At 34.4% G+C, this 120,083-nt stretch overlaps 10 protein-coding genes across 24 annotated transcripts; 2 read left to right on the top strand and 8 right to left on the bottom strand.

Annotated features, from left to right (window-relative positions):
- Positions 1 to 2,835: 2,835 nt before the first annotated feature.
- Positions 2,836 to 4,146, bottom strand: LOC124845486 (putative serine/threonine-protein kinase PBL21). Its single transcript, XM_088097243.1, has 2 exons — positions 3,361 to 4,146; positions 2,836 to 3,279 (listed from the first exon to the last, which is right to left on the bottom strand). The coding sequence occupies exons 1-2, from the start codon at positions 4,144 to 4,146 to the stop codon at positions 3,001 to 3,003; spliced, it is 1,065 nt and encodes a 354-aa protein (XP_087953369.1). The 3' UTR covers positions 2,836 to 3,000.
- A 4,143-nt stretch (positions 4,147 to 8,289) lies between these two features.
- LOC124845490 (putative 12-oxophytodienoate reductase 11) lies at positions 8,290 to 10,862 on the bottom strand. Its single transcript, XM_047322593.2, has 5 exons — positions 9,921 to 10,862; positions 9,707 to 9,847; positions 9,446 to 9,576; positions 9,127 to 9,303; positions 8,290 to 8,950 (listed from the first exon to the last, which is right to left on the bottom strand). Exons 1-5 carry the CDS (start codon positions 10,013 to 10,015, stop codon positions 8,361 to 8,363), a joined length of 1,134 nt encoding a protein of 377 aa, XP_047178549.1. The 5' UTR covers positions 10,016 to 10,862; the 3' UTR covers positions 8,290 to 8,360.
- Positions 10,863 to 20,102: 9,240 nt separating this feature from the next.
- Positions 20,103 to 22,096, top strand: LOC124845488 (NAD(P)-binding Rossmann-fold superfamily protein). The gene is made up of 5 exons (XM_047322591.2): positions 20,103 to 20,368; positions 20,447 to 20,789; positions 20,858 to 21,126; positions 21,192 to 21,388; positions 21,473 to 22,096. Exons 1-5 carry the CDS (start codon positions 20,179 to 20,181, stop codon positions 21,905 to 21,907), a joined length of 1,434 nt encoding a protein of 477 aa, XP_047178547.1. The 5' UTR covers positions 20,103 to 20,178; the 3' UTR covers positions 21,908 to 22,096.
- Positions 22,097 to 24,289: 2,193 nt separating this feature from the next.
- On the bottom strand, positions 24,290 to 37,953 carry LOC124845485 (RAD3-like DNA-binding helicase protein). Of its 4 annotated transcripts, none has more exons than XR_007029451.2 (29): positions 37,386 to 37,950; positions 37,223 to 37,307; positions 36,921 to 36,996; positions 36,395 to 36,459; positions 36,261 to 36,305; positions 36,071 to 36,171; positions 35,832 to 35,973; positions 35,526 to 35,587; positions 35,346 to 35,419; positions 35,184 to 35,254; positions 34,446 to 34,533; positions 34,227 to 34,299; positions 34,031 to 34,126; positions 33,407 to 33,515; positions 32,286 to 32,379; positions 32,120 to 32,203; positions 31,881 to 32,037; positions 30,162 to 30,358; positions 29,301 to 29,345; positions 29,007 to 29,035; positions 28,795 to 28,916; positions 28,671 to 28,718; positions 28,016 to 28,140; positions 27,643 to 27,923; positions 25,811 to 26,672; positions 25,587 to 25,658; positions 25,180 to 25,299; positions 24,912 to 25,096; positions 24,290 to 24,621 (listed from the first exon to the last, which is right to left on the bottom strand). XR_007029451.2 is itself a non-coding variant. In XM_047322588.2 (29 exons), exons 1-28 carry the CDS (start codon positions 37,720 to 37,722, stop codon positions 25,055 to 25,057), a joined length of 3,702 nt encoding a protein of 1,233 aa, XP_047178544.2. In that variant the 5' UTR covers positions 37,723 to 37,953; the 3' UTR covers positions 24,290 to 24,621; positions 25,050 to 25,054. The 4 variants fall into 4 exon arrangements, 2 of the variants coding, with proteins under 2 accessions (XP_047178544.2, XP_047178545.2); XR_007029452.2 differs by having other exon boundaries at positions 24,929 to 25,096; XM_047322588.2 differs by having other exon boundaries at positions 25,050 to 25,096; positions 37,386 to 37,953.
- A 587-nt stretch (positions 37,954 to 38,540) lies between these two features.
- LOC124845487 (magnesium transporter MRS2-3-like) lies at positions 38,541 to 42,002 on the bottom strand. Of its 5 annotated transcripts, none has more exons than XM_088097225.1 (6): positions 41,732 to 42,002; positions 41,101 to 41,616; positions 40,884 to 41,012; positions 40,673 to 40,818; positions 40,384 to 40,594; positions 38,541 to 39,041 (listed from the first exon to the last, which is right to left on the bottom strand). In XM_088097225.1, the coding sequence occupies exons 2-6, from the start codon at positions 41,590 to 41,592 to the stop codon at positions 38,928 to 38,930; spliced, it is 1,092 nt and encodes a 363-aa protein (XP_087953351.1). In that variant the 5' UTR covers positions 41,593 to 41,616; positions 41,732 to 42,002; the 3' UTR covers positions 38,541 to 38,927. The 5 variants fall into 5 exon arrangements, with proteins under 5 accessions (XP_087953351.1, XP_087953355.1, XP_087953358.1 ...); XM_088097229.1 differs by having other exon boundaries at positions 38,909 to 39,049; positions 41,732 to 42,000; XM_088097232.1 differs by lacking the exon at positions 38,541 to 39,041 and adding an exon at positions 39,147 to 39,767 and having other exon boundaries at positions 41,732 to 42,000.
- Positions 42,003 to 45,133: 3,131 nt separating this feature from the next.
- LOC124845492 (cell division control protein 2 homolog D) lies at positions 45,134 to 46,949 on the bottom strand. Its single transcript, XM_047322595.2, has 8 exons — positions 46,680 to 46,949; positions 46,439 to 46,580; positions 46,285 to 46,346; positions 46,053 to 46,164; positions 45,867 to 45,960; positions 45,712 to 45,781; positions 45,484 to 45,622; positions 45,134 to 45,403 (listed from the first exon to the last, which is right to left on the bottom strand). The coding sequence occupies exons 1-8, from the start codon at positions 46,901 to 46,903 to the stop codon at positions 45,311 to 45,313; spliced, it is 936 nt and encodes a 311-aa protein (XP_047178551.1). The 5' UTR covers positions 46,904 to 46,949; the 3' UTR covers positions 45,134 to 45,310.
- Positions 46,950 to 55,825: 8,876 nt separating this feature from the next.
- LOC124845076 (Chlorophyll A-B binding family protein) lies at positions 55,826 to 66,371 on the top strand. Of its 2 annotated transcripts, none has more exons than XM_088097209.1 (6): positions 55,826 to 56,089; positions 56,184 to 56,350; positions 61,176 to 61,322; positions 61,632 to 61,764; positions 62,752 to 62,844; positions 63,753 to 64,177. In XM_088097209.1, the coding sequence occupies exons 1-6, from the start codon at positions 55,916 to 55,918 to the stop codon at positions 63,963 to 63,965; spliced, it is 927 nt and encodes a 308-aa protein (XP_087953335.1). In that variant the 5' UTR covers positions 55,826 to 55,915; the 3' UTR covers positions 63,966 to 64,177. The 2 variants fall into 2 exon arrangements, with proteins under 2 accessions (XP_087953335.1, XP_047178070.2); XM_047322114.2 differs by lacking the exon at positions 63,753 to 64,177 and adding an exon at positions 65,768 to 66,371 and having other exon boundaries at positions 55,832 to 56,089.
- Positions 66,372 to 68,917: 2,546 nt separating this feature from the next.
- On the bottom strand, positions 68,918 to 75,955 carry LOC124845075 (hydroxyproline-rich glycoprotein family protein). The gene is made up of 3 exons (XM_047322112.2): positions 75,644 to 75,955; positions 69,750 to 70,926; positions 68,918 to 69,372 (listed from the first exon to the last, which is right to left on the bottom strand). Exons 1-3 carry the CDS (start codon positions 75,680 to 75,682, stop codon positions 69,170 to 69,172), a joined length of 1,419 nt encoding a protein of 472 aa, XP_047178068.1. The 5' UTR covers positions 75,683 to 75,955; the 3' UTR covers positions 68,918 to 69,169.
- A 3,952-nt stretch (positions 75,956 to 79,907) lies between these two features.
- Positions 79,908 to 88,792, bottom strand: NUFIP (GATA zinc finger protein). Of its 3 annotated transcripts, none has more exons than XM_088097196.1 (8): positions 88,457 to 88,792; positions 84,615 to 85,690; positions 84,379 to 84,485; positions 84,224 to 84,294; positions 84,085 to 84,154; positions 81,133 to 81,220; positions 80,991 to 81,050; positions 79,908 to 80,791 (listed from the first exon to the last, which is right to left on the bottom strand). In XM_088097196.1, the coding sequence occupies exons 2-8, from the start codon at positions 85,488 to 85,490 to the stop codon at positions 80,174 to 80,176; spliced, it is 1,890 nt and encodes a 629-aa protein (XP_087953322.1). In that variant the 5' UTR covers positions 85,491 to 85,690; positions 88,457 to 88,792; the 3' UTR covers positions 79,908 to 80,173. The 3 variants fall into 3 exon arrangements, with proteins under 3 accessions (XP_087953322.1, XP_087953321.1, XP_087953324.1); XM_088097195.1 differs by having other exon boundaries at positions 84,615 to 85,658; XM_088097198.1 differs by having other exon boundaries at positions 84,085 to 84,151; positions 84,615 to 85,658.
- Positions 88,793 to 96,234: 7,442 nt separating this feature from the next.
- LOC124849238 (mitochondrial inner membrane protease ATP23-like) lies at positions 96,235 to 113,681 on the bottom strand. Of its 5 annotated transcripts, XM_088097181.1 has the most exons (8): positions 113,403 to 113,674; positions 110,199 to 110,249; positions 106,840 to 106,968; positions 106,646 to 106,767; positions 106,430 to 106,486; positions 102,668 to 102,805; positions 102,497 to 102,580; positions 96,235 to 96,790 (listed from the first exon to the last, which is right to left on the bottom strand). In XM_088097181.1, the coding sequence occupies exons 3-8, from the start codon at positions 106,892 to 106,894 to the stop codon at positions 96,656 to 96,658; spliced, it is 591 nt and encodes a 196-aa protein (XP_087953307.1). In that variant the 5' UTR covers positions 106,895 to 106,968; positions 110,199 to 110,249; positions 113,403 to 113,674; the 3' UTR covers positions 96,235 to 96,655. The 5 variants fall into 5 exon arrangements, with proteins under 5 accessions (XP_087953307.1, XP_087953304.1, XP_087953311.1 ...); XM_088097178.1 differs by lacking the exon at positions 110,199 to 110,249; XM_088097185.1 differs by lacking the exons at positions 110,199 to 110,249; positions 113,403 to 113,674 and adding an exon at positions 107,966 to 107,985.
- Between the last annotated feature and the right edge of the window lie 6,402 nt (positions 113,682 to 120,083).

The raw sequence follows: 120,083 nt of genomic DNA, 5'->3' as shown, positions 1-120,083 counted from the left end.
TTTTTAAAATATATATTTTTTTATAAAAACATTTGTTCTAATTTTATTTGGAAAAGATATAAGCAACTGATTATTAGATTGGCTTAAAATATATTTTGACTTAACTAATAATTTAATTATTTATTTAAATATTAATAAAATTATTTGATTTTTTAGTTTTATTCTAAAAATAAAAAAGTAAAATTAATTTCTTTTAGTATCTTATTGTAATCATGCACAATTTTCAAAGTTTAAAATTAAAACAAAAAAATAAATAAAATGTTTAATATCGATAATTATCTTTACATAATATTTTTTATATTTCAATTAAATTTATAATTATTATATATAATACTTATTAATCAAATACATAAGTTTTACATATAATTAGCATAGAATAACAATACAATTTATTTATGAGTGTTATTTAAATCTCTAATATTAATTTATCATTTAATTACTTGCATAGAGGGATATGTACCGATGAATAGAGAGGGAAGAAATGATGAGGGTATCAAATTGAAAAAGGAAAAAAAGTTTAACAAACAAAATGATTTTTTGTTTTCTAATTTTTCACTTCTTCCTATATATAGAAATTTGAGAAGAAACTTGTAAATAATCTATTAAAAATAAAAATGTAACTTATTATTCTTATTATATTATAAGTGTGTGTGTGTGTGTATATATATATATATATATATATATATATATATATATATATATATATATATATATATATATATAATAAAGGTATATAATTGATTAAATAAATAAATATTTTATTATATTATAATGAAATGAAAATGTTAAAAATATTTGGTTATATTAAAATTAAAATATTAAATTTCATTTTAATATTATTTTTTGTTTTAAATTATTAAAAAATATTTTACAATTTACTTTTTGAATATATTAATATATGAAAAATTTAACAATACATTAATCAAATAATCTAGGATCTTTTCACTTGTTTCCACTCTCTCTCCCTTGATTTAAACAATTTCATTTTTTATTCTCTTTTCCTTTATTTTATTTTATTTTTCACTCCCTCGCATTCACTCCTTTAGCCAAAAATAAGAGATGTAATTCTTTTGTCAAATGTTTCAGAAAAGGGATTTAGAGGTGTAGGAATAATGAAACTTCTTCTAGTTTAAATAAAATTTTAATGAAAAATAACACGTTACTATTATTAAACTATTTAATATAGTAATAAACTTAAAACAACAACAATGCTCACTAATGGAAGCTGACCAAGCTAAGAATAATGGTTCCTTAGAAATAGTGTAAGTTTGAGGTTAATGTGATTAGAAGAAACAATATTTGAATCAATGTGATTAGAAGATCCCAAAGGAAAGCCAAATTCTCCATCTTCATGTCGGGGACGGAACTTTTCACTCTTGTTTAAGGATTAAATGCCTTCTCTGTTACATGCAATCAAAATCATCATTAATCTACATTAGTTATTTTCATACTTTACAATAATAATTATATACATTTTCAACTATCAATTATGTAATGAATATATTATTTTCTTTTTTTCATTTTCTGAAATCCTTAATTGATCTTCTTGTTAATATGAAAAAGTTTTCAACTCTTAACTTTTCTTCTTTTATAAAGTTATAACTAATTCCTTATTATCTCGACCTATCTATTTCACTTCTTTCACAAAGTTATAACTAGTTCCTTATTATTTTTTGCTAGTAAAATCATTCTAAAATATATTGTTAAGAGTTCATGGGGTGAAGTTGAATGGTAAATTAATGTCATTATCAAAAGAAAAAGATCAAATTAAATTAAAATACAAGCTATTGAAATAAAATTTAAGTATCTTTATATATCTATCTCTCTCTATGTGAAATAAAAATATCACCATCAATTAAAAATGAAGAAAAAATTATAATAAGAAACAAGTTAAAAACAAAACACTCTAGATATAGTAAAAACATATATTATATATATCAACCCAAAAAACATGACAATTTTAATAAAAAATCAGTAAACTTATACATAATAAGTTTTTATTGAATAATAATAAACTTTTTACAATTCAGTTAGGGCGCAGATTATATCCCCTACATATCAAGAATGAAGAATTTATTCCATTATATAAAAAATGGTTGAAGAAATAAGCAATTGATTAGATATGTTATGGTAAACTTGACATTTATAAATTGTAAATTTATTGGTATAAAACGTTTTGATATCAACAACTACATAAATTAGAATTGAAGAAATATAAAATAAGAGTATTGAGAGAAAAGAAATTGACCATGTTATTGGTCTTTTGTGCTTTGAAATTAATTAGTTTAAAATCACATGGACAAAAAGTAGTTCACAGGTTTAAATGTTTTAATTTTTGGAATCGTAAAGTTTTAAATGATTTTGGTAAAATTCATTTTTTATTTTAGTCCATAGAGTTGATAATGAATTTGGTTACGTATAGATATCTCTTAAAAACATATACATGTGAACTTTAAAAAATCTCCGTATATCTATGAGTATCAGTGAATATTTTAAAAAAAATTAAAAATATAAAAAATATAATATAAATTTAATTTAATAAAATATAAATTAAATTTTAATTTTAATCTAATATAAATTAATAAAATATAAATTAAATGTTAATTTTAATGTTTTAGATAACGGATAAATGTGATGGATAATATGATATTATACTCAATATATTTATAAATGGGTATTAAAATGTCTCTTATTCATAGCTAACAGACACTGATATATACTAACAATCTAACGCACATTTTATTTATAAAGACGAAAATCTTTTACATTTGTTATCTTTTTTATTTTTACTTTTAATTCCTATAATAATTACTTAATTTTGTTTGGATCTGTGAAATTAGAAAGTGAAAGGAAATGATTGAGAAGATAGAAGTAGAAGCAAGAAAAAACGATTGACAAGGGAGTAAAATAAAATAAGAAAGTTAATAAAAATATTTAGAAAATAAAATAAAAGAAGAAGAAGATGATGAATATATTACAGGGAGGAAAAGATGCTGAATTCTAGTGTGGGTCTGTTTGGGTATCGGATGGTGAGAGTGATTGGCGTGGTGGGCTAGCGCTGCGTTGGCGGTGCCTGGAGACTTCAGAGACACTTTCAGAGGCAAGGTACTCCAACGCAACGACAATGTCACTTATGGGGGGACGAAGATTGGGTTGCTCCTGGAGGCACATTGCAGTGATAGCAATCGCATTCTGCAAACAGCGTAAAGGGTAGTTTCCTTCCAGAAGAGGGTCAACAATCTGCGTAACCTTTCTCCGGTCGCTCAAATATGGCCGAGCCTGGAATCACAGAACACACCGCATGCGTATAAGAACAATAATATAACTTATAATATAGACGAAGAAACTCATATCATTTACCCATGCAACCAGGCTTTGCTCCCGATGTTTCCTAGTGACATCCATGGCCTTCCGTCCGGTGATCAGCTCGAGCAAGACGACGCCAAAGCAGTAGATATCAGATTTAAGAGTTAATTTGCCACTCATGGCATACTCCGGGGCGCAGTACCCATATGTTCCCATGACTCTGGTGGAAACATGGGTATTGTCTCCAACGGGTCCTAGCTTCGCAAGCCCAAAGTCGGAAAGTTTTGGGTGCAGATTGCTGTCTAGCAAGATGTTGGCAGATTTCAAGTCCCGGTAGATAACAGGAGGATTCGCTATACAGTGTAGATACTGGAGTCCCCTCGCAGCCCCCACCCCAATCATCAGTCGAGTTCTCCAACTCAGTGGTTTCTTCTCTGAGAGATGTTGTTCCAGGCTTCCCATGGGCATGTATTCGTATACCAAAAGCCTTTGATCCCCATGGGTGCAGTAGCCATACAATTTAACAAGATTTGAATGGTGTAGGAGGCTCAACATAAGAACCTCCGTCACAAATTCCCGATTACCCTGATGAGTTTCACCATCTAGACGTAATTGTTTTATGGCCACAAGCTGTCCTGTAGAGAGACGACCCTTGTACACCTTTCCGAAACCTCCTTCCCCGATCAAGTTCTCTTCGTTAAAACCCTTCGCCGCCGCTGCAAGCTCGCGAAAACTGTAACTCGTTGCAGCCGCTCTCTTTACCTTTGTCTTTGAGTTTGACCCTAAACTGCTCTCGATGCCCACATCCTTCCGACGAGTACCAGAACAAAAGCAGTTCATCCCTCTCTCCCTTAAATCACATCAATCTCTCTCCGTGTGTGTCTCTATCTCTATATAAATGTAACATAACACAAACCATTCTCCTCCATTCTTAAATCATCGTATACAATATTGTCTATGTCTGCCCCTTCACGCCAATTTTGGAACACTAATTTTGGCGCATGCCAACTGCACCACACTAACTATATCCATATTAACGCATTGATAACCATTTTCTCCTTTCTTTAGCCCAATGACAACGCCTCTCTCTTTATGTATACATATAGTAATAATAATAATAATAATAAAGGACTGCGATATGTTGAGAACGTAAAATTGATAATGTTTTGTAAACTACAGGTGTCAGTGTTCAATTCGTTTAATTTCAATAAATTTATTTAAAAGAAAACCGATTAGAAAAAGGATTGAGGGGTTAAAATGTGTTTATTCCGAAAGTATCCTTATACGTGAAGTACTGTCTTCATTTGAGGGTTTTTATTTTTACTTTTTCTCTCTTCATTTTGTGCATATCTTCCTTGGTCAATCTCCCTCGCTGGTGTGTTGTAAGTGTGCCCTTATCTCTCCATTTTAGGTTTTTGATCGATCTTCGTCGACGATTCAAGATCTGAGCGTTGTGTGCAATGGATTTCACCGTTGACATTGGTTCTTCAAAGAAGGTAAGAACTTGAATGCGTTCCCGAATTCTTATTTTGGCGTTGGTTATTGGTTTTGGAATGTGATGGTCAATTTATTTGTTTGTTTATTTCGTAAGAAGAAGTATACTTTTTGTGCAGTTGTTTGTTCGTCATTCAATGAAAAGCAAGTTTGTTGGTACATTGAATGAACTAGTGAGTGAGGAGCACAAGTCAATCATTTCGAAGACGCCATTTAGATTGTTTTTAGAACTTAAGAAAAATGTTAAAATTAGTAGGAATATTTTGAGCGAATTATTGATTAGATGGGTTGATGAGACTGGTTGTTTTTGTTTCGGAGAAAGACTTGTGGAATTCAAGTCCATTGATGTATGTTTGAGTTTATGGTTGAGTTTAGTTGGTGAGAATATTAAATTAAAGGAAAAGCAACTTAGAGAAAGTGATTGTCGCAAGTACTTTGGTGATGGAAAGCAAGAATTGCAGTTCATATATGATTTCCTTAAGAAAAAACATAAGAAGTTGCCTTCAGTACATTTTTGTAGCTTGTACATTTTGGTTGGAATTTGTGAAGTGTTGTTTCCTAATTGTAGCAAAACTGTCTTCCCAATTATGTTTGAAATTGTTGATAGAATAAGTGATTTGGGTAATTATTGTTGGGGTCGTATAGTGTATCATTATCTATTTAGGAGTTTATGCAAAGCTTCTATAGCGTGAAAGAAAGGAGAAGGTGCGAGCAATGTGTATGTGGATGGTTGTGTTTACGTGTTGTAGGTAAATGTTGTACATTGATTGTTTGTTGGTATTGAATTCCAAGTACTACTTATATCCCGTGTGATGTATTTGCAGGTTTGGTTTTGTGATCGTTTTATTCCTTCTCATGTTCGTGTAGAGAAGTACCCTAGACTTTTACATTGGATTAATATAAATGTGGGAGACAAGTTCATCAAACGTGCTATGGAGAGGGGTGTGGTATGTACTTCGTTGTCCATATAAAATTAGTTTGAATGAATGACTTTGTACAATGCTATTTTGGGTTAAATTTCATATGCTTGATGATTACGGTGCATCAAGCAAAGAAATTAGTGAGTCGATTGCGAAAGCATCCGTGAATACAATGGAGAGGATTTGAAGGATGAAAATAAGGCAAGACGCAAAAGCAAACACAGAAAAGCAATTATGGCTGCTTTAGATGATTAAGATACTTTAATTGAAGAACTTAAAGAAGAGTTAATTGAATTGGAGGCTGAGTTGGTGGAAGAGAAGAATAAAGATGATGGTGGTTACAGACATGATGGTGGTTACTTCACACCTTGTGCAGTAGAGGACTTTGACAATGACTATGCAAGGGAGGGAGGAGTCCCAAACTTTGACAACCATGAAAGTGTTATAAAGGACAGAGGATGACGTAAGCGTTACAAAAGTAGAGTTTGTAGAACTCCGTACACAGGATATAGTCTAAAACTTGATTGATTTGTGTAATTAGTTAACAGTGTAGTATTGTTATATGTTATAATGTATGGATACTTTTAAATGTATGAGAAGAATTTTAATGAATTTTAATGAAGACATTGGTTAATGCAATTGTGTATATTATGTTCGTTTGATTTGTCATTGTGTAGTATTATTTAGGATTTATCTTTAGTGTGGTTGGAGAACCTAATGTGGTAGGAAGACCCCCTAAGGGTGTTATTAGGATGATAGTGGGGGGTCCTGGTGCTTTGGACAGAGGTCTAAGTCCATGGTAATCGATTACCTATTTCTGGTAATCGATTACCAGGGGAAATAGTCATATTTGTACTGGAAGTCAAGCCCTGCTCCCCAACTGTGGTAACTGTGCTCCCCAACCATTGGATGCAGGGTGTGTGTCATGGTTGAGTGTGTCCGCACCAAGATATCCAAACTTTGGACAGCCCTTTGTGTGGGAAGACCCCCTAAGGGTGCCTTTGGTCATTAGTGGAGGGGGGGGGGGGGGGGGGTCCTTGGGCTTGGACACAACTGAGGGCCTTGGGTAATCGATTACCTATTTCTGGTATCGATTATTAGGGGAAATAGTCATATTTGTACTAGAAGTCAAGCCCTGCTCCCCAGTTGTGGTAACTGTGCTGCCCAACCATTGGATGCAGGGTGTGTGTCATGGTTGAGTGTGTCCGCACCAAGATATCCGAACTTTGGACAACCCTTTGTGTGGGGAAGACCCCCTAAGAGTGCCTTTGGCCATCAGTGGAGGGGGGGTGGGGTTCCTTGGGCTTGGACACAGTTGAGGGCCTTGGGTAATCGATTACCTATTCCTGGTAATCGATTACCAGGGGAAATAGTCATATTTGTACTGGAAGTCAAGCCCTGCTCCCCAGCTGTGGTCACTGTGCTCCCCAAAGTTATTTTAGGTAAGTCGTCATTGTGTTTTCTGGAGTAATAAAATATGTAGTTCGACGGTTATTTAGTACTGAAAATATCATTGATTAATTAAAACATTATTCATTTAGTTACCAACTTTACAATACAAATAAGTTTAACGACAAAATGACAAGTTCTTGAAAATGAAAAATTACATTAATTTGTAGAAAGATATCCTATCTATGAAGTTGGATTTCCATCAAAGCGATTGCTGATGTTGTTGAGGTTGCATTCCACGTTTCGAACACGATTTTCAATTGTGTCAAATCTATCGGCCACAAACATGCGGAGGTGTTTGATTTCGTTCATAACTTCAGTCAATGTTATAGACGATGTGCACCTCCCCGATGTGTGCAGAAATCCAACGTCCACGTCGCTGGTGTGTGCAGAAAACCAATCTCCACCTCGCCGATGTGTGCAAAACAACAAAACCTTGCCAGAAATACCGCTTAATAAACCACCGAGGAACCTCGCCACACACACTCTACGAAACAACACCCTAATCCAAAATAGGGACACCCACAATACGGGTGTTTCTCAAGAGTGTTGTAGCTGCAGAGAGACTTCAGAAAAGTCCAAAACTAAGAAAGAAGAATACTCAAACCGTCAAAAGGATTTTTGAAATATTTTTTCTCCCAAAAATGCCCCCCTAGACAAGCAGTTCCATTTAAAAAAACAACTAATGAATACGCGACATCTAACGTTGTCAAATAGTTGGTAAATATATATTGTCAAAAAAACATAATAATAAATATAGAGTTTTCCTCAAGCCGATTAAATTTTCCAGGTAATGGTTACTTGATATTTTATCAATAATTTTGTTTCAACTTTCAAAATATAATGAAATATCCTCTGAGTTATACCTTGATTATTGTATCTAAAGGTTGACATATATAATTATTAATATCAGGTATGTAACTTAACTGTTAAATTAATATATTACTAAAGAAAGTAGCTAGTTTTAAGGACTTATTACACAATGTTTGTTTCTCGTTATTAAAAAGTGTTTTCTGTTTTTAAAAACAAGATAACTAAAGGACATGTATGTTAACATATAGTTTCATTGTTGAACTCATTCAAGCCCTTATATAAAGACGTAAACTTAGAAAAGAGAAAATGACAAAGAAAAACAGTAGAACAATAAACTTAGAACCTTATATGATACAAACATACGTAGCCCTTAAGTAATTATATATGGTGAAGAAAAGGATAATCCGTGTATCCAATAACAGGGTGATGCGTGTAAAAGGTGGTGGGATCGGGTTCGTTTAACTCAGCATCCAATTCAAATCTTGCGGGGAGATCTGGATTGGCCAAAAAGAGGCGTCCATAAGCGATCAAATCGGCGGCGCCGCTAGATATAGCCTCGTTTCCCTCACTCCTATCGTAACCACCAGCCACAATAAAAGTCCCCTTGAAGGCCTTCCTTATTGGTGTTAGTGACCATTTGGTGTGAAACTTATCGAATTGTGTTACCATCCTGGGCTCGATCAAGTGAATATACAGAATCCCCACTTCACTCAATGACTGAGCCATGTATTGGCCCAATGCCTGAGGGTTAGAGTCTCCGCAATCGTTATAATCAGCAAATGGCGAGAGCCTAATCCCAACCTTATCAACTCCGATCTCATCGGCCACTGCCTTCACCACTTGCAGTGGGAAGCGGCAACGGTTTTCTAAGCTACCTCCGTATTCGTCATCTCTGTCGTTCACCTCGTCCTTCAGAAACTGCTCCAGTAAGTACCCGTTCCCTCCGTGTATCTCCACTCCATCAAAACCTGCACGTATGTCAACAACATCAAACAACAAATACTAACATCACCCCGAAAATATATAGATAAAGTAGAAATCATCTAAAGAAACTCTATTAGACCGATGGAGTAGATGGTGTTATGTATTTTTTATAAAATGATGATGATTGAGAGTCGAATATCACAATCAAACGTATACTTGCCCGCTTCGATGGCATTTTTAGCTGCAATGACGAAGTCATTGACAAGCTCGGGGACTTCATCGGTTCTCACCCGGCGAGGAGTTGTGTATCTATCAGCTGTTGCTTTATTATTGCCAATATCCTTACGAAGTCGCTTCTCTGTGCTTGATATCGGGGCTTCGCCATCCGGTTGATATTCTACAGTTGTATACAAATAAATTCATAATTAATCAGCGTAATCTGTGTTCTTTATCAAAACATAAACTTACCTTTTTAGTAAAAAAATTTAGGATGTTATAATAAGAGAAATTTTATCAATTTTGAAGAGTGGAAAGTATACGAGAGTTAGAGACTCTTCCGGCGTGCCAAAGTTGACAAAAGAAAATAGCTCCCTTCTCATGAACAGCGCTCACAATGGGTTTCCAAGCTTCCAGCTGTTCTCTTGTCCAAATTCCAGGTGTGTTAGGGTACCTTTGGTTTGGACAAATAGAATCCAGCCACGCATAAGGATTAGAACGACCACCGTAGAATAGAAGATAGAGTATGTGTGATCCAGATATACGAGGATATGAAACATGGTAAATTAGTGAAGAATATGTACCCCTGTGCTGTAGGAGAGACACCGGAGGCCTCCCCAATCAAGAAGCCACCCTTAGTAGCTCTCTGAGAATAATATAGAACAGCATGCGACTGAGCGACGAAGTTGTAAGACCTCGATCGTGTTAAGGGTGCCAACACTATCCTGCACAGGATAAAAAATCATGATTAGCAAGCATATGCGCACTCATCGATTGAGAAAAGAAAGTGAAGGGTACCTGTGGGATAGATCGAAATTCCCCATCTTGTATGGGTTGAGCAAGGGTATAACCTCTCTTTCATCCACTTCTTTTCTTTCTTCTTTCTTGCTCATGTCCACGCTCCTCCCACTTGCAACCACATTGATTTCAAAATTTGTATGATTTTAATACCATATTCTTCCTTATTATAAAATCCGTTCTTTTCCTATCCTATCACAATTTCAGCGGTCATCCTCACTAATGTATCTGGTCACATAGAGTCCCTGTAAGCTGACTCGTGTATCTGTCCAAAATATTCATTTGACACGCTGCTTTATTATTTTAATTAAAATGCTATGAAAAACGGTCGGTTATAAAAAACTTAGTATCCTTTGAAATTGAAGGGTTTGGCTGAAAATTTTTCATTCCCACTGTGTTGTCGTGAGATTAAAAAAGATAACTGATTTTCTTCCAGCATTTAAGGCTTTGATTCTTCTCGGGAAAGATGGATTTTTGAGCAAGTAGAAAATTATCACACTTTGGTAAAGTAGGATGTGGAGTAAAAAATGTGCAAGGATGCTTTCCTTTGAGAAGCCATCAAAATTCATATTATGAACCTTGTCAAGTGGTTCAGCCGGAATCTCGAGTTGAGTGGCCGGGCTGCCAAGAGAGAGCTTCTTCCAAAGAACAGTCGGGCTCCCAAAGTATATTGATCGGGCTGTTGCGGTCTTTGAGCAGGGTTGCCAAGATGCTGAAGTCTTTGAGCAGAGTTCGTACAAGATTGGACTCAGCTCCTTAGGGTGGTCGAGCTTTTCCCAGCCAGGATTGTCGAGTTGACACAGTAAAAGAGTTGGACATAAATTGGTTTTAGTAAAAGAGGAAAGCATTAGTTTAACTATGTATATTTGTCTTCGTGTGTCACTTCAATTCAATGATTGCTCTTTAGATGCATTGTTTTTATCCTCATAAATTATTATTTCATTCCAACTTCTCACATTTAATGCTTTCATGAGCAAGATTTACTTATCATAGAATTATGTTTTTATGCAATATTGAAATAAATTATCTTAACTTAATACCAATTTTTGTTCCTAATTTTGTTAGTTTTGTTCAAAGTGGTTCTTCTATTTTTGAGTTATTTAGAGTGGTCTCATGTTTTATAAAAATGGTTCATATTTGTCCTTTTTGCTGACGATGTTAAAAAGGCTAACGGTGTAATGTCCACCTAAGTCAATAGTGAATGAGTTGTCCGATTATTCATTACGTGGCAAGCTCAGGTCAATTGACATGTAAATGTCATGTTTATTGATGTGGAAATGTTAAAAGTTAAAGTTATTGGGTAAAAGGAAAGAATAAGGGTTTGTAATTGAAGAGGGTTAGGGTTCGTGGAAGTTCTTCCTTGAATTGAGTAAAGTCGTTGTGGCGAGATAGGTATAACTTCTTCCCAAGGTTGTTCTTCTTGTTCCAATACATAAGATAAAGGAATTTCTCATTCCTCACATGGTGGTAGTTGGAGGGGAGGTGTGATAATCCCTATTTGTAACTGTGGTGATATTGTTGTAACCAAAATGGCCAGAACTACAAAGAATGGCTAGTGGACAATTTTGGGGATGTCGTCATTACAAGGTTTTATGAATACCATTTTCACTTTATGTGTATTGGATTTATGTGTTGATACATTTCCTGACTTTGAAGTTATTTTAGTGAGTAACATGGTGATCTTCAAATAGGATGTCTTGTAACTTTTTCAAGTGGTGTTCTGAAGAAAACCTTGATGAAATAGATCTACAATTGTCAGGCAAAGGAGGAGGATACATGATTTGGAAAATTTAGTGAAATTATTGAATAAAAGGATAAAATTCTTAGTTGGAGTTGTGTGTGTTGGTATTGTGCTGAACATTTTGATATTGTGGTTCTGTTTAGGTTGATGTTGTTAGGTGGGCAATGTGGTCGTATCTTATAAAATTCTTAGCTGGAGTTGTGTGTGTTGGTATTGCGTTGAACATTTTGATATTGTGGTTCTGTTTAGGTTGATGTTGTTAGGTGGGCAATGTGGTTGTATCTTTTGTTCATGTAATGTTGAGGTGAATGTTTAGATTCATGTGTTTAGGTGATTTTTGTAGGTTCATGTAATGGATGATGCATGACTCTATGTTATAATGAGTTCAAATGAAGAATCTGATTTCGTTATGGATTGTTCAATTTATTCTCCCTTTTAATTAAAAAATGTGCAATGTGGTCCCAAATGTATACGAACATGATACATATGAAGGATACTTGACATAATATAGTAATAGTAGTGGTAGAAATGGTAATATAAATCATTTAATATCATAAGATTATGACGTAATAAAATAATAATATTATAAGAAAAGCACCATCAAAGTGCTTAATATCAATACATAATTAAAATGCATAATATTAGTACATATACACCATCAAAGTACTTAATTACAGTTGATCAAATTACATCACCATCAAAGTACATAATTAAAGTGGTTAATATCAGTATAAATTACATCCAAATTTTTCCCAATGAAAGTAAATCAAATTACATCTAAGGAGTTTTTCTTCTGATATCTAACTTGTTCCTTCTCATTAGTGGACTTAACTTTGGAATGGATTCTTGAGTTGGCTGTAGTGGTTGAGGGGATTAGAGACCCGATGGCTGTGATGTAGAGGGAATTGAGGACTTCGTGGTTGTGATGGTACAGGAGATTGGGTACTTGGTGGTTGTGATGGTTATGTGATGTCAGGACATAAGGGACAGTGATTTTTGTTGTACCCAACTTTACAGTAGATATTACACTTCTTTCTATGGCCACCGACACTCATTTAGGTCTCATCCCTAGTTAGCTCTCATGCCTCCAACTTTTGTTTTTTCTTTAGCCTTCCACGCAACTTCCTCTTAAACGGTGCCAATACATCTAGGAAGCTTGTTGTTTCCCACAACAGGTGGCCATTTACATGATAAATGATTGAGGCATATGTCTCTTCATATGTGGATCTTTTGAACCAACTTGGAATAAAATTTTGTGGGTCTATATTTGAGTAGTTCATTGTTGCAATTGCATGACAACAAGGGATCCCACTAATCATACACTTCCTATAGTTACATTGTTCATTGTCAAGGTCCACTGTGAACTTGTTCCCAATGACTGAAACGTGCTTAACCTCAAAGATCTTTTATGCAGACCAGCTGAAAGAAATAAAGGACATGAACATAAATAAAAAATGGACATGAACATAAATGAGAATTGGATATGAACATAAATGAGAATATTTCCTTGGGATCCAATATCTTGATAAATTTGATTCATTGTCTAGTCTCTTTTTAATCTTTGGGCAGATGGAGAAATCCATAGATGCCACATTGGTTATGTTCGTGGCCTATTGCTTCATGAGATAAAGTTTGATCTCCTCCAGGATGGTGATAATGAGTTTTCCTTTAGCATGAACAATAAGACTGTTGAAAACTTCACTCATGTTGTTATCAAGGGTAACACACTGCTTGAGTTATGAACCGAGATCTTGACTGATACCTATTACAAAAAAGTAAGGAAAATGGGTTACCATACACGAGTTTCGTTAATGTGCATGTAAGGAAAAAAGTGTACCTCGGAGGAATAAATATGACGTATTTATATAATTTTACATTTACTTCTCCAATATTGAGCATTTCTCTCTTTCAAGCCTGGGGGTACATGCTTGTAGCAACCCTCCACATCAGATTCTTCAATATCTGACCAGAAAATATTTTCCTAAAGTTTGCATACACGTTCCTCATGCAGAATCTTTGTTCTGCCCAGGCAAAAGTTTATGGATAGTTGGCACCAACCCTTGTCCACATCAATTTACTAATCAGACAGACATACATCTATTACAATGCATGAAGTAAAAACTAATCAAAGCATTGTACGTACCTTTTGTTGGTCAAACATCCACGTGCATGACCCACACACTTCATTACTCCCAAGGTCTTCAACCAATAACTGTAAAAACCACATCCAAGTGTCTTTATTCTCGACTTCAACTACTGCATTTGCTGGTGGTAACATCTGCTCATTTGAATCCCTAGCAACAGTAGCAAGCAGCTCTCCCTTATACTTACCTTTCAAAACACACACATCTAAACAGGTCTATAACTCACAAAACTATCCTTACAAGCTTCCAGACAAACATAAAATCTTTGGAAGATTGAGTCACCATTATCACTATCTACTTTAACCTTACCTGTTGACCTTGGGTTACACCTCAACAACTCATGTGCACAGTCATAAATCCTTCTAAATTGTTCTTTAAAGTCACCTTCAAATTGACTTGAGGCCATTAACTTTGTCCTTCATGCTTTAGAAATTGAAACATTGGTATTTCATTTCCTTAATGCTTAAGAACGTATCACATTCACCCTTAAATTAGGATTGTCTTGTAAATACCTATCTAATTTTTCACTCAACCACTTACTATTCATCATTTTAATGTTAAATTATCTACCGCAAGTACGAGTATCAGCTATTTTCCTTAATTGCCAAATTTTGTGTGATGACAAAAACCCATAGTAAGCTACCCGTGGACACTTACATTGGCCACCCATGTCTCTCACCCTTATTCTACATTTATCATTTTTCACAAACTTTAGAGCCCTCCAAGAATGAACAACATAGCTTCTAATGGCCTCCTTGAATTCATCCTTATCTGTAAATGTAGTCTCAACTTGTCATCTGTAATCTGCCATTGACTTTTGTTTTCAATATATAGGAAATAGACCACGACTTGGTCTATCCTCATTGTCATACTCCTCACTTACATTATTTTCTAGAGTTAACAGGAATTTAGAATCTCATTCATCATTTGACAAGCCCCTACCATGTCCTTTTGGTTCAATACCACTCTCTTCAGCCCTATATTCTTCATCACTCTCATGTACCTCCAAACCAATACAAACATCTTTTGCCTACTCCACGCACTCATCACCACTAAGATGATCCATATGTGTTTCATCCTCACTGCCCAGTTCAACTTATTCCTTATTGTCCACTCCACCCTTTGTCTTTAGCAACTCACCCTCAGTCACCAACTCAGCATCATTTTGCACGTCCACCTCAGCCTCTGTGTGCACCCCCACTTCAACACATTCAACTGCTCCTTCCTCAACCTTCTTTTTGTGCTTCAAGTTCATCATCACATTTCCTTCATCACCAGCCTCAACATGTGCCAAATCTCCAACCCTGCTACCCTCACCACTCTCTAAGGTCCTTGACAAAGATAAAGAATTTGATTGACAAAATTTTCTACAACTTTAAGGGTTTTGGGAATCAGGTTTTTGGGGTTTCGGGCTTTTAGGATTTGAGGGTTTTGGGGTTTCGAGGATTTAAGGTTTCTAGGTTACGGGGTTTAAGGGTTTCTGGGTTTCAAGGTTTCAGGGTTTTGAGGTTTCAAGGTTACGGGGTTTCAAGGTTTTAGGTTTTTAGGATTCATGGTTTCAGCGTTTCAGTGTTTCGGGGTTTCAAGATTTAAGAGTTTCAAGGTTTTAGTTTTTTGAGGTTTCGGGGTTTCAGGGTTTCGAAGTTTTATGATTTCACGATTTTAGGGTTTCAGGGTTTCAGTGATTTAGGGGTCCAGGGTTCAGTCTTTTAAGGTTTCAGAGTTTTAGGGTTTCAGAATTTCAGGGTTTCGGGGTTTTAGTGTTTCGGGGTTTTAGGGTTTCGGGCTTCAGGGTTTCGGAGTTTCAAAGTTTCAAAGTTTCAAGCTTTTGGAGTTTTAGGGTTTCGGGACTTTAGGGTTCGGGGTTCAGGGTTTCGAGGTTTCAATGATTTGAGGTTTCATGGTACCGAGGTTTTAAAGCTTAAGGGTTTTAGTGTTCGAGGTTTTAAGGTTTTAGGGTTTCAATTTTTTCATGGTTTCACGGTTTCAAGGTTTTAGGGTTTCAAGGTTTCAAATTTTTCGAGTTTCAGGGATTCATCCCGAAACCTTGAAACCTCGAAACCTTTATACCCTATACCACGAAACCCTAAAACTTTGAATGCTAAAATCCTAACAGTTCGTAAACCCTGAAAATCTGAAATCGTGCAACCCCGAAACCCCAAAACCCTGAAATCCCGAAACCAAAAAATCCTAAAACCACGAAACCCTAAAACCACAAAATCCTAAAATCTTGAAGCCCTAAAACCCCAAAACCATGAAACTCTGAAAACCTGAAACCTCAAAACCTTGAAACCCTGAAACCTTGAAACCCCGAAACTTTAAAACCTTGAAACCTTAAAACCTTGAAACCCGAAAATTCTTAAATCTTAAAACCTCGAAATTCTAAAACCCGAAAGCTCGAAACCCTGAAACACTTAAACCTTAAAGTCCACAAAATCTAAAATCCTGAAATCCCGAAACCCCGAAATCTTGAAACTCATAAACCCTAAAATCTTGAAACTCTGAAACTCGGTAACCCCATATGCCTCAAACCCTGAAACTTTGAAATCCCAAAACCCTGAAACTCCAAAATTCTTAAATCCTGAAATCACGCAATCCCGAAATCCCGTAACCCAAAACTCCAAAACCTTAAAACTCTAAAACACCGAAACCCCGACACTCACAAACCCTACAACCCTAAAACACTGAAAGCCTAAAATCCTGAGACCCTGAGACTGTGAAACCATGAAACTCCAAAATCCTAAAACCCTGAAACACTGTAACCCGAAACCCTAAAACTCCAAAACCCCAAAATCCAAAATTACTTAACGTTTGAAACCCCAAAACTACGAAATCCTGAAATCTGAAAACTCCATAAACCCTTAAACTCTAAAATCCTAAAACATCGAAACCCTAAAAGGTTGAAACTTCGTAATCCTGAAAATCCAAAACAGAAATCCCAATCCCCTTAAATCCTAAAACCCTTAAACCTTAAATTCCTGAAACTTTAAACCCGAAATAGTTATTACAAATTATTGTTATGTTTAAAATATAAGTTTAAAAGACATTAAATTGTTGTTGTTAATATATATTCAATTATTATTGTTAATATATATTCAATTGTTATTAATGTATATTAAGTTGTTGGTGTTAATATAAATTAAATTGTTATGGTTAATTTGTGCTAAATTGTTGTGGTCAATAGATATTAAATTGTTGTAGTTAATACATATGTTGTGAATGGAATTTTATGATCTATATTTTAAGTATGAAAATTTAATGATTAAAGATAATTCATAATTTAAAGGTGACAAGAATACGAGCGGCTTTAATTTGAGATTAATTTGAGAGGTACTGTGGCGAATATCTCTCAAATTAATGGAACTATGCGGAAGATTCTTAGTCAGATAATGATGTAGTATTAATGAACTTTAATATAAAATCTTAATTAAAATCTTGGTTTTCTAAAAATTGATGAATGAATTAATTAATTCATTAAATAGTTATATTGATTGAAAGCATTGTGTAAGATGATTTTTTTTTATATAAGTAGTTACATTTATTGTTTTTGATTTTAGATTTATCATTATTTTTATTGTTAGTGATGACTATGGTCTCCTAAATAAATTATGTGGGTATATATGATATTGAGGAATAAAATTTACAATTTTGGAGAGAATACTTTCTAAGTTTTTGAAGAATTTTTACTTTCTAACGCATGTGTCAATTTATGCAACGGAGATCAACTTATAACAGTTTCATTTTTAATCTATTTGAACTTAAATAAGTTTAAAAAACATGTTTTGAATTGTATTCTATAGTTAATAATATTTTATTGAATTAAATATATTTTTATTCTTTGATGTAAAATTAGAAAGATTTATATTTCAAATTTTGATATATTTTTATCTTTAAACATTAAAAATGAAAGAATATAATTCTCACAAAACATTAAAAATGAATGAATATAGTTCTCACAAATTAATTGCGTTAAAAACTTATGGGCACATTTAAGCTTAAATGTTAATATAAAATATTGTTTAACAAACTAAAAGTAAATAATATCGTTAGGTTAAAATGATTATATTCATTTTTTTTTTAAAGTTTAAAGATCAAAATGTATCAAAATTTGGGACAAAGACAAATTCTAACTTTGTGTCCAAGTTGAGGACTCTATTCATTCTTTTTTAAAGTTTGAGGGTCAAAATATATCAAAGTTTGGGACAAAGACAAATTTTAAGTTTGCATCCTAGTTGTTGTATTAAAAACATATTTAACCCTATTTTATTTTATGCATTTATTCTAAGGCACTAATTTGGTGTCAGATAAAGAAAACAATAATAATTAATCAAAATAAATAGTGATATGTCACTACTAACCTCCTCTGCTCTAACCTCATCCTCTTTTATGTCAATTTTGTTAACTAGATTAACCTCCACCACCACGATTGTTTCATCTACCTCTTCCTCTATCTCGAGTGTTCTAAGTATAAAACATTTGTTCCTCTTTAATTGACACATTTGTTTGTAATGCTTGTTCAATTTGCTACTCTTTCTTCTTCTTCTTCTTTTGTTGCTTGTGTGCCTCCAAAACCAACATGCTCCCCAACCAAGAGCATTAACAAGTCTTTTGACTCTTTAATTGCACATACAACATTCTTGAAGTCGTCAATCAATGACCTTAAGATCTTTTCCACTACTTAGCCATAAATCAATGTCTTTCTGTTTCTACTAAGTTTGTTCACCATGGTTTCAACTTGAGTGATATACTTGGAAATCCTTTTGTTTCCTTCATCATCGTGCTCTCCAACTCGCTCATGAGTGTTTACAGTCGAACTTGCTTTTCTCAGTCATCTCTCTTGTACGCCTTCTTCGGAATATCTCACGCTTCTTTTGAAGTTTTAACACTTTCTATCTTCTCAGAGTTGGACTCAACAATAGCTCGATATAACATGTACATTTTTCATCCTTCATATGTGTTGCTTTCAATGCATTATTATAGGCTATTGTTATACCTACAATATTTTTAGCCACCTTTCAATTATACTGGGAACAAGAATATCTTGTATTTAGAGACTTATCATCGTCTTTGTCAACTGAAGTAGAGGCACATTGTTTGTAATGTTGGTCATCTCACTCAATCTTCTTCAAACATTCAAACACTTAGGTTCTCAAGCTTTTATTCCAATTTGTTAACAATATTGTGTGGATATACTAATTCACTTTTCACCCATATTAAATCAAATAATACAACTTGAACCTACAGATTGAAATTTGGCTTCTCATTTCTACGTCTTAAATCTACCAATTATTACAATTAAGAACAAGAAAATGACCACTAACATCTTACCTTTTCTCTCATAAAAAAAATAAAAGAATTGTTAAACATTAATTATCTATTTAAGTTTTTTTAACATAACAATGGTGTTGTTAAGTAAAGATGAAAAAAAAAATGAAAGGGATTTGTCGATGTCATTTAGAGACTCAAGCAATGTGTGACACTGGCATTCTCTCTATGCATGATTGAGGGTAGAGATTACTTTACCAACAAACACAAACGGAGACCCATATGTTGTTAAGAAAATTCTAGTTGCAGACCTTCGATGTGTTATACATTTTTAGGTTTAGGGTTAGAGTTTATTGTATAGACCATTTTTTTTTCATTCACTTAGGGGTGGGCAAAAGATCCAAATTGTAAAATCCAATAAATAATAGCCCAAGGTGGCTAAGGATAAGATGGAGGCAAGTCAGCCTAAGTCCAAGGTCCAGCAGAGTTGCTCCGAGTCAAACGTTGAGTCAAGTCGGCTCAAGTGAAGATGCATCTATGCGAGCTAAAAGTTGAGTCAAGTAAGCTTGGATTAAATAATTGAAACAAATTAACACAAGCCAAAGGTCCAATAGAGTTAGCATGGACCGAAGGTTGAGTCAAGTTGTTCGGAACAAAAGTTGAGTCAAGTTGCCTGGACGAAAGTTATACTAAGTTGCTTATGATGAACGTCAAGCCAAATTATCCAAAACAAAGGTCGAGTCAAGTCGACTCGATCCAAAGAATTAAATTGAGTTGACTCGACATGAAAATTGAGTTGAATCAACTTGAACTAAAAGATTAAGGCAAGTTGGCTTGACTTAGACTCGACCTAGACCTCAATCGAGCCAAGTGAACCAAACATGTGACAACACAAAGCAGCTATGCTCAATGAGTAAAATAATTAAAAAATAAAAAAAATGATATGCCACGTAGGATGAGTTTAGTGAGTAAAATAGAGTTTATTATTTTGTTTAAAAAAGAAAAGTGAGTTTACGATGTGTACATAATAGATGTGATAAATTGGGGGAAGGGGAATATGGAGAGGTGAGAGGGCGGAAGGCAAGATCTGAAAAAGAGAATAGAAAGAATGCAGTTGAGCGAGACGGAAGGGATAGAGGGGAAGACCTTTGTGGTGACGGGTGGACTCGGATTCGTAGGCTCTGCTCTCTGCTTGGAGCTCATCCGAAGAGATGCCAGAGAGGTCCGAGCATTTGACCTCCGCCCCTCTTCTCCTTTTTCCCCTCCTCTCCACGATAAGGGAGTACTCTGCATTCAAGGTTACCCTTTTCAATTTCCATTTTTTCTTACTTTTTTAACTCCACAACCTAAACCTAACTCTCTATTTCTCTGCACAGGTGACGTTCGCCGCAAAGAAGACGTGGAAAGGGCCCTCCGCGGTGCCGATTGTGTTTTCCACCTTGCGGCCTTTGGAATGTCAGGTAAAGAGATGCTCCAGTTTGGTCGTGTTGATGAAGTCAACATAAATGGGACCTGCCATGTTCTCGACGCTTGTCTCGACCTCGGCATCACGAGGCTTGTCTACTGTAGCACATACAATGTTGTCTTCGGTGGTCAACAGATCATCAACGGGAATGAGACATTGCCTTATTTCCCAATTGATCACCATTCCGATCCATATGGCCGTAGTAAATCAATCGCTGAGCAGTTGGTTCTAAAGAACAATGCCCGCCCTCTCAAGTATGTATGTATGTATTTAATTCTTTTGACCTCTTTCTTACACTAGTAACTAATTTTTCCTCCTACAGGAACAAATCCGGAAATCTTTACACTTGTGCTATTCGTCCGGCTGCAATCTATGGTCCGGCCGAAGACAGGCATCTTCCAAGGATCGTAACCATGGCAAAGTTGGGTCTCCTTTTGTTCAGAATTGGCGACCAAACTGTAAAATCAGATTGGCTTTTTGTGGATAACCTTGTCCATGCTCTTATATTGGCCAGCATGGGACTTCTTGATGACAATCCTAGCCAGGCAAAACGCCCTGTAGCTGCTGGCCAGGCCTACTTTATATCTGATGGTAATCCATCATCCTTTTCTTTCTTTCTTTCTTGCTGTTTCTCCTAACATATCTTCTTTTCTCAGGTTCACCGGTCAATTCTTTTGAATTCCTACAGCCTCTACTTAGGAGTTTAGATTATGAACTACCACAGACTACCCTAACTGTGGATCGGGCTCTTGTTCTTGGGAGGATTTGCTCCGCTGTTTATACAATCCTATATCCATTGCTCAATCGGTGGTGGCTTCCACAGCCGTTCATTCTTCCCAGTGAAGTACACAAGGTTCTTCAGTTAGTCTATCCTTTTCTCTAATTAATAGGTAGAACCTCCTCAGGTTTTCATGATTTCCGTGTTCGTTTTCGACAGGTGGGGGTCACCCATTATTTCTCCTATCTTAAAGCCAAACAGGAGATTGGCTATGTTCCCATGGTTTCCTCACGTGAGGGGATGGCTTTGACCATATCTTACTGGCAACAGAGGAAAAGAGCGACTCTGGATGGACCCACGATATTCGCCTGGTTGTTTTGCGTCATTGGAATGATCTCACTCTTTTGCGGTGCTTTCTTACCTGACATAGGGATCGTTTTCTTTCTCAGAGCTACATGTCTATTTGTCTTTCGATCAATGTTGGTGACAAGGCTGGTGTTTCTTCTGGCTACAATTGCACACATTGCTGAGGCCATTTATGCTTGGCACCTGGCTCAAAGGGTAGATCCTTCCAATGCAATAGGATGGTTTTGGCAAACTTTTGCTCTTGGCATGTTTTCGTTGCGCCTCCTTTTGAAAAGAGCAAGGACATAAGTATTGAGTCTCATGTTTTTTGCAGATTACTAGTATAGTCAGAAAATCAGTTCTCTTTTTCTGTCGACTACAATTACCAATAAATTAACTATCTAAGTGCTATGAATTTGTTTTAGACGCTAGAGAATCACTCTGGATTTTCTTTGTTCGTTTTGGAATGTACTTGCCATCTGGCTTTAATTTCGTTGACTTCTCGGGTCATTTCGTTCAACTTATGAAAGAAACCACTACTGTTCTTCCACTTCTTTATTAAGATTTTTGGGATAGGCAAAGATTAAGGCTGAGGCCTAAAACTAATTTAAGTATGTTCTTTACAGTGAAATAAACTTATTTAAATAACACTGTAGGGACCGAACCCAAAATAGAAATTGTTCTGGGAGAAAAAGGATAGTTATTTTATTAGTGACAAACAAAGACCAAAAATATATGTAAGAGAAAAGTTGGAAAAGAAATTGTGAATTTAAGACTTGAGCCCAAATGAACCAACACGTAAAAAATTAAATAGAAGTATAGAAGAAAGATTACAGAAGTTGTGGATCTTAAATTGGTCTAAATGATGGAAATGAAGGGCAAAATAGCAATAGAAATAATGTACGTAAATAAAAATACTTAAATATATTTTTATCCGTTGAATTATATCTATTTTTTTTTGTTTCTTATAAATTTTGTAAGCATTTTTAGTTATTTTTGTTTTCAACATGGTAAGTCTTTTTTTTCTTTGTTACCTTTTGTATTATAATTTTTCATCAACTGACTAATTATTAAGTTCATTAAATTTTAAAAAAATAAAAAATAAGCGGTAGCATGAAGAAAATAAGGTGGAATGCTAAGGTTTGTTTTGATATAGGGACGAAAGAAGGAAGATAGTGTGGTTTTATAAAAGAGAAATAGGGTAGAATATTTTTAGTGCAACAACTATTAATTTTGTTTAACAAGGAAAAACAAGTAGTGTCTTGTGTGTGTTATGACATAAATACGAATAGGAAAAAAAAATAGTTATATGAACTTATATTCCTTACTATTAAAATATTGAAGAGATTTGATAAGTGTTAGAAAAACAAAAATGGAGGTGAAGGGAAGAGAATAATATGATACATAATTCAAAACAAGCATATTCAAAAAGACTTTAATTTGTTTCCCATCATTAAAAATTTATACTGATTTTAATTTATTAAACTTATCACTTTATTCACTAACTTTTATAAATTGTCATTTCAATTTTTTTCATTTCTCATCATTTTTTTCTTAGTCCCAACAATTTTATTTTCACCTTTATTCCCTCAAATATAAATAATTGAAAAATTCTTAAAAATGTTATATAATATATGCTCTTTTCGTCACTTTTATGTCTGGAAAAAAGAAGTATTTTAACGGAAATCGTTGTGCTCACATAATTTTAAAGTTCAAAAAATTCAATAAAATCATTTTGTTCTTCAAAATATTAAAAAGGAGTTAAACATTGACTTTGATAATGTATTCTCAAAATAAAAAGATTTTGGTAATGTTCGGGTGAAAGTTAATCAATAGTCTAACTCCTTTTTAATATTACCTAATAAGCAGTGTAACCCTTTTTCGCTAATTTAGTCATATATGAAATCCTAAACATTTTTTAGGTGAAACCAACATTAGTTAAATAGTGTCCATATCTACAATTACAATGAAGATCACAAGTCCAATTCGATAATTTTCCTACTCATTTTTTCCTATGAAGTTAACGTTTGTTGTACGAAATCAGCACAAACATATCCAAATGCAACATGATCGTCCTCGTGCAAATAATATCCTAAATTTGTTTTACTGAATACTTTATATTTACTCTTATATTTATATTTTGAATAACTGAATGAGAACCTCAAAATTATAAGACATTCAAAATAGTGTCTATTGTTCAATTGTGATGTTTTATCACTTTTGAAGCCAGACTCCGGAAAAGAATAGTTTTAAAATTAGAATAATGCTTATAATATAGCCTCTTTACTTCCTAGCATCCTTGTAGTATCATTTACGTACTTTAGCATTTCAGAGCAGTCATAATGACGTACTTCGGAGCTTGGAGTCCACTTGAAACTAGTTAAAAGCTCCTCATGTAATTGATGTTGATTTAGTTATCCATTATCGTTAAAATTCACCATTTTTTTCGGACCTGTAACTGCTTGTTCAAAATGTTATCTCTTGAATGTAGGTATGGCCGGATGTAAGTATAGTGGACCATTACTCTGAATTTTATGGTTTTATTAAGAATTTGAATTATGTTCGAACTAAATTTGTAGAACCAAGAGGAGGAAGCCATGGTGATTTTGAACTGCATTGGGGTATTATGATTCAATTCGTGGAAAGAGGATTCAGAATTTATCTAAATCATGTTAATGTAGATTCTCTACATAACTCTAGGAAAAGAGGAGCTTCTTTACTTGGAATTGTGGATTAAATATTCGAACATAGTTCCATGTACAGACAGGATGGTATTGTTGGAAATGCTTTACAGAAAAACTCAGTTGAGCCAACATATGTAACTAGAAATCATCTTCCAAAATGTACAAAGAGAAAGCCATCTTTTATAACTTGCTGTACAGAAGCACCACTACAATTCGGGTCATTGTTATCACTATTAGATATTCCGATAAAACCGAGACATGGTTCCTACTTAGTATCTGGGTCATTTGCGGGTGGTGAGCAATGGAGGCAGACCTTGAAGACCGGAAAAGAAATTAATCCTGAAATTCCAAAGTAATGAAACCATCAACACTAGTACTTCGTGCAAAAAATAATACTCCATAGATAGAAAATTAGCTCATCAATAACTATCAATAACAAAAAACTACTTATAAATTATAGATACTTCCCCGACAAGATGAAGAAAAAAATTGAAAAAGCTACTGATTGGGATCAATTAAGTATTTGACTCTAAAATGTTAGTCGGTGAGAAATGGAAGGCCCAGAATGACTGGTTTCCCAACTTTTGGTATCTACTCGATTAAATTCAAAAGAATAAAAATATACTCACGTAGAAAATTTAATTACATTAAATGTGTTTGATGTCAAACAACACATTCTTTGATTCAATTCTTGAAAAATCACCATACTCAGGTCAATTTGTGTTCTTAACACGGTTACCAAAACTGCGTCACAAATCCAATCTTACTGGCTTCAGCTTTGGTTTGCTGCACAGCGCAAGCCTCTTAGTCTTTGCTGCATCATTTATAAACAAGACTGCTCTAAGACAAGTATTTTTCAACAAAAAAAAATGCATGAAGCATTACTTGAATTCTTACCTTTGATTTCCCAGTCTTAAAAACTTCTGCATTCCCTGGTCGGGGAAGATAAGAATATTTTTCAATAGAATTTAAGACAGTAGTTTTATCCTCACCAGAGTCATTAACCGGCAACAGATCCTGTACCAATTCAGGAGATGTTTTCATAAAGTGTCAGAGGAATATATGGCTCGTTTATAAATTATAATTCAGCATGCATGAAGAACAATTTCAAAAGTATACATAAGAGATTGTGTTTGGGGAGGTTTTAGATTCCAGTTTCAAATATTGTTCCCGTCATAAAACATTTGCTTTTGGTATTATGCTAGAAACAAAGTGGCCACTATCACAAAAAAAGCAAAAAAAAAAACTGTTTAATAGTGTTATCTTCATGGAAAAGACTAACAAGACATATGGCTTAATCTTACCCCGTTTCCTGAATCAGTGCTCCCTGATTCCTCACTGCTCTTAACTTCCAATGAATCAAAGTAAAACAATATCTGCAAAAGAAATGTTAGAGAGAAATACAAAGAACACACTAGCAGAGAAAATTGACACAGCTGGAACTGGAACAGCAAAGTACAATGCAAATAAGGATATTAATATTCATGCATAAATGAAACAAGGTTGCCTGATCCTGGTGGAAAGTTACCTTGTCAAGTAACTGAACATTTGATGAGTCGGTAGCCATGATCTGAACTCCTAGCAAATTGCTGACATTACTGCAAAAGGGGCAGAAAATGGTGCTGAAAACACACCCATCTTCTGGACACCAAATACTGTGTTCTGGTGCGCTTTTGGGTATTCTATTGCAAATTCGTTGATCAACAAATAAAGAATCAGTAATGAGAACTGGAATACTCTTTGAAGTATCAGTAGTGCAAGTTCTCAGCCTCTGTTTCAAAAGGGATCTTAGATGAACTTTTGATGATGAAATCATCGAGCACCTAAGATATAGATGGTTCTCAGGTCGGCCTAATGGACTTTTGCAGAGTGAACAAAATATCAATAATCTTTGGTCTAGTGGAGGGGCAGTTGGTGAACATGAACCGGGTATATTGCTTATCAGTAATGGAGGAGAATTTGACTTCAAAACCCTCACAAAATCATATTCACTTGCCTGAATTATCTCTCTAACAACTACACTGGACCGTGTAAGAGGAGGACTGGCACAAGGTGCAATAAAGTTTTCTTCTTCAAGGTTTATATAAGGAGTGACTGTGGGCCTCATCCTTTTATGATGGTAAGAATTAACACTTTCCATTTCTGGAATATCATTTGTAATTACACTCCTTTTAGGAGTAACTGTAATTGAAGACTGAGCCCTTGAAGAATTTTTGCTTCCAGTATTCAAAGACATTGACTCGTGACCTGGAATTTGAGCGGGGGCCTCAATTATGAAGGAACCAGAGTTGTCATCTTTGGAGTAATGAGGGCTACTGGGACCATAGTCAACGTCTATACAAGGGGTTTCCTTGACAACGTAAGTTTCCTCGTGCATGATTGCAGTGAACCTGCAAGAATTACATTTGCCAACAAGTAACTACACTGATGTTGCTTCATAATGTAAAAATAATTGAAAAATATATTTATGTTTAGAGATTGCTATTTGATGGCATAGAAATGAATGCCTAGATGTATCTTTCGTAGAAGATAAAGGTGATCCTGTTAGGATATGTAATGTGTATGTTAGGAGGAAACATATAGAGAAGTAGTTGTTAGTTGGGTTGTTAGGTTGGGTGAGACTTTCTATATATAGTTGGGGGTCTTTGTATGCAGGGACGTTTTTGATAGTTTGGAAAAGGGTTGATAGGATCTTTGGCATCCTGTGAGAAGGGAACATTGTCCCTTGGCTGCTCTCATACTGTGTTTGTGCCCAGAATCAATAATAATAGTTCTACGCAGTGATTATAGGTGGTTGCAGTGGGTTTTTCCAGGTTTCCTCTATCTAGGAACCTAACAGATCCTGTATTACATAATTGAAAACCTGAATGAACCCACCCAAAACAAAATAGAAAGATACACAAACATAAGGGAACAGCACATTTAGATTATCTACTTTTTCTCATTTAAATTTAAAAAGGAAAATAGTTCATCCAGGTCAATTGGTGCCTTCTTCATTTATTCAACGAAAAGAGAAAAATTACACTAGTACCATGAGTTTTAATATAAGACCCCTGACAGTTTGGCTAACTCAATCATACCGCCACATATGCTCGAAGATTAGTTGACAACACGAAAGGAAAATGTTATTTGTTAAATAAACAATCAAAGAATTAGCTGGATGTTCAGTATTTCAGTTTGTACTAAATAGAAGATTAATATCCCTCCCTTGAATGTCTGAGATTTGATATTGGAGGTCAAAGAAGGATTTAACTGCCCCAATTCTTCAAAACAGATGTGTCTATCATTAAGTTTAGACGTTTAGTTACTAAAAATAAGAATCATACAAATTACAACAAAATGACGGAAACAGAGAGATACCTTGGATCTGTCTTTGTAAAGTACTGTGGGAGATATTTACAACTATAAGTGCTACTATTCTTTTGAGCTGATGGCTCACACTCAACAAGATCTTGAGAGGTTAGGGTGGGTGAAGAAATGCTATTCTCGATCATTGTTGTTTCCCTCCCATCTCCATTATCAGACTTGTTCAGCTTCTGATTATTTTTTCTTGTGGAACATGCATTCTGATCCTTCTTTTGGACATCCCCATTTATATCTAAACTCTGTGTGGCATGCACTGTATTTATGCCATAGTGTTCCTGAAGCAAGTTGACCATGCATGGGTAATTCTTTTACCACTAAACCTTGAAGAAGATCGAGGTAGACTATAATAAACTAACATGCAATGTACCTTAGCATTCTCAAAGAAAGACTTTAATCCCTCCAATGACAAATCAAAGCTGTCATATACTTTCAACGGTCTTCTTATCCACTTTGAAATAAATGCCCTATTTCTTTCTTCTTGAAAACGTTCATCTAACTCCATAAGAATAATTACACCAATTATGATAGAAAATTGGGTTGGAAGTGTAGAGTTGATAGTTATACAAAGAACAGTGTTAACATAAACCCTAGCCCAAGAAAAAACTGTAAGGCAATGGTCTACCAGAGCACAATGGGAAACGCCAGATTATTATAGTCTAAACAAAAATAAATAGTTCATAAGACAGAACTGTCGTTTTACGGTTGCCCCATAGGAATAACTGTCACGACTCTAGATAAGTTTTACATTCCATAGGAAAATATTTTCCAATGGTAGCATCTACCAACATTCAAAGCATGTTTAAAGGAATTAGTTCCAAACCAACTGATGAAAAAGAAAATAGTTTCAAAGCTGTAAACTCTGGCAAAGCAACCACCAGTGTAATATTTTGCATACTCTAGAAAACCGAAAAAAATTCCAACCTCCCTTTCAAATATGAAACTCAGTTTTTAAAATTCTAAATTCAAAAGGAGAGAAACAACGTATAAAGAGGAAGAGAACCAAAGTAGAACGCAGTTCATACCCAATAGGATAATTGCTCCATAATCAAATTTATGACGTATACAGCGCCCTACAGAAAATAAAAGGAAATCAGTATAAAAATTTGAAAAACAATCAGCTTTGGTTTAAATGGATTTAAGCCTTACCTGCAGCTTGATTTAAAGCTCGGAATGCTTGGTGGCAGTACCACTCATTTCCACTCAATAGACTTTTGAATGATTTGTAGGTGTCATTATATTTCTTCTTCAATCCAACTTGAATATCATTTCTGATAGTTTAATAAATCAGACAATCAGAAAAATTTATTCTCGTAACATGATTCCTTCAAAACTAATAGGAGAAAAGAAAGGAGTCTTACATATTTGGAAATGGAATACCAACAATAATCTGAGATTGTTAAGGACGTCCAATTTATAGTTAACATTTACACTGGTTATTAGACATTGGAATGTCTGTGTGATCAAAGTCATTATAACTATAGGCTACCTTGAACTGGTTCAATTTCACAACCATATTTATCAATCTTCATCTTAATAATCTCAGAGCATACCTACTTTCAATCCTCACAAAAATATACTATAGTGTCATGGTAGATAAGATCTCTTCCCCAAAGAATGGTGAAACAATCAATTATAAGTAGATATAAGGATACAACTACTCTAGCATTAGCATCGGAGAAATCAATTCCTTCAGAAACCTGAAACACAGGCATTATTCTATGTTTGATCAAATAAACACAAGCTTGTAATTATGAGGTCATATAAACAAATAACTATGCTAAAGGAAAATTGAATTCATAAATCTTAAGGCAGTTATCGTCTACACAAATTAAAACATTTTAAATAACAGTAATGCTATAAAAGATAAGAAATATCTAAAGATATTATCTAAATATTTTAGAATGTCTTAGACAATCTCTTAAGATTTATTCTACTTTTATATTTTTTATTTGCTTCCTTATTTCACTACGATCTTCACAAGTACATGAATGTCTTATTAGAATGACATTTATTAGAATGACATTTACTAGAATGTGATTTATAAGCATATCATTTCATGTATTTATTGTCATCAACTTATATAAAATGGACTTTGTTGTGTAGCTCAAATACACAATTTTCAGCATCCTTTCCATTATTTTTATTTCTTTCATGGTATGGTAGAGCCTCTACCAAACATCAAAATATTTAAGATGAATGTATGGACACACGGAATGATTGTATATGAGGAGATATTGGAGTGGTACATATTCAAGAAGACGATAAAAATTCAGCAAAGGCGGTTTCAATACGAGGCTCTAGTGAAAAGAGAAAATTGTATGTTTTTTAACTTGTAAAAAGGGATTGAGAGAGACAAAGGACACGTGGAGAAACAAGTCCTATCAAAGGAAAAACTATAAGAAATATAACTGTAGCTACTAAAGAATAGAAAAAATCAAATTACCCATTCCACAATTGTTACCAGAAAAAAGCAGCATCTAAAATAATTAGATAATAGTAAAATTCTGACGCACCTTTCCTCGACAAACACCAAGTAAAGCTGCTCCTCCTTTTCTAGAATTCTGTAGGGAATCAACTGCATGCACATGATTTAGATCTATTTTCTTAATCCTTCTTTTCCTTCCCCGCGCTGGTCCTTCTTCGTGATGAATTGAATCATAATACCCCTTTAATACCAGTTCAAAATCATCTTGGCTTCCGCCTCTTGGTTCTACAAATCAACCACAAGCATAATTCAAATTCTTAATACAACCAAAAATATTGCCAGGACAACAAAGTCATCTTAAGATGTTGCTAAACATCTCATTTGTTATTTGATTATAAATAAGGAGAGATATGATCAAATACTTCCCATTATTATTAGAAATTGATTCTTTTACTTCTATATAAATAAGAGATCACACAATTACAAGTAATAAGATTTCTATTTTTTTCCTTCCAATACAGTGTCTCCTCCATTGTCCAGTCCGCCACACCCTCCAATGACCAGTTCTATCCCCAGCCTGCCGCCTAACAGTCCCATACATTCACGACCTCATATTTTGGAAATCCAGCAACCCTTCCGACTTGTTCCTTCACCTCCGGTGACTTTGTTTCATCACTCTATTTGGCTATTTGTGACTCCATTTCCTGGATTGAACGTTTTGGTGTGTTTAATGGCTACTCCCAAATACTGACTCTGTTGTGTCCTTCACCAATGTTACCCTCATTCCATTTGAAAAGCCCACCAGTACAGCCAACCACGTCACTTGTGCTGTCAATGGTGGTTTCAAGGACAAGGTCGTGCTGCCAACTTGACAACCAAAATCACGAATGTTCCAGCCAACAATCAAGGAATATTTTTATTTTGTTCCCTTTATAGATTATATTTCTTATTATACATGAGCGTTTCTAATGAAAAATCTGATGTTTTGTCAATTTTTCCAAAATCTAATCTAAAATCAGTTTGGCTAGTCCATTAAAATTTTACAACTTCAAAAGAATATTTGTCCTTCCAAGTTTACTATCTTCTAAAGTCATACAGATTTCTTCATCACCACAAAACAGAGTTGTTTAACACAAAAACTGTCACTTGGTGGACACCTCGTACCCTTTATTGTAATGTCCCACAATGTTTTTGGGAAGATGTCACTCTTACCACCACCAATATGATTAACCACATGCCTTATCGTTCTAAACAATCGGATTCCTTGTTCTGTCTTGAATATTAAACAAGACTTTCATCCTATTCCTTATGTGTCTTTTAAGTTACATGTTTCGTCCATGATCTCACTCCAAGTAAAGATAAGTTATTTGAAAAATCCCTCAAATGTACCTTTCTTGGTTACTCCCACATCTAGAAAGGCTTCAAATGTTCCACTCCATAACTTAAACGGTTTCTCTGCTGATGTTACTTTCATTGAAAATACTGCTTTCTTGTCTTCTACCATTCAACATGTTCCTCTAGTGGTTCCACATGTACTTATCTTACCAAATATTTATAATTGATAGGTATTGATTTTGTTCCTTATTATTGTATCTTTTCTTCATCATAAATAAGAGTACCCATGCATATTGATCACACAGTTACAAGCGATGCTTTCCATAGATATAAATACCAGAGTAATTTTCTCTCTACTAAAACATTTGCATTGCAGGAAAAATAGATAGCAAAAGGTAAAAGCAAACATATCAACAGAAACTTCTCTTGATCCTAGTGCACAACAAGCATTTCATAAATAAGGATAACTCACCGACAAAAAGAGGCTTTTCTGCATTTAGTCGAGACCATTGACCTGTTTCAGACCAACGGTTGCGTAATTTGTCCATCAATTTATAACTTGGAAAGAACACAAGGCATCCGCCTGGAACAATCTTGAAAATTTCCTCTAAAGATTTTCCAACTGCATCCTAAATCATAACTAATGATAATCAGACGTATTCTAAATGCAAGAATAACATATTCTGAAAAATATGTTGAGAGCAAACATACCTGGAATGCATATCCATCTGCAGTTTTATAACTTGCATTCAAAGGATAATTGCCAGGACCAGTGGAGATTACAGCAGGCCACACCTATATTCAAGAGGTTTTAAGTTATAACTTGTTGAACTAGCACTTATAGGGCTAAAAGGACAAGTGGACAAGTAGCCAAGACCTGTGAGTCAACATCAATTACATGAGGAGCTTCTAGACTAGTTTCAAAATGAACTCCAAGCTCAGAAGTAAAGGATGCCAATGGTGACAGTGTTCTGAAATACCAAAATAAGTATGTAAAAGATACTACAATGATGTAAGGCAGTAAAGATGCAATGAGAACTAAGCTTCCTCAACAATTCTTGGTCCTAACATGCAGAGTGTCATGGAAATTAAAAACAACAAATTACAGTCGCCTCATCTTAGATATAAAAAGTTGTACGCCATAGACACACATACATATATCAATTATGAATTATTTGGTGAAAGTTTATGATAAGCACCCATGCACTTAAGGAACCCACTCTCGAGCTAACTATTATGAAGATAGAACCAAATAATTAAATATTCAATCCAACATGCATATTACTCAATGTGGAATTTAGGCACACTATTAAATTCAAGTCCTTATCAGTTTACCTTTAACATGAAGGCTTGTGATAGCAATGCCTCAATTGTACTATACTTCAACAAATGCATTTTACAGACTATAAAGTGAAAAGGCTATTTCTATAAACCAGACATATAGTAGGGTATATCTACAGACATTACAATGAAATGTGAAGATCTGAATAGGAGGGAAATTGACAAAAGACAGTTTTACCAAAAAGACGTCAAGTTAATTTGGGAAATGTTAACATAATATATGAGACATGAATACATTACTGGAATACAGAACATGTATTCCAGCAGAGATGCTTCTAAGAAAATTAGTCCAGATATTCCGGTTAATTCCGCCGAAAACTGAAAAAAATATGCTGCTTGACTCCCCACCCACCCAGATCCAAAAGAATACAGGCCCAGTCATAATTATATGCTTATATGAAATCAGGCTTAAAAGACCTGATTTTCCCTGCCTTATATTATCAGTCTAGGTCAGGCTATAAAATCCCAACCAGCCCACTGGCTCCGTAGGAATTTTCCCCAGACTCCGAAAATGGTACTGATTAATAGGGACACATTGCTAAGGAATAAATTTTGAGATGCATTCTTGAATCATGAGAAAAAAATACAAAAAGAAATCTGTTCTGAACCAATTATAAACTTGGTCTTGGTTGGTCATTAGGTACCCATTGTACTTACCCTGAAGTCAAGATAATTGATAAAGAAAGATCAGCAACATCTCTAAACACAACTGCTGGATTCAAACACCATAAACTAAAAGCGCATGTCCAGTTTCCAGTAGCTCTTCCTGGCAGAACCAATGAAGGTTAATTGTAGTAATGCAGTAATAACTCCAGCATGAATATAAAATATATAGTTATATACTAGTTATTGGAACCCTTTACAATGCCCTTGATTAATCAACCTGTGATTGGTCGACCAATTTTACAAGGAAAAGGATCCTCATATGTCTTCAGTTCGCAAAATAAATGTACACTATCATGTATGTCATTTCATGTCTCCTTTTCAATGTCTGAAAACAGTAATTATCTATAGCAATCTAGCACCAACTGTTTCAGGATCCAAAAATAAAAACAATTTAATCTTTCATGTTTAAAGTAAATCTTTAAATTGTTTTCTCCGCATAAATGATTTCGATTTGTTAATTTAGATTCTATAATATTTTAAATTAGAGACTCCTAAAAATGTCAATGACTAACCAAAAGGTTTCCAACCCATTTCCCATTCGCTTGTGTATGGACAGCAACCATATTCGCAAGTTCTGCCGCATATTATTATTAGTCTAAAATTGCAACCACTTACCAGTATCTTTTCTAACACGTCGCTGAAGAGCAAGCTGGTAATCCAACATGTGAGATCCATTTCTTGAGAAGAAATAAGTTAGCGACGAGAATAAGCCTGAAATGAGATCAATAAATATCATTGGTAGTAATGAATATTTTGAGCTAAGTCGGTAGCTGAATGTAGTTCCACATATATTAAAAACATAAACCCAAACCTTCCAATGTTATCACTGCCGTGCCACTTATATGCGGTTCATCTGTCTCCAAGTCTGTAGCAACTTTGATTGCCTTGAACAAATTATCAAGTAGATGAATGGCACGCAATCAAAAGAATAAATACAAATGCCAACAAATGGGATACCTTGAACAAATTATCAAGTAGATGAATGGCACGCAATCATAAAAATAAATACAAATGCCAACAAATGGGATACCTTGGTAGCACATTCCAACAAGATAGGGAAGCACTGCTTCGAAATATTTGCTTCTTCAAGCTCTCGTAAAGCATTATCACCAGTCCAACTATACATACATATAGGAAGCTTGTGTTATTAAATCTCAGATTAGCTCACAGGTCATGGGTTTTATTTTAGCAAACAAAGGACACAACCGTTAAATAATTTTTTTAAGAATATCAATTCAACTATAACAGAGGAAAAATAATCTAAACACAAAAAAGTTCATAGAGCTTAAAGCAACACTTCAGCTCTCCACTAGTAGATGTCATACGTGAATGGAGACAATAAAACAGAAATTTATAAGTTGACAAGATAAAAAAAGATCAATTCTTATCAACACGTGAAATAGGTTCAAAAGAATGACAAAAGAATAATATATAATCTCCTAATCAAATTAAACAAATGGAGATTCACTTGGGAGAAAAAGCGCATGTACCTTATTAAGAGTAGAAATAATGTAACATGCAACAAGATTACAGTTAACAGTATTATCCCCAACCCAAGTGGAGTCTCCCTTTACCAATACCCATTGATTCAGCATGATTATTGAAATCCCAATCAACTACTAGTCGCATATCACTCTATAAAGCATGATCATATCAAATATAAAGCAAAACAATTTTACAGCCTCAAGAACCAAATTATAAAGCAAAAACTGTATTTACAAAATAATAATGAATAGAGGCATACAAAATGGAAAAATCTCTAACTTACTGCGATACATAGTGGTGAAAATCACGTTTTTCGAGCTGGTTTTTCTTCCTTTCCATCCAACTAGTAAGGCCCTATACAAATACAGCACACATTGAATATATACAGCCACTGAGGATAAATTTATTAGTCAAACATTTCAAACCCAATATCTAATCCTATTACCTGTGCCATTTCATATAGTGGTTGGTAAATTGCAGTATTAATTGAACAAAGTCGCTGGAGTTCCATTTGTAGTTCTTTCAAAGGTATAGTCATGTAGTTAAGCATCATTAGTAGTGACCATGAAAGTAAGTCTCAATTATTAGTGACAAGGAAAATAAAAGAGTAAGGTTCGTAGCATACTATCTAAAACATCCTCTTCAATATCCACACTTCCAGCATCACGAGCAATGTCCTCTATATTGCTGCAAAGGGCAAGTATGTGAGGGCCATTTCATAGACAAAAACAGGAATAAATTACAACCAAACCATACAAAGTTGTCTTTCAGTTCTGCATTGGCTTGAATACAATACAACAGGTGGTGTATGATAGACAACTAGAACCTATGTACTATCTTAAAAAATAAAATAAAGCCAGTTCAATTTAACTGGACTCCTATAACTGTTTGATTGATTTGGAAACTAAATAGAAAGAGAACAACAACTCACTGAGCTTCATCAAGAATCACTATGGCGCCTTTGATATCCACATCCATTGCTGCCCGGATGACTGGATTAATGATATAGTTATAAGGACAAAATACCAACTGTGCATCATCTGACATAGAACGAGCAGCATAATAAGAGCACCCTGAAAGTGGAGACAGCAGAAAACTTGTACATTACAAAGCTTCGCATAGACTTCAAGAGAATTAACAAAACTCCAAAATAACAGTAAAAGGTCAAACCTTTGACCAATTGTCCAACTTTTACTAGATCTTCTATGTCATGCACCTCATTGCATCCTCCTTTCTGAAGGGATGGATGACCTTTGACTTTATGAGCATTTCTGCATAGATTGTAAGTTTCTCATTTTGGTTACTTCAAGAGCAACATAAAAGATAGAGAGGAAGCATGCGTGGAAGAGCATACACTCACTTGAATTCTGGACACCCTGTTGCCTCATCTTTCAATAATAGTTTACTGACAAAATTTTATGAAAAATATCAGTACCAAGATTGAAGAGGGAAAAGAGATTCCCATAAAGTAAAAAATGTCAAGGTAAAAAGCACCATTCTTCATTGATATTCTCTTTGCCAATTATATTTTTATTTGTGCAGTAATGTTTCCGCGACGCCTGCCAAATAAATGAGGGAAAAATATTTAAATTCATATTACTTCACTGAATGTAACATATCTTTTTGCATACCCAATAATAAGTATCAACGGCAAAAATGCATACTGACTTTTGATAAAACCTTTGCTAAATTAAAATCCATAACATACAAGTTGGATGTTGATTAGTATCTCATCAGCAATGCTTTAAAACTAACATATAATATATAATATGCTTCACAAAAAAAAAATATAGCTTATCATTAAATATTAAAAATTTATTAGAAAAATAATGAAATTAAAAATGCTTCAGTCTGGAGAAATGCTGAATAATCACATTCACCGGAATGATATCAAAAGATATGATATTTTGCAGTAGCTCCATTAATTTTGGTTAAAAAAGAAAATCAAAAGGTGAATTACTTCAGAGGGAAAACACCAAAGAAATCAAACGAGGTTAGATAATAAATGGATTCAACCTACCAACACAGCCATTGGCACCCTGTATGCAGTTTTGCGCAATTCGTTAACCACTTGAGAAATCTGTGAGTGCGTTCTCCTTGTACAATAGAGTAAAAAATTAGCCAGATAAGTGATGATACCCGTATGACAGGGAAACCCTGGAATGGAACCATTCAATGTAATATAAACATGTCTAAAATACATAGCAGTGCTGGTTAAGTGAAACTACGATAATAATTAAATAAAAAATAAAAAAATTTATACAATGAATTACTAATGTAACAAGCAAAAGGGATTCAAACGGTAAAGGTAAAAAAACATACGAAGCGTAATAAATAGTCGGTGCTTTCTTTTTCTTCTGCTTCTTGTTGTTTGCCTCAGTTTGCGTACGGTCCGAGTTTTCTGATGCTAAAAGCAGGAGAATTTTGTGAGGAGAACGAAAAGTAGATAAAAAATATGGCCCATTAGACTAGGTAATTAGCATACCAGAAGATAGTGAAAGCTCCTCGACAACAAATCCGCCGCCATAAGCCAGAGGATCGGTGGTTGCCTCCGGGAGGGGATTGAGGGGGTCTTGTTTAGATTTATAGTGTTGCTGCCAAGCGAGAGATGAACAGAGAAGCGAAAGGGACTTGCCGGTGCCAGTTGGAGACTCGAGCAACGCGTGACAGTGGCCTTCTCTCCGAGCCTGGTTGAGGGTAGAGATCACTCTACCCATAAAGGCAAACTGAGACCCATATGGTTGGTAAGGAAATTCTACTTCCAGACCACCGATGTGGTAAACATTCTTAGTTTTAGGGTTAGGGTTTGATGCAGAGACCATTTTTTTCTGTCATTCACTTCAGATTTCACAATATGAGATGAGATGTGCATACTCTGCCTCTCTACTTCTCGACTGTTTAAGTTTAGGCGGGAAACAGATTGTCAGAAGGATTTGGCGGCTAAGTTGATGATTTACGTACGAAACATTAGTTCTTTTTGTTTAGTTTTTGTTTTTAATATTTTTCAATTTTTAGATTAAATGATTTAGTTTGTACGAAATTATATGAAAAAACTTGAATAGATCTTATAATTGAAAAAAAAAATCAAGTAAACTTTTTACGATGTAAATTTTTGTGATAAGTGCGTGAATTTGGTATAAATGTTATTTTAATACAATTTTAAATCTTCCGAAACTAACTTTGAAAACCTATTTTTTAATTTATAATCCTAATTGAAATTTTTACTGACAAAATGTATATAATTTGGCAAAAAACTATTTGAAAAAACTTAAGCAGTTGATTTTTAAAGTGAAAAATAAAAAAATTACTAAAATAACTCATTTTTACTAAACATCTATTAACAACTTTCATTAACTTTTCTTAAAAACAAAAATTATAACTAAAACAAATTTTAATTTTCTCATTATTATTAACTCCATTTTTCAATAAATAAACATTATTTTTTAAAATACACATTCATCTTATAATAAACCATAAAAAATAAAAACTTATTAATTTTTAACAGTAAGTCAAGTATTGAAAAATATCAAAATTTCTAAAATAACTCATTACTTTATTTATTTTTCTTATCTACACATCTATTAATAACTTTTACTAATTTTTCTTACAAACAAAACTACAACCAAAACAATTTTTATTTTTTTCATTACTTTTAACTTAATTTATTTCAATAAAAATAATTTTTAAAATATAAATTCAACATATAAATTAATTTTTTTTAACTCATAAAGTCAAGTATTTTACCTAAATATATATTTTTCTAGTGTTTTCTTATTTATTCGGGAAGTTTTAGTGTTTTCCTATGGGCAGAAAATTAAGGGGGAATGCTTGATCTGTTTTCAAAAGGAGAAAACATGATAAAGCTTTGTTATGAGGTATGGGTAATGAGGAGAGTGTAGAGAGCTGAGGGGGAAACGGTGATCTTTATATTGGAATATTTCATATGCATGTGTTTAAATCTTTTCCAAGCACAGGAGATCCTCCTGCCTGAGATCTTCCTGACCCAGAGGAACATGCCGCATTTGGTTTAGTATGTCAAATTTTTCTCGCTTGGAAGGATCCCCCATTTTAGAATATCATATATTATGTTCTTATATGTAACTTTGCTCCCTTCAACAACAATGCTGCCAGCTACTAGAACCTGCATGTCTGATCCCAAGGTATCATTGAAAGAGAAATGTTGTTTTCACAAATAGAAGAAATAAAATAGATTAGGGATAGATATTAAAATGGAAGGGAAAGAATGTAAAAAATAATAAATGTAAGAAAAAGAATCTGGATACTTCGGAAGTTTTGGTGCTAATAACAAAACTGTTACTGTAAAGAGAGTTTGTTACTGGATACCACGTGATTTGACAAACTCCCTTACATACAATTCATCCGCCTTAGAAACATATTGGCCAAGTCCCCAACATTTCAAAAAATAAGAGAGTTTGTTACAAAGGTTTGAAATAACATGCATCTTTAATCCCATATGTAACAGCATTTTAGCCCCTAAAATATAAGGGGTCTTGATGATTGCCGAAAGCTGGAACTTGGCAAATACAGCATTGAAAGACTAGTTTGTCTCCCCCAGTTCCAAAATTGCTCAATGTCAAGGTTGGATCGGAAGCAAATGTTGATCATGGGTGATGACTTTGTTGCCAGTTTCGAGTATAAGTAGATAATGACGGATAGAGCGTCACCACTGATGGTTATCAGGATATGACCAAGATGTAAATATGTTGCCTGCTCCACAACCAACAAAAGTCTCTTCTCCCTTCACTAATAGGGCCAAGCTTCAATCAACCAAACCTTTTATCTCAACCATGGTGTCTTTCCTCTCTGCTCTGGTTTCATTTTAGTCTCTAGTCTGTATTAGGGATTACTAATACGACATACACAAAAAAATGTTGTCGTGAAAGATCCGTAGATGACAATTAACATGTATGTGAGATTTCTGTAAAAGTTAACTCAAGCCTCTCAATTGATCCATGGACTAAACTTTCCAAATTTAACATTTTTCATCTTTTAGGGAGACCAACTTAACCGACTTCCCGTTTTTGAAGGGCAAAAATGATGATTGGCACCCCATTACATGTTTTCCTATGAAACAACGTTGGAAGAACTCCTGACAATCTATGCCCTCAAATACAAACCAGAAAGGAAAAAAGTTACTCTTTTCATGGCTTCTCCTCCAACCTTATATACAGAACCTCTTCCATCTTCAAATAAGATTTCACTAGGCTACTTAATCGGAAAGAACTAATTGGTGTTTGTACGCACTTAGAGGGGAAGGAAATGTTGGGAGGTTTCATATAAACACGTATCTCCACACTAAGCCCTCACTAACTCCAAAAGACCTCTTACAAGTATCTATGTGTATATAAACCCATGTCTCTTCTTTTATCCCCTGTGTAAGACTTTGTTTGTAGAAAAAGTAATAAAATACGGATGATCAACCGATAGAGCAGAAGGAATATAAGATGAAGGGGCGTGCATACCGTCGAGAGCTTGTTCAAGGTGCCATCGATCTGCACAAAGTAAGCCTCCAAAAGCATTTCAAGCTCCTCGACATCAAGCTGCTTGGTGACGGCACTGTAGGTGCTACCACGGGTTCCATGGTTGTCCCTACCAAGAACATTGTAGACACTGTGATGATCCTCCAAGCCCACAGGGGGTCCTCCAGGCTCAAAGGATATTTCTGGAACGGTCCTAAAAATGGATAGAAAATTTACATTTAGAGGGAGGAAAGAGAGTTAAAAAGAGGTAAAAGCGTAAAAAGGTGGATGCCTGTCGTCTAAATCCTCCTCGTCGTGGTCATTTATGGAGGATGTGGAAGAGCTCTCTTTCATCTGCTGTTCGGCTAACTTTTCTGTCAGATACATCTCGGCCATATCTTCGTCGTCGTCCAGCAAGTGCTCCAATTCATCCCTCACCTGGACACATGATCAAATAATGAAAGCCCCGGAAGCTCATGCCATGCATCAATCACACAACCAACCTTCTGAACACGCCCAATGATGGCGACTAATCGGCTCTTAATTTGACGAACGCGTTCCAAATTGAGAGTACTGATATTGGATGTGAGCTTGTCCAAGGCGGGATGAGCCTCCTGCTCCAACGTCTTTGCCTGTCAGTTGGCAGAGGAAAGGTTTAGAGTGAAGACAGAGGGAAATTATCGGCAAGAAATAAAAAGAAGAGAAGATGGAAGCACGGACTTCGTTCTCCAATACGCTACAGGCGGATTCAAGGCAGGCCTCCAGAGCTACGAACTCGAAAGGGATAATCTTGATGGCATCGGGGTCGTGGTCGCGGTCGGGCTCGTAGTTGGTGTAGTGGTCGTGGTTTGTGCAAGGGGAGGAGGCCTGGTGATGGCGGAGAATCCTGGCCTGGAGCTCGTGGACGAAGGGGGTGACAGAGGGGTCACGTGAGTTGAGGAGGAGAACCTCTTGGGCGGTGATGATGGCCTTGATGTGCTCCAAGTTGATGACGATGGCCCTCTCACGGCCAAGAAGGGTGGAAGGGTAGGAGAGGAGAGGGTCCAATATGCGGAGGTCACGGGCAGGGAGGCCGGTGCGCTTCATGATGGCGTGTTTCCCAGCCTCCACCACCTCCGTCTCTCCTTTCCCGTCGAGCAGCAGCCATTGCCTGATTCCGCTTCCCTTCTTCCGAATCCCCGTTGCCGTCTGTCTCTCCTCTCCGCTCCTCATCTCATCTCCTTCTCAAGGGGCTAACTGGAAAGCAGAGGAGAAGATGTGTTCAAGAAGAATGCATATGTTTTATTCACTGTTAGTGGGCTAAGTATAACATAAAACTATAAATTACAAAGACACGAAGACCCTTTAATACCCTCAGAAATCACCATTAAGGATAAAACATTTGGGTTCATGATTCTGCGACCCACGCCGTTATGCCCTGCCATGTCCACTCTAGCCGCATCTGAAAAACACCATGCGATTTTGCGACCCACGCCATTATGCCGTGCAATGTCCACCCCAGCCGTATCTGAAAAATACCATGCGATTTGGCAACTTCCACTCTATAATTGGCCTTGCATTTGATATTGATTTAGAAATATTGATAAAATGAAAAAGCTCTTTTGAGCTTTCTATTAACAACTTAAGATCGGAATGAAGCGACCCTTGTTTTTAAGCTACGTAATCCTTACCCAATGGTTTCGTTTATGGTGAAATCTCTCACTAACTTTTATCATTTTTAATAATGTTGACTTGTACGCCTATAAACATATATATCATTTCAGTGATTTTTAATCCCAACCCAATCTCGTAAAATTAGTTTTCATAATGTCTTTAATACACTCTTTCGTGTTAAGGTTAAATATTTGGAGCATAAGACTATAAGATCAAATATTTGTAGATAATGTGATAAGGGATAATATGTTAAGCTCAACAAACCTTTGTAGGATAAATTGGGTTTGTATCATTCGATTTTTAAAAACTGTTTAGTTTTAAAGAAACAAAGAGAAAGGGCATGTTGGAAAGCCACCTTAGTTCTGGCCTCTTTGGAGCTTCCTTAATTGCAGCTTTAAGAGAGGTGCGTTAGTTCCACATGAAATAGTGATATGGTTTATGTAGAGCTCTTAAAGCTTGGATAGTTGTTAGTTTACAAGCCAGGTTGGTGAGGCGACTTAGAGTGTAAGTCATTATTTGAGGACACGCCTAGATCATGCTTCACCGCATGCAGCACCACTCTAGATGACCTACACCTTTGAGCCAAGACCACAAAAACAGAAGAACGGGATGAGAAAAATCTCGAAGAGTTTCCGTGTTTTGGTTTCTAAATCACTTGAATTTTTTCATGAAAAAATTATTATTGAGTTTCATGGAATTATTTTAAAAAAATCTTTTAAAACGAAAACGTGAGAAAAAAAACCATAAAGGTCCTCCATGTGTAGTCCTAATGATTACTGTTTCATTGCCCTGTATCTCACCCTGTCAATAGTGGTCTTGATTGATATGATCATGTATATCCACAGATTTAATGCAATGATGCAGAAAGAGGTAAGAAAAACTATTTTGAAATAGTACATACTAATTTTCAGTTCATCGGAAGTGGCAGAGAAGATTGGGACAAAATATTTTTAATAGAGTTAAGCTATAGTACTTTGATTCTGAGCTTTTTGTTAGCTTTTGATTAGAACTATAAAATTCACATGCTTGGCACTACAATGGTTGTGTGCAATTCAACTCATACACCTTAACAGATCATTTCTTTGCAATGGTTTTAATTAATATTCTTTACCATGGATGATGTTCTATTATGTGCTAAGACTAGTTAATCTTGGCCATCCCAAGTAAACACAATAAATGCAGTTGATTTATATCACATGCAAAATCAGTGCTCAAAACTAAAAAGTACTAAAAAAATTAATAATTTTATTATCTGTAGTCCCAGATCACAAAGTCATTGCTTGAACAATAAGTCAGTAATAAACAGAAACCGTAAATAGATGAAAGATACTGAGAAACATGTAGTACTGAGCCCAAGCACAGAACAAGTTGCTATGAAAAAAGGCATGGGCGTTTGGCAGCTGCAAGGTTGCTGAAACTGATGTAATCTTGGAACTTGCTGCATCATCCCTATGACTTTGATGGTCTTTTGACTCTGACGGTCTTTTTCTGAAAGAACAACTAGCCCTTACAATTGGTCTGTGCCATGCCATGAATTTTAAGTGAGAATTAAGCTTTGAAATGGATATTTCATTAATTCAGTTTTTGAAGATTTGCTACAGGAAAAAACCATTATAGTGATTTAAATCTGAAACGAGATGTTATAGGAATTTTGGAGCGTGAAGGGCTGCTATACTAAGGTCCACTGTGATACTGTGGCTATTTTTTGTGATTGGCAACTTTCGACTTTAATATTGAATATTCAGTTTAAGTCTCGTAATCTCAGCTTAAGTTTATCCTTGTAATTAACATTTTGCGTAGCTAACAGCTTAAGTTTATCCTAACAAGAGTTTAGGATTGGTTTTTCTAACTCTAACTTTATTGTGTTTGGTGGCAGGTTTGGCAGGAACTTTTAGCTGTTACAGCACTTGTGCTGCCTCCTGTGGAAGATGTTGAAACCTGGCTCAAATTCGCTTCTTCTTTGCAGAAAAAGTGAACGGATTACCCATGCAAATTCTACTAATTAAACATCAACAGGTTTGTGCTGCATGCCTGATTCTAAGTAGTTTGCTATATGTTACTCCTTATTCTTGTGTACCCAACTCAAGTTATTGTTCATTCTATCAGTATGATCCTGAAAATGTACGATACCATGGTCATCCTCAAGTAATGCTGGCAAACTTGAAGTACCAGTGGTCTCTTGAAGAGGATTCAAAGCGCAGAGATGCATGTATTAGGCTTCAGGTATTATATGTCTTTCTATTGTATAGAGGGAGCCTATCTGAAGTTAAATATTTCCCACCGATCATCTGTTTGCATTATGTGACCTAGAATTTAGCTATGGAACTTTCAAGTCAACCAGTTACACCATCAAGCTTCACAAGTGGTTTGAAATCCCAGTGTTCCTCTCCTTGCTCGTGTATATCTAAATCTTGGCTCCTGGCAGTGGTCACTTTCTCCTTTTAATGGGGCAAAGCTTGGCATAAATGGGCATTATTCAACCCAGCAGTGATGTCTCATTACACACCTTAAGTGGTTTCCCTGATATTGCAGCGCAATTTGGTTGTTACAGCTGTAACTGGATACTTCCATTCTATAGCATGTGCAGCAAATTCCAAAGGTGTCGATGATAGTTTACAGGTAAGTTACAATTTAGAAGTAAAGACAATACTGAGTGATTGTATGCACTGACTCATGCAGTGTCATACTGGCAATACTGGCAGTGATTGTATGCACTGACTCATGCAGTGTGATACACTATTAATCAGTGTATTCAAAAGATTGCAAAAACTCTTATGCTCTCATGTTTGGTTCTTATATATTAACTTTCAGCATTGCTTTCTTGACTTAGCTGTTATCTCTGTTCTTAAAATTTATTTATTGCCCATAAAATTGCGAAGACCTTGAGTTATTTTATCTTTCGATAGAAAATTCTATGTACAAACTTTTATTTTTAGGTGCAAACTATCATTTTAAGATGGTTGTGTAAAAGTGACAGATTTTACTTTAAGCTTTAAATGACCCGTCTTTAGTAGGAGGGTTCGTTCTCCGTAGGAGAGAATTAGCATAAAAAGGACGCGGAATTTCGTTGTATTACGAAATTTTCAGATTTTCATCAGAATGGCTAGAAAACAAAAGCAATTCACTCCATAGTTCAACCAATATAGAAAAGAAAACAACTAAAAGTGATTGTGCTTAAACGCACTATAGGATGCACACGCTCGAGAGAAGCATACATGGGGAGCAAATTGTTAGTCCTAAATTTCTACCGTCCAAATCTTCAAACAAGTTGTTCTCCTTAAAGGTGCCTCTTGTCCAGGTCATCAAAGTAGGGGTGTTCCATTGCTTTCTTCGCAGAAATCCTCTTGGAAGGTTCATATTTCAACATTTGCTGAAAAGGAAAGACAAAAAATACAATGAATGGATATTCAACAGGAAGTACTAGAAAGAGTTAGATTAGGAATAACTAACAGATAGTAGATCGATTCCAAGCTCATCCAAACTCGGAACAGCTGTTGACAGACTTTGAGGATTCCATTGGGGGTATTCGTGCCAGTTCATTAGTTTACTCACGCCTGGCCACACCTCTTCATTAGGAGTACCCAATAGCCTGCACAAACAGGGTAGAATTATATTCAAAATCAGGCAAACAGTTGACAAAGAAACACAAAGACCGGAATATTAGTCCTAATGCTTCACCTGAATATATGAAGGAGTTGTTGGAGCTCGGAATCACCAGGAAAGAGTGCTTGTTTGGTGACAAGTTCGGCTGCAATCGAGGAGACACAAATAACATTTGTAAACCGTCTACATGACATAGAAACAACAAGTTAAAAAATATATTTTATCCTTACCAAATATGCAGGCAACGGACCATATGTCCACAGCCATTGAGTAATGGGTGGCTCCCAAAAGAACTTCAGGGGCTCTATACCACAGGGTAAGTATCTGAAGATTGAGATATTGACTTACAAATGATTAACGAAGCAAGAGAAAATAATTATTTTTCAGAGAAGATGCTATCTCTCATGTCTTTTTACCTCGTGCGTATATTTCTTAATCGGCACAGTAAATGCTCGAGCGAGCCCAAGATCAGCTATTTTAAGCATCATTGTTTTCCGGTCCATCAAGAGATTGTGAGGCTTCAAGTCCCTTAATAAACATAAACATTAAATTTACATTCAATCGTTAATATACGCATATATGTATTTGCATACACACATTTGAAAATGCGAGAAAAATCATAGGAAACAAGGAAAAGGGGTTAACAACCTGTGCAAGATTCCATGGCCGTGGCAGAAAGCAACGCCCTTGCAAAGTTGGTACATCAAGCTCTGTGACCAAATTCACAAGTCAGAAAATTGATTTAAAAAAAGAAAAGGGAAGAGTAGTGAGAGAGATCTGAAAAATTAAAAATATGTATTACTTTGATGGTTTGAGGGGGAATGAAATCTCCGGTTTGACGGAAAGAGCGAATGAATTTCTTGAGATCGGTATCCATGTACTCAAATACCAAGTAGAGGACTGTCTTGCCTTCCTTGTTCTGACCTTGTTTGACATCCATTAACCTGTGGGTGGTGCGGAACTAGGAATTACTAAACAAAGAATGAAAGAAAGAACAGAACAGTGGGTAGAGGAGAAAGAAGAAGAGGAAGAGGAAACAGTACCTGACGACATGGGGATCGCGAGAGAGCATCCGAAGAATTGAAACCTCGCGGAGGGTGGTGGGAGGGACACCTTCTTCGTCCTCATGGAGGCGAGTCTTCTTGAGGGCAACGATCTTCCCAGTGGCCTTTTCTCTTGCCCTGTACACCTTTCCGTACGTCCCTTCTCCAACCTTTTCAAGCTTCTCGAATGCCTCCTTCGCCGATAGTACTCCTGCCTTCTCCATTTCTCTTCCTCTCCTTAATTCAAATCAGATTTCCTACCCTTCTCTTCAAACATTTTCGAATATATATAATAATTAACAATAAATTTCAAATCAGAAACTTAGTCGTTGTGCAACGGACACTTGTTTTTTGAATTTCAAATCCCGCTCCCCTTCCCTTCTCAACATCAAATTAGGAATATCAATATTTTTATTTTTATTTTTTCCTTTTCTTTCCACAAATTATATTCATTCCTATTCTAGATAACTGCAAATGTCATGTAATCATGCTATGTTCAATATTTTATATATTAATTGAGTATTTTAAATTTTATTAAAATAATACAAATTTTAGGATAAAATTAAAATTATTTGGGTTAAATATGTTTTTAGTCCCTGAACTATCAGACGATTTTGTTTTTAGTCCCTGCTCAGAACTTTGATGGTTTTTAGTCCTTATAGTTTTGAAACTCTGAGTAATAGTCCTTAAAAATGGACGGCGTTAAGTTTTTGTGGATGTGTCAAACGGCGATGCCACGTGAGCTGTGATCTCTGCCTTCACTCTCTGCCACGTGGAATGTTTAACTGTTGAACTTAGATTAAGCAGTTAATTACGTTGTTAATTGAAATTAGATATAGGGTTCAGAATTTGTGAAAAGTAAATATTTCAATTGGGGGGAAAACGTAGTTTTACTGCAAGCATTGTAGTGGAAAGCTTTGAGAGGAAGCATTGTATCTTGATTGTCCTTGCGGTGGTGGTTGCGGTGGTCGTTCCGGTGGTCGTCAAAGACAAGCGTAAAGACAAGCTTAAAGGTAAGTTAAGCTATTGTTTTTGTTTTTCGGTTATGGTTGTTCCAATTTGTGCGTAAAGCGTTGATGTGTGAATGTAGGTCTAGAAATGGTTTTCGACATTTGTTTGCATCACATGGGGAAGTTTGTTAGTAATAAGGGGTTACAGTATGTTGGAGGAGAGATACACGTGATCAAAGGAGTTGATCCGGATCGTTGGTCATATTTTGAAGCGGTTGGAATAGTTAGAGAATTTAAGTATGATGCAGAGTTCAAACTTTGGTGGAAGGGGTCCAAACAAAGGCTGATGAATAATGTCAGATTATTGAGTGATGACAGAGAAGCACTGTACTTGGCTAATTATGCAGAGGAGAATAACGAAGAGGTACAAATTTATGTTGAACATGTTCTTCCTAGTGAGGCAGTGGAAGTTCACTTTCTTAGTTGTGGTGAAGTGGCTGAGGAAGTGGAAGAGGGTGATGTTGAAAAAGGAAACATAGACACGGAGGAAGTGGTTTCCAAAGTGGATGAGATTGTACAAGAGGGTGGAATGGGTCTAGAAGAGGGTGAGGAAGACTGTGATGGTGGTAATGAACCGCAGGAGGTTGATAAGGGTGAGGAAGACTGTGATGGTGGTCATGAACAGCAAGAGGTTGAAAAGGGTGAGGAGGAAGAGTGTGATGGTGGTGAGGAACAACAAGAGGTTCAAATGGGTGAGGAACAGCAAGAGGTTCAAATGGGTGAGGAAGAAGAGTTTGGTGGTGGTGAAGAGGTTCAAATGAGTGAGGAAGAAGAGTATGGATAAATTTGTAGTTGACCTTAGTAACCATTCATGTAGTTGTTACCTTTGGGATTTGGTAGGAATTCCTTGTAGGCACGCTGTGGCTGCCATCAATTACAAACAAGAAAACCCTGAAGACTATGTACATCCTTATTACAAGAGAGAGGCTTATGACACTTGTTATGGCCCTGAGATTGTTCCAATCAATGGACAACAACTGTGGTCTACTTCTGAATTTCCTTCCCTACTGCCTCCAATTTATAAAACACCCCCTGGGAGGCCTAAAAAACTAAGAAGAAGGGAGGCTGATGAATATGTCACTCATACAAAATTATCAAAGACGAATCTTCTTATGAAGTGTAGCAGCTGCAATGAATTTGGTCATAATGTAAGAACATGTAAAAGGGCAAACAAAAAGGTACAAAATCAATCTTTTACTGGTTCACTTATTTACACATTCAAACTTATTTACAATCTTACAATTGCAATGTTGCTTACTTCCATTTACAGAACACAAGGGCCACTTCCAGTACAGGAGGATTTGGCAGCAGAAGGGCCACTTCCAGTGCAGGAGGTTCTGAAGGAGCTGCATCAAGGTCAGAAGGAGCTGCATCAAGGGGAAGAACAACTGGCAGTGAAGCAGGAGCTGCATCAAGTCACCAAGGAGGAGGAACATCCTCAAGGGGAAGAAGAAGTGCCAGTGGAGCAGGACCTGCATTAGGGCACGAAGCTGGAAGAAGAACATCCTCAAGACTGGCTGCACAACATCTAGGGTCCCAAGCTAGTACCAATTGAAGATGCCTTTGTTCCAACCCTTTATTGTATTGAATTTTGTAATTGAAAGTGACCCACTAAGGGAACAATTATAGTACTGGCTACAGTGGTTGGTGTGGTTGCTTTTAATATTTTTTGTAGTGGAAAGGGACCACTAAACTTATGTTATTTAATAGTATGTGACCACTTCATTTTCAAAGGGACCACTAAACTTTGAGTTGTATTCCATCTTTGCACAATGGCAAGTTAACTTTATTTATTCCAAGTCCACATTTACAGTGCTTTCTTATTCTGTGAACTGTTTTCTTTATCAACATAAATGAATACACCAGTAACAGTATCAGTCCAATGTTAAAGGGAAAACAAACAACAACATAAACAATTTCCAGACAATCCTCATTTTATTCAACACCATAATTCTTAGTTACAATTCATCTTTAACAAAAACATAATACAAAAGAAAACCCATGACAAGATAAACAACAACAACATCATTTTTCCAACTTTCTTCTCTTCTTCTAACTTCCTTTTCAACTTGTCGTTCTTCTTCCTTAGCTCCAATACGAGTTTTTCATTTTCCAAACACATTTGAAGTTCTTCACGTTTTCTTTCAAAGCTTCCTTCAGTTTCACAAACTCCATCATCATGCCATTCAAAGTAATTACAACTTGAATTACTCTGCAATCAAAACAACACAGGATGAATTCAAAATTCAGCAAATGAAATGAAATATTTAATCACTTACTGCCCAATTTCTACATCTATAAAACAATCTTCCTTTGTTCTTCACAGTAGTTGCCTTCAAAACCAACAATGCTTCACCACAACCACACAATTTAGAAGGTACCCGTGAAGATGATCCACAGCTTTGCGACTTAGACGAACCAATTGACCTTCGCGTCCAACCATTTCCTCCACTGTCACCTTTCATTTCACTACAACAAAACAATCCCTTCATCAGCTTTGGTGCCCACAGAAACCCTATATCCCAAATCCTCATATTTACACGAAGAACAGAAGAAGACCAAAACCAAAACATACGAACTTACCTCAACAATGTACCCAACTTCTTTCACCTTCAGATCTACCCAAGTTCTTTCTCCTCAGCTGCAGCGAGGAAGAAGAACCAAACTTCTTCAAATCTCATTTATAAAACATCACGAAGTGCTTAATCTAAGTTCAACAGTTAAACATTAAACGTGGCAGAGAGTGAAGGCAGAGATCACAGCTCACGTGGCATCCCCGTTTGACACATCCACAAAAACTTAACGCCGTCCATTTTTAAGGACTATTACTCAGAGTTTCAAAACTATAAGGACTAAAAACCATCAAAGTTCTGAGCAGGGACTAAAAACAAAATCGTCTGATAGTTCAGGGACTAAAAACATATTTAACCCAAATTATTTACTACATTTTTTAATTTAAAATACATGTATTAAATAACATAAACCTAAATTAATTAATATTTTAAAAAATTAAAAACACTCCTCAAGAAATATGACTTAGTTTTTTCAACCCAACTTTGTAAATTAAAAACGTTTTTTTTCATCATGGTATTTGTATAATATATTTAAAAAAAAAATTAAAACTCCTCAAAGAATATGTATATGACTTAGTTTTTTCAGTCCAAAGAAAATTAAAAACGTTTTTTTTATCATGGTTTTTGTATAATATTATATTCTTTAAATCTAAAATAGTATAATTACAATCTGAACTTAGTTAAGATATACAAATAGCTCAAATTTATATTAACCAATATTAATAAATTAAAATGCAAACACGAAGAGTAATATAATACAATTATAATTTTATATCAACCAATATGAAATTATCTTTTATTCAACATTTAAAGTGGTTATTGCCTACACTACAATGTGATTTATGATTAAACTATAGTCTCAATATAATTTAAATAAACTATTTTCTCTAAAATTATTTATGAAGAACACGATTTTAATCTTGTGTCCGTTATTCTTCGTTCCGGTTTGTATGTGAACTTCTTAACAAATAATGCAAAAATTTTACTTCAGAGAATAATGTTAAAACTTTATTAAGTGACGAGATCCTTTAATAATAAAGTTATATAGAAAAAATAATTATCATGAAAAATATTTGTATGTTGGTTATTTGAAATATTTTATGTGCATACAAATTCTCCTAATAACAAAAACAACATTCAACTAATAATTCATCTCGTCAAAGTTATTATCGGAGTCTGTTTTACAAATATAAGGAGTTTCTCTAACCGTTAAAACTAAACCTCTCAGTTAAAAGTTATTTTAAAATCAAAATATATAAATATTTCTTTTAAAAATTAAGTTAATAAATTGAAGAGTCAACTCATAACTACCATTGGTAATCGATTATATCAAGTGATAATCAATTATCACATAAACTTTTTATTTGTTTTTCTCGATGTGATAATCCATCACCGTTAATCGATTACCACAAAGTTTTTTTGTGAAAATTTGGATTTCATTTTGATAATTGATTATCACAACAAAGGTCCTAATTTGATCAATCTCTCAATTCATCATACAAGAGTAACGATGAAAAGGACTCTAGCAAGTGCAATTAAAGATAAAATTTATAGAAAACTCCTAAAGAGGAATCTATATGACTCAAATCAAATTCTAAACATAGAATAAAGACTCAATATAGACCAACTAAGACAAAAAATAATAGTTGGAAAAGCAAACAAAAGAGAATTTAGAAGCCTACTTGTTGAAGACTTCCAAGAGGTGTTTGTTGCATATGCTGAAAGGTTCTATTTGTAGCATTTGTACAAAAACTTTTGGACGACTTTTAGGCACTTAATTGGAGCGTGTCTTGATGGTGTATAACATCGAGAAGAAAAAATCCAGCCACCAAACACACAAAACAACAAGCAATTAAAACAAACATAACTAGAAATAACAAAAACAATAAGCAAATTGTGGAGTATTAAATGAATTAAAACTAAATGAACACATTAAAGGATGGAATTAAGGTGGAATAAGGACTGAATATTGTTCCTAACACCTAAATGAAACCATAGAAACAAATTTCACTCAGTTTTTTGATGTTAAGTTCACTGGTGGTTATATTATCTGCATTGATGACATGTTTTGTGTGGTAATGTGAAACAATTAATGTTGTGAGACATGTGACTATGTAAGGTTTAGGTGGGTTGTTAAATTATTATTGATGTGTATTCTGATTATGATGTTTTAGTGTTTGTATTTTAGTTCATTCATTTTTTATGGTTGTAGTTTCCACCTACAATGATCATATTTATGGAAGCAAATGATATGAAGCTGCACAACCTAAGGGTGAGGGGTCACTAGTGCAAAAAAAGGCTTTGACGCTAGTGTTTTTGGCCTTTAACGTCTAAAACTACACCAAAGTCATATCGGGAGATGTTAATTTGACGTCGGACTATATCACTAACATCAAAAGGACGTTGGAAAAATATATAAGCCGACGTCTTATGGTGCCCAACACAATCCTCTTCATGCTTGGCGGAGATCCAGGGGATTTGACGTCATAATGTGCACTTTCCAATGTTAAATTGATGTCGAAAATGACAAACTCTGACGTAAATTAACTTCAAGAAATGTAACTTCTGATGTCTTTTTGGTGTATTTTATTTTTATAAAAGCTTCAATTTTTCAATTTTACCACACTTGAAAATCAGAAAATTAGTTATATATCCAAAATTCATCTATTAACGATTATAGGTTTCACGGTTTTAGGGGTTTCGGTGTTTCAGGGTTTGAGGGTTTCAAGGTTTCGGCGTTTCAGGGTTTCGGGGATTCAGTGTTTTGGGGTTTCAACATTTTAGGGTTTTTGGGTTTCGTGGCTTCCGAGTTTCCGGGTTTTAGAGTTTCGTGATTTTAAGGTTTTAAGGTTTCGGTGTTTCAGGGTTTTTGAGTTTCGGGGTTTGAGTGTTTCAGGGTTTCAAGGTTTTAGGGTTTTAGTGTTTCTGGGTTTTGATGTTTCAGGGTCTCGCGAAACCTCGAAACCCCAAAATGATGAAATTTCGAAACCCCAAAACCCTAATATCCTAAAACCTCTAACCCCTAAATCTCAACACCTTGAAACCCCGAAACCTTGAAACTCCGAAATCTTGAAACCCTAAAATAAATAAATAAAATTAAAACTTTGAAACCCTAAAAGCCTAAAACACTGAAACCATGAAACACTGAAACCACAAAACCATGAAAGCCGAAAACTTGAAACCCTTATACCATGAAACCACGTAACTTTGAAAATCCAAAACCCTAAAACCCTAGAACCTCGAAACCCCAAAATCTCAAAACCAAGAAACCTCGAAAACCCGAAACCCAAAAACCCTGAAACCCTAAAATCCAGAAACCTTGAAAGTTTAAACCCCAAAACCATGAAACCCTGAAACCCTGAAAATCAGTCAATCCAAAATCCTGAAACCCTTAAACTAAGAAACCCTGAAACCCCAAAATCCCAAAACCCTGAAACCTTAAAACCTTAAAACCCTAGAACACTGAAACCCTAAAAACTAGAAACCTCGAAACCCAGAAACCCTCGAAACCTTGAAACCTTGAACAATGAAACCCTGAAAGCTTGAAACCCTAAAACTTCAAAACCCTAAAAGGATGAAACATTGAAGACTCAAAACCACAAAACCCTGAAACACCAAAACTTAGAAACCCACTGGAACCACAAAACCTTGAAACTCCGAAACCCCAAAACCAAGAAACCTTGAAAACTCAGAAACGTAAAACTTTGAAACCCTGAAACCCAGAAAACCCGAAACCTGAAACTCATAAACCTAAACACCTTGAAACCACGAAACTTTGAAAGCCAAAATCCTTGAAACCTATAGAAACATTTGAAACCCTTAATCGTCGAAACCCTCAAACGGTTAAACCCCAAAACCACGAAACAATGAAAACCCGAAACAATGAAAACCCAAAACCTTGAAACCTCAAAACCCTAAATCCTTGAAAATTCTAAAACTCCAAAACCCTAAAACTTAGAATCCTAAAAACTCTGGAACTGCAAAACTTCAAAATCCCAAAACTCTAAAACCCTAAAACTTTGAAATCCCAAAACCTTAAAACTCCAAAACAACAAAAAAACATAAACCGTGATGCCTCCAAACCCCAAAACCGTTGAACCGTGAAACTCTAAATAGTTGAAACCCTTAAATCTCAAAACTTTGAAATTCGAAAACCACATAACCCTAGAACTCAAACAACCCCCCCCCCCCCCCCCCCCCCCCCCCCCCCCAAAAAAAAAAAAAAAAAAAACATATCAATGTTAATCACAAGCCTATATTTTAAGAAAATCAAAACCAAGACAAGTGATTTATAGTGGTTTCCTCTTCCGAGCTACATCCACTTTCCTTTGCAACCTAAGTAAAACATTCCACAGTATTAAACACTTACATTATTCTCACTTTACAATTCAATATCAAATCAAACACTAAGTGAACTCTACAAGAAGACTTCTAAAACATGCAACACCTTATTGCATACTGAAACCCTTTCCAAATAAACCAAGAATAAAAGAAAAGAAAAGTAAAGAACAACTAATGGTGATAAGATAATCGAGTCTATCACATGACACTTTCTCCATTTCAATGATCACCCATGTTTGACTCCAAGATCTTTTCATGATCTCATTAATCTCTTCGTTTTCAAAAAATAACGTAACTTCAACTTCTAGAACTAGTTTTTCAAAAATATATAGTTTGCCTACTAAACTCATAGCTAAATGTCGTTTTATATCCTATAATATATCATTGAAAAGCTAAGACATTTTAGCTGATTAAACTTATCATATAATAAATCCTTGAAAAGCTAATACATTTTAACATGTTAAAGGATTATTTTAACATACCAAAACATCATCAAATAATCAAACTTGATAATCAAGATATTTAAATGAATACAAAGTAGACTAAATCGATTAAAATATTCATAAAAAACATTTTAATAGATTTAATTTTACTTTTAGTCCATTAAATCACGCTTAACTATCAACTACGATTAAGATAAAAAAAATCCTTTAAGGATCTATTCATCATACAAACTAATTTGAAAAGACTATCACTAAGGACGCGTTCAAAGTCAGAAGAATAATAGTCTTCACATCTTACATCTTCATTTAGAGATTTCAATGCTTCAATTCTTTAAATCCGTCATGTTGGATTCATCAAATCTTCATCACTACTACTTGCTAGAATTAACACACTTATCCAGCAATCATTAGCCAACAAAGTTTGTTTCATAAATTATGCACTGTCCACGTTATTCTATGCACTATAGGAGTCTAATAAATTGAATAACTTTTTTATTTTATGAATATACCAAGGACCTTACATACAACTACATTATCATTAACAGTTATAAATTTGTACCACATTTTTTGGTCCAACCTCCATAATTGCATTTTCATATAATTGTTTAATTTGTTTTATTACATTTTAATTGCTTGTTTTCACGTTGCACTTTCTTACGCTTATACTCCAAATAAAGTAAGAAATATAGGCGCAGTTTAAAAAAATCTTAATATTAACGTAATTACTCCAAAATCTATATTGCTACAATATAATATTATTTACGATGCAAATTTTCTGTGTAAAACATCATTGAGAGGATATTAGTATCAAGGTCTGCGAATGAGAGAAGGGAAAGGGCATTTGAAGTGAGAGTTAGCGGTGAGGGGTCATGGTTTCGCTTCATCCACTTGTGTGTCCTTTGTCAGTTTCCTCTTCCTCCTCTGAATTTTTTAGATGCTCCCTTTGGTCTAGCTGCTACCGGTCCGCAAGTTTTGCCCCAAAACGAAGAAACAGCTCCAAAACAGAGCAGCGTTCTTTCATCCGCAATGCTTCGTGGCAAGAGGTCCGAGCTATTCCATTCCGTACTTTCTATTTTCCAGTGTTACTGCTTTCATTCATTCTTCCTATGATTCATTCGAACATATGTTGCTTTTAAGCTCGCCGGAGTTTTACTATTCTCAGCGATTCCTTTCACTGCCGTGAAAGCCATAGCTAATAGTCCTCTAGGAGAGTCGCTTCAGAGGAAAATGGAGGAGGAGAAGAAATCTGCTGAAAAAAATTCGTCTAAATTCAAGGCATTAGCCGACAAGGCCCGAAAGGAGAGGTAATCCCCGGTAAGCAACTGTATCCATCGTGAGCGTTTCAACTGTAACCACAGCTCACTTGAAAATTTTGTATTTTTGTAAAGAAAAATCCCGGGAACACTTTTATGCTTTTCTGAGTTGTGATGACTAATTAGTGTCACCAATTCAAAATATGAAAGATAAATCATAACGATGCTAGGAATTCAACGCGATTTGGATTAAAATGAATATATAAGTATAAAGACCCATACATTCATTCTCTAAATATTTTGGATTCAAAGTCGTGTCTTATTATTTATAAGGGCTTGTTTATTATTGATACTGAATCTCCATTGTGTCTCCTTTTATAAAACTTAACAATCTCCCTGGTGTCTCCCCTTAAAAAAGTTAACATGATATTAGAGCTGTTGATTCATCTTGGTGACAATTTGAAAGAGTATAATATAAAGTAGGTGAAGAATCATAAAATTTAATGGATCTTTGTATCAAAAGTCTCCCATTTCAGAAGAACTTATCCTATTTTTGAATGAAGGTACAAATTCACCACTAAGACACTCATGCTTGAGAGGGAGGTGTTCTAACGTGGAGAGACTCACATTTGAGGGAGAGATTGTTAGGAATTTAAGATGAGTTGGAAGTTTCACATTAAGGAAAAATGAGGAAGATGAACAATACATCTGCAGAAAGACTCATAAACCCATTGTTTTAAGATTATGGGTTGAAAGTGGTATTCTGATCTTTTCTATGGGTTTTTTCACAATTCATTAGTACCAAATTGTATTTAAATTGGCCTTGATTCCGAAGTGATATGGAGTTATTTGGTGTGTTGGAACAAACCATTAGTTGAGGGCAAAGGGAACAAGAGTTTGTCTTTGGAACTACATTTTTGATTCCCATAGACGACACCAATCTTCTGACCTCAAGTTTGTTGAGATAATTTGTTAGGGTCAATTACCTTGCTTTGGAGCTTGAAACTGCATCATGATTTTCTTCTTTAAAAGGCATCTTGAAGGGTTAAGGGACAAAGCTGTATTTAAATTACCCTTTATCTCGACTTTAAAGTGATGTGAGACTATGAGGTGTACCGAAACAAAAAAGTTTATAATGTTGATTCGAGAGAGGTTGAAGTCTTTTGAAAATTGCGAAGAACAAAACACATTTGGTGTTTGTTTTTGTTTCTCAGGACTAGAAGTCAAAACTATTGGTTAAGTTAAGACACTTCCCACCATGTCATCCAAACCCTTGGCAATGTTTTTTAGTTTTAAAACCCTTTTCAGAAACTAATTTCAAAACTTGGAATGAGAAACTAATTGTTGAATAACATAGAATTATCTTTTGGCCTCAAGTCCGTTTAGATAGTATTGTTAGAGTCACTTAAGATTGAAAAGAAATAATTCTTGAGGGCTTAATTGATCCCTCTCACAATCTTCTATTTATATGAATAAATTGATACACAAATACATGATAAATAGGGTAATCCTAGACACAATATAATCATGATAAATAGGGTAATCCTAGACACAATATAATCATGATAAATAGGGTAACCCTTGACACACTATAATGATGATAAAATAGGATAAATATCCTAACACTCCCCCTCAAGCTGGAGCATACAAATTGTATGTACCAAGCTTGGAACAAATAAACTCAATCCGAGGACCCCTTAATGACTTAGTCAATACATCTGCGAGTTGATCGTTTGACCCAATAAACTCAGTACATATTTCTTTGGTCAACAACTTTTCACGAACAAAATGACAATCAATTTCTATATGTTTAGTCCTCTCGTGAAACACTGGATTTGATGCAATGTGGAGAGCAGCTTGATTGTCGCAATACATCTTCATAGTATGGATGTCACAAAATTTAAGCTCTTGAAGGAATTGTTTCACCCATATAAGTTCACATGTTAATGATGCCATTGCCCTATACTCGGCTTCCGCGGTTGATCGAGCTACTACATTCTGTTTCTTACTTTTCCATGAAATAATGTTTCCTCCCAGAAAAACACAATATCCTGTTGTAGACCGTCTATCAATAGGTGAACCTGCCCAATCTGCATCACAATACCCAGAGACATGAATGCTTCCTTTATCTTCATATAACAATCCTTGCCCGGGAGCCTTCTTTACATACCTTAGAATGCGAATGAGAGCATTCCAATGGTCAACACATGGAGCCTGCATGAACTGACTAACCACTCCAACTGCAAAGGATAGATCTGGCCTTGTAATAGTGAGATAAATCAGTTTGCCAACCAGCCTCCTATACCTCTCTGGATCGGAGAATAATTCACCTTCTTCTGTCCTTAATTTATGGTTTGGGTCCATGGGACTGTCTACCGGTCTACAATCAATCATGCCTGTTTCTTGTAATATATCAAGAGCATACTTCCTTTGGGAGATTACAACTCCATCTTTTGATTGTGCTACTTCAATGCCTAAAAAGTATTTGAGACTTCCAAGATCCTTGGTTTGAAAATGTCTACACAAGTACTCTTTTAGTTGAGATATTCCAACAGCATCATTTCCTGTAATGACAATATCATCAACATATACTATTAAGTAAACACATTTCCCGAGAGAAGAATGACAATAAAAAACTGAATGGTCTGCTTCACTGCGTTTTAGCCCAAATTTTTGAACAATGGAGCTAAACTTTCCAAACCAAGCACGTGGGGAGTCAATTCTCACATCCATAATTATCACATCCAGGTATTGTCTGTTTTGAAACTTAGAGCCTCGTTATGTTTTTGTGCTTTAAATGTGTCTTTGAGAGTTAAGGGAGAAATGTGTATTTAAATTGCTATTGACCTTGCTTTCTAAGCAATGTGGAACTACTGGACAACCGGAGCAAGCCTCCCAGTCGAGGTCTTAGGGAGTCGTCGAGACCACTTTTTGATTTCTCTTACTCTTAATTGAGGGTTAAGGGAATGGGGGTTCATTTTCAGAATCACTTTTCCATTCCTTTAGGGATCGAAGATTTGTCTTTGGAACCTCTTTTCTTTTGTCACAGACGACGCCAATGTTCCGGTACCATATTTGCTGAGATAACACCATTAAAGCCAATCATTGTATTTGAGGTATTGTTTGCTTTGGAGCTTAGATCTCCATCATGTGTTGTCCTTAAAAAGTGTCTCAGAGGGTTAAAGGAGTAAAGTGTATATAAATTGTCCTTGACCTCGATTTCTAAGCAATCCCACATAAGGTACCTATGTTCCAACCTTAAGTTCGTTAAAATAACATCGTTAGAATTAAATCAACTCCTAGGTGATGTGAGACCATTGGACTTACCATAACTAACCCCCCAACTAAAAAATATTTTTTTTTTAAAAAGGTGAGAAGTAAATTAACCATATCGAAAGGGAGCTAAATTTTGATTTAGTTCTATCAATGAGTATTGAGCTATCTTGATCTAGAGGAAGCAATACATATTTTAGCAAGCAATGAGGCGAGACTAGATTTCATGGATAGAGGATTATAACCCTAGAAGGGAGAAGACATGAAAATATTAGAAAGGGAATGGTGGTTCTAACAATCTTTCAATGTGATGCAAGAAGCAAGAATAACCATGACTGGAGACATTCTTCAAAATTGATCTGACCTTTGACAAAGGTACAATTGGAAGGAGTTCATTAGACAGGTCAGAAAATGGAGGATAGGGAGATAGGGGTAGAGATATATAGGAGACCTCACTCAAGAGAAGAAGATCTGAGGAAATTAAAATTCCTTTGCTCATTGGAATTGATGCCAATGATTATGTTAACTGGGTTGAGATATATTGTTTTATGTGGTGGGATACTTGAGTTCCAAATCCATCTTGGATGATGTTTAGGAACATTGTAATTAGACATTTTCAGTCATCCATAACCATAATCCTTATTATATGTTGGATCTTAAGAAAGAAGGTTTAGTGCAAGAATATTGGGAACTTGAAAAGGCTCAAGGAGGAGGTGAGAGTGAAATTGAACATGTGAGAAGTTGGAGTACTAAGTGAAAAACTCTTTCTTTCCTAACAATTATGTTGGGTGAAGAACCCGGAGAGATTTGGCACTAAATGAGCGATGAATACACCTATTAGAGATTATGACATCACTTTCACTTCAAAACCTTAAGTTAATGGGTTTGTGTGTTTTTTTCTCCTTATGTGTGGTGCTTCTTGTCTATTCATCCTTGACTCTAACAAATTAAAGGTCAGAATTGGCAAAAGGTAATGAAGGACTTGGATGATCATCTCTTGCCATTTGCAATAGTTAAGTTCTCAATGGAGCCTTAGGTTCTTGTTAGACATTGATGCTTTGTAATGGGGTTAATAACATAGTAAAAATCGAGTACGAGAAGAGATTGGAAGCATTTGCTTGTGTTTGATCCAGGATGGGTAGAGCTATTTTGGGCTGCAAGGTGGGGATTGACTTGATCGTCACATCAGGCTTGAATCAATTGGGACCTCAAGGACAAGGAGAAAGTTTAGGGGAAGGAAGGAGTATTTAGGTTACAATAGGTTAGTCATTAACCTGTTTTTAGTTATATCTTATATTAGTGGGTGGGTTTTGCAGATAGTTTGAAGAAGGCATGTTGTCTATAAAAAAGAAAAAAGGGGATCTTATCTTTTGTGAAAGGTTTGTACTCAGAGACTAGGCAATGGGGGAGAGGTCAAGATCTCTTGAATACATTTATTTAATTAATCTCTTGCTCTTATCAGAGGGGTTGTAAAAGAGAATACATAAGAGAAAAGAGAGTTCCAAATTATCATTTCATTGCTTGATTATTATTCTGACGCTTGTGTGTCCAATTTTAAGCTAATTTCATTAAACATTCACTGCTATAATTAAATAATTTTCAGCTGTTGGTATGGAGAAGATCGGCCTCGTTGGCTTGGTCCTATATCATATGAATACCCATCATATCTTACTGGGGACTTGCCTGGGGATTACGGCTTTGACATTGCGGGGCTAGGCAAGGATCCTGTGGCGCTGCGTAAATACTTCAAGTATGTTATATTTAATATTTTAATGGAAGCCATTATGCATGTGTTGCTGCTGCTTGTCATGTATGGTAATTTTTCATATGATAAAATGTTTGAATTTTTTATTTACTTATATATAAAATAAAAAATATTAATTATTATGGTATTCTTTGGACAATAGTTTCTTATTTCTTTTAAATAGTTTATCAATAATCTGAAGTGCATGTTTTCAAAATTAACAGAAAAACATTATATAAAACAGAATTGTTTATTAATGATGTTATATTGTGTGAAGCTTTATATATGATCATTTTAACCTCTTTTATCAATAAGTTTTGAGATATTGCATGCTCGGTGGGCTATGCTTGCATCTATTGGAGCTCTGATTCCAGAAATATTAGACCTATTGGGAGCCTTTCACTTTGTGGAACCTGTGTGGTGGCGTGTTGGTTATTCAAAGCTCAAGGTTGGGATGTCCTGTTTCTTGGACCATATTTGTTCAATCTTGCTTGTTAATTTGTTGGGTTTTATCATTTAGGAGTTTGTCCTATTGATTGATTGGAAATGTCTATACAATTTGTTCTTTCTTAAATATTGGGTAGATGTTATAACCCCTTTGTTAGATGTTTCACATAGGTATCTAGAGTAGGACTGTAAATCAGGATGTCGTCAAAGAAGACGAGTATAGACTTCCTTAAAAATGGCTGAAAAATCTGATACATCAAAGCCTTAAGAGTTCCTTTATGAACAACTTGGTTTCATTTGAATAATCGATTATCATTGGTGTCAATCAATTATCATAGAGCTTTTATGAAAAAAAAACCTTTCTTGAGGGATCTTTGTGCATGCTACTGTGTGATTCTTTAAGCTAAATCCTACACATAATTTATTCACTAATATATGACTTATTACAAAAGTTTTTATAACATGCATAAACAAAATACAAGTCTTCCAATATCTTTTGTCATCACTTTGAGTTTCTGGACTTGCTTTTATCATCATCAAAATTTACTTCTTCTTTTGCCAACAATCCCCCTTTTTTTATAATGACCAAAATATATTTTAAAGCCTTTTGTAAAAACCTGCAAATACACAACTATACAAGAGAAAGACATTAGAGAATTATGCTTTACTTTAAACTTTTCTCTCCCTTTTCTTTCGTAACTAAAAATGAACTCTTGAGTTAACTTCCCCTAAATCAGATAACTTAATAAAATTTAATACAATACTGAAAACAAAGGAAACTTTGTTTCATTAATTTGGAATTCAGCACTCATATCATCATTATCATCAACAAAATAATTATCAAATTTCTGATAAAAAATCTCTTCTAGTATCTTCTAATAAAATAAAACAATAGGCTCTCATACGCTAAACAATTTAAACCTGTAAATATAATGGTAATAAATGTAATTAACGATTCCTTGCTTATGAATACTTTAATTTTCAACAGGGAGATACTTTGGATTACCTTGGCATCCAAGGTCTTCACTTTGCTGGAAGTCAGGGAGTGGTCGTGATTGCTATTTGCCAAGCACTCCTTATGGTAATGCTTGTATCCCTATCTGCGTTTGTGAGTTTTGTTAACAATTATTTCTTGTGCTTATAAATTTTTTGTTGTGATATGTGTCATCTGGTGGTTTTTGAACAAGAGAGTACTTAGTGGTGATGTGGTGATAGAGATGTTCTTAAAAGGTCGATTTATTAGAAGAAATAGCTACATGCCTTGCCAAGAAAGAAAGAACATAAAACCGGAAATGTAGATTGAATATAGCTACATGCCTTCAATGGCACTTTGTGCCTAAAACATTTTCCTAAGGCAATGATTAAATTAGTTTTCCCTACACTCAAGGTAGTTAAAATCAAGATTATGATCAAGATCATGCAGGGTTCACAAAATCGGAAATCGTAACTAAAATATCCACAATATAATGCCTACACACACTGATACACCAAGAAGAGAAGGGTAAGAATAGGGGGGCAGAGTATATGAGAGGAAAAAGACTAGAAAGGGTGGCGTTGCACACTAGGGAGGAATAGGTTGGTTAGAAGAGAGAGAAAGGGGTATTGGTTGTTTAAAAGAATCAAGGAGGTAGGTTTTAGGGAGGCGGTTATTTTGATGCTTAGTTGGAGAGGGAGCCATTTTTGGTTTCTCTTAGGAGGTTTGCTTTGGGCAGTGGGATAGTTATATCCTTTTGATTTCTTGTTTAGCAATATTAACAAACCAAATATAATGCCTACGCCTAGGCTACCTTCTAGTAAAACAGGCTTTGAAAGTTGATTAGCTTGCAAAACACCTACGTTGTGTTTGGATGAGATAATTTAAAAGGGTAATTAATTTATTTGATGAATTTGAAATTCTTTACACTAAAATGACTTGTTTGTATAAAGTAATTAGAAAAAAATTGAAATTTAAGAAATTTTGAAATAGAAGAATGACAATCGTGGTTGAAGGTCAAAGACGATTGGACTCAAGTCAAAGGTCAAGCAAGTTGGCACAAGTCAAAGGTTGATATGAGTTGGTCTGAGCTTAGGGTCAAAAGGAGTTTATCAGGGCCAAAGGTTATGACCAGTTGGCTCGGACCAAAGGTCGAGACAAGTCGGCTTGGACCAAAGGTTAGGCTGAGTCAGCCTAGGCCAAGTTGGCAGAAAGTTGAGCTGATTTGACCTGGGCCAAAGGTTGAGTTGATTTGGCCAGACCAAGGTTCGAGAAGAGTCAAACCAAAGGTCGAGAGGAGTTCATTTCCTCGTAGTGTCTCACAACATGCTTTGTTTCCTTTTGTCTTTAGTTCACTCTAACATTTGGGGATCCAATCATCTTAAGTTTAATTTAGGATTTCAATATTTTTTAATTTTTATTGATGATTGTTCGAGGGTTACTTGGTTGTTTTTATTTATGCTATACTTGAAGGTTTACCTCCTAAATATGCTCTAGTAATATCTGTCATGAAAGCAAATTTGATAATCCTCGAGCTGCTAGTTGTTGAAGTAGAGGTGCTTCTTTGTCATGATTCTCGAGCTGTCCAATTTAATGACAAAATCTTCTCTCCTAGTCTTCACTATATATAGACCTCTCCTAATCCTGGACTTGGTTCTACTCATGGGCTTTGTACATATTGGTGTCCGATTTAATAACAAAATCTTCTCTCCTACTCTTTACTATATATAGACCTCTCCTAATCCTGGACTTGGTTCTACTCATGGGCTTTGTACATATTGGTGTCCGATTTAATAACAAAATCTTCTCTCCTACTCTTTACTATATATAGACCTCTCCTAATCCTGGACTTGGTTCTACTCATGGGCTTTGTACATAATAGTAACAAGCGGGGTGGAAGAGGTCGTGGCAGCATCATTTCTGGTCATCATGGTACTGGTCGAAGTTGTAGTGGACGCTTTGCAAGTTTTCAGTGCCAAATTTGTTTGATGCCATCCTTCCACACTGCAACCTGTCTAGTTCTCTTCAAATTCAAACATCAGTACTCCCAACACTTGGGTGATCCTCATTTAAATCAAGATACTTCTAGTGCTATGCTTGCTAATATGCCTTCTCAAGGTGGAGTGCATATTCCTGATTCTGGTGCTTCCTTTCTTTTTACTGGGGAGCCACAATATATACATCAACTTGGAATTTTTGAAAGACTGGACAAGGTTTGCAGATTCATGGATCTTGGTTCTTCCTCCTTCAACTCAGATATTTGTTTTAGATTATTAATGTTCCCTCTATTACCAAAAATTTATTGAGTTGGTCCTGATGGTCTTTACTCCTTCCCAAATCTTCATCTTCAAAGGTCTTCTGTTTGTCTGTCTTTTACAACAAATTCTCCTTCAATGGTCTTTTCTAACAGTGCTTCGAATTCTAGTTGTCATAGTCCTTGGCATGCTAGACATGGTCATCCTAGCTCTCGTGTTCTTAAACTTGTACTTAAATCAATGTCATATCCCTTCAATGAATAAAATATTGGAAAATCCTGTAGACTTCCTTCTTCTGCATAAACTGTTTATGCAACTCCTTTGGAAGTTATTTTTAGTGATCTTTGGGGGACGCTCATATACCTCACATTCTGGATACACTTATTTTGTCTCCTTTGTTGATGATGCATATTGCAAGTTCACATGGATTTAGTTTTTAAAATCTAAATCTGAAACCCCTAAAAGGGAGCTTTAGAAAAAGCTGTTTTGTTATCTTTCATAAACCTGCTTTTTGTTGTCTAGTGAATGTCTGTACATATCTGTTGTTGTCTTAAGTTGTATTGCTGCAAACCATATCTAAATTATTGTTTTATATGTATACTTAGTTTGGCTGAGTGAAAATTCGTTCAAGCTTATCATCCTATTCCTAGTCTTTAACTGCCACCTTTAAATTTGAAAGTGAAATTCAAATTCCTCTCCCGTTCATTTTGTATAGGGACTAAAAATCAAAAGTTTCAAATAATTGGAGATTATAATAATTAGAGATTCTTAAACAGGTTGGACCAGAATACGCTAGGTATTGTGGGACTGAGGCATTGGAGCCTCTAGGAATATATCTGCCCGGTGATATAAATTATCCTGGAGGAGCTTTGTTTGATCCCTTGAATCTGTCCAACGATCCCGAAGCTTTTGAAGAGCTGAAGGTAAAAGAAATTAAAAATGGACGCTTGGCAATGGTTGCCTGGTTAGGCTTTTACGTGCAAGCAGCACTGACGGGTAAAGGTCCAGTTCAGAACCTTATTGATTTCATTTCGGATCCTTTCCACAACAACTTTCTGAACTCCCTCAACATTATGAAATTCGTCATATGATGTCGATAAGGAATTTACTTTCATTTGGATGCTCGTTTCTACGTTTTTGCTGACGGAAATCTTGTCAGAATGGTATAACCATCAGCCATGTACCCTTCGCAATCAATAGTCAAATCTCTGTACAAAAGAAACTATTCTAATATTTTGCTTGTTACTCTTTAGTTTTGGACAAATATAATCACGGAGATTTTTTAAATGTATTGTTAGATTTTATATTTTTATTTTATAAAATAAAGCCAATGTAAAATAATTTTATTAATGGTATGATGACAAGGTACAATTACCACCAGCTAGCTTGGTTGGACCAATTAGTACAATAGATTATATAAAATTTAAAAGCACAGCCAAAATAATTGCATTCATATATTGAAACACGAGTATTGCTTGGACATGAATGGAATGTATTCCCGTATTCCACGAGTATCGCTTGTAGATGAGTTGAATGGGAGAAATTGCACTTGCATAGCTACAATGCAACTACATAAAAATGATATTCCTTGCATTAACATTTGAAGACTTTTTTAGATACCGATTGTGTTACACAGTGTAAATTGATTATCAGCATGCTTGTAGAAAACTGTGGTGGCGCCAGCACATAATGATAAATTGTGATAATTTCTCCATCAACCTATGACACCTTTCCTAGTCCAAAACATTCCTCCATTGAGATTTGGCTCATCGCCACCATCATATCTTCCTTAATAATCTGTGCATTAGCCTGTAGACCTAAATGCCACTAAACAATATGCACAATATATCCAAGGCATCCACTTGTCAAAATACAACTAATTAACAATCTTCTTATATTAATATAATAATAATAAATATAAATAAACAATAAGATAACATGTAGTTGTAAAGGAATTGTTAACCATTTTTATTAAAATATTAATAATAAATATAAATAAACATTGAGATAAGATATATTTAGTAAAGAAATTGTTTAATAGTTGCATTTTGGAAATATACCACTATTCTCGGACAATAAAATAAAGATGATTTTTTTATCGAAAAATATTAGTTGTTAGTATTTTGTTAGTGTGAAGAGTTGAATCTACAGTCTTTTCTGTCATTTTTTTTCAATTTTTATTACTAAGCCAACCACTAATACAAAAATGGTTAATTTGTAGTAAAACTTCTTTACCTTTTAGTTTGAACATCAAAAGAAATTTATAAGATATTCAAATTCAATATAATTGATTTTATCTTAAATTATTTCATTTATTAAGTTTTTATTAGATAAAGTAATTTAAATTTATTGAATTTTAATTTCTCATCTAAATAAAGTATTTTAATTAACACTAAATATAAATAATTATTTAAATATAAAATAATTGTTCATAATTTGAAAAAAAAATTAATATTGATCATTCTTTAATCAGTATTGGTTCATATTATTTTCAGTCAAAATTCACTAAGATTGTTTTAACTTATAATCAAGAACATTTTAATTTATATTGATGAAGTTTTTTTTATTATTCTTGATTAAAATTGTTTTCAATCGATATTAATTACAATTGTTTATATTGACATCAACTAAATTATTTTCATGATATTAGTTAAAATTTATCTTTATGGACTTTTCGATTGACATCAATTGAAAAATTACCCCATTTGATACTGGCCAAAAATAATCTTATCCTAATATAATCTTGTTAAAGAGTTTTTCAATCGTACATGGAAAAAATATGTAACAAACTATTTATAAAAAGTAACATTAGAATTTACAATGAAAAAAGATAATCACGATAGATACTAAAAGAATAATTCTAACAGTCAATTGAAAAATTTAGCTCATGTTTATAAAAAAATTAAGATGAATGTTTAAGAAGGAATTATTTAGTCATAATTAATGTTGTGTTAGATAGTTCAACCATGTTTTCATTTAACTTTTGTATTTTGCTTGTGCTGTCAAATTGTGCTCACTTTATTAATGCTTTTAAAGGAAATTATGAATACGAAATTACATTAAAAGTGTTTCTACTCGTGTGGCATTAAAAATTGTAATAACTAAGACGTTTCAAAATAGTAAAATCAAATTACAAAATAATAAATAAAAAGATCAAAATAATTATCAAACCTATATTTTTAGTTTGTTGTTTAACAAATTCTCAAATTTATATGTTTTGCATATTGTTGTTACAGGGAAAGAGATATCCGTACAACACCAAAATGTTCTTGTAGGCTTTGCGTCCGAAGAATGATTTTATAATTTCCTTGCCGAGATGTATAGCAAGAAGTCGGGATGTATGCAAAAACATTCTGAAGTTAAAAGTTAATAAATAGTACATACACACAATAACTGCTATATGAAATAAAAAAATCAGTACATATAGATCGTAACTAGTATCCCATTTATAGTATTTTGATAGATCATTGACAAGATGAACCTAGACTAGATAGGTCATATCTAAGTTGAACAAGTTTAAAATGACCCTATCTCTCGTTCATATGCTACACATAATATCAAATTAAACACACTATTAATATATATAAATCAAATTAAGAAGACAAAGAGACGCCGATGAAAGGAATAAAATCGGTAACATTTACACGAAAAGACCAACCTAACATGAAAAGATCAAATTAAGAATTCATTACACCTGTAGAGTAGCTAAAATATGTTTAACCAAAATTTCATTACGAATATACACCTAGACCATAAGACGACTGACTAATTACATTCTCAAACTTATTCCCGCTTTTAGTAATGAAGGAAAATCCAAATCCAGTCAACAGATTTTTTAATTACCATGCTTACACCAATGAGCTAAAACGTTTGTGCGGAGTTTGTGGGCCCTATAGTCGAACAAATGCAGGTTCATACACTGCTCGTTGTTTAAAACCAAACTTCATTCACTTCAAACATTAATCTGAACTCGCTTGAAGAAAGAGACTACATTCGTTGATCAGTAAGATCGGGTCAAACACGATGGACAGAATCGGTTAGATCTAAGTTAGGTCATCCCATCTATTAGACAACCCCAAGTAAAGAATTTCTTTTTCTTTTTTTGAAACAAAGCTACAAATTAATACACAGATTACAGATAATCTGTTCTCAACTGATTAATTCTTAGTCATGCCAAATCACATTCGCTTTCCTTCTCGTAAGCTTCTTCCTCTCCTGTAGTCAATCTCAGCATCGGAGCACGATAACCCCATCTTATATTTCCTGCTAATTCTGGAAGATTCCATTTTTGAGAATATATCCTCATCATCTACAAGAGTAGGGTTCTCTGGTGTGCTGAACCCAGAGCTGTTGCTACCACCATGCCTTTGTGATTTATGACCTGACATGCAAGAAAAGGCATATTTGCTTACAGGTAGATAAAGAAAAGGGTACGAAAAAGTAGAACACAGAAAATCCCCATTTTTAAAATGTATAATCACCCTAACAAAATTACCCTCCATCTTTTCCTAATACGAAGATGACCAATGTCTTACATTGTTATCGGACAAAAAAATTATAACTTTATCCATCAAAAGTCAGTAGAGCACAGCACATGGCAGGGCACCAAGGCTCTAGTTATAGAAAAGTTATTATATATAATGTTGAAGCCAAATTGCAAGTAATTTAGAAGTGCTACTCTATTCTATTTTTCATTTCCATGGTTTCTCAAGATGCAATGAAACAAATTAATATTTAAACCTAGAATTTACAACATACCTTCATATCCTTGATATATGGTGGCCTGATTGTCTGCTTCCTTGCCTACTGGACCTGGATCTGAGCCAAGACTACTCCGCAATGCCACCTGAGTCTCCTGAGCTTTGAACCCTTTCATTAGTGAAGGCTCTATGTTTTCTTCCATTGTAGACTTGCCAGAGGCAAAGGGCATCATAGTAAATGAATCCTCCATTACATCAGAAATTTCCACATATTGAGAGGTAGTTATAATCTCATCTGCACTGAAACCAAACGATGCCCGGTAAGCTTCTATTTCTTCCACATCCTGCTTAGGACTTCTAGCATGCCTACTCTGATGTCCATTTCCACCAGTAGATTGAACATCTGAATCTTTTGAAACACTTAATCTCCCACCATTATGAGGAAATGGAGGATTTTGGTCCAAGTAGAATTGTGCATAGGTAGCAGGGCAAAAGAAATTTGTATCTTGGGATGCACTAGTGACACCATTTGTGTCATGCCCAGATACCCTCCCCGACCCTGTTCTCTGATATTTTCCATTCTCAGGAGACAATGATGAATCCCACTGTGGACGGAACTCCCGTTCAGGAAAAGAAGATGATAAACAGTCACCTGAGTTTCTTGATATTGGAGATATAAGGCTGCTGGCAGGACTTCCAGGGTAGAGTGAATATGTAGCTTGAAGATCATTTGCACTGATGTAGTTACCCTTATCACTGTTTTTGAGATCCACAGAAGATGAGAGAAAATGAGCAAAAGGTACATCTGGGGAAGAGGGAGTTGTTAAATGAGCCAACTCAGGTGGAGGAGTGAGAGGGGCAGTTGATGGTTCAGTAGTGAAGTTTGAGAAGACTGGAGGAGACACTAGCTGTGTTTCATGAGCGTATGGTCCTGTGGCATACATTGTAGATGAAGGACCACCAGGTGAGTTAGCAGATAAGGATAAGAAACAACTAGGTGATTGTGCAGTGGAAGGAAGGGCAGAATGAGTGAAGGATGCTGGTGAAGAAGGTGGGGCTAAGAGAGAAGGAGCTAGTCCTGTGGCTTGATTTGTCAACCCAACCACTTGAGGTCCATTTGGCTGAGAGGCTGGCCCGCTACTCTCCGGAATGCGAGATGCAGGCACAATGCGCTTTCCACCTTTCTGTGAACCAAAACAAGAAAATGCACCCCAGCATCCTCCCCATCTCTTTCGCTGTCAATGCAAGGGAAGCAATATAGACTTACACAAAGTTTAAAAGAGATTAATAACAAGTAAATCTGAAATGAAACAATAACTATTGAAAGTTCTTTCTGAAATTTTAAATATATAACAAGAATTCAACCTCTTAAACATCTTTATATCTTTTCACTGTTCCACATAAACATCAACAAATACTTCATATTATCACTTAACCTTTATGCATGCCATATAAAAAGCTTACAGTTAGCAATCACAACATATGCTTTAGGGTCTAAATTTATATCTCTGAACTAAATTTTATGAAAACTGTAAAGGGACTTCTACATTAACATCCTATACATCACAAAGTTAAGTGACCAGCGTGCTTTTGGCACTTTGATTCTAGTAATCTCACTGTTAATTAATAGACAACAGTTTGACCTTTATATTTTTTAGGTGTTTTTAATGTATTTCTCCTTCAATATTTAGCATACAGTCCTATTATCCTGTAGTTTTGCCTTGACAGACCCGATCATAAAACTACAGCGTCACGAGGTTAACTACTTCACTCAGAAATTATAGTGCTTTCTAATGACAAGCTCCACTTCCAAGATTTTGACTTCACACAATGCTTTTTCATAACGAGCAAGCATCAAGTGCCACAATTGTGAGGCAGCAACCCATGAGTAATTTCTCATAATACACTGTAAAAGGTTTTGGCAGGAAAAAGAAGGCTATGGTCAATTATGCAGCAATGCAAGTTTATACAGTTCTTCAGTGCATTTCCTCAGAAATGAATGCCATATTCTCAAAGGTCACTCTACCTTTAATTTTGATATGGTATAGGATTTATCCTTTTACTTCTCTTACAATATAAACAGAGGGATTTGAAAACTTTTTGGTTTTTATAGCCATTTTTATTTTGGCTTGATACTTATCTGTTTCCTTTTCTCATTTCAGGATAATGCTTTTGTGCCTATAGATGCATATTGTCTTTGTTTCAATTAATACTCCATTCTTTTATCAAAAAGCAGAAGAGAGCATGAGATAAACAGAATCTATCCGGAATTCGTCTTGAAACTTGAAGGTCACTGGCCTAGCAATTAAAAATGCTTATCAATGAAGAAATGAGATCATAAAACATTTGGAATGGAAAAAAAAAGGACAATTAAAAGTTGCAGACCTGTAGAAAGAAATTTAAGAAAAGCTAGAATAAAGAAAAAAACATTGTCCTGAGTTTTCTCCCTTTGTTTCATTCTGGGAAGCAAATAGTATATGCTTAATCATATTTTATTCCTGGATCAACACAATCCTGTCCTATTTATTCCTCCAAATCTTATTGCAAAGGATTAACCTATTTCATTTCCACAAAATGTTCAATCCAAGTATCATAGGGTATGCAGAAATAAATGTCCATACTAAATATGAAGGAAATCCTAGATAGCAGTGCGAAGCAACTGACCTCAAAACCACTAATTCGGGATAAAGATAATGGGAGGGACGACAGCTATTCTAGATATTTGTATGACTATCATTTAGTCTATTATATTATATGTTATCCTTTATTGGGTTTTTCTATGACTATTGTCACTTGATTTACTATATTATTTTGATTACTGCTACTCTTTCTTTTATTGTATTACATATTATGCTTTATTTAGTTTATTATTGCTATTATTTTTCATTTATTATATTATATGTTACTATTCTAAATAACAAAAATATGAAAGTTAAACTAGACTCAAACTGGAGCCCAAAAAAGAAAAAACAAAGGGAGAAAAGAAACACGGAAAAACGTGTAGCCCACACGGCCCAATTTCACTAGTCAGCTCTCTGCTAGCTAAGTGTCACCCCCTGTGTCTGAACCTGAAACCCAATGGCACCGATCAAAGATGGAAGACTGGAAGGTTTAGGTAAATAGCTACAAAAGCAAGGTACCAGAGCTATCCAGCAAAGGGGCATGCAGCAAACACTGTCCAACAACAGGCCAAGTTGAGGAACCTGTCTGGCTTTCGATTTTCGGCACTGCTTCACAAATTGCAGACATAAAGATGCAAGATTTCCAAGTTTCCTTCACAAATAACAACTGTTTTTCCTAAATGCAAGAACCTATTGTGTCGCCCAGGCTAAGATTTTGCAAAAGTGTGCCCCCCATTCACTGTGATAGTGACACTATTGATTACATAGCATACTAAGTTTAGAGCACTGAAAGAAAACTCCGAACTTTTCAAGGTATGCTTATCCCAAAGGCTGATAGACACGAAAAGAAAAAGAGGCATAATGGAGTAAAAGATACATGTGATAATTGGATTACTTCATTTAAGGACAAATGACTGACAAAGATGAGGCAAGCTCAGGATAGGGAACTAAAAGAAAAACACATTACAAGGATACTTTGTTTTTTTTCATTTTTTGAAATCCGGTATTATTAATGAGAAGGAAGAAAGAATTCAGAACAGTGGAGAATAAGCCCTACTCCTAAACAGAGGTGCAAGGAAAAACCAAGAAGAATCAGGCTCTACAAAATATTCATGTAGCTATTAAAGAAGGCTCCTTTATAGAGACCATAGGTCAATCAATAAAGGGTAAAAATAAACAATGTTATCAATTCTCAAATCTGATCAAGATCCTGAAAATAATTCTTGAAATATAAAAGCAGTTTATTCAAGCTAACTAAATAAAAAAGCACTATATTAAGCATAACCCCATAAATGCTTATCAAAAGAAACTGTATGAAACCGAGAGCCAGAACCCAGTATATTACCCAAAAAATAGCAAATAACTTATTTGAAATGACAGTGGCTTTTGGAAGATGTAAGGAAAACTGGGCAATCCTTCAGGAAGTTACGACTTATTCCTTAATCTTATAACTCCCCTAGTTCCACTCTTATCAAATTATGAAATTACAGTCAACATGTAGAATGATGTTGGACATGCAAATCAAATGTCACAAAAACAGCACAAGTTTTTAATATGATTTAGTTTACCAATTTGCAGAACTATTTGACATTATAAAGCTTTTATAGGACAAATATTCTCAGAAAATTTGAGATAGAGTGTGCATTTAAAAATAATTTTATGTTGCTGATAGCAAAATTAGTATCATAAAACTACTACGGGACTCTTCATCTTCTCACCCGTTCGTTCTAAAGTAATTATCTCAATAGCCATAATTTACAGTGGCCGACAAATTTACAGTCATTTAAGACTCATTCTACAAAAACATCAATTTAACTCTAATACTATTTTTCCTTTCTGTGAATGAGAATATGAAACTTATATTAAAATTGTATACAAGTAGTAAATAAATAATTATTTTAAAAGTATAGATTCTTCTAGCTTCAAGCTACATGATATAGTTGCTAATTAGGAACAAATATATATAAGAACCATATAACAGAACCCTTAAAGGTTATTTAATATTACAAATTTTACAATGACATATGCATAACAAAATACTCTTTAACACAACAATAATTCAACTCCAACTTCATAATAAAGCAAAGTATCAAACCACAATAATAAGGTCTGATAGTACATTAGAACTAAAAGATCAAACTACATCAATCACAAAATCATTTGTTCAAAAGTTGAAACAAAAGTTATTAAAGTGAAAATATTTAAAAAAAAGGAGTTAATTTCTTCAAATCATTTGGGCCTTGATAGACACTGTTACTTTGGGATAAAAAATTGTATTTACTTTCAAGCTAGCTTCTTCACTCAAAATTTGACGGGAGTTTATCTAGAAAGTTAGTTTGTTTACCCCTCGTAAAATTGTAACAGTTTGAGTTACTGTGAGAGTTTGACAACCTTATCCACGTGGGCAGTCCAGGCTATTAGGATATGACACAAACCTATACACATAAAGCGAAAAAGAAAAAGAAACAAAGAATCTACTGGTTGTTAAAAGGAAGAAGATAAAGCACAAATTCTATTTATTATATAAGACACAGGTATTCTTTCAATACCTACCAAAAGATAAAAACAAAACAATCTCAAATAGTTATTGATCGTAGGGGTTTATTTTCTTACTATATGCATATAAAAACATGAGAATCCTTCTGCTAACCGAATTCTCAGTAGTTTTTCAAAATCAAGGTTTACGTAACACAACATACATAAAGCAAGCGTGGATGTGATACTATGGATCTAGATTCTGAATGCAAAATTGAAATAAAATATAAAAAAAAAAAGGCCAATTACACCAAAAGAAGTAAAGTAAGCCGCCCTTCAAACTAGTTTATGGGGAAATATTTCTCTACAAAGCTTCTACTAAATGCTAAAAAGGGGCAGCTTTGAAAACTAATAATTCGGCCATCAGATCGGTCCAAGTTTAGCTCGGGCGGGTTTGAAATGATCGACTAGGTTTCTGGCCGTGGGGATTGTTTGTCGTCCATAATGTTCTCGAAGGCTAACATATGCAAGTACAACTAGAAGACGATACAGAAAAACAATGGCACCCAATAATGTAAACTAAGTTACTAACGCAATTATCGTAGTCTGAAGTGAGATCTGAGGAGGATGTGTCCTTTATAGAAAGAAAACAGCAATGAAAAAACATAAGAAGCGATCCCCAACAGAAAATGTACAAGTTTGGGGTTAGGTTATGTACTTGGGACCTCAGATCTAACCCCAAAAGCCCTTATCACACTGGCAAATAATCTACAAAGCATAAGTGTTGTGGTTTAGAAATGAAATTCATGAAGAGTAAATAGAAGGACACGTGAGATTGAGGGAGTGAGGAAGATACTCTTTCGTGCTGAGGAAATCGATTTTGCTCCGACCCCATTAGATAGTAGTAGCTGGGCTGTTTCTGTTGAACTCTACTAGGACTGTCGGGTGAGGCTGTTGGTTGTTTGTGTTGCTTGCGTTGAGGGCACTAGCTTAAACCAAGATCTTTCTCACATTTCTTCTCCAAAAGCTGAAACCCCATGGATTTCTAGCTTCTCTGTGTGAGGAGAGGGATGGGGAATATTAATTAATTTATGGCAACAATCAGAGGACAAGGAAAGACAAAAGTGAAAAAGATTGAAGTGTGTGTGATGAAGATAGAGAAAAAGCATGGAGGCCGGGCCAAGGGCTATACTTTATATTATTAACATTATTACTGGAAAATCACGCATACATTACTGTCCAGATGAAATTAAGAGTTTACTTATGCAAAGAATTTCATTTTATACCCATAAATAACTACAAAATCAACTTCAATTATATTAATTAATTGAACATCTTTTAAGATAAGATTGAAATGACAATGGAGAATGAAAATGATAAAAGTTGAAAAAGTTATAAATAAAAGGCTAAATAATATGAGAATTTATCAATTTTTTGTGTGTATTCAAATTCTATTTAAATATGTATGTCTCGCATATACAATTTAACAAAAAATTGCCATTCTCTTAAGAAATTTCTCACAATTTGAATATAAAATTAAACATGAGTATTTGTATAATTACTTTAAATAAATTCTATGAAACATCTTTGGAGCATCCGTCAAACCATTTTCTATATTAGAGAACAATCGTTTCATATAAATAATTTCCTGAACTCAACCAACTAAATTATCTTTATTTTTAATTTCAAATGTATGTGTCACTGGATATATTTTAAACGTTCAAGTTTGATGGTCCATTTTATTTATTTTGCAGTGTTAGAAAATAAATTTAAATTCAATTCAATTTTACAGAGAGAACTTCCGAGATTTATATTTATTTACATATTTTACTTTAATTATATTTTCAAAGATATAAAATCTCCAACGGTTATTTGAAAATATTAAGTGTTTATAAGGTTTCTAATCAACTAACATATTTAGCAGGTGGTGAATTAACCTCATACTTTAGGTCTTTAAAATTAGAGGAAGAGACTTTCAAAATAATGATGTTGTAACAAAAATAACGGGGCATAAACCCTTGGTATTATCAAAAGTTGTTCACTAAATCACATAAAGATGTTGGTTCATACTTTATTGGTATGCACTAAGAAAACTTTTCCCTTTTAGCACATCTTAATTAAAAAAATCTAATGGTCCATATGTGGTGGATTAAAGTGATAAGATGAATTATGAAAAAAATGTAAAGAAGAAAGAATGAAAAATAAAAGAGAAAAGGAATAAATGGCTATGGAAGAGTGTTTCAATATATTCTTAAACTCTTTTCTACTAGACTAAGCTCTCTAGTGTAAAAGTGATCAAATAACACAAATTTTATAATGATGCATTCCAATTTTTTAGATTATGTCTAGTTATTCTTAAGTAGTATGTTTAAAGATTTTACTAACCAAATTAATTATTATAAGCTAGTACATAAATCACTCTTACAAATACACAAATCACTTTTAATTTTCATTAGTACATAAATCACTCTTAGTTAATAGTAAGTTGTCGTTGACATTATCAAACAAAATTCTAGTCCAATTCTTACATGTTTTTTATAAAGGGGAGTGACCACGAAAACGTTTTCCATTAATGAGAGTGACCACGAACAACATTGGAATGCATAATGGAAACCAAACTAGCAAAGGAAAACAGAGAAACCAAGAAAATGGGACAAAACAAAGAGAGAATGAAAACAAAACGAGAATAAATGAGAAGGAAATCTAAGGAGGGAAGTTGCGAGGGAGGTTGTGGGAAAGTTAGGGTTGAAGAAGGGTGCAACGGTAGTGTGCTATGGTTTATCCTTTAACATGCAACAAAGAAAGATAAAAAAATAGGTGAAAAGTAAAAACATTTTTACTTTGGTATAAATTATTTTAATTAAAGGTTAGATTTTTCATTTTTAAAAGAATTTTAAAAAGTTGGAGGTGGAGGGAGAAATCAGTAAAGTGCAGGGAGAACGACTTTTTTTCCATAAAGAAAGACGTATTTTAAAATATCTTACTATTTCTAAGACATTAGGTTTAATAAACTATCATAAAACAACACATAATTGGAACATCAATTTCTATTACTAATCATTTATCTTTAGTTGAAACAACATTAAAGATCAGTATGTGGTGTGTTTTTTTATTAATATCACGTACAAGACAAACAAATATTGTCTCCCCTTACTTGAGATAATTGGCATCATATCTATAGAGTTGACCTTCTGAGCCGATTTTACATTATTATCAAGTGAATGCCAAAATAATTTCACTTAAGCATTGGAAAGTTTTAGAGGTTTATTTATGACATATGAGGACAAACCACACATGATTGTTACTGACAGAGACATTGCTTTAATGAATGTCATTGACAATGTATTTCTTAAAACTTATCATATGCTATGTCGATTTCACAATATGAAAAATGTGAAAGCCAAAATGCAAAATGTTAGTGGATTCTGTTGAAGCATGAGATGTGTTGATGGAAGCATTGGAAAATGTGATGGACTGTGAGGAGGAGCCATGTTTAATGCTTATGTTGATCGTCTTCAGTATATTTCTACTGCATGTCCTTTGTTTTTTGAATATGTTAATCACACTTGGATAATTTCGTGTAGGGCATACTTCGTTAAGGTGTGAGCGAATAGAGTTTTGCATCTAGGCAACACAACAACAATCAGGTAATTATTATTGTTATTTTCTTTACCTATTTATGTTTTGTGTTATGATATTATTAATGTCGTTTACATCAGGGTTAAGTCTATGCATGAAAACCTGAAGAGAGTATTAAGGACCAATATGGGAGACCTATGTACGTGTACTAACAACAACAACAACAAAATATATATAAAAGATAAAATCAAACTACTCATTACCAACTAAACTTTAAGTTATGTACTAGTTCAACCTTGTCATAAAGTAAATGTAACATGTTGTGTATAATGAGTCAACAGTGATGTGTCCTGTGGACTTCTTGGGAATCCTCCTACTTCATCTTCTTGTTTAGTAACATTCTCCTACTCAATAACATTCTTGTTGCTCTTCAATAACATGATGGTCCTCAGCAACATCAACATTACCTTTTTGAGTTCGTCCTCTATGAGCTGATGTCTTAGGTATTCTCCTTTCATCCTATGATAAACTTCCATCAGGTTGATGCACCTCTTGTTCTAGCTATACCCGTGAACCAAAATATTTAAAATTACAAAATAAAAATAAAAAAACCTACAAAATATAAAAAAAAATTCGTAAAACGGCCCAGAAAATTCAAATAAACAAAAAAAACAAAAGTTAAAAAAATGAAAACATATTTTGAATACTAGCAAAGGATTAAATGGCTCTCGAACCTACATTTGAAATTTGTTTAGTCCTTTGTCGACATTCAAAATTCACCGAAGCCTTAACTAGCATTCCAAATCCAATTAAGGCTTCGCCGACTTTCGAAAGCCAATTAAAGTCTCACTGAATAATCCATCGAGACCTTAATTTGCTTTTGAAAATCGACAAAGCATTAACCAAATTTTGAGTGTTTGTTAAAGTCTCTCGGTGTTTGCGTTCACATCAACCAAAATGAAAATGAAATTCAAACAAACCAAATCAAGTATCAAACAAATTTCAAGCAAATCTTACATGTTTTTCATGGAAAGGAGTGATCAGTGATCTTCATCAACAGGAGTGACCACACAACAATGGAGTACACAATGAAGACCAAACCAACAAAAGAGAACAAAACAATCAAGGAAAATGGACAAAACAAAGAGAGAATGAAGACAAAATAAGAGAAAATGAGAAGGAGATCCAATAAGGAAAGCTGCAAGGGAGAGTTAAGGTGAAAGGAGTTGAAGAGGATGCACTGACTACGTACTAGGGTTTATCATTTAAAATGGAACAGAGAAAGATAAAAAATATAGGTGAAAAGTAAAATAATTTTTACTTTGGAAATTATTTTAGTTAAAGGTTAGATATGTTATTTTTAAAAGAATTTAAAAAAGTTGGAGGTGAAGGGAAAAGTCAGTAAAATGCAGAGAGAACGGCTCTTTTTCCACAAATAAAAGCGTGGCTTAAAATATCTTATTATTTCTAAGACATTATATTCAATAAACTACCATAAAACAACACATATAATGGGAAAAGGTTGTCATTCGGATAGTAAATAAGAAATCAAAAGTAAAAGTATATTAAAAATATCTAATTATACTTTCCCTAATCTTTGAATCCTTTGCTAAAAACGACAGATAGGCATGTGCGCAAATATATTGTGTAATACTAGTATTCAGAAACCTTTGCTGCAAAAATACATTGACTGTAACATTATGCATGATGGTGAAACCACAAGGGAAACAAATGACTAAACAAAAATTGTTACCACTACAGTATTCAAAACTTTGCTGCAAAAAAGTGGAGCACCAACCTAGGAATTTCATTCTAAAATTTCTCCCTCCTCTTCATCAGATTTCTCAAATTGCTCTTCTTTAACCAAGGAAAAAAGTTCTTCGTGTGGATGATTATGCACAATAGAGTCATTCTCATCAACATCACTGTCTTCGTCTTCACTATTATGATCGTCATCATTATTTAGGCTAACAATTTTTTTAACAGCTCCCTCGTTCCCACGTTTAGAAACATCTTTTTCAGTGTCAACTTCAGACCCGTTCTCTTTAACCATGACTGATGGATATCTAAGGGGCTTGTCAGGACAATGTTTGAAGAAAGAATTTATTACCATGAACCTGAAAACCTGAAACAGGTGGCTCTTATCTTTACTTATATCTGCACTCAAGAGTTTCTGCAATAAAGTTGGCTTCCTCTTCTTTGACAAAGGGCTTTCTGAAATGTTGTCAGCAAACTTTTGCCTCTTGCCGAACCGACCTTTTCTGTCTAATTTCTCATTGAACTTGTTTTGGAACTTTCTTTTGTCACTAAATTTGTTTTTCCCTTCATTTTGAAGACCTCGATTTTCAGAATTCTTAAGGTAGTGTGATGGTATTTCAGCAACTTCGATTCCCAATTCAGCTTGCTTTGCTAAAACCTCCTTAAGCTGCAAAGACAAAATATATACACTGCTAACGAAATGGAATACCATTTGCTGAGTCCAAGAAATATCTATGTCAGCACTTATATCTCCTGCTAAAAAAGACTATTTTCTTAATTTTACATATTGAACATTATTAAATTTTACGACATGATAACATTATATTGGGAAGTGTTACATGCTAATAACATCCCTCTAAGTATACCTCTCTTTGTAAGACCTCCCTGTTAATAACCTTGGACTCCATCGGGCATTCACTGTGCCTCTGCAATTAGTATTCAGGAATTGATATTTAGAAAATAACATCTGATAAACACGAGCAGTAGATAGATCAGTTTGTTTACAACCTTCTGCAAGTGGTTACAAGGATGATTATTTTTCCGTGCTTCACGCCATTGTTGGATTTCTTGCTCAGTGTAAGTCACAGAGAAAGATCTAAACATTTAATTAAGAAATGAAATAAAAGCAATCATAAACAAAATCAGGGTTAGAGTTAAGGTATTTTCAGTATAAAAGAATAAGTTGTGAAATTCGAAGTTTAAGAAAAGTAATTCAATAATGAAAAGACAATAAAAATCTAACGAGAAAGCAGACATAACTTTATAAAAATAACACCAAAAGAAAATCTAATTTCATTTAGAAGGTTATCTGGATTTTGGAAGACATTTATTTGGACAAAAATCACAAGTCTGGTACCGAAATTGTGAAAGGTCAGAACCTTGTTGATCAAGTATGTTGAAGGAAGGCAGGACGTTGTATTTATATAGAACCACATGTATTGTTTGACTACTTACATTTAAAAACTCAGATGGATCAAATAATACACACAACACATACTTATGTTCATGTTGAATGTAAAAGTTCAAAATACTACACTAGATGTATGTTTATCACGCCTCCTTTACAAGAACCAATTTGCAAAAAAGATTCTATTAATCAATTGTTTGGTGCAACATCATATAAGATTTCTTTGATTGAGTTGCACCAAAGAATAAATTTTAAGGGATTAATCCTTTTACAAATAATTTAAATTTCATAGGTCTAAAGAAAAAAATATAAATATATAAAATCAAATTCTAACCCATTCTTTATTGAATAATACTTCTCTCACTAATAACTAAATATTTTGCCACTTGCTTTTTAAAATCTTCAAATAAAATTCACTAATAATGATTGGCGAATATATGTGGGTTGAATATCATGATATCCAAACCTGTTTCATCAACAAGAATAATTAAAATACTCGTACCCATTACCTGTGGATATCCATTACTAGTATTCATTTAGTATCTGTTACATATTTTATCCACAAATTTCCCCAAGTGTAGATTTATTTGTCATCCCTAATTTTATTGTCTATTTTAGTGGGATGTATTTCTTATCCTAAGAGCTAGGTTAGAAGGCAACATGATAAAATGGTCTACCTTTCTATTCTCACATCACTCCAACTCCATTATTATCACTGTCACCATCCCTCCCATTATTGCCTCTGTTACCATTTTCACTACCCTTATTGTTGTTGCCACCACCCCACATACATCCCCTATACTACTATCATCATTATCTCCATCATAACAACCACAACCACATTGACATTACCACCATTAGTATACCACCACTTACACCATTGTTACAAAAGTTTTGCCATCACTTCCCCTATTGTCACCCACCATGTTACCATTATCATCATTATCCCCATTCCATTTTCACTATAGCACCTACCACTACATCTTCACTACCATTATTAACATACCAATTATCATAACCATTGTCATCATCTCATAATTACCATTGGCATTGCGACCAACACCACTATGATCATCACAATTGCTACCATCTCATTATTATTGTTGTCATCACTATTATCATCATCGTCAACACTGTCACGACCATCACTATCACCGTCACCACAAATTATTATTATCCAGTTTGTAGTGATGCACAAAAAACATTGGAAAATATTAATGTTTTCGTATATAGGTTTGCTTTAACTCATTGGTGTTAAATCTCTAGAGTCTATACCCGTAGAAAAATCCCAACATGGCTTCCCCAACAACATTCATTAAAGTGGTAAATGAAAATGGAGTCCTTCAATTATCATATTAACATTGATGATAATAGGTTCTAGACCAACACTTTTTTTCTAGTCTTTTAAGGACGTGTGAGAAAGAGCGAAGTGATACTTATGCGGTTCTCTTCCTCTTCCATTCTTCATCTACAAACTACAACAATTGAGGAAGACTCTTACTAAGAGCTTTAACTACTATGCCAACCCACATGAAATGGGAGTTGGGGAAATTAATCTGCTCAGAGCTCTCAACCCTAGCTTAGTCTTTGAGTCATGTGTGTAAAGACCATGTCAGATTCCTTGGTTATTATGGCTATTAAGAGAAAACATAAGGTCAACTTCTAAAACTAAATTTAACTACCCAGGGAACTCCTCTTAACACCTTATCACCAATATCAAATACCCACCAATCTATATAAGAACCATTAAAAGGCAAGAAAAGTTACTATTGTTGCACCCTTAATGCCACATACACCGCAAGAGTGTGTGCACTAAGGTCATCCCAAATAAACTTTTGTTTTCAGAGATGTTCAAAAAATGACCTACAAAGTACAACTGTGGACACAATTGCGGATCTATAACATGGCTTGATGGTTACCATTATGTCCATCCAGTATTTTCAGTCTCAGATGTTTTTTAACTACATGCCTCATCTCACAGTTCAAAACTAAAATAGACCGAAATATTTCCCTGTACTACAAACGGGCTTATATGTCAACAATTTTTACATTGCTAACCTTTGGCTAAAATGAATAGTTGATTTCTGCATTTATTGAAGCTAGCTACAGATAAGGGTTATATATAGAGTTGGCTTTCCCTATCTCCCATAGGTAGTGACTAATGATAGGTACTGACTAATGACAGTCAAGAAAACTGGACATTTGGACACAGAATCAAGGATAATGTCCAAAACTTCGAACAGAGTGGCAAAAATTTTCTATTAACATTGTTCTACTTTTCGGGTGTACATCATTCTTTTTCAAGTAAATTCTCACATTTTCAAGAAAATATTACATTCAGTTGATATCTACTAGCAACATTTTTAGGACTCCAGAAACAGCAATGTAAAATAACCTTCAATTTCAGGAAGTAGCAAATAAACTAAAACTATTTAATTAGCATGTCATTGTTACACATTATCATTAACAACCAAGACAATTAAAAAACGACTGCAAATAAGTAATAGACTGGGACCAGATAAAAAAGGATCAGAAAGTGAAGCAGAAGCTACCTTTCTGGTTGCTGCTTAAGTTCCTTTGATCTTAATCTATCCTGTCCTGCCCTCCCACTGTAAGGGCCTGCTGTCATCACAACATTAGCCTAAGCATAAAAAATGTTTCATCTGGGATACAAGGTAGAAAAGTTCAAACCTCTTCCATTATGATCTTTAGGAAACCCAGTTCTCCCATTGTTGGCATCATGAAATTTAGACTTCTGGAATCTAAAGAAACAGGACAGCAATTGTAACGCACAGACAAAACGTGCAAGTGATCAAGAGTAACAAAGAGAAAAGAAAATAACATACCCTCCTTTAAACCCTCCTCGTTTTGGTCTATTTTTGAAGTTTTTGCTGGGTGATCCATTCCAGTTGGTATTTGGAACATTAGTTTTAATATTGCCGTAAGGATTCTCCTACAGCAATTATTGGGATTTTCAGTAAATATATTACCACAGCATCATTTACAATAGTATTTACAAGTAGTAGAACAATAAATTCCGCTAAAACATTGAAAAGACAGAAAACACTCAAGTTTTAAATACCTGTGAGTGTGACTTCAAAAACGCAGGAGGTTGAGAGTTACTTGTATGAGCCAAATTAGAATTAAGTGACCCAGAAGTATTCCCTTGTAACTGCTGAGATGAAAAAGGCAACCGTGATACCAAAGCATTTGCATTCACGTTTGGTGGTGCAAGGTTTTTCTCGTTCGGATCAATGTTTGGATCAATCTGCAGCCGGACCTGCCCTCCAGGCTCAAAGCCTAACTGTGGACTTGCTGAAAATAAAGAATTCTGAGGGACCATAGCCTGAGGCCGTTGGTTTGGAAACCCAAACATGGGGCAGGAACCAGGATGCATGCCATGAGGAATCCCTTGAGAAGGGCTTGGCATTTGTGTAGGTAACTGTTGATTCATATTCTGAACAGGATAAGGGGCACAAAATTGGCCGTTTGGCATACTAATGTTCATATGAGACGGCTGAAGCATATTCAAAATACTCTGTGCCAACATTTGTCTCTGTAATTGAGACAAATTGAGTTGAGCTGCATTCTGCATGACTTGTCCCTGAACAGGATACATTGAATTGCTGTAATTGGGATTGCCACCACTATTTTGGGGACCTAAACCCCCCACAAGGGGTTGACCCTGTTGATGACCAGGCATACCCATTTGAGGCAGATGCATCTGATTATTTTGCAGGGGAAAATGATTGTGATTTGCAGCATTCATAAAAGGTGCTGCATTCATGAGTATTGGCTGCATAAAAGGGGGCAACAAGCTTTGGCTTTGGTGGTTGCCAGAACAAAACTGGGGCTGGGGTGTCATGCCCACACCATTGTTTTGTAAGAAATTTTGATGGTTAGGACTAGGAGCATAAGGGGGTTGGGTTTTGGAGGAGGAGTTGCAATTGTTAGCCATGATGTTAACATAAACACAAGAAATTTATACAATTCAAAGTTTCAATTAAACACAGTTTTGGAATCTGAAGTGTAGGAAAGGAACCCAATAACTCTGAACGTGATCAAAGCAACAAGGACAACAACCTCCATTAAACACAGTTGCGATCATTAAATATATGGAATCTGCCTGCATGCCAAATTTAACAAGATTGGAAATACCTGTTAAGAAATGAGCCAAGCAACAGAGGAAGAACAACAACCGATTGAGAGAGAATGACAAGACAAATAAAAAAGAGGTGACAAAGGAACATCAGAATATATCAGAGGCAAATAACTTTTAAGAAAGAAGGCTTACCATGTGTTGATATCAATAAGGCAATTACATGCACAGCCTTATATTTACCAACAAATTGACCCGCCAAAAACGGAGTCAAACCAAAATGTCAAAATTTACAGCTAGTTCATGTGAGAACTTTGCAAGTTACACATTTAAACATAAGTATAATAAGCCAGTAACTATACATTCACAAAATATAACAACTCGGTTTCCCCTACCTTCCTCTTCTAGGAACTAAACAGGCCGACATCAAGTTTAAGAACTTCTCAAAAATAGCAGACTGGTAATCAATGATTTATTTTGCAGCAACATTCAAGTAAAAAAAATATAAGGTGATGCTTCAATCACCTTATCAACTCAATAAGATAACTTTGCATATATCCTGGTTCGCGCAGGTGAAAATGAAATATTTCATATCTCTGTTTATGTTTGGTTATGGTGACTGATTCAGATAAATTTTCCTCTTTATTTATTGATTGATTTCAAACACAGTGCTTGATTCTGTTGCTGCTGGTATTGGTGTTTGTTGGTAATAGGAAAGATATGAAGTCATCTCTAGGCACTTCCAAAGATATTCTAGAAATTGCCAAGTTTGGTGTGTACGTGACAGCCAATCATTCTCATGTACACTTTTGCCAACAATTCCAGCAACCTCCGCAAGTTCATGGGAAATGTATTATCCTTAATCATCTTCTCATATCTCATATATAATCATTTTGGGGTTTATGTACTTCAACCTATGGTCACCAATTTCTTTTTATTTATATTAAATATTGCTATAATTGAAAAATGGAGTATTATGAATAGAGTTCATTTGTCATAAATGGTGAATAAGCTTAGCCTATAAAGGTATATCTATCAGTTTTGCACATCCAAACATCCTGAAATCAGATTATGTAATTTCAGATACAACTATCCAATCAGTTTAAAAGTACAATAAGCAATTTCAATCACAAAATTTGTGCACGAATTGCGTGAAGTAAACAATGGGTGGAAAAAACAATTACACAGGCTTGTCAATAACCAAAACCAAAAAGACAAGAGAAAGAGGTAAACCTGGTCTAGAGGGAACAAGTGGCAAATTTGACACCAACAAAAACAGGCTTCAGGTAGCACAACTAATTGCAAGTGACCAGGAGATAGAGGATTTTCTTTTACTGCTTGGAGATCAAATTGTGAACTGGAGCTCTAGGTTGAGGATAGATATCTAGAAATGGATGTTAGGTTTTGTGAATGTGAAAGTATAGGGTTCTTAGGAGTGATATTTGATTCTAAAGTATAGGGTTCTTAGGAGTGATATGAAAGTATAGGTTCCTTCGCCTTCTGGGGGGACAACTGGTAATTGTCAAAATGGGTCACCCCAAAATCACGTCTCATTTTATTGATGATCAGGTCCATGATATACCCATTTTTTCCTCTTTCCAATTGCCACAAAATTATTATCATCTTAAAACTAACTTATCCAGAGTACTTAAGTTTATATTTTTCTAATAACATATGTCATATGTCCTTGTTCACTTTTTTTTTCTTGTGACAAAAAATAAAAAAGTATTACTACAATAATTATTAAAATAAAAAAGTATAACAAAATTAAAAAATTACAGTTTTGCATTTGAGGTTTATGATTTGGGGTCTCGGGTTAGAGTCTAGAATGTAGGATTTAAGGTCTAGAATTTAAGGTTATGATTTCTACAAACGTCATCTAACAAGCTCAACTACAGATTTTTTAGAAGTCCAACATATGATTTCTTTTATAATCCATAACTAAGACAAGGTTTGAAGCCCGAAACAAGGATGAAATTGAGACTAGAGGAGCCCATGAGACCACTGGAAGAAATGTAGCGGTTTTGTGGTCATCCTAGTATGGTGTGTGGACCTCACACACATGACTGAGCTGTGTAGAAGAGTAGCATGTGGTGGCTGTGTGGAATTTGTTGCCTCAATGTCCACTATGTTTGTTGCTGGACGAGGTGCACCAAATCTAGAGGTCAGCGGTGGCAGGGGGCAACCAGAAGCGATAATGGAGAATGGATAGCCGTTACCTCACTGACCACCACAGTTGCTTCTTGTTGGATGAGGTGCACCAGCTATGGAGGTCGGCAGCTGCAGAGGGCAGCCAGAAGTGATAGTGGACAGTGTATGGATTAAGAATAAACCTTGAGAGAGATCTCTCAGCCGATAGAAATACAAAAGCTTGTCTTCATTATTTACTAGTAATGTCAGCCATACTACAATTACTAATTACACAAATCACAGAGTAATCACCAAACAAATCACATATACAAGCAATGGACCCCATTTCACTCCATATCTCTAGTTCTCTTTCACTCTTCATCTTCATCCAAAACCCTTCTCCAAAATATTTCAATGTATTCTATAATTCTTCATTGTTTTATTTCTAAACAAATCCATCACATCTGTATCCATAACCCTATTTTTATACCCTACAAACTCACATAATCACATATATACAGGAAGGACCTAAACCAATAAACACAGAAAGAGGTGCAATTACAACTACCACTGGAAAACCAAATCATATCACTGAAAATCTCAGAATCCAAACCAATACCAATTCCAAACACAAAAATGCATCAAAATAAACAAATGTCTTACAATTTTATAATGTACCATTTTAAAAATCTCACCTTTAGGACAATCACAACACTGTATTTGACCTTCACAGGAGAAGCATTAGCGCCACCACGTGCTCGACCTCCTCGGCAGCGGGTTTGAGCTTCTCAAATTTCCAGTTGAAGAACTTGATTTCGAAGGACTGAATTTGAGACCTATTAAGGCTCTCGCCAATGCAACACGGGTTTGGGAGTTTTCCTAAGGTTTTAGACAGTAATCACTAATTCCACTCAGTTTATTCCAGAAATGGGGGAAAAAGAAGGAGAAGGATGGGAACAAATATTAGGGCTTCCGATTGTATAAGAAAGGGCGAGAGTGTACCGTGGCAAAATTGATTTTAGGGTTTCATATTATATGAGAAAACTAGTTTTAAGGAGATTTCTTTAAGTAGACTTTCACCCCTATCACTACACGAATTTTATTTCTTCAATCTCACTTTTTTTTTTATGAAGTTTGATTATTTTTTTTTTGTTTGAAAAAATATAATTTTTTATTTGAAAAAATATAAAATTTTTGTTTAGGAAGAGAACCATCCTCTCACTTATCATAATCAAGATTATGGAAAAAAATGAAATTAGTGTTTTGTTTTCTTTAATTGATTTTTATTTCTATTTTTATTTAAATTTTATTATTATGAATCAGTTCGAAAAATATGAAGAAAATAAATTTATGTACAGGTTATTAATGTATAATATATTTAGAATGTATGTGTACCGAAGAAATTCGTGAAAACCAATAGTATATAAAAAATGAAAAATTTATAAGTTTGATTTTTAGGATTTTTTATTTTTTACTTTTTATTCTTGATTTTTTTTTGGATTTTTCAACTTTTTTTTTCTTTTTATTGGTATAATTGAGAGAGTTGATTAACACGTTAACATAGTGAAATTTTTTGCTTTAAAAGAAATGTTGGATTATGTTGAAGGACACTTTGTCATCTTTATCATGTGTGAGATCTGAGTGTTTCCAAAAGCATTTTATGAGTTTTTGGACTTGTGAGTGAGTCGTACCGAAATAGTAATTTGTCTTTATCTTTTAGTTTATGAGCCTTTTTTTTTTTGTTCTTGTTTTCCTCTTCACACTTTTCTGTTTATTATTCTTTTCGCTCTATGTTCTTTCTTAGCATTTTGTTCATTTCTATTTGTTATTCACTTTTTCTTTTTCTCATTTTTCAATTTATGTTTTTTAATGTTTATACCCTAATTATAATGGGTATATCGCTGGAAGCTTTGGACTTAGATATAGTAGGATCCCTTTGCAATGATTGTGGAACTGATCTATCCTTTTCATCCTTAAGTCTAGAACTAGACATTAGCACCATTGAAGACTAAACTAACTTAAAAAATTAATTGCAAATACATGTGACATGGACATAATCACTTTTTCACGTATGCTCTTTTATTTGGAATTTTTTTAATAATAGAAAAAAAGATGAACAAAAATTTGAAGACTTTGAATGTTGAAGATAAGAAAGAAAAAAAAATCATGGAGCTCGGCGAAGGAGAAACTATCTCTACTAGAGGTTGGCTACCATTATTGGTTTAAACGTCCTAATCAAGAGCAAGTGCATGAAATCACAATAAAACTTCGGTGCCATGGTGAAATTGGAGCCTACAACGTCTCGAGTTGGTTTCAAAACTAAAGCAGCAACGTTTAAAGCAAAGTGTCACCTTCGCATCTGACTCCCTTCGGCCTCTTTTGGGTGTCATTTATGAATGGTCAACTCTTTTGAGTTTTAATCATTTTTCTTCTTTTTTATTATACTTTATTCTTTATGTTTTTGTTTTTTCAATTTTCTAATTCTTATTTCTCTTTGTTTATGTAATTAGAAATCATTTTAGGTAGCTCCGCCCATTCTAATAATCGTGACCTTGAACCTCTTTTTTATTCCTTCTATACACGTTGAAGAAGATGTCACTCTTCTTGTGTCACTCCTATCGAAGAGCTCTCTCTCGAGTTATAGTTGACGTCACCATATTTCCGATCAATAGTCTCATGAAGAGACTATTAATATTTATTTTTGTGTTATTTTCTTGTCTTTTGTCATCACTTTGTGGTTGTATTTGTGTAATTTTTGTATAATATATAGAATTAGATATGTTTCATTTTTTTATGCTTTGTTTTTTTATAATGTATAAATTATTGGAACATTATATTTTTATTTTTACGTTTATTAAGTTTTTAATATAGATCGACATAATAATCCTTAAGATCGGTCAATGATGTTTTTTATCGTCAAATTTGAATATGTACAATTAGATATTATTTTTATTATGCTTTTTTTTATGTTGCAATGTAAAATTATTGAAACATTATATTTTTCTTTTTGCGTTTATTAAAGATTTAATGTCTCAATAGGTCCCTATTTTTGTTCAGAATTTGAAATAGGTCCCTTTATTTTTTGGCGTCTCAATTGGGTCCTTATTTTTGTTAATTTGATGCAAATAAATCTTTTCCGTTAATTTCATCAAACGGCGTTAATGAATGTGTGACGTGGCCTGAGGACAGTATTGACACGTGTAACGCCACGTCACACATTCATTAACGTCGTTTGATGAAATTGACGGAAAAGATTTATTTGCATCAAATTAACAGAAATAAGGACCCAATTGAGACGCCAAAAAATAAAGGGACCTATTTCAAATTCTGAACAAAAATAGGGACCTATTGAGACATTAAATCTTTATTAAATTTGTAATCTAGATCGACACAGTAATCTTCGAGATTTGTGAATTATTTTTGTCCTGAATGATTGATGATATAATGAAGAAATGAAGATGAACTTGTCCTAATTTGAAAATGAAGTGTGGACCTTAATACGTAACACTAGTCTTGGTATTACTTAAAAATAAAAACTTGAAAACGTGACATTAACGTGAAAGTGTGAATAAACCTAAAAATGAAAAAAAAAATGTGTGTAACTTGGATATGCGAATGGAGTAAAAAAATGGTGGAGATTACTGAAGTTACACCTAATTATGACGGTAGAGTTCAAAATAAATGATTGAGTGGTAATGGAATTAACAATTCAAATTTTGGTTGGTAATTGTGATATGAAATACAGTAAAAAGTTAGACAAGGTTTGAGCTCAAAGTGAATGGTTGAATGCAGAGAGTAATGTTTAAACCATGTTTAGGCTTAAAGTTGCATAAGATTTGGATTCAAAATGATTGGTTGGACAAGGTTTGGACAAGGTTTTATGAACTTCATACGAGAGTAATAATGGTATCAAGAATAGGATAGGTGACAAAGAAAATTTATAAAAAATGACAGAAATATTTCTAACATGATGAATAAAGGTTTAATGTCTAGGTCCCTATTTTTACCAAGAATTTCAAATAGGTCTCTTTCTTTTTTGTCATCTCAATTGAGTCCTTATTTTTATAAAATTGAATTAAATAGGATTTTTCCGTCAAATTGAAATGACGCCGTCATTATTTTCACCCAGAAATAAAGCATATTCTTCTTAACGGCGTCATTTCAATTTGACGGAAAGGTCCTATTTGATTCAATTTTATAAAAATAAGAACTCAATTGAGATGTCGAAAAAGAAAGGGACCTATTTGAAATTCTGGATGAAAATAAGGACTTGAGACATTAAACCATGAATAAACGATTATTTTTGAGTGACACTTGAAACATATAATCACTAAAATCGTCTTCTTATCTGCAAGCAAATCTCCAAACACAATTTTTTTCAATTACATATTTTTAATTTTTTTAACCGGACAAAAACATAGATAGTAAAGTCATCTTTGATCTATGTGGATTTTATTAAAAATGGATAGTAAAGACATAAAAATGATGGATGAATATTTGAAACAAAAGTCTATAAATAATGTTACATATGATATTGTTCTCTTAGTTGACATGTTTTACTTCTTTTTCTATTTTCATTCTTTCTCTCAAAAACATTTTCTTTCTTAGCCATTTTTTTATTAGTATACAATCACGTGTAAACATTATGTCAACCTTTCAGAATAAAGGTGATTCTTATTTAAAATGATTTGAAATGTTTTTTTTTTTGAAGATTTAAAATGGATAACCAAAGATGATAATTTTTGTTTTTATTTTTTTTACTACCAAATAGACATGTCACGCATCATCCCAAATCATAATTGTTTTATTTTCCATGTTTTAATTCACAATAAAAATTCAACTCCCACAAGTTACCCCTTGTTTGCCTTTTTTTTATTATTTATTTATTTATTACGTTATTCAGTTTTTATATTTTATTTTTATCTTGCTCATAGGCTTGCCTGCTAACATTTTAAGGCCATGCCCATTGTACATTGATTCTCTATGAAAAAAGGATTGTGATGTAAAGTGATGGAGCAGGAAAGTATTTGAGCAATTTCAGGACATTGTAAATCAAATAAACACTTCAAAATCGATGATAAACATATTTGTTTTATCTTTTTTTTATTCAATTAACTTATTTGCCAAATAATGTTTATTTTGCCTATTTTTTTATTTTTTAATTCTTTTTTATAAGAATGATTAACAAGAAAAATGAAAAACGATTAAATATGAATTCATTAAAGCATTACATTTTTTTTCTTTTTATATTTTTTTTTTATTTTCAAAACCTCATTATATACTTATTTTTATGTACAAAGAAAATGTGAAAAACAAATGATAAAAAATTATCTCTCTTGCCTTAGCAAAGGTTGGGTGCTTAAAGTTCTAAGGCCAATATATACAATCTCACTATAATGGTTCCTTAAACCTAAAGATTAAGGTCACTAGAGCTATGATCCTCTTTACCTTAGTTGATAAATACAAATAAAGAGAACAAATTCTAGATGTAGTTCTCACGATAACCAAATAAGAAGTATGTGTCAAATGGTATCACTATACAACCCTTCTAATTCTAATTTACACTTAGACTCGGACATAAGGGCCCTACTCATGATATGCATAAATGTCTAAGAATGAAGAATACCATGCATATCTAAAATCACAATCGCAAAATAATCAGAAAAGTCTTAGGACAAATATATAGCATGTCTCCTACCCTAGGATTCAATATCTAGTCATATAATTATTTCAAATATAACGAATAGGCTAAAATATTCACATGCAATTATTGCAAATATCCAATAAAGATATGAACATATATATATATATATATATATATATATATATATATATATATATATATATATATATATATATATATATATATATATATATATATATATAACAAAGGATATAGAAAAAGCATAAAGAAAACCACATCAAATATGCACATTTAATTAATAGGCCTCACTCTCTACCGTCCCTAGTGGAGTTGCCATCTATCGCAACCAAAATCACGACGGGGCGACAAACCATGAAAAAATAAACAGTTTTGAAAATAAAGTTTGGAGTCGCAATCATAGTTTATTAGTCTCCTACTGCACCTACACGAAGAGAGTACCTTTACTTAAATGTACGACGTTGATGTGATTTTCAAAATGTTTAATTTTCTAAAAAAATGTCACTTTTAAAGAAACATAATTTGTTTTTGGACCCAACAAAGAATGATATTGGTCTTACGTATCTTCATTGAAAATGTTGATATTTTTTATTTTTGAAGGTTTTATATTTTTTTATATTTTGAAATTATTTTAGAAAGGATGTCATACAATTTAAACAACCTGATAAACGTACAAACAAAGTGATGGAGATAAAACTTTTTTTATTTTATTTTGAAGATGTTGTATTTTTTGGCATTTTTGACATGGTTGAGAAAAATTAAGACATTAAACATGAAAACGATGCAAATGAGTACTAGGATATTCATACATTTAAAACATTATTCAATTATTTAAAAAAAGATATTAAATATTAGGACGATACAGACGATCACACGAGTAATAATATCTTTAAAACATTATTTAATTATTTTAAAAAGAATGATATTAAGTACTAGGACGATGCGAACGATTATACGGGTACTCATATCCTTAAAATCGCAGAAAAATAGATTTTGTTTTTTTTTTGTAATTTTCATTATTTTTATATTTGTTTTTTTTAGAAGAAGACTAATATAAATTTGAAAAAATAGGTTGCAATAAATAAAATAAGTGTAAAAGAAAGTAATAAAAATAAAAGAGAAGCTCAAAAATTTAACAAATAAGGATATATGAATAAAACATGTGGTTTAATGGGACAATAATTATTTGATGTTTGTTATGGTAAAACTAGAGAAAAAAGGAAAGTGACTTGAAAAAAGAATTAAAAAAAATATGAAAAGAATGGTGATGGAGGAAAATCTTACTTATACATCATTGAAGTTCTATCAGCATTTTCTCATTAAGTCAACCATATGCTCATCTACAAAGAAGACTACTTGCTCAACGCATCAGTATGACTCGCTTAACAAGTGGTATCCGTTAAGAGAGGATTAGTTCAATTTTCGCTTAGCGCATGCATATTTATGTGCTGAGTAAGTTATATATTTTTGGATTGGTTATCAGTGCAAGAAAGACTAAAAAGAGGAAGTTTTGTTCTGAGAAAAATATGAAAATATTCCAGAAACTCCAAGGAGGCTGTTTCAGGATGTCATGACACTATTCTTCACTGATTTACATCAAACATGTATGTTTTATATGACTAGGAGTTGTTAGATTTCTCTTTCAATGAAATTGAATGTAATGAATTCGCTATGATGTAACTTTCATGTTTAACATATCTCTGTGTTCATATGTTCTTCTTGTTTTTATTGTCACTATATAGAAGTATAATGAAAGTTTGTGATTACTGAAAAGTGAACTTGAATGCGGACATAAGATAGAACAACCAAAAGGAATGATAACAATAATTTCAATTCTTCTGGTCGTTTTGTAACATTAGATTTTAATGCAAATTATATATTAAATTAATTAAGGAATTAATGGTTTAACATATATATTTAGTACTTGCTTTAAGAAAATTAAACCAAGTATATATTAATGAGAATGTTTGAAAACATGATATATTGTTTAGAATTTTACTTTAACATAATTCATGAAACCAGTTCCAAGGAAACTTCTTTTAACTTTAAATTGTAATCTTTAAATTCTTGTTATTTCAATTCAATATCATCAATGTGACTTCAATTATTATCATTTCTAAATTGATTTTGGTAAATGCTTCCAATGAAGCAACAAAACATAAGTTACTTGGAAAAACAATACTTTGAACTTACACTTATTACTTGAAGTAATTTGATTCACTTGCCAAAAGTTATCGTCAACCTTGGCCAATAAGAGCATTGTCCCAAACGCGTTAGACTAAAAAAAAGCCTATTTATATTTAGGTCACTATTTTCGATGTTTGGCTTGACTTTTGCTAATTCTTATTTCTTTAATCTACTATTCCAATTTATTTTATTTATTCCGCCTGGTCGTAATAAGCTCCTGTAAATGACAACTGCAAGTTCCCCATATCATTGTGGCTTGGTAATGTAATACGCAATATGCGCCTCCAATACTCTTTCTCCAATATTTTCTCATCTCGAACTTCAGTTTCCATCTTCTGTCTAGCATTTCAATATAATCCTGATAACTGGTGATATGCCACGATAATCTTTGTCTTATTATGCACTTTTTGTAGTGTTTAGCAATTAAATTTCTACACTATACAAAGGTTATCAATTAAATTTATAATCTTTGTCCCGCCTACTCAAGCTATTTTCATTGGAATTTGGTTAGGATACCATCAATCCTTGTAAATAAAAGGGAAAACAGATTCCACTTGTTCACTATTGACAAAATTCTCTCCGTTTATTCAATTACTATGCTTTGAAAAATAAATGATGTTCTCATCAATGTAAATAGCGTCCCCCATCTTATTTATATCTGTATGGTCTAAAGAACAAAACTCGGGATACAGCCAACTTCGAAAAACCTTCTATCTAAAATCATAAAACATGAAAGAATTACTCACCATATACAGATGATAAATCGTGCAACATTGCCACTTCATTGACATGTCTGCAAAATTAAATGTGGCTAAAACAATTTAAATGAAGAATGTAACATGCAAAATAAATGTGGAAATCAAGCCGGTCTGATCTTCCAGGTGGAGTTGCCACAGACTAAGTTTGTGAGAAATTCCAACAAAAGTTAAGCATTCAATTTGAATAACATTTTGTAGTGCTCAACAAGGGGCCACCAAAAATATTCCGCAAGGATAGTTTAGCACCAATGGTGACTATACTATATGTTGGTACCAACCACGTAGTTTTAAGGAGCTCTGTCAAAGGGTAGGGTATCATTGTAACAAACATCCCATACAGCTTCCAAGGAATCCTCGGCGGCAAAACCAGAGCAATTAGGGTTTGCAGACAAAGATTTCAAAACTTTTCTTCTCACACATTCCTTCAAGTACCATTACATTGATTCAGTATTGAACAAATAAAAGGCAACAAAATAGTCTAAAATATCAAATTAAATATACTAAAGAAAAGAGAGAAATGCATGACAGCAGCAACAAAATACCAACAGATGTAATTTGAAGGAGAATAGAAAGTTGTACTTGACACAAGTTAAATGGATTTATAAACATATAAACTCTTTTTCGTCCCTTTAGACGCCAATCATGTTAAAGTCTTTTAATATGCTTGTGAAGAGGACAGCCTGTCCCCAACCAAAGAATGAGATGCGGGTACTGATAAGTAAAAGGGAGAAGCAGTAGAATTCAGGCGACTGTTGGCACTAATCCATTTCTAATTAGCCAATAACTAAGAAACCCTCTTCAACTATATGTCATTGTGTGAATTACCCTTGTTCTGGATCAGGCTCGTCGTCCAATTCATATAACAAGGCATCTTGGCCCAAATGAAGGATTATCCCACTTGTTGGGTGCGGCCGAAGTTAATGTCATTATTTGGGAGCGACATTACTATAATACACTTAAGCGCATTATATAGTATGTCGACCTAGAATAAAGTAACAGTACCTCATGTTAATTTTAAAATTATTTACAGCTCAAAAATCACAATGGTTTTGAACCCAATGTTGAGATATAGCAAGCTTGTTATAGGGTCCTTTTGAACAAACTACTCCTTAATGACTTCTATAACAGAAAAATAAGAAAAAAATGAAAGGAGCTCGTAGGTAAGTTAAAACTAGCTTATGGCCAAGTTAAAAATTAAAAATTTAGAAAAACCATATGAATGCTTCCACAAATCAGCTTATGCTTATGCATAAACTTATTATGACTTATGGAGAAGTTCATTTTAATTTTTCCACTTATTTGTTTCTTCTAGAAGTACTTACGAAAAAAATTGTCCAAATAGACCCATAGAATAAAGCAGCATATAAACAAAGTGATTATTTGATGTAATATTCACATAATCATAGTAGATGAAAACATTAAAAAAGAACAAAAAAAAGAGAGTAGACCAATCCACAATTCAACTTTAATCCTGAATTTGACTTACTACACAATAATATGGACAACAGAAAATTATGCATCAGTTTGTACTGAGGAATGTAATACAAAACGTCTGACGTTTGATTTTCTACATATGAATGAAAACTCAGGAGGATGGGAATTAGAGATTTAGTAACATGCTGCAATCCAACAAAATTGGAAATACCACCACATCATTATGTGGCATGGAAAAGAGAAAAAGCCATAAGTTTTTCTTCACCAATGCTTAATGTACGCCATTAGACAATATAAGAACAATTAAACTATAATAAAGCACAGTAACAACATAAACCACCATCTCATAATTTTACAACTCTGAATCTTCAAACTTATCTTTGATCCAAATTGAAGTAAAATCCATCTTTCAAGTACCTAAGGCTACTACTAGAAACTATATGTTCTTTCTCAAGTTTAATGTTAAACCAGGCCCCCCAGTGATTAACTCCCTCTACCTTAAATTTTATATTTTCTGTGATCTAATTCAACATTGATGTTGTGAACAAAACATATGAATCCTGTTAGCAACCATGGCTCCCTTTAACAAACTGCAAAGTATTTGGTAATGTGGATTTGGGATGACAAGCATACAAGACAATGTGTAGTACATACTAAACAAGTTACCAATCCATATTAAATAATATCTTACATACATATCAGTCAAGTATCATATATCCAATCTAAACAAGTTCTTTATAACTCTACACAAAACCCTACTACAACATTGGTACTTCAGCGGATATATATGATTAAGGGGATTCAACTAAAAGGAGGGGTAGTCATGAACGGATTACCTGAGTAATTTAAACAACAGACAAACATGAAGATTTGCTTTTCCTTATCTTAAATTTTTAATAAAGCACTAATTGCTCCCAAGGGGTGACATTAAAGGCAGTAACAATAGATGTAACCTTCAATTAAAATTTATTTAAAAAAAAATGGTTATAACTAAATTCTTCATTTTAATAAATTTCCAAAGTTCCTTTTCTTTGATGATTAGTTTCAAAATATGCAAGCGCAATAACTAGTTTTTCATATTGTATGCTTCCTACTAATCCTTCCTAATCCTCCATGTGTACATGCATGAACACGACAAAAGACTGAGATGCTTGATATTACCAATCTATGTATCTCAGCAATTTTTAAATTTCAGATGAGAATAATGCTTCTATGGAACGGCAAATTTAGTTAAACTTCATACTTTCTCTTTCTCCAATTGATAACTAGATATTGTAAATTTGAAAAGTAACCATGAAATGTTTTAAATAACATATTATTAGGATAAAAAGTATTAATGGTGAAAAAATATCTTTAGAATTTTTCTATATCATTTAACATATTTTTTTCTATATCATTTAACATATTTTTATGTCCTTTGTTTTAAAGATTTTGATTATTACAAATAGGCATGATGAAAATGTAACCGGTATGACTCTATGATGCACGGATTACGATGTGTTGGATACCATGTGCATATGATTCAATGATACACTTATCTTAAAAATAATAGAATATAATACGTGATGCGCGCGCGGGGGCGCACACACACACACACACACACATATATATATATATATAATATATATATTGTTGAATATAGTGAAAAACTATATTTGGATTAATCTTCCTTGTGTAAAATACACACATAGGGTTCTCTATTTATAATAGAAGAAATATGGGCTAAACCCAAAATACAAATGAGAAATAGTAACAAACTAACTAAAAGATAAAAGATATAATATATCTAACACTCCCCCTCAAGCTGGAGCATACAGATTGTATGAACTAAGCTTGGAATAGATGAACTCAGTGTTGAACTAGATGATTTGTCTTCAAGAGTGTGAGGCAAACATAGATGGACTAACAGCAGCTTGTGAAACTTGTGAAACTTCAACTTCAAAAGTGGATGAAGGAGAGCAGTGGTGGACAATGACAAACTGCAAGGACTGATTCCCAATCAATGATGGATGAGTGACGGGATCAACAATCGTAGCTGAAAGCTAAGAGCTACAAATCTGCAGGGACTATACTAAATCTTCATCAATGATGGATGGGTGACGGGATCAACAATAGTAGCTGAAATCTACAAAACTGCAGGGACTACACCCATATTTATGTGACTTTCAGTGTCTTGGAAACGTACTCCCTCTTAGTGTGAAGGGTGGAAATGTGAAATATCACAGTTGCTGAACCACTAAAACAAAACAAAATATTAAGCTACAATGCTGAAACAAAGGCATCAAAGATCCAAAGACATGTTGGAGGTCCAAAATTCTTTGCTGGACAACTCCGAAGTGGTGATACTTAGCAGTGTATCACAAGAAGATCGGGCTAAACTCTAGCCCAAGAAGAACTGACGCAGTTGTGTCTGTCTAAGGCGGTAGCGACTGCAGCGGCGGTTGACTGCTATAAAACTGTAGGGACTAAATTGCCATCACTGACTGATGGGGCCTGTAGTGGCTGGAAGCGACAAAACTACAGGGACTACCATCACTAACTGACGAGGTGATGGGGCCTACAGTGGTTGGAAGCATACGGCGCCTGAACAGCGGCAAACGGCGCCTGAGCAGCGGCAAACGGCGCCTGTGCAGCGGCAAACGGCGCCTGAACAGCGGCAAACGGCGCCTGAACTGCGGCAAACGGCGCCTGAACTGCGGCAAACGGCGCCTGAACTGCGGCAAACGGCGCCTGAACAGCGGCAAACGGCGACTGAGCAGCGGCAAACGGCGCCTGGACAGCGGCGAACGGCGGGCGCCTGGACAGCGGCGAACGGCGGGTGCCTGGACAGCGGCAAACGGCGGGTGCCTGGACAGCGGCAAACGGCGGGTGCTTGGACATCAAATTTTGAGTCGATCTTGCTCAAGATCACATTCTCAAACCTAGACTTTTCATCTCTAGCCAAATCTTTCTCCGTAGCACCCACTGCTAGAATCAACATCCTTAGCAGTGAAACAAATTTCCAGTAGAAGAAGCCATTTTAAACTTAGAGAAGAAAAGGGACTTAGGGTTCCAAAAACGTGAGGGAGAAAACCCTAGGTATGAGCCCAAGCCAACAAAACGGAGAAACAGGAACCAAAACACACTCAAGAAGCTCCAGCGAGACGATCTGCAGGGACGCGGTGAAACTCCGACACCGGGAAGGCGGCGCGTGCAGAACACGCGGCCGAGAAGAAGCGAGGCGTGACAGCTGGTGCGGAGGCTTCGGAGGACGAGACCACTAGGGTTGGGTTGCGCTTCTCAAGGCGCACCTAACCCTTGACTTCGCCGGAGCAAACGACGTTCGGCGGCGATGGCGGACTGGCCGGAAAGAAGCGTTGCGTGGCGGCGCGTGACTGAGAAGTGGCTCTCAAATCCGGCGTGGTTGGCCTCACTCGAAGAGACGGTCCTGATCCACAGGTCACCCTTCAAACATGTGACGGTGGCCGGCTGCGGACACAGGTTGGCAATGGTCGACGGCAGAGGCGACTGGCTGCACTGGTGCTGACTATGGCACAGATTTAAGAAGAAGAGAATGGACTGCCCACTGAAATTTTAGGGGCTGCCGGCTGAAATTTTAGGGGCTGCCGGCGGCCATGGTGGCCGGCCGCCGGCAGACAGCAGAGACCCCGGAAGAAGACCAGAGAACCTGCTCTGATACTACGTTGAATATAGTGAAAAACTATATTTGGATTAATCTTCCTTGTGTAAAATACACACATAGGATTCTCTATTTATAATAGAAGAAATATGGGCTAAGCCCAAAATACAAATGAGAAATAATAACAAACTAACTAAAAGATAAAAGATATAATATATCTAACATATATATATATATATATATATATATATATATATATATATATATATATGATTGAAATTGTGTGAACCCAAACTAAAATTACATATATTAAACATTGCAAAAATAAAAAATTACAAATTATTGTCGTCATAAAAGAATTGATTTTATAGATTAGATACTTCATTCATAAGTATCAGATACTACGCATAAACGAATATGGGAATGTAACTTTAGAATCAACTATTCTATTAAAAGATATTTTATGTCCCACAATTGACCAATAGCCTTGTTTCTATACAAAAACCTACAAAATATTTGAACTGTTTAGTAAATTCTTTCTCTTCTTATTGTGTATTTCAGGACTTCGCCACTAGTTAGACAATTTGAATTGCTAAGGAGCAAAGTGGGTTGCATCTACTGAAATTGACTGGCACTTCATTATAGATAATCTTGATAGGGACCTAGTGGCTACAACTCATGTCCCTACAAGATTTTCATACAGCAGATTTGTCAGGACAGATTCTAGGATCTTGTAGGTAAGTTGGAAACTGTTGATATTCATTTACTAATTTGAGGAAAAGTGTTGTGAATAACAAATTATTTGGATAAAAAATATTCTCAATATCTCAACAATATTAGGAAAAAACATCTTCAAAATCTTCTTATTCATTTCAACATGTTTTTAATTCGTTTTTTAAAGAATTTTATTATTACTAATAGAGATGATGAGAATGTAATTGCTGTGATTGTTACAAATAAAATAATTCTTTATTTTTTTATATAGTTCAACTGATACTTGCTCACATTAATCTAGGAAAAGATTCAACTAAAATAAATGGGCTGCCTTATTGAATGAGGGAAATTGAAAGTTTACCTGTTCATGCCCTCGTAGTTTCAAGAAACCTCGTAGTAGTTCTCGCTTATAATGACAATCGCCACTTAGATGATTAGTTCGTATCTGTTTTACAATGCCATAAAAAATATCAATTAAAGGGGGTTGACAAACCAACATAATCCTGGTAGGGAAAGAATGTAAGATACGAACCTCAGTACAAGCATGGTGAGCACAATCCGACCAATCCAAGTTAGCAGCACGACAATCATCAAATGCATGAATTAATTCACGAACTACTACCTGGTTGACATCATCTTGAATTCGTACATAATTACTGCACACTTTTATCTGGGAGAATGGAAAACATTACCCTTCAGCCAAAGTAAAAGCATTGATCACAACACTAATTCAACCAACAAAACCATGATGGTCAAAATTGAGATTTTACCCTAGATTGGAAAGGAAAATATGAAGCATAAATTAGAAGATAATCACACTTTAAGGAATATAAATTCATAAACACAAAATCATCATTTCTCACTCTGCTTTTAAAGAAATAAATGGTCTTCGAAAGAAAAAATGAGCTTTGAAAAGAAAAAAAATAGGCATCTTTCATCCTGCACCCCAAAAATGTTGTAATTTCCAAACTACCATAAAAGGAAGGAAGCTCAAGCTTGGGTTTCATATGATGTTCTCTATGATTGTGGTGTCTCCTAGGAGGGGGTTGATAGTAGGAAGGTCTTTGTAATTTCCATGCTAGAATAGCTCCAAGTCGCAAAATGAGGCAACGGAATGAAATGATACATGAAGAATTGGTGCATGCCAGGTGTTTGATGGATGGTTCAGTGAGTGTATGGTGAGTGTTTGAGGTCTCTAAGCTCAAAAGGCCTTCCACCATCATACCTGATAGGTTTCCGAACAAGAAACCTGATCAAGAACTCCCTCTCAACCTCTCACAACAAAGATACAGAGAAGAATGGAAAGAATCTGGTATTATTCACAAAGGAATAGTCTGTACAGTCAAGATACAGGGGCATAATCCCCTTCACAGGTCTAAGGCCCGTCAACAATCAAAGTCTCAAAAAGTCCCTTCTAACTATACAATCAATATATTTATACAATTCCTCTACCTTCTATCCTAATCCCATTTCCCATTATATCCAAATACCCTATATCCTAACATTACACCCCGCTGCAGAACAACCTTGTCCTCAAGATTGGAATCGGGAAGCTTGATCTCATGGCTCCTCTTCCTCGTCAGGTTACCATATGAAGGTTGCGTGTTCGTTTCACGTCGGGTTCACCATATGAAGGGAATCCACTGGCTATAACCTCCAATTCAAGTCAGGAGGCTTAGGTGGTGGCAAATCCTCCTCTTCTTCTTCGGCCAATATCAACATTCATAATCCCTTCTTTGGGCATTGATGGCCTGGACTAAACGGCCCTCCGCATCTAAAACACCTTCCCTCCTCCCTTCTCTTCACGAACTCCGAGTAAGGTAAGTTTCGGATATTTCTCCCCCTACCATCGAAACTGGGTTTCGCTATTCCGCTTCCCTAGGTCGCCTCCTTATCCATTGATCCTACACTCTCCGCTACCCCTCCTCGGCCCTGCGCATCGCGACTGTGTTCGACTCGCGCTACCAGCCCGGTCGTCCTCCCCCACGAACTCTGATTCTTGGTCATCAGTCCGCCTCCGATCTTCGAAAGGTTACACAGCTTCTCCACGTTACGCGCGATTTGCATGGCTGTCATCAAATCTTGTGTATCATGCGGTCTCACATGATTGCACACCTCTTCTTGGAGACCCGCCATGAAGTAACCCAGAAGTTGTTCTTCAGGAATCTTGGTCGTCTGTCCCACCAAAACTTCAAAATCCCAAATGTAATCGTTCACCGGTCCCGCCTCTTTAATGGCCACCATCCTCTCATAAATCAACCCTCGAGTTCCCCCTCCGAACCTAATCACCATCGCTCTCTTCAAGCCTTCCCAAGAGTTGTTCTTGGTTTTCTCCCTCCAAAAGCGAAGCCAATACCCCCGCGTATCCCTCCATGCTGATGAAGGCCAATTGCAATTTTTCTTCTTTGGCCACTCTCTGCACTTCGAAATTTTGTTCCGCCCAATTGATTCAATTCAATGGATCCCCTCCTTCAAACACGGGTAACTCCACCCTTTTCCCCCAGTTAGACTGTCCTTCTTGGTTCCCTTCCCCACCTCTTTCTCTCTCTCCGTCGTGTCTACCCTCGTTCTCATTCACCGATGATTGACTTCCATCATTCTCAAAATCGCCTGAATGTCTTGGCGCATCGCCGCGGACTCCTGTCTCAGAGCCACCGTGTCCGCCTTCGTCTTCGCTATCGCAATTTCTACAGCCTCCAACTGACCTTCTACCGCCACCACTCTCCGCTCCATCACTCGCGATTCTTCCCTCAACCAATCAGATCCGGCAGGTTGGACCAATTTGATAGGTTTCCGAACAAGAAGCCTGATCAAGAACTCCCTCTCAACCTCTCACAACAAAGATACAGAGAAGAATGGAAAGAATCTGGTATTATTCACAAAGGAATAGTCTCTACAGTCAAGATACAGGGGCATAATCCCCTTCACAGGTCTAAGGCCTGTCAACAATCAAAGTCTCAAAAAGTCCCTTCTAACTATACAATCAATATATTTATACAATTCCTCTGCCTTCTATCCTAATCCCATTTCCCATTATATCCAAATACCCTATATCCTAACAATACCCCTTATTAAAATCCTTACAAATTATTTTTTATAATTTACAGATTGGATATACTGGAAGGTATTTCCGAATCCAGAAAATACCAACTGGAACACTCAATCCAGAAAATATGAAATAATACATTCCGGATTGAGGGTTCTGAAAGGTGTTTCCGAATCCAAAAATATATTTCGAAAATGTCAATCCCAAGTACAAAAAAAAAATGTGTTCCAAAAGTTTTTTTAGGGATCCGAAAATATATTCCAAAACATTCGTTCTGAAATTTTTATTTTATATTTCAGAATAACAGTTCAGAAGGTATTTCATCTGGAATACAAAAAAAAAAAGAATGGATGTTTCGAAATATATTTCCAAAACATCTGTTTTGAAAATGTTTTTTTATTCCGGAATGTATTTTTGAGTTCATAACGTATTTCTAGACCTAGAAATACCTTCCCAAACAGTATTCCAAAATACAAAAAAGTGAAAGAGGAGAGATGCAGGCATACAGGGCGGTGATGGAAGAAGGAGAAAGACAATGGTGATAGAGAGCTTGTCAAACTCGAATGGTAATGGAAGGAGAAGAATAGTGATAGAAGAAGGAGAAGGATAATGACGAGGGAGAAGGAGAATGATGAAGGAAAATGGTGATGGAAGAAGGAGAAGGAGGATTGTGAGGGAGAATGGTGAGGAGCTAGTGGGGGAGGTGTGGTGTTGTGCTTAAGGAAGAAAAAAGAGGAAGAATGGTGGAAATTAGGCAATTCGGGATTTAATATAATTTAATTGAAAGATAGAATAGGGATATAAGATTTTATGGGGGTACAAGCAGAAAAACAGGAAGGTGCAGGAAGAAGAACCCAAAAAAATACGTCGTGCTAGTTTTTCACTTACCAGAAGACAAATGCAATTGGGTTTTGAAGAAAAAAAAAGACAAAGATGGGCTTAAGTTTTGATAGTCATGGTTGTTGTAGTAATGCAATTGGATTTTGAGAAAACAAAAAGGGGCAATTACTTCTTGCAACACATCATTTCCGGAATTTATTTTCCTAAACACAATAAACAATTCCGGAATTTTTTTCCAGAAGGTTTTGATGGGGTGGGAGAATAAATTTGATGAGATGGAGGAATCAATTGCCCAAAAAAGTTGTCAATGGGATTTGAAAATAAAGAGATGGGTTTTAGTTTTGCCAACCCATCAAAAACCCTAAAAATTTATCTGTCCTAAGAGCTACCATGGCATGTGTAACATACTCTGAGAAGCACCACCGTGAGGTATGCCAACTTCTTCTCGCTCGCCACTGGGAGAGACTGTATCACGAGTATACGGGTTGCAATTTTGAATGTTGATTCAAAGCAATCCACCAAAATGGCAACTTCCAGGAAAGATCACTTTTTATATCTCACATGATTTGACTACCATGAACAAAACAACGAAGCAGTAATAGAACTGAGAAAGGAAATAGGTACCCCTTCACCACGAACATAAGAACCAGCCACTTCTTGATTGCAAGTAATAGCTTTGAAAAAATTGTCTTCAACTATACACCCAGCTTTCTCCAAACGTTCCCTCAAAAACCTCACCATTGGAGCTGTCAAAGAAAATTGACATGATAAACATACCGATAAGTAAGAAAGAAAATGTTGAAGGAAATATGACATACTTCGAAAACTCTTCTGAATCATGATTTGACATTCTTCCTCAGATTTCTTCGCCATCAGTTTTTCAGTTGCACAAAGTTGGTTCCCGGAGGATGCAAGGCTAAGTCTTCCAAAGACAAGCTCTAATTTTCCTTCAAAAATTGAAATTATATAAATATTATTTTACTATAAAAAAGTGAATATTTAGCATGTATACAAAACCATAAAAAGGGGAAGACAGAAAGGATTTGATTCCCGCCTATATTAAAAAGAATAAGCAGATGACACTTAACCAAACAAATTAACTTGTCCTAAAATAGAGCGTGAGATAAAAATTGTCTTGAGAAAGTAATGTCGACTAAGTAAAACTTATAATTTGCCTCTAGAGAGAAGTTTTATAATGTGGAATTGAACTAGCAATCACAGTCATAGCAAGCTTCCTATGATTAATAATGCTATCATAAAATATATGAAATCTGCCAGCACGCTAAATTTAATAAGATTGAAAATGTCAGTTAAGAAATGCACCAATCATGCACCAACCAACAGAGGAAGTAACACAAGCGGTCGAAAGAGAGAAGTTTTATAAAAGCAATGGTGTCAACTAAGTAAAACTTATAATTTGCCTCTAGAGAGAAGTTTTATAATGTGGAATTGAACTAGCAATCACAAGTCATAGCAAGCTTCCTATGATTAATAATGCTATCATAAAATATATGAAATCTGCCAGCATGCCAAATTTAATAAGATTGAAAATGTCAGTTAAGAAATGCACCAATCATGCACCAACCAACAGAGGAAGAAACACAAGCGGTTGAAAGAGAGAAGTTTTATAAAAGCAATGTCGACTAAGTAAAACTTATAATTTGCCTCGAGAGAGAAGTTTTATAATGTGGAATTGAACTAGCAATAACAAGTCATAGCAAGCTTCCTATGATTAATAATGCTATCATAAAATATATGAAATCTGCTAGCATGCCAAATTTAATAAGATTGAAAATGTCAGTTAAGAAATGCACCAATCATGCACCAACCAACAGAGGAAGAAACACAGGCGGTTGAAAGAGAATGACAAGACAATTGAAAAAAGGCAACAAAGGAACATCAGAACATATCAAATGCGGATAACATTTAAGAAATAAGGCTTACTTTATGTTGATATCAATAGGTCAATTATATCCACAGATTTAAATTTGCCAACAAATTGAGCTGTCAAAAATAGAAGTCAAACCAGAATGCCAAAATCTACAGCTAGTTAATGTGAGACATTGGCAGTTTACACATTTAAACATGTATATAATAATAAGTCGGCAGTTATACATTCACAAAATATAACAACTTGGTTTCCCCATTCACAATCTTCCACTTTGAGAAACTAAATAAGTCAACATAATAGAATTTAATAGAGGTGACACTTCAACACACGTCATGCAGAGAAACCTTCAAACTGAGGCAATTTATAGTCTGTGGAGTCCACCTCCAACACAGAAACTATGTTTGGCAACCTATTTAAGAAGAAATTTTGATTTGCTCCAAAAAGGTTTCCACCATCATTAGTTTGGTACATGATCCCAACTAAAATAATCACATTTCTCAGCATTTAAACATATTCAAGCTGGAACCATGAACTCACGTTCCTAAGCCATGAGCAAATTAACATCAGTTAGGAAGAGCTTATTCAATGTCTATTTGCACTCATCTTCACATCTGTTAGTGTTGGGAAAAACTTATGAAAATAGCTTATGATACATCCATCAGATGTTTTCAACTTATTTGATAAGCTTTCTAGGATAACTAATAAAAACAGCTTATATCTTATGTGAAAATAGTTCAAACTGATTTCTACAATAATAAAAAATAAAACTAAGATTCAAGTGCATATTATGACTAGCTCATATTGAACAAGTGCTTAATTAAGTTATTTATCAAAATTTGCCTTTAGTGACAGACATTAATATTTAGCTTTATATAGTACAACCTATGATCAAAAAACAATAATCATACCAAAAAAGCTACAAGAAGGAAAAACTTGAAAATGATTGATCACAACCATTAAATTTCTACTAGAGATCGTATATATTTGCAATTAAGAGTGTTTTTCACAACTATATTTCATTCCTATAAGACTAAAATATAGAAAAAGACATCAGGCATACTAGATTGAGTTGAAATAAGTTATTTCTCTCTCTTCCAGTTCTTTTTCTTTCTTTTCAATAGTTATGGAGAAAAAAGAAATTAAGATGTCCAAGTCAGTGTGTGGTCCATTCTATTACTACGTACTTATATGACTTTACAGTTTATACTTCGATTTTTACTCAATCTGTTTTTCAATTAAGTGGCACAAAATGGTTATGGCAAGGTGAGACCGAATCAACATGTATCTCATTGATAAGGGTGTCAGGTACTGCTAGCCAGATATCACCATCAGTTAATAGTAATTAACTAAAGCTAGTGATGCTAATTACATATACTTAATCAAAGGGACAACTAGAAAATATTGAGAGATCTTATTTAGGGGATGTCTTCACAAAAATGAAATAGAGGTGCAGTAGTCTTTGGTTCCAAAAGGGTTTCTTAAAGAACAAAACAGAAAAGCCATTGGCAGCGAACAACCCATCTGGAGTTGTTGCCCTGCTTTTATTATGTTCACCTTAAGTGATTAAGCTCTCGCCTCTCCTACATTTCACCCTCTATACCCATACAGGCAGTATCATTTTTGTTCCAATTGGTTCAATTGTAGCTTCATATATTCTACTGTTATACCAGTCCCAGGTTGTGTGGCACCTTAGTTATGAAATCCCTCTCTTTTCATTCTCTATTTCAGCAGCACCCCATTTAGGAGTAGTTTGCTTCCATCGTTATTTTAATGTTAAGTTCAACCAAACATGTTTTGGATCATTCACCCTTTCCCTTTTGTTTCTCTCTCTAGTACATACCACTAATGCATTACCTCTAACCTCGCAACAAAAGTTCATAAGCAAAGCTCAAAAACAAGGCAACAAGTGTCCGGTTATAACTTTCCCAACACCAAATTATGAGTATAACCATATTATATTTGTCCACATTACAAAATCTAAACTCTAATTTTTACATCACACACCCCTTTGCCACTTCTCTCTCCTTTCCAACTTTGCTCAACATCATAAAATACAATATCCAGTCCTTTAAAACACCCAAAAACTCAAACATTTAAACTTTTAGTGTAAGTGTGTTGCCAGCTAAAAGCGGATTATGCTAAAATACATTGTTAATTACAATCTCAAGCACAAAAACAATTTTAAGGTGCTCAATACAGATAGATATGCCAAAAGAAATGTAACCAATTGCTAGCAGTCAGTTTCAAAACAACAGTTACAACCAACACGGAAACTAATAACCAAACCTTGACCAATATGCCGGTCACAATCTGGGAACTCATTTCCTCTGGTTCAAGCTGCAGCAATTGATAATCAAACTATCACTAGAAACTCACAACTAATCAATTAACAAGTTCCATTGAGATGAAAAGAATAAAAATGCCTGGTAAAGGCAAAGAAGGCAGAGATTAGTATTCATGCTGTATGCTTGTGATGAACCCTAGAAAGAGAAAGAAAATGCTATTCGGCATTGATATAGACGTGCATGGTTGGAAACCCTGGTCTTGCTTGGATTAGGAAAAAGTGGAACATGAAGCGAATTGGACATAGGGAAAATGAGGGAGAAGGAATCTGGTCGTTGGCTTAGTTTCCAAGATCTGGAAAAATATCGTTATTGTATGATCGATGGACACAAGATGCTCCACTGTGTATCCTCCTTAGAATTCCATACCTCCTCACCAATTCATACCTATATTCAATAATCTCACATAATCCAAACTCATGCATCTATACTTATATACACCTCAAACAATCATTTATTATATTTAATCATACATACATTTACATATCAAGTGTCCTCTTAAACCATTCCAAACAAGAAAAGAAAATTGTCTTATATCGCCCAGTACCATAGACTCCCGCCCAGTGTCACTCAACCAGAGGTACCATAGACTCCCGCCCAATGCTACCTTCTCGCCTAGCGAGCCTAGTGTGCATCCAGCAAGAGCACCACTGGAACTCTCAGGATTTAAAAAAATAATATTAGGGGAGGCGTTGATCCAATTGGTGCTATGTGATATTTAAAAACATAATAATAATAATAATAATAATAATAATAATAGCAGCCACGCTTTTTATTGTAAGAAAAGAAAAAAGAAATAAAATACAGATTTTGTCACTGTTGCTCATTGCTCACCGAAAGTCATGACTGAATGATATTTTTCTTTACACCTGCCTGTAAAGAAATTTTTAACCACTAAAATTTTAAGCAAAAACCTAATTGAATTTTAATACAATACAATTTATTCCAATGAAGGTGCAATTTGAAACCAAGCTTTATTTTCTACTATACCAATTTCAGCAGATAAAACAAACTGAAATACAAATTTAAATTCAATAAGACCAACAAATGTGAATTATAAGTAAAACCAATTCCAACAAATTGAAGTGCGAATCCTGTTTCAAATCCAATTTCAATGTTCAGTCTTGCAAATATAATTTAATTTCAAATCCAATAAAATTGCAATTCAAATTGAAAAGGAATCCATTTCCAGTGAGTGAGCAGACCAGCAAATGTCATTTAATTCCAAATCCAAATCGAATTTTAATTGGAGATCCAATCTCAATCGAAATTTGAAATTCAAATGCAATTTCAAATGTAATTCCAGATCCACTTCCTAGCAAACAATTGCTAATTAAGCTAATAGAAAGTTACTAATTAAGTCAATTTTCCAAACAGATTCCAATTGCAGTATAAACATTTTATTCAAATCAAAAACGAATATGCACAAATTTTGATGGTCAGATTTGGAGGGAATGATATCATGGCTGAAACTGTTACAATGTTTGAACCCATAACAGAAAAAAAAAAAGGTTATTTAACATGACCAAGCTCTATGAATCAGCCAATAGTCACAACATAAGTCTACCATGAAACTACATATACAATTACCTTAATTCTTTTTTAATTACAAAGATGTACAGAACATGATTAATCACTCAGAATCAATTAACGATCAGTCAAACTGATTAAGACCAACTTCATATCATAAACTTAACCAAATGACCCTAGTTGTAGTATATAAATAAAATCCAGATAATAACAAAAGGTCAAAACAGAAATTTTTAGCAACTAATTGACTTCTCTCCATCTCAATTATAAAATAAAAAATCACAGAACATAAAATGTTAAGTAAAAGTCGGTACATATTCATATTATAAAAAGTGAAAGATATCATATATTCAATAACATTAATGTTGCGGGTGACTTGCTTTCCCATTTAAACTGCAATCCTTAATTGAAGTAAGAACCACTTGCAAAACAATCCCCGGATTGAAACTTGGGGCTAAGCCTAGACACAAGGTAAGACGGTCAGGTGGCTACTGTTTGATACAAAGGTGGGGTGGCTATTGTTTGATACAAAGGTAAACAAAGGGAGAAGAAACATTTCATTCCAAATTTTATTTCCACAAAACAGAGTATGTTGACATAAAGGCTAACAACATACCCTTCAAGCATTTTAAGAGAGAAATAACAAAGAATATGATCACTTTAATGCTAAAAGGCATTTAAGCATGTATACTTAAAGCTGCGTAGAAGACAAACCACGTGATTCTTTTTTAGTAAATCATAAATCTGCACCCAAAAATTAGAGTTTCATAATATGGCTCATATCATATCATGCTAAAAAGTTTCTCAATAATTAAAATGATTACACCGTGTCTCTTTCACGAAGTAGGCAACTAAGACAGATCATGTTATCATGCTATCAAAAGACTGTTCTTTTCATTTCACTCAAAAGTAAAGTAAATTCTCTTGGTAACATTTATATGCAAATTACTGATGCTTGGCTCCAAGACTAACAAATTGATCAGGCATGAGCAACTCTAGCATATTGCAACTTCAATTATTTAAAAACTCAATAAACATAAAAAAGAAAAAAAAAAAAAAAAAAAATATATATATATATATATATATATATATATATATATATATATATATATATATATATTAAAAGATAACAAAGCTCTCGTTGAAGTTATTTTAGTGTGATGTTGTCTTCATTATTTACTAGTAATGTCAGCAATACTACAATTACTCATTACACAAATCACAGAGTAATCACCAAACAAATCACTTATACAAGCAATGGACCCCATTTCACTCCATATCTCTAGATCTCTTTCACTCTTCATCTTCATCCAAAACCCTTCTCCCAAATATTTCAATGTATTCTATAATTCTTCAATGTTTTATTTCTAAATAAATCCATTACATCAGTATCCTTAACCCTATTTTTATACCCTATAAACTCACATAATCACATATATACAGGAAGAACCTAAACCAATAAACACAGAATGAAGGTGCAATTACAACTACCACTGGAAAACCAAATCATATCACTGAAAACCTAAGAACCCAAACCAATACCAATTCCAAACACAAAAATGCATCAAAATAAACAAATGTCTTGCAATTTTATAATGTACCATTTTAAAAATCTCACCTTTAGGACAATCACAACACTGTCTTTGACCTTCACGGGAGAAGCATTAGCGCCACCACGTGCTCGACCTCCTCGGCAGCCGGCTTGAGCTTCTCAAATTTCCAGTTGAAGATTTGTGTTTAACGCAGGAACTTGATTTCGAACGACTGAATTTGAGACCTATTAAGGCTCTCGCCAGAAGGATGGGAACATATATTAGGGCTTCCGATTGTATAAGAAAGGGAGTAAGTGTACCGTGTCAAAATTGATTTTAGGGTTCATATTGTATGAGAAAACTATTTCTAAGGAGATTTCTTTAAGTAAATTTTCACGCTTTTATTACTATCACTACATGAATTTTATTTCTTCAGTCTCACTTTTATTTTATACAATTTGATTATTATTTTTTTGTTTGAAAAAATATAAATTTTTATTTGAAAAAATATAAAAAATTTGTTTAGAAAAAAACTTTTATTCAGAAAAAATATATAAAAATAGAAAATTAAAATATAACAAAATATCAAATATTTTAATTGAAATTTATAAAAAGTTTAAAATAGAAAAAGTATAAAAATTTATTAACATTTTAAAATACAGAAAAATATAGAAATTTCAATTGAAATTCATATAATTTTGAAAATAGAAAAATTATTGAAATTTATTTAAGAAATATTAATTTAGAAAAAATAAAAATTTAAAAATATAGCAATTTAAGATATTTGAAATGAATTTGATTATTTTTATTGTATTTAAATATGTAAATTTAAAGAAATATTTTTAAAGATTTAGTATTTTATATTTAATTATATAAATGTGAAGATGTTTTTACTTTAATTTTTTTTCTGCAAATTTTTGAATTTTTTTTTCAGCATACAAGGATAGCATAACTTTATTTCTACCACAAAATTTGGTCTCTCAGTAACTTAATTTACTTTTAATGTTTTCATTCTCTACCAAAAAATCACTCGAAATTTAGTTGTCAAATAACCAACTTCTAAAATGGACTTTTAAATGTTCTTTTGTTATTCAAATTATTTTAAAAAAATTATAATTTTCAAATTTCTTAAAATTAATAAAAAAAACTGCATAGAAAAACTGTAACATTCCAATATATAGTGGAAACTATAATAAAGAGGAGCAACATGCATGATAAAGTAGTACAGTTATCCATTTAAGACATAAAATGATACCTTTACAGTCCTCCAAAAAACGACTATAAATTTAAAACTTTATATAGAGACTAAAGACTAATCCAAAACTATATACAAGGCTCTACAGAACAGAAATAACTACTCAGCCCGCAACATCACATCCATCAAAGGCTTGCTCCAAAGAGACCTCTTCTTCTGCTCATATATATCCAAAGGATGGTCATCGCAGACAAAACATAAGCACACAACAGGGTAAGCTAGTTTAAACAAAGATAAATCATACAACAATTATTTAACTTAATACAAACATATTATACATTCACATCACTTAAACCCTTCACACATAACACACTCTGACTTTGATTGTCCGGACTTAGAATTATTGTCGAGCTATGGCGGGTCGTGCACTCGTGGTGGCTTCTACTGTTTTGCAAAGCCATTGCCAATGGGTTTCACCCTACCACACTCACGAGGTTAGTCCGTTATCACTCACCTTGGGCCATACTGGAAGCACCCAAGACTAGGACCTCCTGCTACTCCTCACGACATGAATCAATTCTCTCTACTTGAGAATGAAAGACCGTTGGAGTTTCAGGATAACCCCCAAGACTGAGCTCCTGCATTCATTCTAAACTTACTTGAATCTCAACTAGAGATTCCACTTTGAATCACAACATAGGACACCACCATGTCTCCTCTCCTTGAGGATCATGGAATTACCTCCATACCACACTTGAACTTTACCATTTTGATTACAACATACCACAATCACCACAGATATTACATGATACAACTTCAACTTACTTCATACAACACTCATTAATTCATATCAAACAACATAAGAGTACACAAGACTTGAACTAGAACGTACCCCTCGCATAGCGCACACATTCGCCTAGCGAGGTTATAAGCTTCTCGCACAGCGGCCTAACTCGCATTGCGAAAAACCTTGGATAGAGACCAACTACTCTGGATCTCTCGCATAGCGACTAAATTGGCTATGCGAATGAAGTATGAAAAGCATAAGACCCTAACCCCTCGCATAGCGACCCAATCTCGCTACGCAAGAACCTCATCCAGAGACTTGACACCCCCAAACACTCGCAGAGCGAGACCCACTCGCTAATCGAATAAACTGAATAATAGTTTCAGACCTCAACTAGTCGCATAGCGATCTAATTCGCTTTGTGAATTGACAAACAGAGAGCAACCTTCTCAATTCACTTGCACAGCGCACCCATTCGCTATGCGGGTACATTGGCAGAGAGCACCTCGCCAAGGTAACTCGCTATGCGAATCCATTCGCATAGCGAGTCTGCATAATATGCAGAACGAAATTCTACATAATTACACAACTCAACCACTCTTTACCAATTCTACTCAACCTCGCCAACTTCTAACACTTCTAATTCGATGTATATACTAAATTAGACTTGCCTAAAGGATTCTAAACATTCCTAACATCAATCTAAAGTGTTTATGCACCAATCTCTACTCTAAAACCTCCAATTCATCAACTTAGAGACTTAAAACCAATTCCACCACTTTGAACCTGTTTTTGACCATTTTGATGACTCAAACCAGTCACATATAACCTCTCTACACTATCTCAGCAGTCACCAACAGCCCTTGACCACTAATTCTCAAATTCACTACCTAAAAACTCCCACTTATATTTTTATATTTGTTTAAAAAAAAACCATTTTGATAAATTTTAATAATTTTTCTATTTTATAAATTTTATAAATTTCAATTACAAATTGTTATATTTTTAATTTTATATTTTTATATTTTTGTAATTAAAAATTTTTTATAAACAAAATTTCCATATTCTTTAGTTTTTAACATTCACTTTTATATTTGTTTAGAATAAAAATATATTTTTCCAAATAAAAAAAAAATTGTGCCAATAGTAACATGGCCTAGTTGAGGAGATAAAATGCATATGGGTCTAATGGTAATAATAAAGAGTGAAAGAGTAAGAAAAAAGAATCAAGAATGTTATGCAAAAGTTTATGTTTATGTGCATTTGTATATTTATTTAAAGAGATCTTGGTGTTGAGAAAAAGAAATAATAACTATTTTTAAATTTATAATTTAGTTATAAATAAGTTTATAATTTTTTTATAAAAATTACTTAAATTTGGAAAGTCAATATATATGTAAAAAATATAAATAATAAACTTTGTAAAATACAAAGAATAAAACATGTGCAAAATTAAAATAAATTATCTAAAAATATAAAACAAAAAATGCAAATTAGTATACCAATTTATTTATAGGTTTGAACCGTTCTTTTGTTTAAAAGTGTTTCAATTGGACATAATTTAAATTTTATTTTCATGTAATAAATTCATCCATATTAGCATGTCTAATATACATCATATTAGTAGGTTTTTACGTAGTTTCTTATCACTTAACGACAAAGGTTTAATTGTTACTATTTTACAAATTTTAGGACCTGATACTTTTAAATAAGAGGATCCAATTGAGATTCTTAAATAAATATGAGGATCATTCAATGGTTTAAACCATTTATTTAATATATATTTAAATAAGAAGATCCAATTGAGATTCTTAAATAAATACGAGGATCATTCAATGGTTTAAACCATTTATTTAATATATATTTATAGACTTGTCTAGTCATTCGTCTGATATGCATTGTTAGACTTGTCTATTTAATATATATTAATGTACATGATCATTTTGCTTTAAACACTGCAAAGGTAGGAAAGTTAAGCTGCTCTATGTGAAGGTAATCTCATTTTGTAGCTTGTGTTATTATAATGATTTCTACATAATGAAGTGTGTTTAAAATATAAAACTTTTTTCAGAATAATTTCTAATACAAATGTTAAGGACAGCTGTGTTTTATATGATTCATTAGCCATTGAACACACTATCCCACTTATATTAGTATAATAATTTAACAATTAATACTTAAAATTGTATTAGAGATTAGGAGTATTTCAGAGATGTTCAAGAAATTTCAAGCATAATGCATGAGAGCAGTATGGTAATTGTTGTCAGTAGGATATTAAGTGCATTACTAGAAACTGTTAGAAAATTATAGAGATCTATCTGTAACTATTACTCTAGGGTCAGAGTTCTCTATATGTAGAGGTAGATAAATTGTTTCAAATGAATCAACTGAATAAAAACTCTTTCATATTAATCCTTTCAAGTTGGTATCGGAGCTCTCATCTTGGGATTGGGAGCCCTGCATTTGCATTTGTTCTATTTCATTTTAGTTACAGTTCTTTTTGGGGTTGCCTGATTCTTCATTCTCCATTTTACTTGAGATTTTTTATTTTAAAACGAGACACTACTCATTCTTTCTTTCCATGTTTTCAAATTAATTGATACATGCTATAGATTTAAAACCATTTGGTGACCTGCATATCATATTTAAAGGCAGGTTTGCTAAACTCATTCTTCATATCAGGGTTTCATTAATGTTCTTGCTTCTTTTGTTACGTTATGTATTTTGACATTTGACATTCAGGTCATTTGTAAGGCTGGAATTGGGCAACCACTCTGGTGCCCTCCAAGATGCTGAAGAGGCTTTGGCATTAGCTCCCCGTGACTCGGATTCTTCCATTACAAAAAGAAACAAAAAACTTGCTTTCCAAGTAGGTGTCAGTTAAATTTACAGCTTCTTGTATGAAGTCTGGACTGGATTATTAAGGATGCACTATTATTGCTAATCACATCATTCAATCATTATCTTTTATTTAGGAAAGACTTCGTCATGCCTTACTTTAGTGTTGAAGAGTAGCACCTGAAGTTAATGAAAAACTCTGTGGAAGAACAGTTTTGATTAAAATTTATTGAAATTAACAAAACTCAATGAGATTGATTGATTAAATGAGAAGTGAGACTCAAAAAATTTATTTTTTAAAGGGTCAGGCTAGGCTGACAATTTTGATTGGAGGTTTTGGTTGGTGGTCCGTAATTTTGATCCATTGGATTAATTTTATTATTGCTGGCTACACTACACTAGATTCCCCATCCTTTCCAGCAATCCCCTATGTGAAGGAGAAACTTGGAAATCTTGCATCTTTATGTCTGCAATTTGTGAAGCAGTGCCGAAAATCGAAAGCCAGACAGGTTCCTCAACCTGGCCTGTTGTTGGACATTGTTTGCTGCATGCCCCTTTGCTGGATAGCTGTGGTACCTTGCTTTTGTAGCTATTTACCTAAACCTTCCAGTCTTCCATCCTTGGTCGGTGCCATTGGGTTTCAGTTTCAGACACAGGTGGTGGTGACACTTAGCTAGCGGAGAGCTGACTTGTGAAATCGGGCTGTGTGGGATACACGTTTTTCAGTGTTTCTTTTCTCCCTTTGTTTTTTTCTTTTTTGGGTTTCAGTTTGAGTCTAGTTTAACTTTCATATTTTTGTTTTTTAAAATAGTAACATATAATATAATAATAATAGCAATAATAAACTAAATAAAGCATAATATGCAATACAATAGAAGAAAGAGTAGCACTAATCAAAATAATATAGTAAATCAAGTGACAGTAGTCATAGAAAAACCCAATAAAGCATAACATAATATATAATAAACTAAATGATAGTCATAAAAATATCTAGAATAGCTGTTGTCCCTCCCATTATCTTTATCCCGAATTAGTGCTTTTGAGGTCAGTTGATTCGCACTACTATCTAGGATTTCCTTCTTATTTAGTATGGAAATTTATTTCTGCATACCCTATGGTACTTGGATTGAACATTTTGTGGAAATGAAATAGGTTAATGCTTTGCAATAAGATTGGAGGAATAAATAGGACAGGATTGTGTTGATCCAGGAATAAAATATGATTAAGCATATACTATTTGCTTCCCGGAATGAAACAAAGGGAGAAAACTCAGGACAATGTTTTTTCTTTATTCTAGCTTTTCTTAAATTTCTTTCTACAGGTCTGCAACTTTAATTGTCCTTTTTTTCCATTCCAAATGTTTTATGATCTCATTTCTTCATTGCTAAGCATTTTAATTGCTAGAATTTCAGTGACCTTCAAGTTTTCAAGATAAATTCCGGATAGATTCTGTTGATCTCATGCTCTCTTCTGCTTGTTGATAAAAGGATGGAGTATTAATTGAAACAAAGACAATATGCATTATCCTGAAATTAGAAAAGGAAACAGATAATATCAAGCCAAAATGAAAATGGCTATAAAAACCAAAAAGTTTTCAAATCCCTCTGTTTATATTGTAAGAGAAGTAAAAGGCAAAATCCTATACCATATCAAAAGTAAAGGTAGAGTGACCTAATATGGCATTCATTTCTGAGCAAATGCACCGAAGAACTGTATAAACCTGCATTGCTGCACAATTGACCATAGCCTTCTTTTTCCTGCCAAAACCTTTTAAAGTGTATTATGAGAAATTACTAATGGGTTGCTGCCTCACAATTGTAGCACTTAATGCTTGGTCGTTATAAAAAAGCATTGTGTGAAGTCAAAATCTTGGAAGTGGAGCTTGTCATTAGAAAGCACTATAATTTATGAGTGAAGTAGTTAACCTCATGACGCTGTAGTTTTATG

The sequence above is a fragment of the Vigna umbellata genome, chromosome 1 (genome assembly GCF_029865625.1).
Source record: "Vigna umbellata cultivar VRB3 chromosome 1, Vumbellata_1.0, whole genome shotgun sequence".
NCBI classification, from domain to species: domain Eukaryota; kingdom Viridiplantae; phylum Streptophyta; class Magnoliopsida; order Fabales; family Fabaceae; genus Vigna; species Vigna umbellata.
The sequence above is the reverse complement of the archived record's forward strand: the minus strand, read 5'-3'. Positions and strand labels throughout refer to the sequence as shown.

Excerpts from the sequence above, each read along its gene's own strand:
- LOC124845076 (XM_047322114.2), top strand. The coding sequence starts at position 55,916 with ATGGTTTCGCTTCATCCACTTGTGTGTCCTTTGTCAGTTTCCTCTTCC. Across the intron at positions 61,323-61,631 it reads GCGCTGCGTAAATACTTCAA|TTTTGAGATATTGCATGCTC; the intron begins GTATGTTATATT and ends TTTATCAATAAG. Across the intron at positions 62,845-65,767 it reads TTTGCCAAGCACTCCTTATG|GTTGGACCAGAATACGCTAG; the intron begins GTAATGCTTGTA and ends ATTCTTAAACAG.
- NUFIP (XM_088097196.1), bottom strand. The coding sequence starts at position 85,490 with ATGGCTAACAATTGCAACTCCTCCTCCAAAACCCAACCCCCTTATGCT. Across the intron at positions 81,221-84,084 it reads CTTAAGCAGCAACCAGAAAG|ATCTTTCTCTGTGACTTACA; the intron begins GTAGCTTCTGCT and ends TTAAATGTTTAG. Across the intron at positions 81,051-81,132 it reads CTTGTAACCACTTGCAGAAG|AGGCACAGTGAATGCCCGAT; the intron begins GTTGTAAACAAA and ends TACTAATTGCAG.
- LOC124845075 (XM_047322112.2), bottom strand. The coding sequence starts at position 75,682 with ATGGGGTCGGAGCAAAATCGATTTCCTCAGCACGAAAGA. Across the intron at positions 70,927-75,643 it reads GATTTCCTCAGCACGAAAGA|CGAAAGAGATGGGGAGGATG; the intron begins GTATCTTCCTCA and ends TTGCATTGACAG. Across the intron at positions 69,373-69,749 it reads CATATATCAAGGATATGAAG|GTCATAAATCACAAAGGCAT; the intron begins GTATGTTGTAAA and ends CTTGCATGTCAG.
- LOC124845486 (XM_088097243.1), bottom strand. The coding sequence starts at position 4,146 with ATGAACTGCTTTTGTTCTGGTACTCGTCGGAAGGATGTGGGCATCGAG. Across the intron at positions 3,280-3,360 it reads AGCAAAGCCTGGTTGCATGG|GCTCGGCCATATTTGAGCGA; the intron begins GTAAATGATATG and ends CTGTGATTCCAG.
- LOC124849238 (XM_088097181.1), bottom strand. The coding sequence starts at position 106,894 with ATGGCGAAGAAATCTGAGGAAGAATGTCAAATCATGATTCAGAAGAGT. Across the intron at positions 102,581-102,667 it reads CTCACCATGCTTGTACTGAG|ATACGAACTAATCATCTAAG; the intron begins GTTCGTATCTTA and ends ATTGTAAAACAG. Across the intron at positions 96,791-102,496 it reads AACTACGAGGGCATGAACAG|GAATGTGTGAGAAGAAAAGT; the intron begins GTAAACTTTCAA and ends TGGTACTTGAAG.
- LOC124845490 (XM_047322593.2), bottom strand. The coding sequence starts at position 10,015 with ATGAGCAAGAAAGAAGAAAGAAAAGAAGTGGATGAAAGAGAGGTTATA. Across the intron at positions 9,848-9,920 it reads AATTTCGATCTATCCCACAG|GATAGTGTTGGCACCCTTAA; the intron begins GTACCCTTCACT and ends TATCCTGTGCAG. Across the intron at positions 8,951-9,126 it reads TAAAAATGCCATCGAAGCGG|GTTTTGATGGAGTGGAGATA; the intron begins GCAAGTATACGT and ends ACATACGTGCAG.
- LOC124845492 (XM_047322595.2), bottom strand. The coding sequence starts at position 46,903 with ATGGAGAAGGCAGGAGTACTATCGGCGAAGGAGGCATTCGAGAAGCTT. Across the intron at positions 46,347-46,438 it reads TTCCCCCTCAAACCATCAAA|AGCTTGATGTACCAACTTTG; the intron begins GTAATACATATT and ends ATTTGGTCACAG. Across the intron at positions 45,623-45,711 it reads CAACTCCTTCATATATTCAG|GCTATTGGGTACTCCTAATG; the intron begins GTGAAGCATTAG and ends CTGTTTGTGCAG.
- LOC124845485 (XM_047322588.2), bottom strand. The coding sequence starts at position 37,722 with ATGGTCTCTGCATCAAACCCTAACCCTAAAACTAAGAATGTTTACCAC. Across the intron at positions 34,300-34,445 it reads TGTTGGAATGTGCTACCAAG|GCAATCAAAGTTGCTACAGA; the intron begins GTATCCCATTTG and ends AATTTGTTCAAG. Across the intron at positions 28,917-29,006 it reads GGTATTCCATTTCCAAATAT|AAATGATATTCAAGTTGGAT; the intron begins GTAAGACTCCTT and ends TTAAACTATCAG.
- LOC124845487 (XM_088097218.1), bottom strand. The coding sequence starts at position 41,592 with ATGAGGAGCGGAGAGGAGAGACAGACGGCAACGGGGATTCGGAAGAAG. Across the intron at positions 41,013-41,100 it reads GTAGCGTATTGGAGAACGAA|GCAAAGACGTTGGAGCAGGA; the intron begins GTCCGTGCTTCC and ends GCCAACTGACAG. Across the intron at positions 40,819-40,883 it reads TCATTGGGCGTGTTCAGAAG|GTGAGGGATGAATTGGAGCA; the intron begins GTTGGTTGTGTG and ends TCATGTGTCCAG.
- LOC124845488 (XM_047322591.2), top strand. The coding sequence starts at position 20,179 with ATGCAGTTGAGCGAGACGGAAGGGATAGAGGGGAAGACCTTTGTGGTG. Across the intron at positions 20,369-20,446 it reads GGGAGTACTCTGCATTCAAG|GTGACGTTCGCCGCAAAGAA; the intron begins GTTACCCTTTTC and ends TTCTCTGCACAG. Across the intron at positions 20,790-20,857 it reads AACAATGCCCGCCCTCTCAA|GAACAAATCCGGAAATCTTT; the intron begins GTATGTATGTAT and ends TTCCTCCTACAG.